The sequence below is a fragment of the Rana temporaria genome, chromosome 3 (genome assembly GCF_905171775.1).
Source record: "Rana temporaria chromosome 3, aRanTem1.1, whole genome shotgun sequence".
In the NCBI taxonomy this organism is placed as follows: domain Eukaryota; kingdom Metazoa; phylum Chordata; class Amphibia; order Anura; family Ranidae; genus Rana; species Rana temporaria.
Genome location: NC_053491.1, coordinates 230,388,394 through 230,532,572, shown reverse-complemented (window position 1 = coordinate 230,532,572; position 144,179 = coordinate 230,388,394). Strand labels below are relative to the sequence as shown.

The 144,179-nt window shown below is 43.9% G+C and overlaps 1 protein-coding gene and 2 long non-coding RNA genes across 4 annotated transcripts; 1 reads left to right on the top strand and 2 right to left on the bottom strand.

The window, feature by feature from the left end:
• Positions 1-26,801: 26,801 nt before the first annotated feature.
• On the bottom strand, positions 26,802-27,994 carry LOC120932196. The gene is made up of 2 exons (XR_005747933.1): positions 27,676-27,994; positions 26,802-27,522 (listed from the first exon to the last, which is right to left on the bottom strand). It is a non-coding gene; the product is annotated as an uncharacterized LOC120932196 (long non-coding RNA).
• On the top strand, positions 27,738-29,129 carry LOC120932195. The gene is made up of 2 exons (XR_005747932.1): positions 27,738-28,255; positions 28,409-29,129. It is a non-coding gene; the product is annotated as an uncharacterized LOC120932195 (long non-coding RNA).
• A 51,204-nt stretch (positions 29,130-80,333) lies between these two features.
• On the bottom strand, positions 80,334-119,848 carry ZNF346 (zinc finger protein 346). 2 transcript variants are annotated; one of them, XM_040344414.1, is made up of 8 exons: positions 119,687-119,844; positions 106,377-106,480; positions 105,647-105,739; positions 104,599-104,743; positions 103,469-103,738; positions 86,851-86,944; positions 84,934-85,054; positions 81,984-82,072 (listed from the first exon to the last, which is right to left on the bottom strand). In XM_040344414.1, exons 1-7 carry the CDS (start codon positions 119,742-119,744, stop codon positions 84,976-84,978), a joined length of 843 nt encoding a protein of 280 aa, XP_040200348.1. In that variant the 5' UTR covers positions 119,745-119,844; the 3' UTR covers positions 81,984-82,072; positions 84,934-84,975. The 2 variants fall into 2 exon arrangements, with proteins under 2 accessions (XP_040200347.1, XP_040200348.1); XM_040344413.1 differs by lacking the exon at positions 84,934-85,054 and having other exon boundaries at positions 80,334-82,072; positions 119,687-119,848.
• Between the last annotated feature and the right edge of the window lie 24,331 nt (positions 119,849-144,179).

Genomic DNA, 144,179 nt, shown 5'->3' with positions numbered 1-144,179 from the left:
GTTTTGCAGAATGCTCCCATGGCCAACTTGACAAAAGAAAAAAGAGTCTGGTATGATTAGGTGGTCCCCCAAAGTATAAGCAGCATAAGCAGCCTTTGATTCTTTAAAACAGGCCTTGTGTGTTCAACCAGTGTTGTACTCTCTCGACTTCTATAGAAAGTTTATAGTACAGGCTGATGAGTCAGATGTTGGTTTGGTAGCTGTGTTGTCTCAGCTTTGGAATGCAGAAGAACAACCCATCATTTACATCAGCAGAAACTTAAGACCCACAAGTTAAATCATTGAATAATAATAGCTGTAAAGTGGGCTCTAGATTCCCTTATATATTATCTGTTGGGTAGACATTATGATCTAATAACTGATCACCATCTAATAAATTAAATTACCCAAAACTGTGAGACCAATAGGAGTATAAATATATGGTTCCTGGCCCTCAAATACATCAGCTTTTTAGTAAAGCATTACTCTTGTGTTAAGATTGGGAATGCAAATGCCTTGTCACTTGTACACACTTGCATGGCATCCTGTGTTTTATCCCCAAGGTTGAAACAAGAAGGGTGGATGAAAATGTGACTGCGGCCAATAATAACATTTGGTTTTATTCAGGACGGGAGTTTGTAGAAGGTTTCTCCAGGTCTGGTAGCCAAGGACCCTGTACAGTACGTTAGTGAGTCCCCAAGTGACAAGGTTTTATTTTCTGGTATTCTTTTGTTGTTCTGTTTTGCTTCTGTACAGAGTGTACACAGTCTTTGTAAATAAACTGTACACATTTTACTGAATATTTTTTTATGCTGTGCCCCACTTAAAGTGGAGGTTCACCCGAAAAGTTAATTTTTAACATTAGATTGATGCTCATTTTGTCAAGGGGAATCGGGTATTTTTTTTAAAATCGAAACAGTACTTACCGTTTTAGAGAGCGATCTTCTCTGCCGCTTCCGGGTATTGGGCTGCGGGACTGGGCGTTCCTATTTGATTAACAGGCTTCCGACGGTCGCATACATCGCGTCACGATTTTCCGAAAGTAGCCGAACGTCGGTGCGCAGGCGCCGTATAGAGCCGCACCGACGTTCGGCTTCTTTCGGCTACTCGTGACCTGATGTATGCGACCGTCGGAAGCCTGTCGGAAGCCTGTCAATCAAATAGGAACGCCCAGTCCCGAAGACCATACCCGGAAGCGGCGGAGAAGATCGCTCTCTAAAACGGTAAGTACTGCTTCGATTTTAAAAAAACTACCTGATTCCCCTTGACAAAATGAGCATCAATCTAATGTTAAAAAAAAATTTTCGGATGAACTCCCGCTTTAAGGATCAGGCCCTTTCTGGCACTTTTTGTTTAATTTAATCCGTATTTTTTGCTAGAAAATTACTTGGAACTCCCAAACATTACATATTTTTCAGCAGAAACCCTAGCAAATTAAACGGCGATCATTGCAACTTTTTATGCCACACTATATTTGCACAGCGTTTTTTCAAACCCCATTTTTTTGGGGATAAAATGTTGTTTATTAAAAAAGTTTTGAAGCGAAAAAACACATAATATATAACCCAATTTTTTATAACATATTAAAGATGATGTTAATAGATAAATACATACCTAACATGTCATGCTTTAAACTTGCACGTGCTCGTGTAATGGCATCAAACTACAATACTTTAAATATTTTTTAAAGCTTCACCTATGGAGATTTTTCAGTTTACCAGTTACAGAGAAGGGGCCAGATTCAGAAAGAGTGGGGAGGGCCATGCTCTTGGCCCTGGTTCCATTTGGTCGTCTGGGATGCCTTTGGCGTCAGGGGGAGTGGGTGGGAAAGCATCGGGGCGGTTACAACAGCCAGCAGCAATCACCTTCATTTGGGGCACCTGGACATGCACACATATATAACAGACAACGTGAACTCATCATGTCAGTCTGTGATCCCTTTTCACCTGTGCAGGAGTGGAGCTATCATACACAGGGTAAGATCTCTTTAGACCTTTAGACTTTCTGACCGACACTCTCCACTTTTTTATATCATTATCTATATACATGTTCCCCCCCTTTAGATATGGGTAGCTACATTTAGCCTGGAAGTTTTTCTATACCTGCACTAACAATATCCAACAAGGTACCTACAACCTTTTATAGTTCACATTCCCATACATTTATATAGGTATTTATATCTCATATGTTCACACATTTTCACTTGACATATATTCTTTTTTATCCTTTTTCATCCTGCACTTTTTTCTCACTCTTCTCTTTTCTTCTTTTTTTATTGCCTTCATTCTGGCATCCTTCACACTCTCACCTGCCCTCACTTGCTTTCACACACCTGCTTTCACACACACCAACACATCACAACTCACCTTAATGATTTTACCAAGTTATTTTTTTAATTTTAGATTCTTTCCTACCTATGCATACAAATTATTGCCTAGCATTACTCACTCCTATATATGTTAACCCTTTGCCCGCTTAATATCCCCCTGTTTATCAGTGACAGATCAGGGATTCAGTGCATGCCCAGTGCCCCAAATGACTTAAATTACAATATCTTACACTTGATTTGACAATTTATCAATACATATTTACACTTTTTAATAGGTGCTTTCTATGGCTGTCGCTCTGATGGGTCTCCCCCGCCCGGACCCCATCGGACCCTCCCCTTGTGCTTGTGGGCCCCAGCAGGCCGTCTGGTTTGGCGCCTTGGCGGCACTGTTTGGGGGTCTGCCCCCCTTGAGAAAATGTCCATCCAGGGGTCCTTCTGTGGAATTAAGTCAACTATGGTCTAGATACAATTAAGTTTACACGCTGTGAGTGGGTAACCATATTCTAATACTTTCATGTTCCACAATACTCAGTGGTAATTGTCAAGACTGTTTTATTTTTATATATTAATTTTCTGTTACAGTAGCACCTCAACTTCCTCCGAAGAAGACCCCAATGTGGGTTGAAACGCGTCAAGATTTACGTGACTTGCATGTTAACCATTCATGTTAATTGATGTCATGTATTTTGGTGCATACTCTTTGTGTAAACGTTTTTTAGTGTATACTATACCAGAGCTTATTTTTACAATTAATTAAACTTTTTCACTTTTTAATATGTGCATTTCATTTACTCCTTTACCCGTTTTTCTGCCTAAAAACCCCATTGGGGAGCCTTTCCATTTACCTAGATTCAGAAAGAATGGCTTAAGTTTAGGCGGGAGTAGCGCATCTCATATACGCTACGCCCCTGTAACTTAGAGAGGCGAGTACCGTATTCACAAAACTTGCGCCCTAAGTTACGGCGGCGTAGCTTAAATGGGCCGGCGTAAGCCCGCGTAATTCAAAGTAGGCTGGTAGGGGGCGTGTTGTATGGAAATGAATCGTGACCCCACGTAAATGACGCGCCTAATGAATGGCGCATGCGCGCGCATGCTCAGGATCACGTCAAATTTTCTCCCTAAGTTATGCTGGCTCAATGCTTAGTCGACGTGAATGTAACATACGCCCATCCCCATTCACGTACGACTTACGCAAATGACGTAAAATACGACGCTGTTCCGACGTCCATACCTTAACATGACTTACCCCTGCTTTATGAGGGGTAAAGTTACGCCGGAGCGACGCCTTACGTAAACGGCGTAGCTAAATCCGACGGGCGCAAGTACGTTTCTGAATCGGCATATCTACCTCATTTGCATATTTGACGCGGAAATATGCGGAAGCGCCCCTAGCGGCCAGCGTAAATATGCACCCAAGATACGACGGCGTAGGAGACTTGCGTCAGTTGTATCTTGGCCGAATTCAGGCGCAACTGATTCTAAGAATCAGTCGCATAGATACGACGGCGCTCATTCGGACATACGATGGCGTATCTGGAGATACGCCGTCGTATGTCCTTTCTGAATCCGGTCCAAGGTCTAGAGCTAGAATTATTGCTCTTGCTATAACATTCGCTGTGATACCTCACGAGTGGTGTGAACACCGTTTACATATACATGCAAGACTTATGTATGCGTTCGCTTCTGCATGCGAGCGCGGAGGGATGGGGCTCTTTAATTTTTTTTTCTTATTTATTTTATCTTATTTTTTATTTAATTTTTACACTGTACCTTTTATTAAATTTTGTTATCACTTTTATTCCTATAACAAGGAATGACAGGTCTTCTTTATTGAGAGATCTGGGGTCTATAAGAAAATCTTATATTACAAGATGAAGGTTTACATGCATACTTTAAACAGATACACCTGCTTAGGACAGGGTGGCTACTCTAAGGCCCCGTACACACCATAGAATCTATCCGCAGATAAATCCCATCGAATGGGTTTCAGCGGATAGATTCTATGGTGTGTACACTCCGGCGGATATTTATCCGCGGATAAATCTCCCCTGGGATGGATTTTCAGCAGATGAATATTTGCTGACATGCTCAACAAATCCATCTGCTGAAGTCCATCCCAACGGATGGATCCGCTCGTCTGTACAGACTCACCGATCCATCCATCCAAAGGGATTCCCCGCATGCGTCGTAATGATTTGATGCATGCGTGGAATTCCTTATATGACAGCGTCGCGCCCGTCGCCGCGTCATAATCGCGGCGACGGCGCGACACGTCATCGCCAGAGGATTTCGTCGCGGATTTCAATGCGATGGTGTGTACACGCCATCGCATAGAAATCTGCTGAAATCCTCGAGAGGATTTATCCGCGGATACGGTCCGCTGGACTGCATCCGCGGATAAATCCTCTCGTGTGTATGGGGCCTAAGAAGAGCAATAACTGCTTTCATTTATAAATAAGTCCAGGAAATGATGTACCGTACACAGGGGTCAAGTCCTGGGGAAAAAAGTGTGGGAACTCCCACCCAAGATCAACTCCCCCACCAAAAAAATAAAAATTATACGCTCATATGCATAATTACTAAACTGCATGTTTGTTTGTTTTTTTTTCGATCCACTGTACCTTAGTAATCCTTTATGTTACTGGCCGCTTCCTTCATATGGATTCATCGGGTAGTGTGCGGGTATTCCGTCACTTCCTCGATGCCGCAATGTCTCCTGGGAGCTTTTGTCATTGTTCCCAGGAGACATTGCGGAGGTCTGCCGCGAGTTATGGCGTGATTTAGAAAGAACTTGCTTTAACAAAGAGTATAGCCAGGACATCTCTTCCCTCCTTCCAACTCAGGCTGGCTATACTCTTTGTTTTTCTACTAACCACTCCAACCAAAAAAAAAAAAATCCAAGCAATACTTTCTGCATGTGACATATTGCAAATGTTTCAAAAGCATACTTGCCAACTGTCCCGTTTTTAAAGGGACAGTCCCGTGAAATAGGACCTAGTCCCGGCTAATTTAGCCTGCCGGGACTTGTCCCGGCTAGTGGGGAAGGCAGGTGCGGCAGTATGTTTATATATCTCCCTGCAGTCCCCGGCTGCCTGGTCCTGACTCCTGACACACACATTGCAGAGTGAGACGGAGTGAACTGAGCCCGCCCCCCTCCTTCTCCTGCTGTGTGATGTTTCCTGTATACACAGAGGAGGAGGGGGAGGAGAAGGAGGCTCACCACGCTGCTGCCGAGAAAAGCTGCTCGTCTGACAAGATGACACATGTCCTGATGCAAAGTAAGTGAGCCTTCCAGAGGGGGAGGGAGGGGGTCATGCCTACGGGTTACAGTTTACTGTGAGTCATTTTGGGGGAAAGGATATGTTCTAGGGGGAACTTTATGATGTATGCTGCAAGGGGGCTTGGATATGAAATCCACCCCCTTAGCACATATTCCTCCCCCCAAATTAAAGCTGCTGTCTGCCACAGAGGGGGTGGCCCTTGGCATCCCAGAAGAGATGTGGCAAATTGCTCCAGGTGCCCATACTAATGCCCCCTTTCCAGGCAAGTTAGCAAAGTGTGGGTTCCAGGTCACAGGTCCAGGTTCACACTGAAAAACACAGGAACACGCTGTGCGTTCTGTGCAATTTCAGCCCAATTATGTCCGCACACTCTCTGACCATCTCCTATACCATGTCTGCAGTCTCTGACTAAGGATGAGTTCCAGCGTTTTCACACAGCCCATGTGCAGAGCCCACCAGGAAGTCAGCACTGCGCTAATCACAGGCAGTGAGTCATAGGTGTACAAGGCAGGAGGCGTGCTGATACTTGTAGTCCTTTATATTGGACCTTCCCTTACCCTAAGGACTTCTTCTCCCCTCTTACACAATCACAGAGGTTGTATCAATTTCCTGTAATTCTCTCTTTATTGAGTAGACCCTATAATCCAGTGGTCTCAAAGTACCGGCCCGGGGACCAGTTTTAAATGGCCCGCAGGCAGGGCGGAAGTGGGGGGAGTAGATTTCCTTCACATGCAGAGTAGCGCAGGAAGCGTCTCTGTCACAAGTTCACTTCTCTGTCTCACGCTGCAGCTGCTCCCCGCCCCCCGGCGCCCCCCCCCTCTCTCTTCTCGTCCATCCCTATTTGCTTGTGATATCACCTGGGATGGACGAGAAGAGAGCGGGGGGCGGGGAGCAGCCCCAGCGCGAGACAGAGAATCGAACATATGACAGACGCTTCCTGCGCTACTCTGTATGTGAAGAAAAAAGAAAAACAAGTAAAAGCTGACATGTACACTGATTGTGACCTCATGTTCCCCATGTGCCTTAATGTGCCCCATGTACCCTGATTGTACCTCGATTGTGCCCCCATGTACCCCGATTGTGCCCCAATGTGCCCCATGTACGTGCCCTCATGTACCCTGTTTGTACCCTGAATGTGCCCCATGTACCCTGATGTGCTCCGATGCGCCCCATGTGCTCCGATGCGCCCCATGTACCCTAATGTGCCCCGATTGTGCGCTGATGTGCCCCATGTACCCTGATGTGCCGGGCTCTGTACCCTGATGTGCCGGGCTCTGTACCCTGATGTGCCGGGCTCTGTGCCCTGTCGTGCTGTGTCCTGTGCCCTGTCGTGCCGGGTCCTGTGCCCTGATGTGCCAGGCTCTGTACCCTGATGTGCGCTGTGCCCTGTACCCTAATGTGCTGGGCTCTGTGACCTAATGTGCTGTGCCCTGATGGTGAGTGGTCAGTGTGCAGTGTAGTGGTCATCGTGTAGTGCAGTGGTCAGTGTGCAGTGGTCGGTGTGCAGTGTAGTGGTCAGGGTTAATAATGCATCCACTGACACCAGTGCTGGGGGTAAAAATGCATCCACTTACAGCAGTGCTGGTGGTAATAATGCGCTCGCTGACACCAGTGCTGGGGGTTAATAATGTGTTCGCTGACACCAGTGCTGGGGGTAAAAATGCATCCACTTACAGCAGTGCTGGGGGTTAATAATGTGTTCGCTGACACCAGTACTGTTGTTTTTGAAGTTTGAAAGTTTGCATGCGGCCCCCCATGGCATATGAAAACGTGTCTTGTGGCCCTCAGGTAATTTGAGTTTGAGACTCCTGTTATAATCTGATAAGTAGGCGAAGATTATGCGGAGTGGGTGGAGCTTCGGGGAAGTGAGTGTGGTAATTAATTAATAGCTGTGCTGCAAAGTGTCCCTGGAATTTTTTTTCAAATGTTGGCAACTATGCAAAAGGCATATAGATTAACATAAAAGAAGCAAGCAATTGTATAAGAATTCTCATATGGTACAACTTAAGAACCATATTTTGCAAAAATGAAATATGTCACCAGCAAACCGACAACAGAGAGTCACTTATAGTAAAGTACGTACAATTCAAATGACAGCTGTAGAACACATGCAAATTTGCAACGACTTGAGAGCAATATTCAACTTTTACCATTGTATGCGCCTATTGTATGTACATATGTGAAGGACACTCAAAGACCAAAATGTAATAGAAACAAACTGTTATATTCGTTATTTTGAAATTGATTCCAAATTAATCTAAATTCGAAAATGAATTTGATTTCAAAATGGAAATATTGCAATACATACAGTAAGGTATAAAGTGGAAAAATATAATTCCTACTTAGGCTGCTTTATAAAAAATAAAATAAAATACAATTATAAAATTAAATAGAATAAACAAAAATAGAACGGAATAGAATAAATTGTAATGGAATAGAATAGAAAAAAATCTATTCTAATCTTTTTTTTCTTTCTATTCATTCCATTCTATTCAACTCAATTTATACTCTATTTTATTATATTCTATTCTATTATTTTATTTTTTATTCTATTTTTTTCCAGTCTGTTCTGTTTTATTCTGTTCTATTATTTTATTGTATTTTCTATTCTATTATATTCTATTTTATTCCTTTATTTTCTATTCCATTATGTTTTATTTTATACTATGTTATTTTTTTCTACTCTAAAGCAACAAAAGTAGCAATCATCAGCTTATTTCACCTTTATACCTTGCTGTATTGATTGCAGTGTTTTCATTTCAAATTCATCACAATTTCTTCAAAATTTCGATACGTAATGAAATAAAACGCACGTCTAGTACCATGTGATCGCTCTGAACAATTACATTGACATGTCAGCTGTACTCAATGAATGGCTTTCATTCATAGCTAATCATTGTGTACTATTGTGATGATCTCTGTGATTGGTCACAGTGATCAATGGTACACACAGGGCTTATCACAGCACATCTGTATCATGTGATAGCTGTGGCCAATTCCACAATAGTACACACTGGCAATGAATGGATGCCATTCATAAAAAGGATTGCTTATAAGAATGATCGTCACTGCTCTGGTCATATTATATATATTGTAAAATAAAAAATGTATAAAATAAATATATATTTTTTTATACATACTGTCACCAGTCAGTATCCCTTTTCACCACTACACCAGTCATATGATGATGCTGTACTGCTTTGGTGACAATATGTTAAAGAAAAAGAAAAGAGAAATAGATAAAAAAGAAAAAAAAGTCTTAATCTTCCCCAATTTTTTTTAAATACTCACCATGACTCTTTCTAAATACCTGCTTGCATTTGGCGAGTGTAAAAAAACTTGAGGGTGAGTGTGGGGCTGCCTCGGGGGTGTGTGCGGTTTCTGCAGGCAGACAGGGTTGAATGGGAGCTGCCGTTCTCCTCCCAGCGATCAACCAGGGGAAGAGAGAGGAGGGGAGAGCCAGACAGATCATCACACATAGTAGGCAAGGTTGAAAAAAGACACAAGTCCATCAAGTCCAACATATGTGTGTGATTTTATGTCAATATTACATTGTATATCCCTGTATGCTGTGATCATTCAGGTGCCTATCTAATAGTTTAAAGGAGTTGTAAAGGAAAACAATTTTTTTGCTGAAATTACTGTTTACAGGGTATAGAGACATAATAGTTAACCGATTCCTTTTAAAAATGATTAAAAATAGATAATAATCAATCGTATAATGTACCTACAGTTTCAGTTTTGTTTTTGCATGTTTCCTGCTTCTCTGCTGCACAGAGCCAATACAGGGCAGTGATGGTTTGGAAAACATTGCCCTTATGTTTCCTATTTGTGTGATTTATACTAAAACAAATTAACCTGTGATCGCTGTGTCCTAACTTGCCCTGTATTTCCACATCTGTGATCAGGTCTGTATTGTTAGTAATCAGTAGGTCTAGTAACGCTTTGTTTCTAGTTGGTGCATTTACCATCTGACCCATGAAATTGTCCTGCAAGACATTTAGGAACTGGCAAGCCTTAGATGACTGCGCGGGTACTTCCACCCAGTCTATATCTGGATAATTAAAATCCCCCACTATAATGACACCGCTAATCCAAATTGTGACAAGAGATCAGCCTCTGCCTCCTCTCTCTTAGTTTCCTCCCTTTGTGGCTCTATCCAAAAGGATTCCACCTCCTCTCTTGCTCCCTTAGTGATGTCATCTCTCATATTCACTTGTACATCATTTTTGATATACAGGCATACCCCTCCCCGTTTTTTACCCTCTCTATCCCTGCAATATAGGAAATACCCTTGAATGGTTGCCAGCCAATCACGAGAGCTGTCAAACCAAGTCTCTGTAATTCCTACAAAATCTAAATCCTCCTCATACAACAGTAGCTCTAGTTCTCCCATCTTATCCGCCAGACTGCTGGCATTGGTGAACACGCCACGTAGTTTAGAACGGTCGCATACTATCTCCTTATTGGGTGCTCTGGGGTTACAAATAGGACTTGTTACTATACTTACCTCGGGATCTCCCGCTGTCAGAAGAAGTCCTGTCTCCTGGATGGCTTCTATGATAGACAGAACACTTGTCCAATGCCAGGACGTGTGACATCTATCATGGGAGCCGGTGGAGGGAGGACTTTGTCTGACAGTGGCCGTCGGTCAATGATCCGTCCGACTATCATCCCTGTAATCCCTGTGCAGTGGATAGGCAGCGCTGATGGGCACTGGTGAGGCTGCGCCGATGGGCACTGGTGAGGCTGCACTGATGGGCACTGATTAGGCTGCATTGATAGGCACTGGTGAGGTCGCATTGATAGTCACTGATCAGGCTGCATTGATGGTAACTGGTGAGGCTCCACTGATGGGCACTGGTGAGGCTGCGCTGATGGGCACTGGTGAGGCTGCATTGATGGGCTGCATTGATGGGCACTGGTGTGGCTTCACTGAATGGCCCTGGTGAAGCTGCACTGATGGACACTGGTGAGGCTGCGCTGAAGGGCACTAGTGAGGCTGCGCTGATGGGCACTGATCAGGCTGAATTGATAGGCACTGATCAGGCTGAATTGATAGGCACTGATCAGGCTGAATTGATAGGCACTGATAAGGCTGCACTGATGGGCACTGATAAGGCTGCATTGATGAGCACTGATAAAGTTGTTATTTATTTTTGTAACTTAAGTCTGCATAAAACATTTAACAGTGTAATTTCATGAGATCATTTATGAGTTTGAGTTTAGGGGTGGGGCAGGGTAGATGTTGGGTGGAGTAACTGGTGGCGAGTAACTCTTAAGGCCTGGCTAGTAGCTCAGGGTTTGAAATTTTGAGCCCTGTCTTAGACAGTCTATTTTCCAAAATAGGGGTTATTTGAGGGGTGTTTGTACTGTCCTGGCATTTTGGGGCCTTAAGAAATGAGAGGCAGTCAGAACATCAGGGTTGATCAGTTTTCAAATATATATCGTTTGTTGACTCGATAACTTTCACACAGACTAAATAAAATATACAGATTTTGGTTATTAATTACTAAAGAAATGTAGCAGAATACATTTTGGCCTCAATTTATGAAGAAAGATTTTACAGTATCTCACAAAAGTGAGTACACTCCTCACATGTTTGTAAATATTTTACTATATCTTTTCATGTGACAACACAGAACAAATTACACTTTGCTACAATGTAAAGTAGTGAGTGTACAGCTTGTACAACAATGTAACATTTCTGTCCCCTCAAAATAACTCAACACACAGCCATCAATGTCTAAACCGCCAGCAACAAAAGTGAGTACACCCCTAAGTGAAAACGTCCCAATTGGGCCCAAAGTGTCAATATTTTGTGTGGCCACCATTATTTTCTAACACTGCCTTAACTCTATTGAGCATGGAGTTCACCAGAGCTTCACAGGTTGCCACTGGAGTCCTCTTCCATTCCTCCATGACAACATCACGGAGCTGGTGGAAGTTAGAGACCTTGTGCTCCTCCACCTTCCGTTTCAAGATGCCACGCAGACCCTCAATAGGGTTTAGGTCTGGAGACATGCTTGGCCGGTCGACCACCTTTACCTTCAGCTTCTTAAGCAAGGCAATGGTCATCTTGGAGGTGTGTTGTGGGTTATTATCATGTTGGAATACTGCCCTACGGCCCAGTCTCTGAAGGAAGGGGATCATGCTCTGCTTTAGAATGTCACAGTACATGTTGGCATTCATAGTTCCCTCAATAAACTGTAGCTCCCCAGTGCCGGCAGCACTCATGCAGCCCCAGACCATGACACTCCCACCACCATGCTTGACTGTAGGCAAGACACACTTGCCTTTGTACCCACCACCTGGTTTCCGCCACACGCTTGACACCACCTGAACCAAATACGTTTATTTTTGTTTATTTTGGTCTCATCAGACCACAGGACACGGTTCCAGTAATCCATGTCCTTAGTCTGCTTGTCTTCAGCAAACTGTTTGCAGGCTTTCTTGTGCATCATCTTTAGAAGAGGCTTGCTTCTGGGATGAATGCAATGCAGACCAATTTGATGGAGTGTGCGGCATATGAGCTGAGCACTGACAAGCTGACCCCCCACCCCTTTAACCTCTGCAGCAATGCTGGCAGCACTTATACGTCTATTTCCCAAAGACAACCCCTGGATATGATGCTGAGCACGTGTAACTTATTTGGTCGACCATGGCGAGGCCTGTTCTGAGTGGAACCTGTCCTGTTAAACCGCTGTATGGTCTTGAACACCGTGCTGCAGCTTCAGGGTCTTGGCAATCTTCTTATAGCCTAGGCCATCTTTATGTAGAGCAACAATTTTTTTTTCCGATCCTCAGAGAGTTCTTTGCCATGAGGTGCCATGTTGAACGTCCAGTGACCAGTATGAGAGAGTGAGAGCGATAACACCAAATTTAACACACCTTCTCCCCATTTACACCTGAGACCTTGTAACACTAAGAGTCACATAACACCGGAGAGGGAAAATGGCTAATTGGTCCCAATTTGGACATTTTCACTTATGGGTGTACTCACTTTTGTTGCTAGCGGTTTAGACATTAATGGCTGTGTGTTGAGTTATTTTGGGCGGACAGCAAATATACATTGTTATACAAGTTGTACACTCACTACTTTACATTGTTGCAAAGTATAATTTCTTCAGTGTTGTCACATGAAATAATATAATAAAATATTTACGAAAATGTGAGGAGTGTACTCACTTTTGTGAGATACTGTATACTTGCAAAAGTTTATAACAGATATGAAGGAATAACTTTTTTTTTTCTAAACTTTTTATTTATATGGCAAGAAAACAAACAAATGACAAACCCAGTGGTGATGAAATACCATTAAAAAAAAAAGCTTTATCTGTAAAAAAAATAATAAAAATGTAATTTGCGAACAGCGTTGCAGGACTTAGTAATTGTCATTTAAAGTGTGACAGCGCTGTGTTGAAAATTGGCCTGGGCAGGAAGGAGGTGAAAGTGTCTGGTACTGAATTGTTTAAATAAGATTGCTATGAACTTGCTTTACAGCCTTTGGCATGAATTCTTAAGGCAGAAGAAGGAATATGCTAATTCACCACTAGGGATGAGCTCCGCGATGAGATCTTTCGTCGAAAATCGAACAAAACAGGTCGTTCGCGCCAAATTCGAATGACACTAAACGTCCCATAATTCACTGGGGCGTTGAGCGCTGATGATTGGCCAAGCATGCTGTATGTCCCGCATGCTTGCCCAATCACAGCGCTCAAAAAACGAAGAGCCATAATTGGCCAAAGCCAGGGTGGCTTTGGCCAATTATGGCTCAGGGGGATTAGTACACGCCCCCCACTATAAAAGGCAGCCTGCACGGCTGCCTAGTGTAGTGTGTTGGCGGTTCTAGAGAAGATCAGTCAGTCAGACAGAGAGAGATAGAGAGATAGAGACACAGTGTCTTAACTAGATAGAAAGATAGATAGAAAGATAGATAGAGTAGGAAGTGTAGTCAGTATAGTTAAAAGTACAGTTTGTAGAGAATATATTCACATCCTTAGGCGTTGTCAATATATTTATAAACTGTACAGCTCAGCTAGTTTATCTATCAGGCAGGAGATTGTTCCACATGCAGCGCTCTAACGTGTTGTATTGCCTGCATTAGGGATTTACTTTAAATATAATTATTCTGTGTTATTTAACGTGTGCTAGTTAATTGCACACACAGACGCATTACCTGTTACTGCACGTGTGCAATTTATTTGCACAGAAGCGCAGTCGCTGTTAATGCAACTGGGCTATTGAATTGCACAGAAACGCAGTCGCTATTACTGCGTGCGTGCTGTTTAATAGCAACTAAAGGCAGTTGGTGTCACTGCGTGCGTGCTGTTAAATCGCATTTGACCGCAGTCGCTATTACTGCGTGCGTGCTGTTTAATAGCAACTAAAGGCAGTTGGTGTCACTGCGTGCGTGCTGTTAAATCGCATTTGACCGCAGTCGCTATTACTGCGTGCGTGCTGTTTAATAGCAACTAAAGGCAGTTGGTGTCACTGCGTGCGTGCTGTTAAATCGCATTTGACCGCAGTCGCTATTACTGCGTGCGTGCTGTTTAATAGCAACTAAAGGCAGTTGGTGTCACTGCGTGCGTGCTGTTAAATCGCATTTGACCGCAGTCGCTATTACTGCGTGCGTGCTGTTTAATAGCAACTAAAGGCAGTTGGTGTCACTGCGTGCGTGCTGTTAAATCGCATTTGACCGCAGTCGCTATTACTGCGTGCGTGCTGTTTAATAGCAACTAAAGGCAGTTGGTGTCACTGCGACTATTTTGTTACTTCACACTTGAGCCAAGTCGCTCTTACTGTGTGGTTGCTGTTTAATACCATCTGAACGCAGTCGGTGTGACAGCGACTATTTTGTTACTTTACACTTGAGCCAAGTCGCTCTTACTGTGTGGTTGCTGTTTAATACCATCTGAACGCAGTCGGTGTGACAGCGACTATTTTGTTACTTTACACTTGAGCCAAGTCGCTCTTACTGTGTGGTTGCTGTTTAATACCATCTGAACGCAGTTGGTGTGACAGCGACTATTTTGTTACTTTACACTTGAACCAAGTCGCTCTTACTGTGTGATTGCTGTTTAATACCATCTGAACGCAGTCGGTGTGACAGCGACTATTTTGTTACTTTACACTTGAGCCAAGTCGCTCTTACTGTGTGGTTGCTGTTTAATACCATCTGAACGCAGTTGGTGTGACAGCGACTATTTTGTTACTTTACACTTGAGCCAAGTCGCTCTTACTGTGTGGTTGCTGTTTAATACCATCTGAACGCAGTTGGTGTGACAGCGACTATTTTGTTACTTCACACTTGAGCCAAGTCGCTCTTACTGTGTGGTTGCTGTTTAATACCATCTGAAAGCAGTTGGTGTGACAGCGACTATTTTGTTACTTTACACTTGAACCAAGTCGCTCTTACTGTGTGATTGCTGTTTAATACCATCTGAACGCAGTCGGTGTGACAGCGACTATTTTGTTACTTTACACTTGAGCCAAGTCGCTCTTACTGTGTGGTTGCTGTTTAATACCATCTGAACGCAGTCGGTGTGACAGCGACTATTTTGTTACATAACACCTGAACGCATAACTATGGCTGGAAGGACAAAGAGAGGCAGAGAGTCACGAGGGCAAGCAGGCTCTGCATCTAGAGGTAACGCTGGTGATGGATGTGGTGCATCCTCTTCAGCACGTGGCCGTGGCCGCTCGTCCTTCTTTTCGGGAGCTGGCCGTGTTGAGCCTCAACATGCTGAGAAATTAGTTGAGTGGATGACCAAGCCGTCCTCATCCTCCTCATCCTCTCTCACACAGACTGATTATAGTTTGTCTGGCAAAGCAGCTGCCAAGGCGTCCTCTACCCTCTGCACAATGGGATCACACAATCCTTCCCTAGTCCCACCGTGTCCTCCTGAGGAGTCCCCCGAACTGTTTCAACACAGTGTTGGGTACATGCTAGCTGAAGATGCACAGCGTTTTGAAGACTCCGATGACGGAACACTGATAGAGGAAGGCATTGATGTGAGCCCAGGGAGAGGGGGTGGCCGAGAGGGACAACAATCTGGGAGTGATGTTCCCCCAGCTGGAGCATACTGCCAGGTTGTCGCCAGTGATGATGAGGAGGGAGGGGATGATGAGGTCATTGACTCTACCTGGGTGCCTGGTAGGAGAGAGGAGGAGGAGGAAGAGGACGAGGCACAGGCACATCTTCAAAGAGGCAGGAAGCCCTCCAGGGGTCAGCTTAAGGGCAGTACACCAACTGCATTACGTGGCGCTGCTGTGTCTCAACGGTACAGCAAAAGTTCTTTGGTGTGGGCCTTTTTTGAAACCTGTCCATCAGATGCTACCTTTGCTGTTTGCAACATATGTCTCAAGCGTATCTCGCGTGGCCAAAACATCACCCGCTTGGGCACCACATGCTTGTCCAGACATATGTCGACCTGCCATGCAGCTCGTTGGCAGGCATACCAGAAAGACCCACACCAAAGACCAAAGCGGTCCTCCCCTTGCCCTTCTGTGACCTCAAACCCCACTAGACCCCTAGTCCTCTCTGCAGCCTGCACCGAAGGTGTAGAAATAGGTGTGTCACAACGTAGTAGTGGTAGTACATCCGGCCAATCTACTGATATTACCAGACAAATTTCCCTGCCCCAGCTGCTGCAGCGCCGAAAGAAGTACGCTCCCAGCCATCCACATGCCCAGTGGTTGAATGCTAGCTTAGCAAAATTGCTAGCACTTCAACTGCTACCTTTTCAGTTGGTAGATTCTGCCCCCTTCCGTGAGTTTGTGGAATGTGCAGTACCTCAGTGGCAAGTACCCAAACGCCACTTTTTTTCACGGAAGGCGATTCCGGCTCTCTACCGGCATGTGGAAGGCAATGTCCATACCTCGCTGGACAGGGCGGTCAGTGGTAAGGTGCATCTTACCGCTGACTCATGGTCCAGCAGGCATGGACAGGGACGTTACCTGTCTTTTACGGCCCATTGGGTGACTCTGCTGGCAGCTGGGAAGGACGCAGGTCAAGGCACAGTAGTTTTGGAGGTTGTTCCACCACCACGCCTCCAAAACACTACAACTGCTTGTGACACACCTCTCTCCTCCACCCCCTCCTCTTCTTCTTCCTCTGTGGCCTCTTCCTGTGGTGATGTTGGCTCAGAACCAGCCGTGCTCCGTAGGCGTACGACGGGCTACGCAGGAATGCAGGCCAAGAGATGCCATGCGGTCCTAGAGCTGGTGTGCTTGGGAGACAGGAGCCACACTGGGGAAGAGGTTCTTTCAGCTCTGCAGGGGCAGGCTCAGAGGTGGTTGACGCCACGCCAGCTGAAGCCTGGAATGGTGGTCAGCGATAATGGCACCAACCTCCTCTCTGCCCTGCGACGTGGAAAACTCACCCATGTGCCCTGTTTTGCGCATGTTCTCAATTTGGTGGTGCAGCGGTTCTTGGGCAGGTACCCTGGCTTACAGGATGTCCTGAGGCAGGCCAGGAAAGTCTGTGTGCATTTCCGGAGGTCATATAATGCCACTGCTCGGCTGACAGACCTCCAGAGGGAATACAACCTGCCCAAGAACCGCCTAATCTGTGACATGCCCACCAGATGGAACTCTACGTTGGCCATGCTGCAGCGGCTGCACACGCAGCAGAGGGCCATCAATGAGTACCTGTGCCAATATGGCAGCAGAACTGGCTCAGGGGAGCTTGGGTTTTTTTCACCACGCCAGTGGGCCTTGATCAGGGATGCATGCACTGTCCTGTCACCATTTGAGGAGGCCACGAGGATGGTGAGCAGTGACAGTGCATGCATCAGTGAGACTGTCCCGCTTATTCACATGTTGGAGCATACCCTATGTGGAATAATGGACAGGGCCCTTGAGGCAGAACAGAGGGAGGAAGAGGAGGACTTCCTTACCTCTCAAGGCCCCCTTTATCCAGACACTGTTCCTGCTTGCCCACCTGGAACACAGGAAGAGGAGGAGGAGGATGAGGAAGAGGAGGAGGATTGTATCAGCAGCATGGAGGTGGAGCCTAGCACTCAGCATCAACAGCAGCAGTCTTCAAGGGATCATTTACAGTCCCAAGGAACACGTGGACTTTTACGTGGCTGGGATGAGGTGGCTGAGGATCCTGTCGTCCTCAGTGACCCAGAGGACTGTGCCCTGAATGCCTCTGCAAAGCTACGCTGCATGGCCTCCCTGATTCTGCAAAGCCTGCGTTAGGATCCTCGTGTACGTGCTATCAAGGAGAGGGATCATTACTGGCTGGCAACTCTCCTTGATCCACGTTACAAGAGTAAGGTAACGGATCTTATGTTGCCATCGCAGAGGGAGCAGAAGATGAAACTACTGCGGGAGGCCTTGCAGAAGGGTCTGTGCAATGCGTTCCCAGAACCGGGGGGATTACCAAAACCTGGCCCTGGACAACGTCTTGCTGAGGCTTCGGTGAGTCAGAGAAGGAGCGGTGGAGAAGGTGGCCGTCTGACCGATGCGTTCAGACAATTTTTTAGTCCGCAGCCCCAAGGTCTGACCGGTTCCAGCAACCATCGCCAGCGTCTGGTTTACATGGTCCGGGAATACCTAGCGGCAAGATCCGACTTGGACACCTTCCCCACGGAAAATCCTCTGGCTTACTGGGTCTTGAGGATGGATCACTGGCCAGAGCTTGCACAGTACGCAATTGAGCTACTGGCTTGCCCTGCATCCAGTGTTCTTTCAGAACGTACATTCAGTGCTGCTGGAGGCTTTGTGACCGATCACAGGGTACGCCTCTCCACCGACTCTGTTGATCGACTGACCTTCATCAAAATGAATCAGGCTTGGATCAACACCGGCTACCAAGCACCTGATGCTGATGTTACTGAATAAGAATTTTGTGTTGAAATATCAGATCCCTTTGAGACTGCTGATGCTGAGTGACTGTCCTGTTGTGCTGCTGATGGAATATCCTTCTCCTCCTCACTTTTCATGCTGTTAGCTAGTAAGAAATTTTGTTTTTCTGTGCTCCGCCACCAGTGCCTAAGGCCTAATTTTTCTGCCCCTGTTTAACAGGGGCGCCTAATAACAATTTTGGATGCAATACTTTGCATGTGGCCTAAGGCCTAAGGCACAATTTTTGTGCCCCTGTGTAACAGGGGCGCCTAATAACAATTTTTGATGCAATACTTTGCACGTGGCTCCTTGTTGCGCTCCAATTACAGATATTGGGAGGGGTTGCAGTGTTATGTTGCGCCTACGGACACATTTTTATGCCCCTGTGTAACAAGGGCGCCTAATAACAATTTTTGATGCAATACTTTGCACGTGGCTCTTTGTTGCGCTACAATGACAGATATTGGGAGGGGTTGCAGTGTTATGTTGCGTCTACGGACACATTTTTATGCCCCTGTGTAACAGGGGCACCTAATAACAATTTTTGATGCAATACTTTGCACGTGGCTCCTTGTTGCGCTCCAATTACAGATATTGGGAGGGGTTGCAGTGTTATGTTGCGCCTACGGACACATTTTTATGCCCCTGTGTAACAAGGGCGCCTAATAACAATTTTTGATGCAATACTTTGCACGTGGCTCTTTGTTGCGCTACAATTACAGTATGTTTGAGGGGTGCCCTTTTTTCTACAATTTTGCTTTCCCAAAAAGATAATGCCACCCCCCCACCACCCCTAAAATAATCGAGATATTGTTCCCACACAGCACGTGCGCAACCAGTATTAAATTACTTTGTTCTTATAATAATTTAATGTTGTGCAGGGACATTTCTAAACATGTGCCACTACTAGAGACACACAGCAGGTGTGATATTTGAAGGAATTTTTCATTTTTTTTTTTTCACTTTAAACATCATTAAAATCGCTGCTCCGCAAAAACGTCAGTTTTTAAAATATTTTTTTCGATTGATACATGTTCCCTGGGGCAAGACCCGGGTTCTGAAAGACGTTTACCAACATTAAATTGAATATTGGTCTTTAAAATGATCGTTTTTGAATTCGAACGTTCGAGTCCCATAGACTTCAATGGGGTTCTAAATGTTCGCGCGAACCCGCGGTCTGTTCGAACGTTCTGATGCGAACCGAACCCGGGTATGTTCGGCTCATCCCTATTCACCACTATCATTTAGCAAGTCTGGCACAAATGCAAGCTTTGGAAATAAACTTTTTTCCTTGTTTGTTTGTTTGTTTTGTTCACACCCTGCATTTCTAGTGTCATATTTTGTATGTAATGACTATCATACTATAGACTTACAGATGTGTATACAGAGAGAAAGTATAACTCAAGGCACACTGGTCTGGTGGCAAGTGTCTAACGGATCTTTAATGTGGGTGGCAAAAACGGGGCTGAGCTGCAGTTTTGCTGTGTTCAGAATTAAGCAATCGCATTCAAACTGATGTTAAATAGGAGTCAGTACACACCTGCCATCGATTAGAGTGTCTCTGATTAACTCCAAATAAAGTTCAGCTGTTCTAGTAGGTCTTTCCAGACTTTTTTTTAGTCCTATCCTACAGCAAGAGCCATGGTCCACGGAGAGCTTCCAAAGCATCAGAGGGATCTTATTGTTAAAAGGTATCAGTCAGGAAAAGGGTACAAAAGAATTTCTAAGGCATGAGATATACCATTGAACACAGTGAAGACAGTCATCATCAAGTGCAGAAAATCTGGCACAACAGTGACATTACAAAGAACTGGATGTCCCTCCAAAATTGATGAAAAGACAAGAAGAAAACTGGTCAGGGAGGCTGCCAACTGGCCTACAGCAACATTAAAGGAGCTGCAGGAATATCTGGCAAGTATTGGCTGTGTGGAACATGTGACAACAATCTCCCGTATTTTTCAGATATCTTGGCTATGGAAGATGGAAGCCTTTTCCTACGAAGAAAAACATCCAAGCCTGGCTAAATTTAGCAAAAACACATCTGAAGTCTCCAAAAAGCATGTGGGAAAATATGTCATGGTCTTCATCAACCAAGGTTGAACTTTTTTGGCTATAATTCCAAAAGATAGGTTTGGTGCAAAAACAACACTGCACATCACCAAAAGAACATCATACCCTACTGTGAAGCATGGTGGTGGCAGTATCATGCTTTGGGGCTGTTTTTCTTCAGCTGGAACAGGAGCCTTCGTCAAGGGTAGAGGAAAATATGACCAGTTTCAAATACCAGTCAATATTGGCACAAAACCTTTAGGCTTCTGCTAGAAAGCTGAACATAAAGGGGAACTTCACCTTTCAGCATTAGAACGACCCAAAAGATATATCCAAATCAACAAAGGAATGGCTTCACCAGAAGAAGATTCAAGTTTTGGAATGGCCTAGCCAGAGACCAGACCTGAATCCAATTGAAAAACTGTGGGGTGATCTGAGGAGGGCTGTGCACAGGAGATGTCCTCGCAATCTGACAGTTTTGGAGTGTTTTTGCAAAGAAGAGTGGGAAAATATTGCCAAGTCAAGAAGTAACCTGCTGATAGACTCATACCCAAAAAGACTGAGGGCCAGATTCACAAAAGAGATACGACGGCGTACCTCCTGATACGCCGTCGTATCTCTGTGTTAGGGCCGTCCTAACTATGCGACTGATTTATAGAATCAGTTACGCATAGCTAGCCCTAAGATCCGACAGGTGTAATTGAATTACACTGTCGGATCTTAAGGATGCAATTCTAGGCCGGCCGCTAGGTGGCGAGGCCATTGCGGTCGGCGTAGAATATGCAAATTAATACTTACGGCGATCCCCGAACGTCCGAGCTGCCCGTCGATCTAACTTTACGTTGTTTCCGTTGAGTTACGTCGCGTAAAATTAGGGCTACCTCCTAGGTGTCCTAAGCCATGTTAAGTATGGCCGTCGTTCCCGCGTCGAAATTTAAAAAACGTTGTTTGCGTAAGTCGTCCGTGAATGGCGCTGGACGCCATTTACGTTAACGTCTAAGCAAATTATGTCGGTGCGACGTCATTTAGCGCAATGCACGCCGGGTAATTTACCCGATGGAGCATGCGCAGTACGTTTGGCGCGGGAACGCGCCTAATTTAAATGGTGCCCGCCCCATTTGAATTGAGCGGGCTTGCGCCGAGCGCATTTACGATACACCGCCGCAAGTTTACAGGTAAGAGTTCTGAGAATCAGGCACTTACGCTGTAAACCTACGGCGGTGTAACGTAAATCACATACGTTACGCTGCCCAGGAGCAACGTAATTCTATGTGAATCTGGCCCTGAATGCTGTAATAAAATTAAAAGGTGCTTCAACAAAGTATTAGTGTAAGGGTGTGCACACTTATGCAACCATATTATTTTATTTTTTTATTTTTACTTCCCTCCATCGAAAAGGTTTGAGTTTGTTGTTCAACTGAGTTGTACAGTTTATAGGTCATGTGGTCATTCTGAAATGATTTATCTTTGTCTTATGTTTTTACATCACAGAAACCTGACATTTTAACAGACTTTTGAGTGTGAGTCCAGGGCTATCATTTAAGTTTGTGATGAGGTGGTACAAAAGGAACCAAACAGCCCATCTCCAAAGAAATTTCAGATGCAACATTAACTTCTTAAAACAGAAGGTATTTACAACATGGTTTATGTATTTTATAACTTCATTCACATGAGCGTACCTATCCATAATCTTATGCAAAGGACCTTCTTTGCCCACATGGAATGAACAATAAAAGGCACCGCAAGCACATCTTTTTGTGCATTTTGTAAGCGATTTGTTGGGATTCATTGAAAATGTTAGCTGATGTTTCATTTACCAGCAACATATTTATGTGATTCTTTGATCATTTTTCATTTGTGTTTTTACCTTTTTGTCTGGAACTTTCTGCTTTGATATGTATTAAAAACAGCAAAAAAATTAAAAAGGTAGATTAAAACAATGGGGGATCAGACTTACAGATCTTCACTCTGGCTATTCAGCTTGATACAGGATGAATTTTAAAAGCACTAAATAAGTTTTCTCATCTCTTATTTCAGCTTAGACCCCAAACTAAAAAAAAAAAAGGAAGAGTGCCAACAATGATGACCCGTTAAAAAAAAAAAAGGGAATACTTTGACAAAAATATATATGTATCAATTCTGTTGGGGGACCCCCCCCCCCCTCCGGTGTCACATTTGCCACCTTTCAGTGGGGAGGGGGTGCAGATACCTGTATAATACGTGTATTTGTACCCACTTCCGGGAATAGACTCCCACGGGAGTCACGCCCCTTTGTTTCACCACCCGCTGTCTTCTGGGAAACACACTGGCCCCAGGAGACAGCAGGGACCAGTAACGATGCGCCGCGTGACTCGTGCATGCACAATAGGGAATTGGGCAGTGAAGCCACAATGCTTCACTTCCGATTCCCTCATGGAGGATGGCGGCCGGGGCACCCGAGAGATGAGCGATTGCTCGGCCTCGGTTGCCGATATTGTGGGTGCACAGGACAGGTAAGTGTACTTTTATTTAAAGTCAGCAGTATTTGTAGCTGCTGGCTTTTAAAAAAAAAAAAAATTTGGGTGGACCCAAGCTGGCCACAGACAGTATTGCTGCGATTCGGAATGTGTATGGGCAGGCTGAATGTACCAAGTTTATCGATCAATCAACTTGGGTATAACCAGCGGACTGCTGGAGATTACGGATATTATTGCCCCCCCCCCCTCTACGAATTAACGATGCCACATTTGTGCTCCCTACAGCTCTCTTAAAAAATACTTGTGCTGTATTTATTATTTCCTTTAGTGTGTTCCTTTAGGGAAATCTGAGGAAAAAAATATAAAAAGAGAAAATGAATGAACACAGAAACAACTAATATTGTGTGAAGGAAATAAAACAAGCCAGAGTGTCTACAGAAATAACAGAATACTTTTCCTTCACTAAGCACCAAAACACAGACTACTGTCTTCGGGGAACCTGAGCACTTCATACGTGCCACAGGGCCACAGGATAAGTATGAGGGCATCCCCAGAGCCTGAACGAACCATTATATGGAAAAAATACATAAGTGGGGAAAACTATTCTATCGAAAAATTATTTTAAATGTAAAGGGAATAACCTTTCTATTAAAATTTGTTTCCATGGATCTCTCCAGCAGTCAAGCTTCATTGCTTTTACTATCTGTTTCCTACACTTACCAAGCCCCCCTTTCTGTGCATTTGCCTCCAGCTAAATGTCAGGAACATATATGTTAATCTTCATGAGCACTCCCTCCCCCTCAAAATATGTGGTTAATATGTTTCACTAAGCTAGCTTGACACATTAGAATAAACTCAGGCAGCAGCTTTATCTGCCATTACAAGTGAAGATGAACAGATGTTGCTTGGTAGTCAAACATGTTTACATTCCACATTTGCCAGGAAGTGAAACCATTTCTATGACCCATGACCATACAGTCAAATCTAATTAACCCAACTTCCTTTTAACTACTACTAAGATGTTTCTTTTCCAAGTGTTTCCAACGGCTGTTAAAACCTTCCTTTTCTTACCATTATACCCATGATTCATATATTAGTAATTCACACTTGACCAAGTTGCAAATAAAAATGCCCCTGAGGGGCAGGATCAAGCTAAAGCAGTTAGGTGAGGGTATAGATGAACCCACTTTTCAGAGGTTGCTGAGGTTTCAAAGATTGGAGTGGTCTGCTTTTTAGAGGTGCTGTTCTAATTTGATTTTCTAATATCAACAGCATGTGATACACATTGATGTGTTTTGTATACTGGTCAAGAGGCTGGGCCTTTGAGTGAGTGAGTAACTTGTATAGCGCAACAAATGCGAACTTAATCGCCTCAAGGCGCTTTGCATCCGGTGTCGTCCTGGTCCTTCAGAAGAGATGGGTCTTTAGTTTTTTCCTAAAAGCCCGATGGTTTTCTTCCAAGCGGATGGTCGTGGGCAGAGCATTCCAGAGACGTGGTCCTTGGACTGCAAATCTACATTCTCCCTTAGTTCTCCCTTGAAAGTATATGCCCAAATCTCAAAGATCCATACATTCAGTGCCCGAAATAAGTTGTTTTATGGTAACTATATACACCATCAGATGCCTTCATCACATAACTACATTATTTAACACTCAATATCCAAACATTTATTGTATTCATTTATTACAGGTACTTACGTTTATATAGTGCTGTCAATTTACATAGTGCTTTACACATACATATTGTACATTCACATGAGTCCCTGCCCTCAAGGAGTTTACAATTTAAGGTCCCTAACACACATTCATATATACAGTACATATACTAGGGCCAATTTAGACAGGAGCCAGTTAACCTACCAGCATGTCTTTGGAGTGTGGGAGGAAACTGGAGTATCCAGAGAAAACCCATGCAGGCACAGGGAGAAAATGCAAACTCCAGGCCGGTAGTGCTGTGATTTTGACTCCATATACAGATCAGCATTTTGTTGTCTATATACTGTATTTTTAATATGATCATCCAGTGGTCAAAAATAAGTAGTAACAAGCCAAGTCTATAAGTGATTCAATTTCAAGTGATTAAACTTTCAGGTGTCCACTTAGTCTTCTTGAACAATCTTCCTTAAAGGGTCACTAAAGGAATTTTTTTGCTGAAATTACTGTTTACAGGGTATAGAGACATAATAGTTAACTGATTCCTTTTAAAAACGATTAAAAATAGATAAGAATCAATCATAGAATGTACCTGTAGTTTTTTAGTTTCGTTTTTGCATTTAGTTTAGTTTTAGCATGTTATGCTGTATCTGTGCTGGACAGTGCCATAGAGCAACATTGGTTTGAAAACAAAACTAAAATCTCCCAGTACTGTGGTGATCAGGAAACAGACAACCAGGAAGTGTCCAGAACAGAGAAGGATTACAGCACCATCAGAGCAAAAACGAACAATGAGGACATGAAACCAGGACTGCAGTAAGGTAAAGGAAGCTATTTAGCTAAAAAAAAAAATTCCTTTAGTGACCCTTTAAGACCTTCCACCACACCATAAGTGCTCAGTGACTCCACACCCTAAGGAATTGCGCTTACCAATAGGACATGCCTCACATTCACATGCTTGGCAATACCGCAAAGTCTCCAAAGGCATCAAACGACTCCACCAGTGCTCCAGCACCTCAATGTTGTTACACATGTAAAAATAAAATGGCTCCAATAGTGAAGTATATCAAAACTATTTATTAAAAACAGCACAAGAGGCCTTCACACATTGCACTCACATCTATTAAAACAAACAGAGGCACTTCAACAGTAAACTCAGCAGTGAACTCTAAAACCAGAGACAAATTTGTGTGAAAACCTTGATGTTTTATGCTCTCGGCAGACACAATGTTTAACCATAGGTCTCACCCCCCGCTCCGTTCGTTCTCCTCTTCACTTCAAAACACTGCACACTTAGTGCGTATCAGTGCCTCCTTATCAGTGCACATAATTACCCGTTTGTAAAATTTTTGACATTTTCTGTTTGTTTAGTAAAAAAATTAAAATAAACTGTGGTGATTAAATACCACCAAAAGAAAGCTCTATTTGTGTGAAAAAAATTATTAAAATGTCATATGGGTACAGTGCTACATGACCGCACAATTGTCATTCAAAGTGTGGTAGCGCTAAAAGCTGAAAATTGGCCTGGACAGGAAGGGGTTGAAAGTGCCCTGTAGGCAATTGGTTAAACCACGCCAGAGAGTTCAGAGTCCTAGTGTAGCTTTTTGGCATCAATATCAATTTTACAGCTATGACCGATATCCTTTGCTTAATGTAGCCGTTACCCTTCACATTCAGAATGCCATAAGGCCATACATGCACAGGTGAGCCAAAACAGTATTGTCTATGGACAGGAAAGAGATGTGCTTTACTAGATCTAAACTATACTCCTTCTGATGTGGGTACCAGTATTATTGATAATGGCTTTTCTGTAGACCAGGGATATACAATTAGCGGACCTCCAGCTGTTGCAGAACTACAAGTCCCATGAGACATAGCAAGGCTCTGACAGCCATAAGCATAACACCCAGAGGCAGAGGCATGATGGGACTTGTAGTTTTGCAACAGCTGGAGGTCCGCTAATTGCTTATTCCTGCTGTAGACCAATGGCTGAATTCAAAAACTTCCACCCAAAACGTAAACACAAGCAAGTGTGCAGCAGTCAAAGGACAATTTCTGGAATGAAGGAGAAAAGAACATGGGGGACTTTATATGAATCAAGCAGCCAAGGAGGGAACACGTCAAAGTGTGTCTGGTGGGTAGGAAATGATAACCAAGAACCAAAAATGTAGCACAGTAACACCATTTGTAGCCATTGAGTAAAAAATCAATAATACAATTTATTGCACATAAGTGAATAGCATAATAATGACGTAACATGGTACCATGTGGGCTCATTGACACCAAGAACAACACAGATAGCATGTCAGCACAATAATTACAGTAAAATATAGTACATTATAGGTATAATAATAGCATATAATTGATATGGCTTGGCAACATAAAGGTTCATAATGTAGGTAAAAGTATTATTAATATCCAGACTAACTGACGTGTCACTCCATTTTAGAAAAAACTTTATAAAATTGGGATTCATTGGTAAACACCAATGGTCCCAATAATAGTAAGATGGTACAATAATATTAGGTGAGCAAAAAATAATAAGCTCAGGGAGAAAAAACATGACAGGTGATATCTGGTAGGTCATACATGGTTACATTGGGCCACATAAGTTACATAGTAATCAGATGCGTAGCCAGTAATCAAATATATGATAAATTTCAAACAACTTGATAACATAGTAATAAAAGCGTAGCATCGTAACATATGGATTCGTATTGCAGACAGTATTCGAACCAGGTCAATCGGCATGGGTCTCCAGGTAAAAAAGGGGGGTATTTTTGTAAACTTGTAGTTCATTGGTATATTCCAGTATGCTTAGTATATGTAGAAATGGTATTCTAGGTAGAATCGATATCTGGTAGCTCTACGCGTTTCGTGGCTAACGCCACTCATCAGGAGCGGAAGGGTAAGTAATAATCTAAAAGAATAATGTACAACATTAAGAAAGTTGTATGTAAAGATGATAGTTGTAATGTGTCCATCTAAGATACAGATGGAGACCATATATATATGGATGTCAGTACGAAGACACACATCCATACATGTGCATAACATATGCATCCAATCATACCTGCAAAACCACAACATGTCCGATAGTGTGCATAGAGGGCCGAGGGTCGGGTATGGGGTCATCATAATTTCCTATTCATTTATGTATTAATTTTTCCTTATGATGTTTATTACCACATATACCTTCTACAATGCTTGGTTCCATATTGGTCCAGTCAGATTTATTTTCCTACACACACCTTGGATGTTAATATAATTTAATGTCACTTTATTACCCCATTACTCAGTCTACCCCTGATAAAAGGTTTTTACTAATACTACCCTCTTGGTCCCTGTTTATCAACCCTATCACGTACACCTTAAGTGTTGTTCACCCCTTTTACAATATTGTATACACCAATATTTGTTCACCCATTTTATCATTAAGAATTTATTACTATCATCATTATTATTATTATTTTTAGATGTTCACAATCGCACTTTTCTCATACTGGAATTCACCACTGGGGAGTACCCGCTTTTGCCGCTCCATACTTTACCATACTACCTCGGGCATTGCCGCCTCAGCTCCCGGGGCTGATGACCCCATACCCGACCCTCGGCCCTCTATGCACACTATCGGACATGTTGTGGTTTTGCAGGTATGATTGGATGCATATGTTATGCATATGTATGGATGTGTGTCTTCGTACTGACATCCATATATATATGGTCTCCATCTGTATCTTAGATGGACACATTACAACTATCATCTTTACATACAACTTTCTTAATGTTGTACATTATTCTTTTAGATTATTACTTACCCTTCCGCTCCTGATGAGTGGCGTTAGCCACGAAACGCGTAGAGCTACCAGATATCGATTCTACCTAGAATACCATTTCTACATATACTAAGCATACTGGAATATACCAATGAACTACAAGTTTACAAAAATACCCCCCTTTTTTACCTGGAGACCCATGCCGATTGACCTGGTTCGAATACTGTCTGCAATACGAATCCATATGTTACGATGCTACGCTTTTATTACTATGTTATCAAGTTGTTTGAAATTTATCATATATTTGATTACTGGCTACGCATCTGATTACTATGTAACTTATGTGGCCCAATGTAACCATGTATGACCTACCAGATATCACCTGTCATGTTTTTTCTCCCTGAGCTTATTATTTTTTGCTCACCTAATATTATTGTACCATCTTACTATTATTGGGACCATTGGTGTTTACCAATGAATCCCAATTTTATAAAGTTTTTTCTAAAATGGAGTGACACGTCAGTTAGTCTGGATATTAATAATACTTTTACCTACATTATGAACCTTTATGTTGCCAAGCCATATCAATTATATGCTATTATTATACCTATAATGTACTATATTTTACTGTAATTATTGTGCTGACATGCTATCTGTGTTGTTCTTGGTGTCAATGAGCCCACATGGTACCATGTTACGTCATTATTATGCTATTCACTTATGTGCAATAAATTGTATTATTGATTTTTTACTCAATGGCTACAAATGGTGTTACTGTGCTACATTTTTGGTTCTTGGTTATCATTTCCTACCCACCAGACACACTTTGACGTGTTCCCTCCTTGGCTGCTTGATTCATATAAAGTCCCCCATGTTCTTTTCTCCTTCAATGTATCGGGGATGGAGGCTATTGTTTGTCTATATATGAACATAGCCTCACATAAAGTCCCATTTAGTTTAGCCTAGGCCCAGCATCTATCAATTTCTGGAATGACAAACCAGACAAGTGTATAGACTGTGTATGGCCACTAATACAACTTGCTGCTTACGCTCTGAACAATGAGCTCCCCATTCAGTGAGATTCAACAATCTTCTTGTAACAGATTCACAGCTGCTAGCGCTGAACAGGTGTGCGCAGAGTAGACAGCAGGCACCAGTAGCTTCCTGGGTAACAAGACGTGGATTCCATTCTCATGCAGTCACTATGTTACTCCAGGGAAACTCAAGCAACAAGCTGGCCCAAAGACATGGGAATGTACAAAAGTTAATCACAGAAAGACGAGGGATAACAGTGCTCTTAATGAAGCCTAGCTTTCATCACCTCTGTCCTTTCCTCCTTGGGCACTTCAATCAACATTGGACCAAGCTAGAAGATGCAGCAACAGGGATATTAACTGCAAAGCAAAGCCAATATAACAAAATGAATATGCTTCTTTATAGCTGTTTTAATTAAACAAATGACCCCTTTGAACATGTGAAATATAAAAATGATAGGGCTTGATGCAGAGGTGTACCTACACGTTCTGGGACTTTGTTGCAAATAAAAAGAAGCCTCCTAAGAACGTTTCCACATTTTGTATATAGGGCAGTGTAAGGTCTCATGCACACTGCTGCTCCAAAACTCACATTTAGACCCCGTTCACACTGAGGAGTTTTTCAGGCGGTACAGCGCTAAAAATAGCGCTGCTATACCGCCTGAAAAACTCCTGCCCAGCAACCTCAATGTGAAAGCCGGAGGGCTTTCACACTGAGGCGATGCGCTGGCGGGAGAGAAAAAAATCTCCTGTCAGCAGCATCTTTGGAGCGGTGAGAGAAGTGGTATGTATACCGCACCTTCACCCCTCCTTCCCATTTAAAACAATGGGAAACCGATGCAATACCGCCCGCAATGCGCCTCTGCAGAGGCGCATTGCGGGTGGTAATAACCCTTTATCGGCCGCTAGCAGGGGTTAATACCGCACCGCTAGCGGCCGAATCCCGCGGCAAATCCGGCGGTATATCGCCATTATTTTTAGCGGCGCTATACCGCCACTGCGGCTCCCGCCCCAGTGTGAAAGGGGCCTTAGGAACCTTTGGTGTTTTTTTGCCAAAACCCCTGTACACAACACAATAAACCATTTATCAGAGTTTAGAAGCATCAAAGTTTAGTGGCAGTCAAAACTCCTTAGAAGAACTGCCTTCAAGGAAGAAACTTTGGGTATAAAAAAACTGTAAATGTGTCTAAATGTGCCTAAGCACTAGAAGCGTTTAGCACTTCAGCATTTATTAATTTCAATGGGCAAAAAAAAATTAAAGAGGTTTTAATCTTAAAAAAAAAACAAAAAAAAAAAACATTTAATGATCCTGTTTCTTTTAACCACTTGACAACTGGGCACTTAAACCCCCTTAATAACCAGATCAATTTTCAGCTTTCGGTGCTCTCACATTTTGAATGACAATTGTTCAGTCATACAACACTGTACCCAAATGAAATTTTTGTCCTTTTTTCCCCACAAATGGAGCTTTCTTTTGGTGGTATTTAATCACCGTTGGGTTTTTTCTTTTTTGCGCTATAAAAAAAAAAAGACTGAAAATTCTGTAAAAAAAAATATTTTTCTTTGTTTCTGTTATAAAATTTAGCAAATTTGTAATTTTTCTTCATAAATTTTGGCCAAAAATTTATACTGCTACATATCTTTGGTAAAAATAAGTACAAATTGGTGGATATTATTTGGTCTTTGTGAAAGTTATAGAGTCCACAAGCTATGGTGCCAATATCTGAAAATTGATCACACCTGAAGTACTGACGGCCTATCTCATTTCTTGAGACCCTAACATGCCAGAAAAGTACAATTACCCCCCGAATGACCCCTTTTTGGAAAGAAGACATTCCAAGATATTTAGAAAGAGGCATTGTGAGTTCTTTGAAGTTGTAATTTTTTCCCATAATTCTTTGCAAAATCAAGATTTTTTAAATTTTTATATTTTTTTCACAAAATTTTCATATTAGCAGGTTATTTCTCACACACAGCATATGCATACCACAAAATACACCCCAAAACACATTCTACTATTCCTCCCGAGTATGGCGATACCACATGTGTGAGACTTTTACACAGCGTGGCCACATACAGAGGCCCAATGTGCAGGGAGCACCATCAGGCGTTCTGGAGCCACCAGGCCAATACTGACATTCCTCTCCTACATGTAAAAATCATAATTTATTTGCTAGAAAATTACATAGAACCCCAAAACATTATATATGCTTTTTTAGCAAAGACCCTAGAGAATACAATGGCCATCGTTGCAACTTTTTATCGTGCACGGTATTTGCACAGCAATTTTTCGAACGCATTTTTTTGGGAAATAAAACTGTTTTGTGCTTTTAAAAAAAAAAAACATTAAAGTTAGCCCAATGTTTTTGCATAATATGAAAGATGAAGTTACGCAGAGTAAATAGTCACCCTTCAAAATTGCACACGCTTGTGGAATGGCGCCAAACTTTGCTACTTAAAAAATGTTCATAGGTGTCGCTTTAAATATTTTTACTGGTTACATCTTTTTAGTTGAAGAAGAGGTCTAGGGCCAAAATTATTGCTCTCGCTCTAACGTTTGCAGCGATACCTCACATGTGTGGTTTGAACACCGTTTTCATATGTGGGCGGGACTTATGTGTGTGTTCGCTTATGTATACGAGCACACGGGGACAGGGGCTCTTTAAAAAAACATTTATTGTTCATTTTACTTTATTTATTTTAGTTTGACACGTTTTTCCCAAAAAATAAATGTTTTGATCACTTTTATTCCTATTACAAGGAATGTAAACATCCCTTGTAATAGGAATATAGTATGACAGGTCCTCTTTACAGTGACATATGGGGTCAATAAGACCCCACATCTCACCTCTAGGCTAGGAAGCCTGAAATAATAAAAAAAAAAAACGATCCTGGCTTCGATCGTAGCGGTAAGTCGGAAGAAGCACCAAAGGGCGACGGGAGGGGGGGACGTCCACTTTCGCCTCCCGTAAGAACGATCAAGAGGTGGAACAGCCGCCATGAGCATTCTTACGGTGTAGAGAATCGCCGGCTGAAAAGAATGATGTCTGAATGATGCCTGTAGCTGCAGGCATCATTCAGATATCCCTGCACAAAGTCAAGGACGTCATATGACGGCCGGTGGGCAGGAAGTGGTTAAAACACATTTTTTTTCCAGAGTATTTTCCGGGTATTGCAGAGTATTGGTCGGGTATTGCAGAGTATTGTGTGGGGGTATTGCAGAGTATTGTGCGGGGGTATTGCAGAGTATTGTGCGGGGGTATTGCAGAGTATTGTGCGGGGGTATTGCAGAGTATTGTGCGGGGGTATTGCAGAGTACTGGCAGGGGTATTGCAGAGTATTGTGCGGGGGTAATGCAGAGTATTGTGCGGGGGTATTGCAGAGTACTGGCAGGGGTATTGCAGAGTATTGTGCGGGGGTATTGCAGAGTATTGTGCGGGGGTATTGCAGAGTATTGTGCGGGGTATTGCAGAGTACTGGCATTATGTATACGAGCACACGGGGTGAAATCACCTCCTACAGCGTTGGAGTCACGGCTTTATATATCGTGGGAGCAAACGCTGTTGCTGTCACGCTAAATAAATCCGCGCTGCAACTGAATGGCGTACCTGCTAAGCAAATGATGGTTAACATTAAAACAAAGTAACATTACAGTATAACGGTAAGATCATACCATACCTGCAAAGCAAATACCAAAAAAAAACATAGTAAAAAATAAAAAAATTTTTAACGCAACCTGTGCCTAAAATATATATATGCTGAAGCATGGGGGCATCCTCCTGCAAAATAGTTATGCCGCGTACACACGGTCAGACTTTTCCACGGGCAAGCCTCCGTCGGAATTTCGACTGTATGTACGAGGCATAAAAAGTAATGTCGCGTACACACGGTCAAACTTTCCACGGGAAAGCCTCCGTAGGAATGTCAACCGTATGTACGCGGCATTAGGAGCAAAATCGCTCCTCTGACCCCATGCTTCGGCATATATGCTCTTTTTTAAACTGTGGTGGTGAAATCACCTCCTACAGCGTTGGAGTCGCGGCTTTATATATCGTGGGAGCAAACGCTGTTGCTTTCACGCTAAATAATTCCGTGCTGCAACTGAACGGCGTACCTGCTAAGCAAATGATGGTTAACATTAAAACAAAGTAACATTACAGTATAACAGTAAGATCATACCATACCTGCAAAGCAAATACCAAAAAAAAACATAGTAAAAAATAAAAAAATTTTTAACGCAACCTGTGCCTAAAATATATATATGCCGAAGCATGGGGGCTTCCCCCCGCAAAAAAAGTAATGCCGCATACACACGGTCGGACTTTTCCACGGGCAAGCCTCCGTCGGAATTTCGACCGTATGTACGCAGCATAAAAAGTAATGCTGCGTACACACGGTCCGACTTTTCCACTGGAAAGCCTCCGTAGGCTTTATATACCGTGGGAGCAAACGCTGTTGCTGTCAAGATAAATAACCTGAAAACAGTAAAGTAAATTACATACCTGAAAAGCAAGCATGAAAAAACATAACAACAATACAACTTTGCAGAGTAGAATACAGTAAAAAAGAGCAGAACAATAGAGAGAGAATAGAGAGGGAGAGGACAATAAAACGACAACTTTTTTTTTTTTTTTTTTTTTACCACTTTTTTTTTGTAACTGTAAGGCCCCGTACACACGACCAAACATGTATGCTGAAACTGGTCCGCGGGCCTGTTTCAGCATACATGTTCGGTCGTGTGTAGGCGCGAGCGGGCCGAATTCCAGCAAACATTTGCCCGCCGGGCCTTTTCCCAGCGGGCAAATATTCGTGGACGTGTTTTAAAACCGTCCGCTGGAATCCTGCCCGCTCGGACATGTACGGTCGTCAGTACAGACCTACCGTACATGTCCAGGCGCACGCCGTCCCTCGCATGCGTCGAATGACTTCGATGCATGCGTGGAAGCCTTTAAATGGCAGGCCCGCCCACGTCTCCGCGTCATCGTCGCGGCGACGACGCGGACACGCCCCGCGTATTGTTTACGCGGGGACTTCTGTACGATGGTTAGTACAACCATCGTACAGAAGCCCTCTGGCAGGCATGTACGGTGAAAACGGTCCGACGGACCGGTTTCATCGTACATGCTTGTTCGTGAGTACCCGGCCGAACTGTTCAACTTTTCAGTTCCAGGTTTGGGTCTCTCAAAATGCGATGGCATCTTGGGAGACCCTGTGTAAGTGTGCCTAGCTTGTGAAATGTTTTACCCTACGCTAATATTTCACTAGTGTGTGGAAGCGTACAAAACATTTACCAATACAAAGACCAGGATCGTCAGGACAGCGGGGACAAAAATAACGGGTGTCACGCCTATTTCCGCGCTTGCTACAGACACAACATCTTCTTTGGGGGGCTCGTTGGGTAGGGGTACTCCTGAGGACATAAGAAAAATGCCTCTCATGCAGTCGGCTTACTGCATTTGTTAGGGGATGGTGAGGTACAGAACCGCCTGGATACAGAAATTCTAAGATGATCTCATCCTGGAATGTAAGGAAGGATCCATTCCATCCTGAAGCTTTGTATAAGACATAAGCATTCAGTAAAGTCAATTGAAATAAATATAGAGACACTTTTTTGTACCAGCGTCTCGCCTTACAGGCAATATGATACGGCGCCATCAACTGGTCGTTGAGGTCCACCCCTACCATATTTTGGTTATATTCGTGGACACAGAGGGGTTTCTCCACAAGACCAGCCGCCGTACGAATTTGTACTGTCGTGTCTGCATGAAGGGTGGTAAGAACGAAAACAACCTTATTGTCCCGCCACTTCACAGCGAGCAAATTATTACACCTGCAGCAGGCTCTCGCCCCCAGCCTAAGACGGGAATCTACAAGCAGGGACCACAACTTCGTCGTCAGAGCTATCTGGCATGGAGCCGCTGTCGTCTACAGGATCGTATTCTGAGCCTGAATCTGACAGATGCGTGACCTCCTCTTCACTATCTGTCATGCTCAGAAACGTGTAGGCCTCTGCACTACTGTACATTCGCTTTGCCATTTTGGGCTTTAAATTTAGTGGTACAGTAGTGCGATTCACAGGTAAAAAAAGCACCTGACTGTCAGCGACTGTAGAAAACGCTTAAAAAAAAAACTGTTAGCGATCGCAGGGATCAGGCCTGTCTCTGCGAACGCTGCAGTTATGTGTGTTGTGTTTTGTAAGTGACAGTGATCGATCGATACTGCACTTGGGTGGGTTGGGCTGGTCTGGGCAGAGGGGCAAAATGCAGGTGCTAGCGGGTATCTGGGCTGATTCCGCTAACAATGCGTTTTTGAGTACCCTAAACTGCTGGGTACGCTAGTATAGATTTGATCATATCAGGTATTGATCCGTTCAGATACTATACCACAAAGGGGGGTGTATGCTTTGCGCGTGGGTGTAAGCATTACTGGCACTAACCTAATGCTGCCTTGGGCGACGCAGACCCTGACTGACGCTAACATTTTATTGATATTACCCGCCGGGTGAACAGGGGGTTAAACCTTTATTGGGTTATATACGGCGGGTGCCCTGATGTTATAAACAGCAAACTAACTAACCAGCGTCACCCGTAAGGCCGCGTACAGACGACCGAACCTGTCCGCTTGAAACTGTCCGACGGGCAGTTTCCGGCGTACAAGGCAGATTTGTCTTTTGGACCGCTGGCTTGTACACAGCGGATCAAATTCCCGTCGTACCAGAACGCGTGCACGTAAACCGTGTACGACGTCACTTTAAAGGGAAAGCCCAAAGTCAATGGCGCCGCCCTTCCGCTTTTGCTAGTTACGGGTTTGCTCGTGTTAGTGATGGTTTGGTTAGAGCCGATTCACGCTTTTCGGTCTCCGCGCTTTACCAGGTAGTATTTTCGTGTTCAGTGCGTGTGCTTGCGGGATCGTAGTTGGCAATCGGGTACAGGCTTTCAGGTCGTGCTGCTTTGCAGTTGCGTCCTGTCCGCTCGTATCTGTTTGTCGCGCGTGCTGGATTTGGGAGTGCTTTCTGTTGGAGTGTGTTCTTGACTGACCAGCCGGCCGGTTTGAAGCCATGATGGAGCAGCAGCGTCAATTTTCGCGAGTTGGTGCTGGTTATGGGATGGCTTCTGGATATGCTCAGCATTCCAGTAGTTTGGCCAGGAACAGGGGGAGGAGGCGTTCCTGGGCCAAGAATTGGTTGCGCCAGCGTGAGCAGTTCTCTCATATGCCTCTGCTTAGGGAAATCCAGGAGAATAATCCTAATGACTATAGGAACTTTCTCCGTATGACGGACCCCATATTCAACCGTCTGCTGGATCATCTGTCCCCCTATATCACGAGGCAGGACACTGTGATGCGCCAAGCCATCACGGCCGACCAGAGGCTTATTGCCACGTTGCGGTACCTGGCAACTGGGAGGAGCCTGCAGGACCTCAAGTTCTCGACAGGCATCTCTCCGCAGGCGCTTGGGGTCATCATACCGGACACGTGTTCTGCCATCATCAAAGTTCTGCAGGAGGAGTAAGTTTCCTCATTTTAACCTCACAATCTGTCTTTAATAATGTGGGCAACTAACTTTTTCTTTTATTTCCCAGATATGCTGTGTGTTTAACTAACGTTCCCTTTTCTCCCTATGCATGTTGATCTAAGCTTTCCATGTTTTTTTTCTTGGCCTACCTGCATATTTGTACCTTACCCAATATTAACCTGTCCAGCATGCTATCCTAGGGACAACCCCACCTAGCCTATTTTTAGCTATATATTTTTTTTTACAGTTCAACCCCCCCCCCCCCCTTAAAACTGTTTTTGTCCCCATCAGAGGGCTGTGGAGTCTCTTAATTAAGTGGGCCTATATATTTGTGCCCCAAAATTCTCCCTGCACAATTTTTAAATGCAATTTGAATACTGTGAAGTTGCACAAGGATGCTTGGATTATGTTTGCAATGTTTATGTGCCAAAGTACTAATTATCTTTATTTGTTTGTCCCCACAGCTTCCCTCCACACCACAGGAATGGCAGACTGTGGCTTCCCAATTTGCCCAGCGTTGGGATTTTCCGAACTGCGGTGGAGCAATAGATGGGAAACACGTCTGCATAGTGCCACCACCCCACTCGGGGTCCTACTATTTTAACTACAAAGGTTATCATAGTATTGTGTTGATGGCGGTGGTGTCAGCACAGTATGAGTTTCTATATGTGGACGTGGGGAAGAACGGCCGGATGTCTGATGGTGGAGTTTTCGCGCGGACAGAATTCTACAGTCGTCTCCAAGCTGGTGGTCTGGCACTGCCACCGGATGAAGACAATGTTGAAGGACTTCCGTTTGTGTTTGTAGCGGACGAAGCTTTCGGGCTTGGACCTCACCTCATGCGGCCTTTTCCCCAGAGGACCCTCAGAGAGGAGGGTGTTCAATTATCGGTTGGCCAGGGCTCGGAGGGTAGTCGAGCCCTCCGAGCCCTCCAACCGGTTCCGCCTGTTCCTGACAGCGATACACTTGGCGGAATATAAATTGAACACCATTGTTTTTGCCTGCTGCATTTTGCACAACTTTCTACGCAGGCACTCCCAGACGTGCCTACCCAACATCGGTGCTGAGGCACGACTACCCTCAGATACCCTTCCTGGGCTGGACACTGGTCGCGCTGGCTTGGCCCCCCAATCTGCTCGTGATGTAAGCGACAAATATGTTGAGTACTTCATGGGTCGGGGGGCCATTGCTATGCCAGATCATATTTCTTTCTAATTCGGCCCCCAAAAGAAAGAAATATTCACAGAACTAATAAATAATTTGACCATTGGACTTTATACAGTTGTTTGTCATTATTGCTTTTTCTCTTTTTCTCTGTCTTCCTGGTTATCCAACTAACTAGTGCACTTCTAGTGACAAATTTTAGTTCTACAGTTTTAGTAAATAACCACAATTGCACATTATTCACTCATCTACAAACAGGGTATTGAGTCTAGAAATAAGAAGCCACTAATTTTTCATATTCTGATGTCAAGCTTTTTATTTTCAGCTTGTTCATTACCCCAAAAAAAGTATGATTTTATTATGAAAACATGTCTTTACAATTTGTAGTCAACAATATTTTTTTTTCACTTTTTTTTTATATTTTTATAGTGCTTATCCAGAATATAGATTTTTTATCAATTTAAAATTTTTGGGTATCAAATCTTTTTTTTTTTTTTTTTAGATATATATATATATATATATATATAATGAATCTAATTTTGTTTTTTATACATTACATTACATTACAACAATAAAAAAATTTCAACATTCACAACAGCAGTCAGTCATGGTGTTCTTTCACACTGGAACACGCCAAAATTTGAAGATGCACACATTCAGTGTGAATTCGCCAAATCTCATTGGTTCAAGAGACAAATGGCCACATGTGCTATCTGAAATCATGGGTGATCAATGTCTGTGTTTTGTGGGAGCAAACCCTTCCTCTCAAATACTTGAGGATCGAGGAGGGGGTTGTACCCACAAAGCACAGACAATAGATATTCTGTGATGGCAGATAGCACATGTTGGCACACTGTGTGTGCATCTTCAAATTTTGGCGTATTGATGATTCAAAAATTAAAAAGGGTTGGGGGGGCGGGGGGTGTTTCAGTCTTTGACACGGCCCATCATGTCAATTATATTTTTATAATTCTGTTCTATGACCATCATCCTTTGCCGCATATTGTCCATCTCTGTGCTGCACTCCAAAATGACATTTCGAACATTCTGTTCCATGACCATCATACTTTGCCGCATATTGTCCATCTCTGTGCTGCACTCCATAACTTGTTTTATAATTATTGCAGCACTTGCACGCGAAAAATGTGCAACACCATCTTCATCCCTTAAAAAATTACAAATTTGCTATCAAAACTTTTTACAGGCCTATCTACATATGTTTTGCCCTATAAAGCTGGGGTGACACTGACCTGATGGTGTGCTCATTTCCACCTCCACAATTTCGCCATCTTCAATCACTCCACCTTCTTCCACCACTTCACCCTCATCTTCCACGACTCCTCCTTCATCTTCCAAAAATTCCAAATCCAAAATTACTTCTTCCTCCTCTCTTCCTTCCGCCTCTCTTCCTTCCTCCTCTCTTCCCTACTCCTCTCTTCCTTCCTCTTCTCCTTCAACATCCTCCTCCTCCTCCTCCACAGGCCGAGATGTGCGATTTTCGGCGTGTCTGGCCCTCTCTGCCTCCTCCAAATGCTGGCGTCTTCTTTCCCCTAAATAACACAAAACAAAAGGTAGACTCATCAGCACACAGATATTGGAGAGCAGAAATCGCATACATTGGTTAGAAGAGGCTTTCATTTTTTTTTGTTTTTTTGTCTTCTTCCACCAAACCTTCATTTTTAGCAGACTTCTAGGCCAAGCTCTGATCCTGCCCCTTTTTAGCTAAAAGTGACACACATGGATGTCCCCCCTAAACTTTCTTTCTGGGAGACCCAACAAAAAAAGGAACATTTTTATTGTGGAGACACAGGTGCTCTGCATTCCAGATGGGAAAACATCTGCTTTCTGATCACTGTTGAGAATGAATCCTGTTTGCCTTTCACATTCTCTTAATTTGATTTGTCAGAACTAGCTTTTACACAATGTTTGCAAACAAAGTTTTTGGCCAGTGAGCCATGCCCAGGTGTGTTGTTCCTGGACTAACCTCGCATTTATGAGAAACGATGTGATGTTACGCGGTTTACTATTAACGAGATTTGCAAAAGGTAGGTATTTTCATTAAACACATCCAATTTAAACATGTGTTCAAAAGTACAAGCAGGCCAAGGAGGCAGATGTCGAAATATACATGTCAACACATTCTTGAAGACAATTGCCCCCCCCCCCCCCCAAAAAAATAAGGACTTACTTTTCCGCAGAATTTTCAGGATCTTCTTCATCTGATGTGGCTCCCGCAATTTCAAATCTGACCAACGTTTCCTGAGCTGTTCTTTGGACCTGGTGACACCAAACATGGCCTTCATTCTCCTCGCCACCTTGTCCATAATGTGGGCCTTTCTGCAGTTAAGGGTCTTGTATGGCCCATATTCCCCGTCATAGTCCTTCCTCCGCATGATGTAAACTAACTCCACCATTTAGTCGAACGCCATATTAGTGGCTTTGTATCGTTTTGGCCTGGATCGGGACGTTCCTGCCTCTGTCCCTTCACTTGCGGCCTGAGAGCTTCGTGCACGCTTGTGTGACATTGCCATCTTTCCTTCCCACAGAGATTATGGGCGTGGAAAAGAGGAAATGTTCCGCCATGGGCGGAGACGAGGGCGGCGTTTCATACATACGCGGAGTGTAGAGAATGCAAACAACGGGTTTACATACGTTACACGGAGACTATTCGAGCGATTTCAGAACCTACACAGTTAACGCCATATTTCCGTTTCACATTGATTAGGGGCATGGCAAAGGTGACGAGGGCGGCGTTTCATACATACGCGGAGTGTATAAAAGGCAAACAACGTGATTACATTGGTTACGCGGTAATTATTCGAGCGTGAGAATCGAGGAGCAAAAGAGAGTAGGTAAGAAATTTCAACATGGGATCAGCAGAGGCCTAGAAAATGGAGAGCCATGGGATGGGGGTTTGGTCTGTTGGTTGCACCCTTTTAAGCTATTATGTCTCTTGGCTACCACAATGGTATTTTGGTATCCAAATGCTTTTGGACACATCACAAAATTTAGATGGGAACAATGCTCTACCTCATTTAAATTTTTTTATGGTGTATTCAGATCAGGCCAAGTATTGTTCTGTGTTGGTTGGACAGAGGTCATTAGGAAGTGTCTTTTATGTCATCAATGCTGAGGGGCAGGATATCTACACCTGAAATAGTGCCTTGATGAATGCTCTCATTTATAATAATTGTGTATGGTTCTAGATTCCACTTATTTACTGCAATGTAACCAAAGGGTCTGCATGTATAAAATCAATGTTTGGGACAACCAATGGGGCAGAGCTGGCCAGCATTTTTGCAACAGGAGACACTGTGTTTGTATTTATATATAGGTCCTACATTTTGGGCCACATATTCGATCAATCTCAACGCTGAGCCTTTTTTAAATCGTGTTTTTTGTTTCTTTTTGTTTTGTTCATCTAGAGTATAAAATATTACTTCAATTGGCCAAGTAATGGACCTACTCCAGTCACAGGACACTATCCAGCACTTGTTGGATAAATTCCGCGAAATGCCCATCCTGTGGGATTCAAAGCAGGCGAATTACTATAATAAAGACGTACGAGCGGCAGCACTTGAAGAGCTAGCAAGCTACATGAGAACATGGGTGCCAGAATGCACTGCCAACATGGTGAAGAATAAACTTGCCAACCTCAGGGGCACATATAGAAGAGCTTACAAAGCTCATCAAAAACAAAAATCTGGAGCAGCAGCAAGACAACCAAAGGAGCCCAAGCTGTGGTATTTCAAACAGATGTCCTTTTTGCAGGATCAACTGGACGGCAGGCAATCGATGTCAAGTCTGACTCCCAGCCTTCCCTCCACGCTACCTTACAGCGGAACCTCCACAGATCCCCACAGCCCTGCAGAGTCTGAAGAGGAGGGCCTGGCTGACAGAGACGCAGATCTGCTAGTCTTCGATGAGGAGGTATAGTAGTTTCCAAAATATTTCTGGGCTACTAATTATTGTTGGATTATTGACTTGATATTGTAAAATGAAAGCCAAGCTGGTAAAAAAAAAAAAAAAAGTCATGAGCAGACAAATAGGTGTCAGGGATGACAACTGCAGGGGTCAGAAGGAGAGTCTGTTCAAGTTAAAATGAACCAAAAAAAAAAATCAAGCATGAAAATGTGTGTGATTTGATTGGGGTAAATATTAAAACATGTCCCTTTTTTTGACACAGGAAGAAGAGACCAGCCAGGAGGTGGCAGATCCTCCGGTCAATGTCAGCCAGGCAGAAGGGGTCAGTGGCAGCCAGGAGGAGGCCAGGCCCAGTGGCGTTCAGCAGGTCTCCAGGCCCAGGACAACCACCAGCCAGGTTCATCCCCTCCAGATGAGGCCACCAGGCCGAAGGAGGCAGATGAGGCTAGTGGAGGACGCGAGCCTCCGCATGATACAGGAGGCCAGTGCTATCATGAGGGCCCCCTCAACCCCACAGAGGCCTACAGTGCCTCAGTGGCTCATGATCTAAACCAAGGGGGGAGGAGCAAAGGAGACTGGCAAAGGGCCTGATCAATCAGGTCCTTTGGTGGATGGAGAGGGACCTGCTGACCAGAGACACTGGGCTATGTGACCCGGCCTGGCTTGCTGAACACCATCCTCCTGCTGCCACATCATCCCCACCTGCAAGGGGCCGTGTACGGGTCCGTGGAAGATCCGCTGTAAGGCAGCCTGGAGGGAAGGAGGAGACGTTGATTCCCTGCCTTCCATTTGATTCCCCACAAAAGACATCTTGTTTGGACTACCACAGCTTGGGTTCCTTTGGTTATGTGCTGCTGCTTCAGATTTTTTTTGTGTGCCTCCTGAGGTTTGCTAGTTTATCCTTCATCATGTTGTAAATGCAAGTCTGCATGTATTTTGCTAGCTGTTCAAGTGCTGCCGTTCTGTTTATTTTTTTTTTGCATTTGCCAAAATAAATGGCTTTTTGCTTTAAATTCCAACCTTGTCTATTGTTTGTTATACTGTGGGGATTATTAGGCATCAAACATTAAAAACAAATACAATGGGTCATTTACAAAGACCAGAAACTCCTTGGGGGGAGGGGGAAATTTGGTGTGCCAACATAGTAAAATATTTAAATAACCAAAAAAAAAAAAAAAAACTAAAATAACTTGCCCAAAACCAAAAAAAAAAAAGTACCAAAATGAACAAAATGGTGACATAACTAGAAACACCCAACATTTTTTGAGAAGATGAACATTAAACTAAAAATAATATTAAAAGATAGACATGTGGAGGACCAACCAAAAAAATGCCACGTCTGGGCTAGAAAACATTTTAAAAATATTACATCACAAGCAACAAATGTCACATTTCAGTATGGGACAACTCAGTTGAAATAGCATCAGCAAGAGAACGGGTTTATTCTAGCAAGAGAACAATGAAGAAAACGACGCAATAAACTGTTGTTTATTGCGTCATTTTAGTCATTGTTCTCTTGCTAGAATAAATCTTTGAAATGACAAATGTGCCATATCCCAAAGAAACGCGAGTTTTACCTGAACGAGCGCTCCCGTCCCCTCATTTTATCTGAGCATGCGCAGGTTTTTTGTACGATGATTTTGTGTACTAGCCAGCGAACATGTCCGAGCGGACAGGATATCAGCGGGCTGTTTTAAAACAAGTTTGGAAATATTTGCACGCTGAGAAAAGGCCCGGCGGGCAAATGTACGCTGGAATCCTGTCCGCTCTGACCTACACACGACCGAACATGTCTGCTGAAACTGGTCCGCGGACCAGTTTCAGCAGACATGTTCGGTCGTGTGTACGGGGCCTTACACTTATACGGTGATCACCGATGAAAGGGTTAACTAGGGGCAATCAGGGGGTTAAAACCTTTATTAGGTAATATATGGGGGTACCTGACACTTTCTAAAAACCTGGCAGCAAACCTAATTAACTAAATAACTAACTGGCTAACCTGCGTCACCATTGACACCTATACAGTGATCACTGGTGAAAGGGTTAACTCTAGGGGCAATCAGGGGTTAAAACCTTTATTTAGAAAATGTATGGGGGTACCTAACGCTATAAAAACCTGGCGGCGAACCTCAAAAAATAACTAGCTACCTAGCGGCACCAGTGACACTAATACAGCGATCAGAAAAACAATCACTGGCAATAGGGGGTGAAAGGGTTAACTAGGGCGGTGATCAAGGGGTTAAACCTTTATTAGGGGGGGTAGGGGGCTACCCTGGACCTAAAGGGGCCTAAGGCTAATGTCCCTAACACTTTTTTCTGTCACAAATGACACTAAATGCAGTGATCAGAAAATAAATGATCACTGCAATCAGTGACACTATGACAGTGGGCTGGGGGGGGGTGATCGGGGGGTGATCTGGGGGTGACTGGGGGGGTTTATGTGCCTGTGTGTACTGGTGTCAGTGTGGTGCTTGGTGCAACTCACTGTTAGATGTCTTCTCTCCTCTGTGTCAGACGAAAAGACCGCCAGAGGAGAGATGACATCACTTCCTCCTGCCTGTGTTTACATTACACAGGCAGAGGAAGCCCATCGGCGGAAGGGGATTGGCTGGGAGCGATCGCGAGGGGGTGGCCAGAAACGAACAGCCGCCCCCTCATCCCGGATCGCTCCTACAGCCACGGGAACCGCCGCATGTACCGGGAGGGGGGGTCCCGATCGGACCCCCGACCCACGTCAAGGCAGGCACGTACAGGTATGTGGATGTGCCTGTCCGTGCCATTCTGCCGACGTATATGTGCATGCGGCGGTCGTTAAGTGGTTAAAATTCATAAAAAATTGTTGATAAAACATCATAAATGGGATGTATCCTTTTTAGAAACTTATATTGCACAAAAAATAATCCCAAGAGGTCTAAGAGACAGAGTAATCCCTGCCGAACATCTACTCAATGATAGATTTATCCCAAAGTGGAAGGAATTGTGTATATCCCACGGAATAGATCTAATGACATTAATTGTAGAAGAGGAGAAAGCACAGCTGATAGATCTTAAAGTGGAGATAGATTTGAGTGGATCCAATATAGGCCTCTTTAAAGAAGAGGAAATTACTACGCAAAAGGACACGGTTAAAAAAGAGTATAAAAGGTACAAAGAAATTTAAAGAACACCAGATTCAGATTGGGATAGGGGTGATCTGTCTGATCTGGCCTCTCAAAGAAGCAGAAATAAATAGAGATGCAGACGATTTCTTACCCTCTCCCAATCTGAAACAGACTAGTGAAACAGACAATGAAGGATCTATTCGATCAGTCTCTTTTTTAAATCGAAGGGGGGACAGCTCCCTTTCCTAAGTAAACAAGCAAGGGAAAGTAGGGATTCTGAAAACAAACAAGAAAAAACAGAGAGAAGTAGAAAAAGAAGGGGAAAGAGAAGAGTCAAATCGCAAATACAGGACAAGGAGTCAGATACGAAGAACTTAGATGCTAATTCTTCATCTCTTTGCTCAGATGCCAAAGTAGCTAACCTCTCTGACTTCCCCTTACAAGAGAGACATGTGCAGCTATTAAGTAAAGGGTTATCTTTTCCCCCCACAAATGATATGGAGGAATTTATGGTGTTCAAAGATGTCAATCTTTTTCTACGTAGGGTACTCCTTCGCTTTATATAAGATCAAAAAGATAGCATCAGATGATGCTCAAATAGCACAGAATGATCTTATTGCTCTATTGGATGGGGGATCCTTTGATCCCTATTATCCAATAGAAGACGATGCGGTAATCCTTAGACAAGTACATCTCCCATTTAGATCTAAAAAAATATATATTTTTCCAAAAACAGCTGGGCAAGTTTTTTGATCTAGTCAGTGACAATATTAAGAGACTAAATTGGAAGGGTCAAAATAATGAAAATAATACAAAGAATGAAAGACAAGCTTTGCAGGAGTTAAAAAATTTAATTATCAAGAATAGGGATGAGCTTCGTGTTCAAGTCCAACATCGAATCTTTGACCGTTCATCTAATTACGAACGTTATGGGTCGTTTGCGCCAAATTCGAGTGGCCCATAATTCACTGCAGCATCGCAGTGCCTTGCTGGCTGATGATTGGCCAAGCATGCACTATGACCCGCATGCTTTGGCCAATCACAGCGCGCAAAAAACAGAGAGCCATAATTGGCCAAAGCCAGGGTGGCTTTGGCCAATTATGGCTCAGGGGGGGTTTAGTACATGCCCCACACTATATAATGCCACTTCCATGATGGCCTTGTGTAGTGTGTTGCGGTGGTTAAGAGTCTTAAGACAGAGAGAGAGTGTCATTTTTTTGGAGTTAGATAGAGCAGGCAGGCAGGCGAGTCAGTTACAGTGTGTGTATAGGATATATATGAATCCCAGGTGTTGTGTATATATATATATATATATATATATATATATACATTTATACACTGTATTGAGTTTAGCTATATCTGCTCTTCCTAATATACTGACAGGCAGGTAGGTGATAGTCCTCTGCACAGTGTGCACCTAAAACTACGTGAATACAATTGCTGTTGTTCTCATTAATTCCACAGGCAGTGACTGATCAGCAAGTATTCTCACTTGGTGTACTGTGTCCTCTGCACAGTGTGCACCTAAAGCCACGAAAATACAATGGCCCAGATTCAAGAAGCTATTGCGCCCGCGCAACCATAGGTTGCGCGGCGCAATAGCTGTTTTGCTCCCGCGTAGCGAATGCCCCTGATTCAGGAACATCGCTACGCGGACTGCAGCCTAGGATATGACAGACATAAGCATCCTTATGCCTTCATATCTCAGGCTGCATTCTTGCGTTGGCCGCTAGGGGGCGCGGCCATTGTGATCGGCGTATAGTATGCAAATTGCATACTACCACCGATTCACAAAAGTTGCGCGGGCCCTGCGCACGCAAGGTACGGAGTTTCCGTACGGCGACTTTAGCGCAAGGTTGCTCCTGCTAATAGTAGGGGCAGCCAATGCTAAAGTATAGCCGCCCTTCCCGCTCGTGAAATTTAAATTTCACGTCGTTTACGTAAGTGATTCGTGAATGGCGCTGGACGCCATTCACGTTCACTTAGAAGCAAATGACGTCCTTGCGATGTCATTTGCCGCAATGCACGTCGGAAAAGTTTCCCGACGGAGCATGCGCTGTTCGCTCGGCGTGGGAGCGCGCCTAATTTAAATGATTCCCGCCCCCGGCGGGATCATTTACATTAGGCGCCCTTACGCCGGGCTAATTAGCATAGCGCCCGCACAATTTACGGAGCTACTGCTCGGTGAATCGCGGGCAAATCGAAATATTTGCGTGGGCGCAGAGCAAAAATCGTTGCCCTTTGCCCACGCAAATATTGCGCGGATCTACCTGAATCTGGGCCAATTGCTGTTGTTCTCATATTAATACCACAGGAAGTGGCTGATCAGCAAGTATTCTCACTTGGTGTACTGTGTCCTCTGCACAGTGTGCACCTAAAGCCACGTGAACACAATTGCTGTTGTTCTCATATTAATACCACAGGCAGTGGCTGATCAGCAAGTATTTTGACTTGGTGTACTGTGTCCTCTTCACAGTGTGCACCTAAAGCTACATTAATACAATTGCTGTTGTTCTCATATTAATACCACAGGCAGTGACTGATCAGCAAGTATTCTCACTTGGTGTACTGTGTCCTCTGCACAGTGTGCACCTAAAGCCACGTGAATACAATTGCTGTTGTTCTCATATTAATACCACAGGCAGTGGCTGATCAGCAAGTATTCTTACTTGGTGTACTGTGTCCTCTGCACAGTGTGCACCTAAAGCCACGTGAATACAATTGCTGTTGTTCTCATATTAATACCACAGGCAGTGGCTGATCAGCAAGTATTCTCACTTGTTGTACTGTGTCCTCTGCACAGTGTGCACCTAAAGCTACAGGAATACAATTGTTGTTGTTCTCATATTAATACCACAGGCAGTGACTGATCAGCAAGTATTCTCACTTGGTGTACTGTGTCCTCTGCACAGTGTGCACTTGAAGCCACGTGATTATGTCTGGAAGGACAACAAGTAGAGGCAAGAGAGTGACGAGCTGATAACAGAGGGCAAGCAGGCTCTGCGTCTAGAAGCAACAGTGCTGTACCTCCAAAATAAGAGAATCCCTGGTTGTCACCAAGGTTGCCCCTCAACTCAACTTAACTTTCAATTTCACTTATAAACAGGACAAATAGATAAGGTGTATCTCGTTAACAAGGGCAATGACAGCAATAAAAGCCTGAAGAACTTGAAACGAGAGGTTTCAGGGTCAGAAGATGCTACAAATTCTGTTAGAATTAGGACGACAATCTTCAGACTAAATCCTCATAACTGCATTCATGCATGAAAGTCCCAAACCAGGTCCTACTATCAGTGTCCTAACAGCCATACAGCACTCAGCTTCCACCAGGAGATCCCCAGTGAGGGAAATAAGGTATTCTTCTCCAGACCAGGATCTCAGGCAGTCAGTGGCAGCTGGTGTTTTTTTTTTAGTGGGGGGTGCAAACAACCATCGACCACCCAAGTGGCACCCACCCTGCTCCTGTTTGCCAGTCGGTCCGGCACTTACCTCATCGGCTGCGGCAGCAGGTGGCAGGCAGCGTGGTGCAGCGGCTCCATGTCCTCTCCTCCATGGCGGCTTCCAGCTCCTTCCCTCCTCCTCCTAGGCGTCCAAAAGGATCGCCTGTCCTTTCAGACAATCGGGTGACCAGTGTCAAAACCAGCTTGCTAATTGTCCGGGAGGAGGATCAGTGTTACAACAGCGAATATTCGGGGAGTAAAGGGAAGGTAAATATAACAAACTGCAGGTATGGCTTTAAAGAGAACCTGTTGCCCTGCATTGTTTCAAGTTATGCATACAAAAATATAAAAAGTTCTCTCTGGAGAAAAAAAAATTGAATGACTTAAAAAACTTTGAGTAGAAAATGTTTACAGATATTATAATCATATGGTTAAAACTTTAAAAAGCTGCTGGCAGGTAACAAGTTCAGGCTCACCTCTTTACTACTAGTCTGCTTTACTGGCCAATAAGAATGCCTGAAAAACTAGAAGATGCAGGCAACACAATACATTCTGACCTACAAAACTGACCTTTATAGGCTAAACTCTAGCATCAATTCAACTGTTTGCAGTGTGCCACCTTGTGGTTATTTGCAAAAGTACAAATTCTTTCTCCAAATGAAGAAGAGGAAACCCCCGAAAGCTTGTCCTGAAAAATTGTATGTTAGTGCAAATCAAAAAAGTATCACGGACAGTACTCAATTTTCTCTGTCACAATTGCACTAATACGGCTACAATCACATCCAAATGAACTAAAACAGTGGCAGTCAACTAGAAAATTATAGAGAGCCTCATGTGCAGCCCCCGGCACTTTCAGAAGGCCGCACAATAGCAGCGCATTTTGCGCACCTCAATGCCAAAAAACGTTGGTTATGCTGCAGTGTATAGCAAGGCACACCAAAGAAGTTGGAGTACAGTAACCTCCAGCAGTGGTGTCAGTGAACACAATAATAACACCCAACACTGGTATCGGTGAATGTAATAACACCCAAAATTGGAGTCCATAAAAGCAATGATAACTCTCAACATTGGTGTCAATGGACGCAATAACAACCACAACCTTTGGTGCCAGTGGATGCAATAATAACACCCAACATTGGTGTCAGTGGATGCAATAATAACCCGAAACATTGGTGCCAGTGGATGCAATAATAACCCGAAACATTGGTGTCAGTGGATGCAATAATAACCCGAAACATTGGTGTCAGCGGATGCAATAATAACCCGAAACATTGGTGTCAGTGGATGCAGTAATAACCCGAAACATCGGTGTCAGTGGATGCAATAATAACCGAAACATTGGTGTCAGAGGATGCAATAATAACCCGAAACATTGGTGTCAGTGGATGCAATAATAACCCGAAACATTGGTGTCAGTGGATGCAGTAATAACAACCAATATTGGTGTCAGTGGACGCAACAATATCCTCCATCACTAATGTCCGTGGCAACAATAATGGATCCCTAACTCACATGCATACATACAAATACTAGGGTCAATTTAGACAGAAGCCAGTTTGCCTACCAGCATTACTATGCTGTCACATGTTCTGCCTCAAATAGATGCAAATCTTATACTTAGACGTGCTTCAGGCAATTTTTTTGCAATAAATGCAGAAAACGATTCAGAAAGAATATTTACTTTGCCCAATAATGCAGATACAATGTTAATTAGGTACATCATAAAAAGAAATGAAGAACAGGCTATAGCATTAATGGCAATAGATACTGCAAGCCACATTCATTCTGATCGCCTATGTATATTAAACCATTGGGCTCAATACACCCTCCATAACCTAAGCACCAAGGAGGGCACTAGTGTAAGAAACACTCAGAATTTGGGGGTTTCCACCTGTCCAATTTTGAATAAGTCCGTTTTTCTTTTTAACTATTTGTTTAGTCATCCAAGTAATGTAGGGTTTTACTGCAGATTTTAGGTTCCTTAAAGCGGGGATTCACCCAAAAAACAAGTATATAACATTACATTCAGTATACCGCAAACATGTACAGTATGGCGTTTTTTTGTGTGGGGGGGGGGGGGGTGTACATACGGTTTTAACGCTATTTTCCTCCCGGCTTCCGGGTACTCATTCCCGCGGGACTGGGCGTTCCTGTGCAGTGCTGCAATCTCATCTGGGACTTTGCCCATATGACTGACGTGCCTGAGAAAAACTCCCACCGGCGGTTAAGGCGCGTCATGACTTTCCGAAAATAGCTCTAAACGGCGACTGCGCACCGACTAGGAGCCGTGTAGGGCTGACTGCGCAGGCGCCGTATAGAGCCGACTCGCAGTTCGGCTATTTTTGGAAAGTCATGACGCGCCTTATCCGCCGATGGGAGTTTTTCTCAGGCACATCAATCATATGGGTGAAGTCCCAGATGACATTGCGGCACTGCACAGGAACGCCCAGTCCCGCGGGAATGAGTACCCCGAAGACGGGAGGAAAATAGCGATAAAACCGTATGTACACCCCCCCCCCCCCAAAAAAAACGGCATACTGTACATGTTTGCGGTATACTGAATGTAATGTTATATACTTGTTTTTTGGGTGAACCCCCGCTTTAAGGTATGATTGAGTACAGGAACAGTGATATTGTAGCAGAGTCCCTTGTTAACAACCTTGTTCATAGGTGGGAACAGGCTCTTTAAACTCCCTTTTCCACAATCCTATGGACTCCCAAAATTTACTAGGATTAGTCATTTTCCTGATTCTCACCCTCTGAAGTCACGAGAGGTGGCACCTGATGAGACATAAGTTAAATGTGCATGAGACCTGTCACCGGGCATCTGGTATTAAGCTTGGGGGCAGCCAGTTTGGAGTACAATAGCATGCAGCTTCAGGAGGAGACACCATCACTGCAGGGAGTACTGTGCATATTGTCTACTGAAGGGGTCTCAAACTGGTGACCCTCCAGCTGTTGCAGAACTACAAGTCCCATGGGGCATTGCAAAGCTAACAGTTACAAGCACCTGAACAGCCGTGCCCACGGGGGCGCGCAGAGCAGCGATCGTGGCCACGCTGTGTTGCTAAGACGCGGCATGACCTCGATCTCTGTAAAGAGGCGCGGCTTTTTAACCATGTGATCAGCTGTGTCCAATCACAGTCGGTCATGTGTAAACATGGAAATGCCAGTAATTGGCTCTCATCATCTCACACTGGCAGAGTGTGTGGCAAGGAAAGACGATCACCGGCATCACCTCGTAGGGGACATCGAGACATGTAATCAGGGCAATGATCATCAGTGCCCTGATTACAATAAAGCACTACCAGTGCCAGTATCAGTGCCCACAAGTGCCACCAATCAGTGCTGGCTATCAATGCCACCTATCAGTGCTGCCCATTAATGCCACCTATAAGTGCCCACAAGTGCCACCCATCAGTGCCGCCAATCAGTGCCCATAAGTGCAGCATATTAGTACCTCCTCATGAGGGCCACCTAATCAGTGCCCATCAGTGCCATCTCATTAGCGCACATCAGTGAAGGAGAAAAATTACTTATTTACAAAATTTACTGACAGAATCTAGAATTTTTTTTTTTTTCAAAATGGTCTCTTTTTTTTTAAATAAAAAACACAGCAGTGATTAAATACCACCAAAAGAAAGCTCTATTTGTGTGAAGAAAATTATAAAAATGTCACATGGTTATAGTGTAGCACGACCACGTAATTATCATTCAAAGTGTGACAGCGTTGAAAGCTGAAAATTGGCCTGGGCAGGAAGGGGGTGAAAGTGCCCTGTAGGTAAGTGGTTAAAGCCATTCACTTGCGTGTCCAGACTAGAGACTCTTCTTGCCTGTAAAGCAAGCCTGGGGATCAATCGAGGAAAGTCCACCTCCTTATAAGACAGGAATAGCCCCAAAGAAAACGCAAGTAGAAGTTAGTACTTTACTGTAGGGCTTATTGAGTTTGTGATTCCTCTCTGTATACTGTTCTGTAGAGTTCCTCGGAGACTGTGCTGCACTGCCACCAAGTGGGCTTACTGAGTAATACAAGCTATGCTCTAGTCTAAAATGGTCTTTCCACTTATGCAGCAAGATTGGGATAACACCTACTTTTATATAGTATTTGCTACATGTCTTCATTCAAATAGCATACATAAAAAATGTAATTAAAAAAAGCATTGCATATTACCTTTTATTAGATGGCCTTTTCTAGATTTTCCAGTAAAGAAAAATTCTACTTAGTTCTCTTTGTTATAAGGTGGCTGGGAAGCTGTGCTTATAACAATTAATTGCATCTGTACTGTGCAGAGCAGGTATGATTACATCAATTATACTACATTTGAACACTATCTGTCTTAACCATTTGCCTACTGGGCACTTTTACCCCCTTCCTGCCTTTCAGCGCTGTCACACTCTGAATGACAATTGCCCGGTCATGCAACACTGTACCCAAACTAAATTGTTTTTTTTTTTTTTTTTCACAAGTAGAGCTTTCTTTTGCTGGTATTTAATCAGCACTGAGTTTTTATTTTTTTGCAAAATAAATTAAAAAGACTGAAAATTAAAAAAAAAGAGAGAAAATTAAAAAAAGAAAAAACAAACTTTTCATACTTTGTTATAAAATTTTGCAGACAAGTAATTTTTCTCTTTCACTGATGTGCACCAATAAGGCTGCTCTGGTGGGCATTAATGAGCACTAATGAGGAAGCACTTATAGGCAGCACTGGTGATGGGCACTAATAGGCGGAACTAATAGGTGACAATGATGGGCACTGATTGGCAGCACTAGTGGGCACCGTCCCTAGCCAAGCTAATGAGTCAGATCATGCTGAACTACCTGAAAAACGCTTGTAGTCAACCATGACACCGTCTACTCAGAAACCTGAAAAAGCCTCATACATACTTACAATCCTGCATTTACTGTAGCTTTTCTAATCAAAAAATAAGTTATCTGGGATGTTTAAACAACTTTTATGCCTCCCAGATCACTTTTTTCTGCAGTAAGATGCTCCTGCTTTAAAGCCCAATTGCGGAGGGGACACAGTTTTGACCCACGCATTGCATGGGTCAACTTCTATTTTTCTCTAGGGGTGACAAGAAAGCCTATACTCACCCTTTCCATCTATGGAGCCTGCTCTGGGCTTGTTGACGTCAGAAACAGTCCACAACTGAAAAAATAAGTCAACAGTAAAGTTAGTCCAAATATTGTGAAAGATGATGTTTCGCCGAGTAAATTGATACCCAACATGTCACGCTTCAAAGTTGTGCCCCGCTCGTGGAACGTAAAAAAACCTTTACCCTTAAAAATCTCCATAGGCGACATTTAAAAAAATCTACAGGTTGCATGTTTTGAGTTACAGAGGAGGGCTGGAGTTATTGCTCTCGCTCTAATGATCGTAGTGATACCTCACGTTTGGTTTGAACACCGTTTTCATATGCGGGCGTTACTCACGCATGCACGTGATCTCAGCGGGAAGGGGCGCGTTTACATTTTATTTATTTTATGTTTTTACATTGTTCTTTAAAAAAAAAAATTATAATTTAACATCCCCATAATAGAAAAAAAGCACCTCTTAAATATGAGATCTGGGGTCAAAAAGACCTCAGATCTAATTTACACTAAAATGCAATAAAAAAATAAAAATGTGTTTGAAAAATAAATAAATGTTGCCTTAAGAGCTATGGGCGGAAGTGACACACAGAATCCAATCGCCTCCGCCGCTGGCCACGGTAAGCGGTGGAGGGCACCAGAGCGCTGCCGGATGGGGGGCCTCTCTCGCCACCGATAAAATGAATCTGCCGCATAGACCACATTTATCTGAAAGCGGACGGCTCGCTGAAGAAGAGAATGCCGGGGTTATGGCAGCTAGCTGCTGCCATAACAACGATATTCCTCTTCAAAGGACCGCCGTAATAATGACAGCGGGCAGTCTGTAAGTGGTTCACACAAGTCTATACTGAATGCATAACCTTACTCTACATTTATTATATAAACTTCAATTTACATTTTTGGTAAGGTTGAATAAATGCACCAGTCCATCCTGAGTGGGTGTGTATGTTTTATGTCTCTACCATTTTCCATATCCCTGTATATAGTGTTCGCTATTCTAATAATTTTTTGAATTTATCGAAAACTTCCCACTGACACCACCGATTGTTGAAGGGAGTTCCACATCCTTAGTGCTCTAACCTCCTACACAGCCTAAGGTTGAACTGCTTCTCATACAACTTCATTCAGTGGCCAGGTGTCTTCTTAAGCGACCTGAGACTGAATGCTTTGCGGTCTGCCCTCATCCTGATTTGGTCTCTTGCTAGCTCTGTGAGAGCTGGAGTCGCTGCTGGTTACATTCCTCCATATGGCGGGTCTGAGCTTATCCCCACAACGATCTTGTCATCCCTTGTGACGGCTGACTGCTTGATTGGTGATCCACATCCACCCAGTGTGCACTTTTCAAGATACTTTTACGTAAGTGTATCTGAATAAAGTGTAAAGCCCTGTATACACGGCCCAAATTCTCGTCAGGAAAAAAATGTTGTTCCCGACAAGATTCTCTTGCCGGCCGAGTGTACACACACACCATTCGAAAGAACCGTCGTTCTTTTGAATGGCATGAACGCAGTGACGTCATCGAATACGACGAGCATGCGCTCGTCACATTCAATGCCGTCGCCGCATTCTTGCTTCAGCCTACCTATGCCTTGGAAGCTACCGCACATGCATCAAAGTCATTTCGAGCATGCACGGGTTTCCATGGAGAGGTAAGTATACACACGCTCGGGTTTCTCGGCAGGAAAACACTGCCGAGGACCTCAAGACGAAAAAAAAAGAGCAGGTTCTCTATTTTTCCCGTCAAGATTCTGGACAGTTTTCTTGACGAGAAACCTCAAAGCCTCGTACACACGCACGGTTTACTCGGCAAGAAAGCTCTGCCAGCAGTTTTCTTGCCATTTCTTGCCGAGAAAACCATGCGTGTGTACGAGGCTTTACTTGCTTTTTTTTATCACACTGACCCAGGCCCCCTCTTTCTGCTGTTTTTGTCTGAGACTAAATAGTTTTCCCCCAATGCTAGAATATTTGTACATTGCGATCACATCTCCTCTCAAATGTCTTCTCCAGGGAAAATGTATTTATTTTGTGTATCCATTCATAAAAACTGAGATCCTCCAGCCCCCTTATTAGCTTTAATGCATGCTAACAGTCTGCTGGCCTTGTTTGCCGCAGCTTGGCATTGCATTTTATTGCTGAGCCTGTCATCTACTAGCACCCTCAAATCCTTTTCAATCCTCAATTCCCCCAAAGGTTCTCCTCCTAGTGTGTACCTTACATTCATATTTTTAGCCCCCAAATCTATTATATTACGTTTTTCTACATTGAACCTCATTTGCCATGTAGTTGCCCATCCCTCTTTTTTATCAAGGTTTTCCTATAAAGTTGCTAAATTCTTTTGTAAGGTTATTACCCTGCTTAGCTTTGTATCGTCAGCAAAAGTGAGTTTGAAATATTTATACCAACCTGTATGTTGTTTATGAACACATTAAACAGAATTGGTCTCATGAGAGAGTCTTATGCCGCGTACACACGGTCAGAATTCCCGATGGAAAAAGTCATCGGACATTCCGACCATGTGTATGCCCCATCTGACTTTTTCCGTTGGAATTTCTAACAGACTTAGATAGCGAGCAGGTTCTCAATTTTTCCATCGGAAAATCTGTTCGTCTGTATGGAATTCCGGTCCATTTGACACACTCCCCACAGTCTCTCCTCTGGCCTTGCACCCAGCTCCCCTGGCATGCCAGAAATCCACTGTGATCCACTCACCGACCTTTTCCTGCCAAGTTCATGATGGAGAACATTAATTGGACACATGTTTCATGACCGTAGAAGGATGTACTCCCAGCTCTCCCAGATGGGGATGGCCTCCTGCTGCTGCTGTCTAATGCTCCATTCTCCACGTCTACCGGCCAACAACTCCTACCCAGTGGGCTGGGAACTGAGCTTATCGTCCCCTGCAAATACCAAGTTGGGATTGGTCAGGGCTCCTCACTAGGGATGAGCCGAACACTCCCCAGTTTGGTTTGCACCAGAACATGCGAACAGGCAAAAAATTTGTTCAAACACGCAAACACCGTTGAAGTCTATGGGACACATACATGAAAAATCAAAAGTGCTAATTTTAAAAATTAATATGCAAGTTATTGTCCTAAAAAGTGTATCAATGCAAAAAAAGTTTTAAAGACAGACGTTTTTTTCGGGAGGAGTGATTTTAATAATGCTTAAAGTGAAACAATAAAAGTGAAATATTCCTTTAAATTTCGTACCTGGGGGGTGTCTAAAGTATGCCTGTAAAGTAGCGCATGTTTCCCATACTTAGAATTGTCCCTGCACAAAGTGTCATTTCTGAAGGAAAAAAAGTCAATACAGAGGAAAGTAATTGAAATATTAAGGTAAACCCCTGACATTTTTTTCAATTACTTTTTTCTGTATTGCCAGGACCCGACAATTCATTAACCACTTAAGACCCGGACGTTTATGCAGGTAAAGGACCTGGCCAGTTTTTGCGATTCGGCACTGCGTCGCTTTAACTGACAATTGCGCGGTCGTGCGATGTGGCTCCCAAACAAAATTGGCGTCCTTTTTTCCCCACAAATAGAGCGTTCTTTTTGTGGTATTTGATCACCTCTGCGGTTTTCATTTTTTGCGCTATAAACAAAAATAGAGCGACAATTTTGAAAAAAATCAATACTTTTTGCTATAATAAATATCCCCCAAAAAGATATAAAAAAACTTTTTTTTTCCTCAGTTTAGGCCGATACGTATTCTTCTACCTATTTTTGGTAAAAAAAAATGCAATAAGCGTTTATAGATTGGTTTTCGCAAAATTTATAGCGTTTACAAAATAGGAGATAGTTTTATTGCATTTTTATTAATTATCTTTTTCTACTAATGCCAGCGATCAGCAATTTTTTTCGTGACTGCGACATTATGGCGGACACATCGGACAATTTTGACACATTTTTGGGACCATTGTCATTTTCACAGCAAAAAATGCTATAAAAATGCATTGTTTACTGTGAAAATGACAATTGCAGTTTGGGAGTTAACCACTAGGGGGTGCTGTAGGGGTTATGTGTGACCTCATATGTTTTTCTAACTGTAGGGGGGCGGGGCTGGACGTGTGACGTCATTGATCGTGTTTCCCTATATTAGGGAACACACGATCAATGAAGCTGCCACTGTGAAGAACGGGGAAGCTGTGTTTACACACAGCTCTCCTCGTTCTTCTGCTCCATGGAGACCAATCACGGGACTTGGGCGGCGATCGGGTCAGCGGGTACGTGCTTGTGCCCAGCCGTGCCATTCTGCCGACGTATATCTGCAGGAGGAGGTCCTTAAGTGGTTAATAGCGGGAGTAGTTTTAAATTACTTTTTTTTCCTTCAAAAATTACATTTTGTGCAGGGAACTAAAATGTAAAAAAAAATGTGTGGGGGTCCCCCCAAATTCCATAATAGGCCGTTCAGGTCTGGTATGGATATTAAGGGGAACCCCGCGTAATTGAAAAAAAAAAGTGACGTGGATGGGTGACCCCGACCCCTCTGATGCAACGGAAACCAGCTATCCATGTCAATGGGTAAGCCTGGCTTTTCCACTTGTGTCCTAGGGAGGCAGGGTCACGTGACGGGTGGCCCCGCTCTCAGCTACATAAGAGCTGTCAGGCTGGCCGCGGTCATTCCCGGGGCATCTCCGGTAGAGTAAGGATCGTGTGCCTGTTCCTCTGGACATCATCACTGGAGCGTGGAGATCACCCATCGCTGGATACCAAGAATGGATTCCATTGCTGGAGTGGAGATCGAGACATCGCTGGAATGTTTTTTTTCTTTTTAATAAAGGACTTATAAAGCTGTGTCTGTTTTTAACAATTTGACTTTTTTTGTGTGAATTGATAGGGGTAAAATGTACCCCTTATCAATTCACATGGGGGATCCCCTGTGTTAAAGGGGGCTTCCAGGGGGCGTGGCCTGGCAAGCGATGGAGTAGGACGTGGGTGAGAGGAGCTCCTCTGGCTGATACTCCTGTAGATCATCCTGGCTAACAATTTGAGTTGTTAAACTCCGTGGAAACCTGCCTGAACTTGCAGGGATAGGTGAGAGACCTGTCCCCGCCGAAAAAAACTTCTGCTGCGGCAGATAAACTGGCCAAATACCACCACGATGGGGGAGAGGAGCAGGCCAAAGATGTCGCTGACGAGGCCTCAGGAGCGGATCGCCATGCGGCGGAGACGGCCAAAGTGCTGGAGGCTATAGCTGTGCTGCAGGGGACCGTAACGACTAAGATTGACGAGGTGAAAATTGACATTTCACTCATGAGGCAGGATTTGCCTGCGGTCCGGGAGCGGGTTAAGGAGACGGAGGAACGCATAAGCGCCGCGGAGGATGTTCTGTATCCCATGCAGCGGGCGGCGGAGGGGGTGCAGCGCCAAATTCAGCAACTGCATGCACATCAGGACGAAATGGAGAACAGGCTCCGCCGCTGCAATTTGCGCTTTATTGGAATACCGGAGCGAACGGAGGGCAGAGACCCGGCCGATTACTTGGAACAGCTCCTGATCAGGATATATGGAAGAGAGGCGTTCTCCGCCATGTTTGCGGTGGAGAGGGCGCACAGGATCCCAGCGAAACCCCCTCCATAAGGGGACCCTCCACGCACATTCATTGCTAAATTCCTGAACTTTCGTGACAGGGATAAAATTATGCGATTGTCCCGGGAGAAGGGGAACATGCGAGTGGAGAATGCTCAGGTAGCGGTGTTCCCGGACTTCTCTGCAGAGGTACAGAAGAAGAGATCTCAATATCAAGATTTGAAACGTCGCCTGTGTGTGTTACATTTAAAGTACGCCATGTTATTTCCAGCCAGACTGCGGGTGGAAGAAGATGGACGGGTGATGTTTTTTGACACCCCAGCAGCAGCTGCTGAATGGCTGGATTGGAAGGGGAGACAGGAGTGAGGCCTACTATGAAAATACGTGAGTACTATACAGGGGGGGCTGGGGACAGTTTTTCTGGGGTGAGGAAGAAGGCCCCCCCCACCCCCTATCCTGCATAAAGCTCTGCTAAGAGAACGCTCTGCTGTATACTAAGGGATCCCCAGCACATGACATTGCTGTTTTATCCTGCCCTGTCCCCCTTGTTTTATGGGTCTTGAACATGGGGCCTGGGGATCCGGGTGTGACTGTCTCAGAGGAGACCTGCGGACTGGTATTGACCCCCCTCCGGGGCTCCGGAGGGGGGGAAGATGGAACTCCCCCGTTTTTTGTTATACTTGCACGCCGCAGTAGATCAGGACAGGATCCTGAATCAGTTTGATACAGCGGTGGGGATGGCAAACAGCAATGGCTGTGGACAGCCAGAGGAGCAAAGAACTACAATACTTGGGATATGTTATGTTTTCCCCGTATCGAATCCGCGTGTTGCTCAGTGAACAATCGTCCCGATAGACGAATGTACGATGGGTTAGCCATGGTACACACAGAACCTAAGATCCGTGCCTCCAGTCAGGTTTTCCTGCTGGATGATGTGCTTTTTTCTTTTTGCATAAGGGTTCTGCTTGTTGGGGATTGTATGCTCACACCATGTTGGGGAGGTGCTGGGCTGGGTGGGGGGAGGGGTGTTGAGAAGTATCAGGGCCACTGTTGGGACCCTGTACAGTTGCTAAGTTGGTTTATGTATTGTAGAGATGGGATATGGCAATGTGTAAATGCAAAAACAGGAAACTGGGATGTCCAGGGAGTAATGATGGCTACACCGGGGTATTGGAATGTTGTGCTGCAGATCCGTCTCTGTAAATGTTATCTCAAAGTGCCATGACCTCTATTAAATTCCTAACCTGGAACGTGAGGGGGGTGAGGAATAAAATCAAGCGCACGGTGGCTCTAGCTTATCTTAAAGCGCAAAAGGCGAATGTTATTGCTTTGACAGAAATGCACGTTACCAGTCATTTACAGGCCGCACGAAAACGCCCATGGATTGGATGGGCTTATCATAGCACCCATTCTAGTTTTTCCAGAGGAGTGTCGCTCCTGGTGTCGAAGGCCACCCCTTTTGAATTGCTTTCACTGGAGTCGGATCAGCAGGGGAAATATTTATTCTTACATGCACGCATTGGGGGAGTACCTGTGTTATTGATTGCCTGCTATATCCCCCCTCCGTTCAGCTCGGAGGTCGTCACCCAGGGCTTGGCATTTATGGCTAAGCACCCGACGGTACCGTCGGTATGGATGGGGGATTTTAACATGGTGATGGACCCCGGCCTGGATCGACCGGCAATGCCGGGGGGACCCCGGCTTGTCCAGACTGGGCCGCCTGATGAAAGAATTTGCTTTAGTAGATGTGTGGAGACAAAGGAATCCTCAGGTCAGGGCTTTCACATGCCATTCTGCCAGCCACGCCACTATGTCCCGCATAGATTATGTCCTGGTCTCCGCTGCACTACTGCCCAAAGTAGGGGGGGCCGGATTTGCTCCCAGGGCCCTGTCAGATCACTCGCCATGTTGGGTACAGTTATCTCTGTTAGATAGGGCACCTGTGAGGGAGTGGAAGCTTAACCCCTTTTGGCTGACGGTCCTGACTGATCATGACAAAATTGAACGGGAATTGCAGTTCCTACTTCCTGAGGGGCAGGGGTACACGGATATTAATTCCAGGTGGGATACATTTAAAACTCAGGTGTGCAGGGTGTTGGACACTAAGATACGTAGACTTAAACAGACCTCCAAAATAATTGTAAATGGTGCGGAAGACACACTGCAGGACCTTGAGGCGGCATTTAACACTCAGCCCACAATAGAGAACCTGACCAAGGTGAGATTGCAGACTAGAACGGTCACACAGTTACATCTGGAGAAGGCCAAACAGCGCATTTTCTTCAGCAAGACACGAGTGTATGAACATGGGGAAAAAGCAGGGAAGATGTTGGCGTACTTGGCGCACTTAGAGGACAGGCCACCAGTGGTGGTTTCACTGGTAGAGCCGGACGGCTCGGTCATCACGGACCCCCCGGTGGTGGCAGATAGGTTCAGAAACTTTTACAAAGACTTATATAGATCCCAAACACACGCTGCAGGAAATATGGGCATACCTACACACACTGCAATTTTCACGGTTGAGTCGGGGGCAAGTGCAGATGCTAGAAGCCCCAATTACTACTCAAGATATAGCCACGGCGATATCGCAAATGGCCAAGTCTAAGGCTCCTGGCCTAGACTGCCTTCCGCTAGAGTTTTTTTTTATTTTTTTTTTATTTTTTTTTTCCACCTCAGCTTTTTACCAAATTCTAGAGACTCGCTCATGATTTGTTGCTTCTTTCGTCTCTATTTGAGTTTGCATCATGAGTGGTATCTTTCCTGTATGCTGTCTTTCTCTTTTTAAGTATTCCTTAAATGTATATATCTGTGTACATGCAGTATAAATGCCGACCCTCTATAGGGGCGACCAGATCACGACCCAGCTGTTTTTCCCCCAGCGCACCGTATTGGCTGGTCGAGACTAAATTAATCTCGAACAAGAAAGACACTCATATATATATATATATATATACATATACATATATATACATACATATACATACACATACACATACCTACATATCCACTTATCTATATATTTTTTTTTTTTTTTTTTTTTTTTAATTGATTAACACCCACCCTCCCTCCCCTCATGGCTCCCAGGGATCTCCCGTTTGTCCCTGGTAAAAGATATAAAAAAAAAGAAGTGGTAAAAAGAAGAAGAAGGCTTCGAAAGAGACTTGGCGTCAGCTGTTCGGCTAGAGATAACTAGGGAAAAGGAAGAGAAGAGGTATACTAAGAGTAGAAGAAAGCCGGAAGGGGACGGAGGTATATAAGTCTCACTTTAGAATGACAGGGGATAGGGATTTTTGCGATATCCATTGCATATATCTAACGTCGATCAGACCCTAACTCTCTCTGCATAACTCCATGTTTTTTTGTATTCCTTCCATTTACCCCATTTCTCCCTATGTTCACTGTTCCTCTCCAAATAACTATCCTTAAGTTCTTCTAATCTATACGTTTCCTCCACTGCGTCTATCCAACTCCAAATATGTGGGCTTTCCGTCTCCTGCCACTTCTTAGGTATAAGTCTCTTGGCTGCATTTAGGAGGTGGGGGATTAGGGACTGCTTGTATTTTTTTACGCCCTCTTGACTGCCATGAAAGAGGACGACCCATGGGTCTTTCTTGATCTCCTCTCCCGTGATAATCTTTATTTGTCTCAATATTATGTCCCAATATGTTTGGATCTTAGGGCATAGCCACCATAGATGTGCCATCGTACCTCTTTCCTGGCAGCCCCTCCAGCAGTCTGCGGACTGACCTGCTTTAAATTTATTTGCTTTGTCCGGGGTGATATACCATCCTGAGAGGCACTTATAATTTGCTTCAGCTGTACGTATATCTATTGCCGATGAGTGGGTTAATTTCATAATCCTCTGAACAGTATTTATCCCCCTCGTGATCCCTAACTCTCTTTCCCATTTATCTATAAAAGGTGCTTCATCCCGTGTTCCTAACTTAACCAATAACCCGTACAGTTTAGTGATTGTGCCCTTAGAATTCTTAGATTTACAAATTTTCTCGAGTGAAGTCAGCTCCGCCTCCGTCCGTAATGGGCGGGGGAGGTGCCGTACAAAGTGGATCAACTGGTAGTAATGCCACCTATCAAGATTCCAAAAGTCCGTTTTGGCTTTCAAATCTTCGTAGGTCATTATCTCACCGTTTTTAATAATATCCCCCAAGTGCACTGTGTCTCTCCTTATCCAGTTCCCTCCTATTTTTTTTTCCCCAGGTGGGAAATAAGGGTTTTCTTTTAGATTCATTAAAGGGGAGTTAAATTTCCCTTCTAATTGTGCCTGCATCCTATCCCACATTCTTAAAGTGTCCCGTGTTATGTCATGTGTTTTGTGATCTAGTGCTCTGTGTTGTGCAGGGATCCAAATAATATTATTCAAATATTTATTAGTTAACGCTTTCTCAATTTGCACCCACCTTTTATCTGTCCTGTCCCTAGCCCACTCTACCGCACGCGATAAGACCGCCGCCTTGTAGTAACTTTTGATATCCGGGGCTGCCAGACCGCCGAGTGGCTTGCCCTGTTTTATTATGGAGAGGGATATTCTATGCTTTTTTTTTTTCCAAACGTAATTTAATAATAAAGTGTTAAGGATTCTCAGATATTGCTGGGGAAGAGCAATTGGGACTAATAAGAATTTATAGAGAATTTTAGGAACTACCACCATCTTCAACATGTTTATGCGTCCTATCCATGATATAGGTTTATTGATCGTTCTTTTTAATTCATTCTTGATCTCATTTAATAAAGGAATATAGTTTATTTTATACATCTTCTGTGTTGTATTGGCAAGTTTTATTCCTAGGTACTTAAGTTCTTTAGTCCATGGGAACGCGCATACTTCCTTAACTGAATATACCTCTCTTTTATTTAAATTAATGTTCAGGATCTCAGATTTGGTTACGTTAATTTTAAAGTTGGAGATAGCGCCATATTGTTGCATGACTCTAGAAAGCTTGGGGATAGATTTGACTGGGTTAGTTACGTAAAATAAGATGTCATCGGCAAAAGCCGATAGTTTGTGTTCTTCCCCTTCTACTCTCACTCCGTTGATGTCTGGGTCATTACGAATAGTGGCCAGCAGCGGCTCAAGGGATAGAATAAAGAGGAGGGGCGACAATGGGCACCCCTGTCTCGTCCCGTTTTTCATCTCGAAGGGTTCCGATAGTGTGCCATTGATTTTTATTTGCGCGGTGGGGTGGTGATATAGTGTTTTGATCCAGCGGGACATCCTGTTTCCTATTCCCATGACGGTGAGAGTTTCCATCATGAGCCCCCAGTCTACCCTGTCGAATGCTTTTTCAGCATCGACTGACAGGAAGAGACCTGGGGGCTCGTTCTGCCTTATGGTCTGAAGCAGAAGAATTGCCCTTAGGCTGTTGTCTTTACCCTCTCTATTGGGCACAAAGCCTACCTGGTCGGGGTGCACCAATAAATGCATGACCCCTTTCAGGCGGCACGCCAGAATTTTCGCGAAAAGTTTGATGTCTGTATTTAACAGAGAGATAGGTCTGTATCCCGAGCATAGAGAGCTATCCTTGCCTTCCTTCAAGATTATTGCCACCACAGCCGCTATGGCCCCGCTACTAGTTTCAAATTCCGACCCCAATCCATTGAAATATTTACAGAGTCTCGGTATCAGGATGTTACTAAATCTTTTATAATAAAAGGTGGAAAACCCATCTGGCCCCGGACTCTTTCCACCAGTGGTGGAATTTATAGCCCTTTTTATTTCTTCCTCAGTTATGGGTCGATCCATGGTCAAGCTTTCCATCTCCTCCAGTCTAGAAAGTCCTGCGTTATCGAGAAACTCTCGGGTCTCCTCCTCCCTTCCCCCTACCTGCCAACCTGTGTGTTTTATTGTGTATAGGTCCTCGTAGTATTTTTTGAATGTATCCGCGATTTCGGAGGTTGCATAAACCAGTTTCCCGTCTTTACCTTTAATTTTCTCAATATAGTTCCTGGCTTTCTTTTTTTGGGCCATTTTAGCTAGAAGTTTGCTTGGTTTGTTTCCCCATATATACCTCTCTTTGGAAATGCAGTTTAATTTGTACCTTGCTTCTTGTTCCAAGATCTCCTTGAGTGCGTCTCTTTTTAAAATTAAGTTATGATAAGTCACTTTTGCTCTCAGCACTTTGTGTTCCCGTTCTAGCGTCTCTATCTCTTTCCTCAGGGTGGAAGCATTACTTTTTCTCTCTTTTTTTTTTTTTGCGCCCTCTGCAATTAGGATCCCTCTGATAAAAGCTTTGTGCGTCTCCCACAGGGTTGCACTGGTAATCCCCTCTGTGTCATTTGTGAGGAAAAATTGTTTTAATTCTGCCTCTACCCTGCTTCCCCCTCCCTCATCGTGGATCAGGCTATCATCCAGGCGCCACGTCGGCCGCTGTCTCCTTTGTACAGCTAGTATAATTTTCATCGAGACCGGGGCATGGTCCGATACAGTCATAATTCCAATTTCTGTCTCAGTAATAGCGTCGATCAACCTGTGGTCCGCTAGGATGTAGTCGATCCTGGAGTACGTTCCGTGGGGGGGGGAGAAAAATGTGTAATCATGCTCATTTGGATGTTTAGTCCGCCAGACATCCACTAGTTGGCATTCATGGAGCTTATGTTTAATTCTCTGTAGATGCACATTTTTTGTCTCCCTCCCACAGAACGTGCGATCTTCCGTTGGATTTAAAACAAAATTTAAATCGCCCATCAGGATTATAAATCCCTCGGCAAAGTTGTTCAATTTTCCCAGAATTTTATTTAAATATTGGGTTGGATGCACGTTAGGGGCATAAATGTTGGCTAAGGTGTAAATAATATTTTCAATCCTTATTTTAAGGAACAGGAATCTCCCTTCTGGGTCAGTCATCCTTGCCTCCAAGGTAAACCCAAACCCTCTTGTAAACCCAATCGCTACTCCCCTTGCGCGTTTTGAGATGGAATCGCCGTAAACCCAAGTGGGGTACGCCGGGGAGTAGAGCTTGATGTTAGCTTCCATGGTCAAGTGCGTTTCTTGAATAAACACTACATCAGCTCTGAGTTGTTCAATCTCTGCTAGGACCTTTAATCTTTTACCTACTGAGTTTAATCCCTTTACGTTATAGGATAAAAATTTTACTTCTGTCATTTCCGATAACCAAGTCGCCTCCTTAAATGCACGGGACTTTTCCGGAAGATTCCTGGGAGCCATGATACCCTTCCCACCCCCCTCCCCCTCCCCCCTCACCCACCCCTACCCAAGCCAGATCTTCACCCCTGAACCGTAGGGATCTTTGGTATCCCCTACCCATCGGTTCTTGTGGATGAGGTGTTACACCCCACGCCCCTCCCTCCTGTTCTCACAGGACTAGTTCTTATATGGGAGGAGTTACGGATCTGCCCTCCTTATGCCCTTCTCTAATCGCCCCCCAGCCCTTCCTCCCTCCCTCTCCCCATCCTGTCCGGCCGCCCCACCCACAACCGCCCCAAAGGGCGGGCTGTTATCTGACCGCTATTCCACCCATCCTGGTATTTCTATGACCGGCATGTCCAGTTTACGGCAGAACCCTGAGAGTTCTTCGGGAAATATTAATTTCGCTGACACTCCCTCTTTATGGCCTATCAAACAGGCCGGAAAGCCCCATTGGTAGCTTATATTGAGTTGACGCATCTGTTCCAGGAGGGGTTTTAGGTGTCTTCTTCTGGCTAGGGTTTCCCAGGCCAGATCCGTGAAGATCTGAATCTCCCTGCCGTCGTAAGATAAGGGAGGTTTTCTTCTCAGTTTTAACCAAATTGTCTCTTTATCTTCAAAATGTCTGAACCTCACAATTATGTCCCTATGCCAATTCCCTCCTCCCTCCCTCGTCTTCCCCACACGATGGACCCGTTCTATTCTAAGAGGGCCCTCCGAGCCATTATCGAGGAGGGGGAGGAACAAATCTTCGAGGATTTTCCTCAGGTCTTCGCCCTTCTCCTCCTTTACAGATCGTAATCTTAAATTTTGCCTTCTATTGCGGTTCTCTTGATCTTCGAGACGATATTGCAGCCCTCTCTGATTTTGTTTCATAGTCAGGTGCTGAGTCCTCAGTTCATTTAAATCCTGGTCCTGCTTTTCTATTATTTTCTCCGCTTCCTCTACCCGTTCCAGCATGTGGAATAAGTCCGTTCTTAATGTACTGATTTCCTCTTTTATAACGTTCTCCAGTCTCATTAACATTGCCGCCATTTCTCCCGTGGTTGGGATGTGAGAGTCCGAGCTCTGTTCTTCTACTTGGCTAGCTACCTGGTCCAGTTCTGTTAAAGTATCAGATGTCAGATTTGCTGCCCCCACTCCTCCCTTTTTGTTTACCCCCGTTTTTTCTGTTTTTTTAATCGTGCCTGGGCTCTTTGTGCCCGGGGTCATGTAGTGTCTAATCGTAGTTGGAGAGGGAATATCCTTTGGGGCTTTCGAAGCAGCCCCCCTTGTTGATCTGTTCATTTTGTGTTTTTTTGTCGCTCTGATGCGCTTCCCCAGTTTGAGCAGTAAATGAGGGGCCTAACACCCCCCCTTTTTTTTTTTTTTTGCCGAAACCGCACAATTTTTGTATCTCTCTATGGCGTGATTTCCTAAAAGGGGGGAGAGGTTGAAGGTTTTTCTTCTCCCTTTTTTTTTCCTCCCCCTAATCAGGAGTTGCCACCTGACATTTCCGAAAGTTTTTTAGGGGTTCCGGGGATTAACCCGATACCCTAAGATATACCTGGGGGAGGCGGATCAGCCTCTCTCTATTTTAGGAAGAGTTGCACCCCCGTCCGATTGGGGACTTTTTCTTTAGGGATTCTCCACTTAGAAACACCTAGTGGTTTTTGAGCCGCCGTCCTCCCAAAAAGGGGGAGGGGGGTTAAGTTTGTGTCCCCTTCTTCCCCTCTTTTTTTTTTTGTTGTTTTTTTTTTTTGGGGGGTTAGTGCTCCTCCTGAGTATAGTGGGGCGTATTAGACGCAATCCCCCTGGGGTTGCGCTCCGCTTCTCAGATTTTTGATACCTTGGGCCGGTATAATAAGGCTGTCCTATGAGCCAGGTTAAACCTGGGGAGTAAAACTTAGTGGATTTTTCTGCTGAGGTTTCCGTTCAGCCTCCCCGTAATTTAGCTGCCCTTTATAAGGGTGGGAGCGAAAGTCTTTTAAGAAACTAACCCGATTACTTTTGGTATCCGTGTATTTCTCCTTTTTTTTTTTTTTGGGTTGATAGCCAGCCTTATTATTTAGAGTTAATGCAATTTGTATGAAATTCCCTGACTCGGACCCATACTCCGGGGCGTCACTCCTCACCAAATTAATTATGGTTTGCGGGGAGAGATAGTGTCTCTGAAATGTCAATATGCTTCCACACTCTAACCTGCATCAATATCCACAGTGTTTAAAGTATAGACCCATGCGCTTTGGATACTTGAGTTCACATGTGAATAGCTTTGAGGGGGAAAGAGAAAAAAACAAGGAAAACGCCAGGAAGCTATAGCGACCCTGCAAAGATCCCTATAATCTTTATAGGGCATAAGCGGTTCCTCAAATCGTCCTTATTATTGATTTCTTCCTCTGATTTATGCTTTACCAATGCAGGGTCTCTAAGAATACAGTTAATTTACACACATGCAGAGTGGCCGTTTGCCATAGGAGATGCAACTTATCATTACCTGTCCCCTGCTGTCAGTGCATTGATCCATGCTCCAAAGGTTACCATGGTGTAGTCTTATGGAGAGAGGAAGAAAGAAAAAAGGGTCCATATTACCTGATCTAATGGGATGTCCTGGGCTCACCACCAAACAGTAGGGGGGGGTGGGAGGCAGGCAGGAGCGCCGCAAGTGGGAGCCTCCTTCTGTTCAATTCGTCCTGTACCTTAACAGCTGACTCCCAGAGCGGCACGAGGGGGGGCCGGAGAGTGCGGGGCCATCGGAAGGCGGCGGATGCTGGTCTTTTTCCGCAATGAGGGAGCTAGCCCCGCGGTGAGATCCCTCGCTGCAGCGCGATCGCTGCCTCTGGGGCGCCGCCGGGTCTAGGTCCCTCCATCCTCCTCCGGGTCAGATCCGTATCGTGGGCCGCTCCTCCCTCCGACGTGCGTGCTTCACGTGCACCACGTCATCTCTGTCTTCCCCTATTCGAAATAATTTAATTGGAAAAACCTACTGCTTACAGCAAGGTCAGGGTGTTCCGCTAGAGTTTTATGCTACATACTCAGAGACACTGATCCCCAGGTTGAGGGCGTTGTACCTCTCTATATTTGATTTAGGAACTCTCCCCTCCTCTATGCAGGAAGCTCAGATAATTGTACTCCCTAAGCCGGGTAAGGACCCTCAATACCCCGAATCTTACAGACCAATTTCCCTGCTTCCGGTGGACATTAAAATTTTAGCCAAGGTTCTGTCTTCCAGATTGAACTGTGATTCTTTCACTGATTCATGGGGACCAAACAGGGTTTATGCCAGGGGAAAACACTGCCATGAATATTAGGAGGTTATTTATGAACATACAAGCGCAACATGACAACGTGGGAACCCGGGTAGTAGTTGCTTTGGACACGGCCAAGGCTTTCGACTCAGTTGAGTGACCATATTTGTGGGAGTGCCTGAGATGTTTCGGCTTCGGCCCACGTTTCATTAAATGGGTACAGTTGCTATATCAGACCCCCAAGGCTAGGGTGTTCGTGAATGGGTGGCTATCGAAACAGATATCCCTGGAGAGAGGCACGAGGCAGGGATGTCCCCTGTCGCCGCTGCTATATGCATTAGCTGCCGAGCCGTTGGCAATCGCCATTAGGATGAGCTCGGAGGTGGTGGGGCTTAGGAAGGGAGATACCTGGGAAAAGATTGGATTGTATGCGGACGATACGATTTTATATCTGGAGGATCAGGGCCCTTCATTGAGGGCGGCTCTAAATATTATAGAGGAGGTGGGGAAATTCTCCGGCCTGCGGATTAACTGGGACAAGTCTAAAATCCTTCCACTGGATCTGTTCCCCCCTCCAGCAGTGTCTCATGAACTACCATTACAGAGAGTGGCGGAAGTTAAATATTTAGGGGTGCGGATCACGAGGAATCTTAAAGATTATGTCCCTCCTTAATGTGGATCCGCTCTTTGCAGTGGTTAAACCTAGAACGCAGGCCTGGGCGAAACTTCCCCTCGGGGTGATGGGTAGAATAAACTTGATAAAAATTATCCTATTGCCTAAAATTCTATACATGGTATGGCATGCCCCCCTTTACATACCTCTCAAGATATTTAAACAGTTTGAAGCAATCTTAAACTCGTTTGTGTGGGGCTCGGGCAGGCACAAGTTGGCATGGCGTATACTCCAAAACCCGAACACGGAGGGGGGGTGCTCTCTCCCTGACATACAGGACTATTACATAGCATCACAATTGTCTCACTTGTACTATTTTAATACGTCTGAGTCGCAGAGATATAGATCATTAGTCTGTAATAAGCCGGATAGTCCTTTCCACACTCCTGTGCAGGCAATCTTTAGGAGGGGTCATGGAGGATGCAAGACTGCCCGATTCGGGGCAGACATGCTGACGCACCACCAAAAAGTATGGGACGTTGGCCTTAAAAAACAAGGCAGGGATCACATGCATTCACATACCCCGCTGTGGAAAAATAGCTCCATGCCTGAGTTGGATACAGTGCCTGATCAGGGGGTGTGGGCGTCGTATGGGATACTATTTTTGTCTCAGGTCATGTCAACTACGGGCCCAAAGCCATTCACCAGACTCAGGGAGGAGTTTTCCCTTCCGCCGCAGCTTCACTTTAGGTATCTGCAGCTCAGGCATGCCCTCAGAGCCCAGTTGGGCTCGGACGGCATAGATGTGAGCGCCCCGCAGGTGTTGGATGTGTTATTTGGGAAGGAGTCGGCTGGACTCACGTCCAACTGTTACTATGTCATCAGGAGGCGGAGGGCCAGCAAGGTAGCGCAGGTAGCCAAACTAAAATGGGAGAGGGATCTGGGCCCCATAGATGACACAGAGTGGGATGAGGTACTGGAGGGGGTTAAGGATGTGTCCCCCAAGCTGTCAGATAGACTAACCCAGTTGTACATCTTGCATCAAGCATATATTACACCACAGAGACTGGCAAAATTTCAAACCACAGGGAGCCCTTTGTGTCACAGGTGTGCAGCTGAGGAGGGCTCGTTTTATCACATGTTGTGGCACTGCTCGGATATACAGGCATACTGGCTGCAGGTGACACAATTTCTTCACGATAATATGGGAACCCCGGTGGGCATGGACCCAAAGTTGTGTCTGTTGGGTCTGTTACCCGATGCGGATACAGAAAAATATCAAGCGATCTTTATGTGTGAAACATTATTCTTGGCTAGGAAGGCAGTGGCGAAAGTATGGATGCAACCGGAGGCACCGACACTGAGGGATTGGAAGAGGGAGGTGAATGCTATTCTCCCATACAGGAAAATGATTTATACACATAGAGGGAGACCACAAAAAATTTCCAATGTGTGGGACAGATGGCTGGAAGATGGTGAAACGTGTACAGTCTGAGTATAGAGGTGCCGAAACTTTGTGTGAGTTAGAGGGGGATTGGATGGGCGTGAGTCACTTGGGTCCTAGCAGGCAGAGTTGTTGACCAATGAGTTTCTTTTTATGTGTGGTCGGGGAAGTGCCTATTTCTATTTTTTTTTCTGTTTGCCTGGGGTTACACCTACGGAAGGGAATGTAGTCGCTATGGATAATTGTAATTGTTTTTGCCATGGATTACATGGGGAATGTTGACCCATTGTTATAAATGTTTGTATACCTTGATCTACATCTCAATAAACTTGGATTTGTTGGGGAAAAAAAAGGGGGCTTCCAGATTCCGATAAGCCCCCTGCCCACAGACCCCCACAACCATCGGGCAAGGGTTGTGGGGATGAGGCCCTTGTCCCCATCAACATGGGGACATTGTGCTTTGGACCCCAAAGCATCCTCCCCATGTTGAGGGCATGTGGCCTGGTACGGTTCAGGAGGGAGGCTCTCTCTCGCCCCCCCCTCTGTTCCTGCCGCCTGCCAGGTTGCGTGCTCGGATAAAGGGTCTGTATGGATTTTTGGGGGGAACCCCATGTAATTTTTTTTTTTTTAATTACGCTGGGTTCACCTTAATATCCATACCAGACCTGAAGAGCCTGATATGGAATTTGGGGGGACCCCCACACTTTCTTTTTCTTAATTTAAACAAGTAATTTAAAACTACTCCCGCTATAAATGAATTGTCGGGTCCCGGCAATACAGATAAAAGTCATTGAAAAAAAAAAGCAGGGGTTTCCCTTAATATTCATACCAGACCCAAAGGGCCTGGTAATGGACTGGGTGGGCCTGTCATTTTTTTCAATTACTTTTCTCTGTATTGCTGGGACGGACAATTCATGAATAGCCGCTAGTAGTTTTAAATTACTTTTTTTCCTTCAAAAATTACACTTTGTGCAGGGACAGTTCTAAACATGGGAAACGAGCACTACTTTAGACACCCCCCAGGTACGAAATTTAAAGGAATATTTCACTTTTATTGTTTCACTTTAAGCATTATTAAAATCACTGCTCCCAAAAAAACGGGTGTTTTTAAAACTTTCTTTTGCATTGATACATGTCCCCTGGGGTAGGACCCAGGTCCCCAAACACTTTTTAGGACAATACCTTGAAAATTAACCTTTAAAATAAGCACTTTAGAATTCTCCCATAGACTTTTATAGGGTGTTACGCAGCTTTTCGAATTTGCTGTGAACACCCCAAATTGTTCACTGTTCGCCGAACTGGTGGACAGCCAATGTTCGAATCGAACTCATGTTCGACTCGAACTCGAAGCTCATTCCTACTCCTCATATGGCCCTGCCCCTCTTCCAGATAATTCTCCCTGGAAGCAGGGGAGGCGTCCCAGAACAAAAGCACAGGTGATCACACCCACTGCTACACTAAGGACTCCCTGCCCCAGATCAAAATAAGCAGGCCTAGCCTGGAGCATAGGCCTGCCTAAATTTACCTGCACTGACAGTTTCCCTTGCAAAAATCCTATTCTAGCACCTACCTACAGTAGAGGGTGCTACATTTACATATGTGTACGCACACTTTCTTTTGGTGTGTAATATCCCTGCAGGATTTTATAGTACTGTTCTTGGTGTGATCACCATTATCGTGTTATCTGCAGAGGTTTGGGGCAACACTGTATTTTGCTACTATTTAGGCATGACCAGGAGCAAACAACTGGGAGGAGATGAGAGGGATTACTTTAAGTTTTGGTCAAAATAATCTCTCTTGTTGATTTGACATACAGAATTTTATGAGCTGGGATGATCTGTGAATAATAAGTTTTGTTGCACTAAATATCTCATTCATTTATCGGTTTCAGTGGCTGTCAGGAAGGACATGCCAGCAGACAAGATGGCTCCCCTGGGCAGATTAATGTTCACAGCTCTTCATGTGCACCTAGGAAATGTACACTTGCTCATGCCCATGTGCGTGCATTGCCGTGTGCATGTGCACCCCGTGACAGATGTTGGCATCAAATGGACTATTTAAACTGGGTCAGTGCTGTCTTGTCTACAGCATTCCTGTGCTAACTCGCTACTCTACATCTGTCTCCAGTTATTGACCCGACTTGCCTTGACTACTCCTGAACTCCCCCTGCACTGACCCTGGCTTGTCCCTGACCTTTGTTTTTGACCAATTACTGCTACTTTGACAATTTGTTACGGACCTGGCCTGCACCATGACTTCACTTCTGCTTCAGCATCTGTACCTGATCTGTCTGCCTGTGTATGACCTGGTTCGTCTGACCCTGTATGTTCCAGTCCCTACTGAATTACCAAGCTGCAAGCATCTGCCTGTTATCCACCAGTGCCATCAGCTTCTAGGTTTTAGGCTAGGTTCACATTGGTACGTATTGACATGTCAAATCGGCGGCTATTGCCAGCAATGGCACTGTTTGAATCGGTGCGGCGCCACACTGATTCCCAAAAGTAGTCCCTGTACTTCAAGGGGCGATTTGTCTAGAGACATCTGTGCAGGAAACCGCACAGATGTCTGTCAAATTGCTGCTGAAGTTGGACTGAATTGCCGGGTTAGAAATCGTGCAAATTCAGCTGAACTTGCACGATTTCTAACCCGCTCCAATTTGAACCTAGGCTTATTGTCAAAAACTTAAAACCCCATACACACTATTAAATGTTCTGCATTAGATTTACCAAAACCATATAATATAAAATGTACCTGTAAACAAAGCCGTCGTTAACGCTGGAGGCCACATCCATCTTAGCCCATCTTCTTTCTGGGTCTGCAAACTCTGGTTGTGTGACTGGCCAGAGCTGTGTGACGTCACTCCCGTGCATACGTAACAGAAGCTACCGGTCATGGCACAGAGCTCTAAAGAAATGTCACAGGCGGCCATTCCTTCTGAGTGCATGTGCCGATGACGTCATCTGCAGCGTATACAGTAAATATCTCCTAAACAATGCACGTTTAATAGATATTAACAGCAGTGGTCATCAACCCTGTCCTCAGGACCCACTAACAGGCCAGAATTTGTGTATTACCTTGGGGAGATGCAGACTAGAATACTGCAATCACTGAGTAGCAAATATCACCTGTGATGAGTTCCAGTTATCTTGCAAACCTGGCCTGTTAGTGGGCCCTGAGGACAGGGTTAATGACCACTGATTTACAGTACCTATAGGCAGGGCCAGATTAAGAACATCATGGGCCTGGTGCTGAGGATTTTGGTGGGCATTTTATAAATAATATACAAACAATTTTTTTTTAACAAATTAAATTAAAGAGAGAGAGAGAGAGGGATGATGAGAAAGAGAGAGAGGATGAGAGAGGGGTGAGGGGTAAGGGAGGGAGGATGAGAGAGAGAGAGGATGCGCATGAGCATGTATGGGAATGACATCAACGCAGCCCAGCCAAGGCAAGTGACCAAAGGCACAGAGCCCAGAAGGAAGACCGGGTGAAGATGGAAGCGCCCGGGACCCGCCGGACAGATCACAGATCGAAGCACTGGAGGGCTCAGTCTGAAAATTTAAGTGTACTCTAATGTGCTAATATGCTGTGCATATTTGTACACTATGGCATAACCTACCTCAGGGCCTCTAAAAAGTTGTAATGTTAGCAAAGTTTACGGTGGGCACTATGTATAGGAGAGGAGTGTGGAGGGTATGACAGTGAGCAGTATGTATAGCAGAGGAGTTTGGCGGGTATGACAGTGGGCACCATGTATAGGGGAGGAGTGTGGAGGGTATGACAGTGAGCAGTATGTACAGGAGAGGAGTGTGGAGAGTGTGATAGGGGGCACTATATAGAGGAGAGGAGTGTGGAGAGTGGGCACTATGTATAGAAGAGGAGTGTGGAGAGTGGGATATGGGGCACTATGTATAGGAGAGGAGTGTGGAGGGTATGACAGTGAGCAGTATGTACAGGAGAGGAATGTGGAGAGTGCGATAGTGGGCACTATGTATAGGAGAGAAGTGTATGACAGCGGGCACTATGTACAGGAGAGGAGTATGTAGGGTATGACAGCGGGCACTATGTATAGGAGAGAAGTGTGGAGGGTATGACAGTGAGCAGTATGTATAGGAGAGAAGTGTGGAGAGTATGTACAAGTGAGGAGGATGAAGGAATCTGGGAAGGAAAAATGTAAAGGTTTGTGGAAGGATGTTTAGGAAATGCGTAGCGGTACATACATTGAAATCTATATCTATATTGAAATTACGCCAATTAAGCAGAGACCAGCCATAGTCGATCTATGTATGGGCTAGCTGGTTTTACACAAGTCAATCTATTATCTGACTTGTATACAACCAGCCTGTCAGGTTTTTCCCAAAACAATCAGTTCTGCCAGCTATAGTTAGCAACACTGATCATTGTATTCACAGGCAGAACACCATAACACTGCAGGATTCCCCCATCCACAGGTCAGCAGGTGAGAGGGTGTGTGGGGGACAGGCTGGGGAGAGATACTAGTCAGTCCCTGGCTAGTATCAGAGCCAGATACACACAGGTTACATACGCCACGATCGTTAGAGCGAGAGCAATAATTCTAGCACTAGACCTCCTCTGTAACTCTAAACTTGTAACCTGTAAAAAAAATTAAAGCATCGCTTAGTTCAGTGGTCATCAACCCTGTCCTCAGGGCCCTTTCACACGGGGCGGATCAGTAATGATCCGCCTCCGTGTGTCCGTAAGCTCAGCGGGGATCGCTCTGTAATATCCCCGCTGAGCCGTCGGATGACAGGGCGGTCTCCGCACACTGTGCAGGGACCGCCCTGTCTTTTCTCCGCTCTCCCTTATGGGGGGATCGGATGAACACGGACCGTGTGTCCGTGTTTATCCAATCCGATCTGCAGACAGAAGAAAAAAGAGGACATTCTTCTGTCTGCAAAATCGTTTGAAGTGGCGGGTGATTACGGGTGTCAGCGGATGTTTATCCGCTGACACCTGCAATCACATAGGGACCAATGTATGTCCTTTTTTCATCCGCAAACGGATGGATGAAAAAGCGGACATACGGTCCGCACGTCTGAAAGGGCCCTTACAGGCCAGGTTTGCAAGATAACTGAAATACATCACCGGTGATATAATTTACTGCTCAGTGATTGCAGCATTCTAGTCTGCATCTCCCCAAGGTAATACATAAAACATGGCCTGTTAGTGGGCCCTGAGGACAGGGTTGATGACCACTGGCTTAGTATACAAAAAAAAATTGTGCCAACTTTAGTGTGTATATATATATATATATATATATATATATATAGTTTGAGGGTTCTAAGTAATTTTCTAGCAAAAAACAAATGATGATTTTTACATGTAGGAGAGAAAAGTGTCAGAATCGGCCTAAATAATTATTATAAGCACTTTGATCTCATCCTCAGTCTGCTGCTGCAGAGTGTGTCGGCTTGTATTTAAACTGGTTGCTCTGTATGTAGCTTCTGACAGGCTGTGCAAGCAGCCCCGTATCTCCGGAATCATAAATGATAGCAGACCCATATTTTGACCAATGGGGGTGGGTCAGCTACATACCCCCCAAATGTGTAGTCTCTGTGACCCCAGGTCGCCGAGCTACAATCCTCGAAGTCCATCTTTTTTCCTTGTGATTTTTTTTTCTTTTTGGGCAAATGGGCCTATCTTGAGGAAGGGGCCTGGAGCTGCAGCTCCATCAGCCCCCTTGTTAATCCGGCCCTGTTTATAGGTACAAACAATCCAGAGAAGTTTACTTCCTCTTTAAGCATAACATTTTACTCCCCAAAATAAAGAGAACACACAAGTAAAGAAAACATATGTTTAATTTACTAACACCAGGAGTTTTTTTTTACAGGTGGAATGCACATTAAAACACAACACAGTATAGAGAGCATCTGTTACTCCTCACATTCAGAATGCCACAAGGTCATACACAGACAGGTGAGCCAAAACAGTATGGTTCCTGACAGGAAGGAGATGTGCTTTGTCAGATCCCTACTTACGGTCCTACTAGTGGGTATAAGCAGTATTGATAAAGGCTTTCTGAAACTCAAACAATGTTCGGCTATGCCATAGAATCTAACTAGAACAAAAAGATTCAACCCAAAACATGAGAAATAGCAAACCATACAAGACTTTAGTAATCTTCTTGTAACAGATTCACAAAAGCTAGCGCTGAACAGGTTTGCACAGAGTAGACAGCAGGCACCAGTAGCTTCTTGGGTAACAAGACATGGAAACCATTCTCATGCAGTGACTGTTACTGCAGGGACATTTAAGCAACAAGCTGGCCCAAATCATAGAAAGAGGAAGGACAACCATGCTCTTAATATAGCGTAGCTTTCAACACCTCTCTTCTTTCCCCTTTGGGTCAACAGTGGACAAAGCAGCAACAGGAAAATTGCTAAGGAAAATAGTATAACAAAATGAATATGCTCTGTTAAAGCTGCTTCAATTTAATAAGTCACCACTTTGAACACCGAAATATAAAAATGATAGGGTTTGCTGTAGCTTCACATTCTGGGGCACTTTTGCATCATTGTTGTATCCAGAGGCAAAGCTTAACTATATATCTGCTCCTGTATATGGATATATCTGTAATCCTTGCCTCTGGACACTTATGCAGCTTCCCCACTCAGACACTGTCACAGCACCCACCGTTTACGAAGGGGAAGTGTCTCTTGGCTTCTCTATGCTCTGCATCATGTGGTCATGTAAGCACATGTCGTGTGATGCAGAGGCAGCTGGTTTTTAGTTCCCTAGGGTGAACAGCAGACATATAAGGTGTAAGTGGGGAATAAGTATAGGATATTGGGATGCAAAGGGGGCACAATTGCATCTGCAACCCATATAACCCTCCTGTGTCCCCCTACACCACATGCTTGATGGCTATAGAGTTCAATAGGCTGTTTTTTGTGTTTTCTAATAAATTATAAATCATCTTTAACACCAATAAAACATAACATAGATGTGTTAAGTCAGATCACTGAAAGATGAATTTGTAGTATCTGCTGTTAGTTACCAACCTTTGCCTCTAGCCTTAGCCAATAAGCCTGCATCTATCAAGAATATCAGATATAAATTGTAAGTAAACTGGAAATCCTGATAGCCCATTAACTATACAAGGCAGAAAGAAATCTGCTTTGACTAGCTAAAAAAAAAAAAAAAAAAAAGCACACTAGGCCACAAACTCCTGATCATATTGCTAAGTGTTCACTTTTGAATGTACTGTAACCTAGTAAAATGCTTTAAAAACGAAAAAGTTGATCTATCCAGAAGTATAGAAATAAAACGTAAAAAACATTCAATTATAAAAAAAAAAAAACATCCCTGCTTGTTGGAGATAGGCAGAGCACTTACTTGTCAGTATATCCAGTTGTCCTAAATCCTACAGGTTAGTTTGTTTTTATCACCAGTACAGAAATAAAACAGGCTATTCATTGTATTGTGAATTTAATGAAATAATTGCTGAATAAGCACCTGCCCTTAAAATGGAGCTCCTGAACTTTAAAGATTACATATCGCATCAAATTTGTATCGTTTAAAGGGAATCTTTGCAACTTTTTGTAAATCTTTGAAAACAAGAAACATGAATCCAGTGGACTGTTCCAGTTAACAAATTTAGGTTTAAGTTAACTTATGCTTTACCCTTACATGGCTAAGCAACAAGTTAACTCTGGTATCACGGGTACCTATAAAACGATCATTAAGAATGCTGACTTACAATGCAGCCATTGAAGGAAAGCATAATGGAGTGTTACTAAAACTGGAGCACACAGAATGTGTTTGGTAGCCAATCAGCTTCTAACTTCAGCTTGATCGATAAAGCTTTGACAATGAAACCTGGAAGCTGATTGGATTCTATGCAGAGCTGCACCAGATTTGGCACTTTCTAGTTTTAGTATATAACCCTCAATGCTCTTTACTAAACTAAGTACATATTTTAAGCTGTTACTGCAGTTTACCATAAAAGTAATTTTAAAAGGGGGCTTCATTTTTACATGCTGGATCTCCCAATAATTGTTGTATCAAAATAAAGAATTTGTAAATTATACAATAGAAGAAATTGTATGCCAGGGAGAACAATATTTTTACTGGGCCAAACAATTCACAGGATTATTGTGAAAAGGAGTAAAAAGTATTACAACTGTTAAATAGTATTGCAAATTAGAAGCAGAGCCCTAGTATGTAGTAAGAACATACAGCTGCCCCTCTGTAAACATATCATTTATCATTGCCAATGATATTTAAACCGTAACACAGACTTTGTTTACAATAAGCTTATTTCTTTTATGGGTATATCCAAAAAAAAGGGTTAAAAACACTATACATTCAATTTTAAGAGACATTGGGGTTGATTTACCAAAACTGGAGAGTGCCGAATCTGGTGCAGCTCTGCATAGAAACCAATCAGCTTCCAGATTTTTTCGGTCAAAGCTTAATTGAACAGGCTGAAGTTTTAAGCGGATTGGCTACCATGCACAGTTGAACCAGATTTTGCACTCTCCAGCTTTAGTAAATCAACCCCATTGTCACAACTCCTCCCGATCCAATGATACCTTTTCAGTGATCGGCTGCTCCTCTGCTTCGGGCACCAAAATCCTAGTTTCAGAGGATAGAGGGAATGTTAACCTTCACCCTCCAGCAGCGCACTCCTCCTCTCTATCCTGCTCCCCTCTATCCGTAGCACAGATAAAGATTTTTTTTGTTGTTTACATTTTTTTTTTTGCCAAAAGCCTCGGGCCCACCCTCCATCTTCCGGCATTCACTTATCCTAGGCGAATGATGACAGTACCCCGACCACCTGAGATGCATGATGTACAGTCCCTTTCAGTAAGGAAGAGGGGGTGCGGGCCTAGCGCGCCTGCACCTGGAAGAATCGTCAGCTGTCAGGCGGCAACATGGCAGCGTCACATCAATGCAGCGGCTGCAGAGAGGAGGATACCAGCAGGTCAATGCTGGATCTGCTAGCTCGGTGAGTATCTGTGCTGTGCAGAACACAGTATCAGGTAAATAAAGGAAAACAAAAAATTGGGGGGGGGGGGGAGCTGAATATGTTCTTTAAAGTAGTCCCCTCTGTTATGTGACAGTGTTCGGGCCTCCATACTTGAAAGCAACAGGAATTTTGCCTTAGCTAGAGTAGAAGAACGGGGCAAGGTATCAGTAGGTGGGAGAACTTTTTCAAAAGTGTGTTTCCACTTTTACAATCAAAATTGAGAAACCCCCACTATACTTTTGTTATACGTTCAACACTGCATACAATTAATAGGAAAATATTTCCTACCTTTGTTTTTGGTGGGGTTTTTTTTTTTTTTTTTTTGCAGATTTATACATAGCAATCTATAGGCAGCTTGTATTGTTCAGAACAGTTGGAATGTGCAATTAGGGGATAGTTGTAGGAACTTTTTTTTTTTTTCTTAACAGCCAAGTTTAGCTTTAGGAACATGGTCTCAGGGAAGGTCTGAATCTGATTGGTAGCTCAGAGGTCATTTAAAGATCTTAGTGGAATATCATTTGAAAATTGGGAAAGAGGTGGCAATGAAAGCAAATTTTACAGGACAGTTGGAAAATGTTAGAATATCTGTAAGGTTTGTATGTTCCCCACTCTAAACTAAAAAAAGTTTGGGCTGGAGTTGAACTTAACTTGACTAACTGGAGTTTTTGAGGAACTCTCCTTCAATAATCTAATTTCTGTAAATCAAATTGTAAAAGGGGTGGTAAACAAGAACTATTCCTCCATTCCCACTTTTACAGAAGTGCTAAAATCACACCTCTTTTTATTAGTATTGCGATCCCCACGTAGCAAGGACAGGATGTTTTGCTGGGGGTGGAGGTAAGTTCTAATTTATGAACCATTTAATGTGGATCAGTACTATATTAAAAAAAAAAAATGTTCACTGCACTCAGTGAGTTTACAATTAAAAAAACAAAAACAAACTGAAATGTAACAGAGCTTTATCTGTTCTAAACGTTGTTCAGGGAGTAGCCAGTTCCTGTTTAAGTACTGTTTCCACAGGATAGGAACAGAATAAGGGTTGAGGTGAGACAACACATTCATTTTCATTTCCGAATCATTGGTTCCACAGCACTGAAGCGGCCAAAAACAACACAGACCGCTTGATCTAGTAGCCTTGGTCAAAGTATTGGTAGCCCCCTGGTCTTGTCAGATCTTTGCGAGCATAGCTTGGTGATGCATAGCTTGGTGATGCATAGCTTGGTGATGCATAAGGGGGCAGCGATAGTAATCCCGAACCAAAACCAGATGACCTTTGAAACATAAGTTCTTTCCTGGGAGGAGGTGTAGTGCCAATATTCGGAGGTGCTGAAGAAAAGCCAGATGATGGAAAATGACTTGCTGAAGAGGAGAATCTGGATGAGGGACCTCTAGCTGAATAAGGACCCATAGAATTAAAAGTTGAAAATCTGTCCACAGGTGTAGTTACCGTTGACGTTACCCTAGTAGAGAAATAAAAACAGGCAATAAATAGACAATTGGAAATTTAGGCAGATAAACCTAAAGAAATACCTAAAAAACGGTATCAACCAGATTCCTTACCTTATGCAGTTCAAGAGCAATATATTGTCTATTGTCTAGGGCAGGGGTGTCCAACCTTTTGACATTCCTGGGCCACATTGGAAGAGGAGCGAGGGTCACTTTAGTAACCAGTCGCAGGCCACAATGAGCGGAGCAGGCAGATGACAGGTGCGTGTCCACTCTGCATATGCAGAGCAGACACAGATACAACCCGCTCTACTCTATGGGCCCTCTGATCTGCCCAGATGGAAGGGACGGATCCTCTTCTGTTTTTTTTAAGTGGATCGGATTGGAGATAGGCAGGTGTAACCAAACACAAGTCAATTTACATCTGGCGCTCTATAGAGGGGAAGGGGAGGGTTCGACTGCGTCCATCTGAAAAACCACCAGGTGGACATGAACGAACCGATCGTGTGAATGGGGCCTAAGGCTGCTTTTACACTGATGCACTGCAGTTTAACTGCACCTCAATCTTTACTTCTTCCTCAGGATTCCTGCAGGTATCACTGGCTGCTGCTGTCCCCCAGGCGGGTATGACTGGTGGCTGCTGCTGGCTGTTCTGATACTGCTGGTAGGTATTGCTGGCAGGTTCCTGACCCGCCCTCCCCAAGCATTAGTGTGGCAGGAGCTGGCCTTGGAGGAACCATGTGGCTGCAGTAGAAAGCAGAGACGATGTTTGCCATATTGCTCCTGTCACAGGCAGAGTACATTTGGTATCACTCCACCTGTGACAGGAGCCAGCGCTATACAGGAACCTTCGGCTCTGCTTCCTCTAGCACCAGCTCCATTCTTCGCACTGATGCTTGAGGGATGGCGGGTCAGGAACCCACGATCTGGGCTTGCCAACCTGCCATCCCTGGGCAGGAGGTGGCGGGCCACATCAGAGGTCGGTTGGGCACCCCTGCACTAGCAATAAGGCTAGCCGATGAGCAGTTGTGGCTGTGCGGCGGCGTGAAGGGAGGGGGCAGCGGGTGGAGGGCTATAGAGGAGCGCAATTGAAATCTGGGCCGGGATTGTCTGTGTTACACGGCATCACCGGTGTCTCTCCAGACAGCCCAGGTCACATGCTAAACTCTCTTGGGCCACAGGTTGGACACCCCTGCTCTAGGCTGACATTTACCCAGCTCATGGTATAGCAAAGTAGTAATTGAATTCAACTGGACTTGTTTGTTGAATGTGAAGATGTCTAACAGCTTATCCAAGCCGATTATTCAGTTCTAAAGAGTGCCAGGAACATAATATACCCCAGTATTTATAGCCACACAAAAAACTCAGTAACAACAATACAATCATGATGGAATTAATAAAAGCAGGTACTGATTCTCCATGAACAGGATGGGAGGTGTGATAGTTTTTTCAAACATGCTGTTCTAATTACACAATCCAATCACATGGTGCTAGGAATCCTGCTGTAGGTTTTAATTCTTTGGTTTTTATAGCTGAAGTTGTGTAGTCTTTTCAAATGACAGGGTAGACATGTTAGAAAGGCAGCTGTGTAAAACATATAAAGCCCACTCTCAAGCCAGCAATGTGCACGAGAGCAGCTCCCTCCTCATTGGCCGCTGCTGTCAATTCCAGCAAGTGAGGAGGGAGCAGTGCTGAGGACACACAGAGTGGGGCTTGGGAGTAAGCATGTATGAGTGTGCCCATAGCAAGTGGCTTGCTATGGGGGCACTCAGCAGGGGGGAGGAGCCCAGAACGCCGGCAGGGGACCCAAGAAGAGAAGGATAGCGGCGGCTTTTTGCAAAACCACTGCACAGAGCAGGTAAATATAACATGTTTGTTATTTGGAAAAAAATAGAAATTTTCCTTCAATATCACCAACACACATTGCAGACATCCTGGTATTATGGAATTGGATTGCGTAATCACAACAGGGTGTTTTCACAAACTATTATACCTCTCATCCTTTTTGGACAATCAACATCTGACTTGACATATTCCATGGTGATTGGAACAATGTGACAGAGTTACCTGTGTGGTTATAAATCCTAGGGTAAGGTCCTGGCACTTATTAAAGTGGAAGTCCAGACAAAAAGTGAGGAATTTGCACCCACTTCCGGGAAAAGACTGCCGCGGGAGTCACGCCTCTTCGCGTCACCCACCGCTGTGTTCTGGGAAACACACTGGTCCCAGGAGACAGCGGGTACCAGTGAGGGCGCGAATCGCGAATGCGCAGTAGGGAACCGGTCAGTGAAGCCGCAAAGCTTCATTTCCTGATTGCCTCACCGAGGATGGCGGTGGGGGCAGCCGAGTGATTGCTCGGCCTCGGCTGCCAACATCACGGGCGTGCTGGAAAGTCAGCAGCTGCAGTATTTGTAGCTGCTAGCTTTTAAAAAAAAAAAATTCGGGTGGACCTCCACTTTAAAACTCAAGAAGCTGCTTTGATAAAGCTACAAAACAAAGAACAACGAAAGCATAGTAATAAAATTAGCAATGAGTATACAAATGCCCCCTATAGAGCATATTTTTTTCAAATCCCATTTAACTGCTTATATATAATGTTTTCTTACCTTCGTGCACATTTGTTCATTAGCTTCAGTTTTCAATAAAAACTTGTGCTTATGAAAGTTATTAAACATTTCTCTGGCTTTATCAGAATCTACACAGTCTCACGAGTACTTTAATTCAAGTTGATGAATATGTTAACCCAACAAACACATCCAGTAACCATTGCATACTGGAGGATTTCACAATGTGGGTTTTATATTAAAAAAAAAAAGAAGGATGTAGAACTATTGTGTATATATACCGCAAACACACTATAATAGGATCCACTTACCTATTATGATGATCGCGGTTTTTCAGTGCAAAGATGTCTTGGTCATTCTAGTAGGGGCTTATGGACCTCGTCCTCAAAATATACTTCTACCCCTGAAGGGCAACCGGCATTTGGAGAGGATCTGAAATAGTGAGGTCAATGAGGAACCTTTAGTTGCATCTTGCAGTATATTGTTTTGCCCCAACTAAAGCACAAGGAACAACTTTGCAGTGAAAATATGCCAACATGACCTAGGCTATATTTAACAGATGAAGATGTTTGACTTCTTCATAGCTCAATAGTTTGATTAAAAATGCATGTTGTGTGGAGATGAAAAGTCGAATGAGATTGAAATCTGAATCGCCACCCCTCCAAAAACAAAAACAGATATACCATGTCTATGCTGCCAATGAAGGTGTCTCCAAATTACACATTTCCCTGCTATTTGTGTGGGCAGTGCACAACGTAGCTCTGAAACTTTTACTGTATAAATTCTACATGTACCAGAATTGGCCATAAAGCACATATGCTCATTGGCTGGAACAAAAACACAGACATCCATGTTCAGAACTGCAAGGAATACATTAAGGTAAAAAATGTTTAAGGTTTATAAGAGCGCTTTCACACCGAGCCGCCCCGAGCGTCGGCAGTAAAGCGGCGCTTTAGATTTGCAGCGCTTTTCGGCCACTAGCGGGGTGAATTTTTTCCTCCACTAGCTGCCGAAAAAGGTTAAAACCACCTGCAAAGCGCCGCTGCCCATTGATTTCAATGGGCAGGATCACATTTGGAGCGATGAGTTCACCGCTACTAATGTGCTCCAAAGAAGCTGCTGGCAGGACTTTTTCTGACACCCTGCAAACGCACCGCTCCAGTGTGAAAGCCCTCTGGCTTTCACACTGGAGTGAATGGAGCAGCTGTTTTAGGGCGCTTTGCAGGTGCTTTTTTTAACGCTATAAAGCCTGAAAAACGCCCCCAGTGTGAAAGGGGTCTAACCATTTTAACTGCTTGGCACAGACGTAACAAATATGTGGCCCAACTCCAGAGGGCTTTTTGCTGTGGGGCCGCATGTTTGCGTACCTCCCTTTGTGGTGGGAGCACAATCGGGACCCAGAACGTCCGATTTCAGGTCACCTAATCGCTGTGATAGCCTCTGATAGGCTATCACAGTGATCAGTCACTGTGAAGACTACCCCAGTGTCTTTTGTCTCTGTAAATGGAGAAGAAAGATACATTGTATCTTTCTCTGTCCTTGCAGAAATAGAAAAAAATTAAAATAAAAATCTAGATCAATGCAAGGGTTAGTTTCTGGGTCAAGGTCAGTGTCAAAATGTTTTTGGACAGGATTTATTTTTTTTTTTTTTACATCTGCCAGCTAGAGTCCTTAACCACTTAATTTTTTCATGCAAAAACGGACCGTTCGTCCATTTACATGCGTTTTTTGTCCGATCATTTTTTTTTTTAACAGATGAAAAATAGGGCTTTCATCCATTAAAAAAAAAAAAAAAATAGATGTTGATGGAAGCAGATGAAAATAGATGATCATCTGTTTTTCCATAGGAATGCATTGATGTCCATTTTTCATCCGTCAACGGATGGATGAAAAACGGACGAACGGTCCGTATGTGTGAAAGGAACCTTGGGTCAGATATATGTAGGTGGAAGGATTTAAAGTTATTTTAACAGTTAGGGATGGGTAGAGGTCAGGGACAATAATGGTAACTACACAATCTTGTACAAGCCCTATACTGAACTGGACGTGGAGCTCCTAGAATCAAAATCGAAATAAAGATTCATTTAATTCAAAATCTGAGACATTACCAATGCAGAGATTTATTTAGAAAACGTTAAACTGTACTAAGCTCAAAATAAGCAAGTATTAAAAATTCCCCACTATTTAAGTGAATAGGTAGATTATTTCGATAATGGATAGATACTTACTTGGTCTTGTGTTTTGAACCACTGATGTGAGCCTCATACTGTGCTATAGAATTCACAACAATATCGCATATGTCACAGGTGAAGCCGTTCCCAGCTGAAAGACACAGGAAGAACATGCATTTATTATGATGGTTATCCCTAGGGTAAAGGGGCACAACATGCAAGTCATTATATGAATTGCGATGCTCCCAACTCCAACTGCTATGCGCCTTTGAAATCATTCAGGTTTACTCATATAAAAAACATGGATAAGAATCCAAAGTGTATCTTTAAAGAGAAACAACTCATTCATGTTCACTCAAGTTATACTTCCAATTATGGCACAAGGTTCAAAAAAAAAAAAAAAAAAAAACATGTGGATACAAAAGATGTTTGCCAGGTCTGTGCGGAACATCAGAGAACAGACCATGCTCTCAAGGAGAAATACCGTATTTATCGGCGTATAACACGCACAGGCGTATAACACGCACCCTAACTTTAAGAGAGTAGTTTCGGGAAAAAAACTTTCCACAGCCCCCTGCGTATAACACGCAGGCACAGTTTACCCTCTATTTTCAGGGTAAAAAAGTGAGTGTTATACGCCAATAAATACAGTAGTTAAAGTAAATCTAAAGCTGAAACTTTTTTTAGGGTGTTGAATAGGGTAGGGAAGGGTTAAAAAAAATGTTTCCTTATGGTTAACCCCAGTCATTGGGACAGACAGACACACCTCTATCCAAGGGAAAAAAAATGATCATATATAAACACATCTACGTTACACTTTTAAGATCCATGTGTTATCATTCAGCGTACTTCACACACATTTGTTTTCTCATCAACATGTACACTTCACAATCCCAATACGCATGTTTGATTGTCTGAAAACATGCGTCAAATCATGCCAACATGTGAAACTGTGCTCTACTGTCAGCCAGACCTAAATTGACATTGATTTTCAAAGCTGAGCTCTATACAGATATAAAGGGCACACATTAAAGGGGAATTAAACTCCACTTTAGAACTTACAGTGAACATCTCCTAAACTCGCACTGTTTAAGAGATATTCACACAAGATGCAGCCGGTGACTTCCCTGGCGCATGCGCTCTGAAGAGACGGCATACCGCGTCAGAACGAAGTGCTCCTGTGCGCATGCACAAGTGACGTCATTGCGGTCCCGGCCACTCTTACAGCCGGAGCTTGTGAACCCGGAAGGAAGAACGGTTGATAATGGATGCGACAGCGTTGCGCTAGAGGGCTCAGTGTACAGGTTAGTTTGTCATAATGTGCTAGTATGCTGTGCATACTAGCACGTTATGACTTAAACCTGCAGGGGGGCCAATTGTTTTACATTTATGGTGGATAACTACCGTTTTAATGCAGCTCTGTATTCAGTAATACATAATTCAATGCATTTGCTGTAAAGCGCTAGAAAACTGCAGTAAGTAAAAAAATATATATGCATCGCATGCTAGCACATTTTAAAGGACTTGCCTGAAAACGAAGCCTTCCAGCGGCACTGTCAACGCTGACAGGGCTTCCAGCTTCACCTGGTCTTCGTGGGCAGCCGTCGTTTGATTGGCGGTGCCACGATGACGTCACTCCTGCGGCACGGCTCTCTCTATGAATGGCACATCGTCAACTAGGCGCGCAGTGCGCATGTGACATCACTGTGGCACCGCCAAACAGCAGCCTTATTATGGGCTTACCTGTACGTATGAATAAAATAAAAAAGCCTTTACTAGCACTTTAAATGGAAGGAGTTTAAGTACCCGAGCCAATCAGTTGTGCTGCCATGCAATGAGCTTGCTAATAGGAGGAGATAGAGTGACTTAGAGAGGAGCTCATTAATCTGCAAATTCTTCTTTTACTGGCCTGTCACAGGCTGGGAAGTACAAAACCTGGAACTGTTCCTAAACTGAAGCAGATAAAAATCAGATCTCCTGGTCTGTGCTGTCATAAAAAAAATATATATATTTCACAAAACGGGCTGTAAATGTAGACTGTTGTGTGCGTCCACTACATGTGTGAACATGAAAAACTATCATTACCCGCTTGCCGATGGGCGACGTACAAGTACGCCGTTGAGATGGAAGCGTGATATTTCAGTAATTTCTACAGCAATGATCGAGATATTTTTTTAGGGCTGGCAATTGCCTTCAATGTAATAGTAATCCTAGAGGCTTTACCCGGATCTCCAATGCAACCAGCAGCATCTGGGTCCTGAGACACAGTGAGAGAAAGCAATGTTGTTCCTCCCACTGTGTGATGTCAGAAACAGGAAGTGATGAGTATTTAATCACTTCCGGTTTCGGGCTCATGGAAGGAAGGCGTTAGACCTCAGATCTCTTCATAAAGAAGACCTGTCATTGCGCATGCTATCACCATGGATATTGTTCTCCCCTCCTGATGGCAATAAAAATGTTTTTTTTAAAGAGCCCCTCCCCCGTGCTCACGCGAAAAGGCAACCACATATGTAGATCACGCACACATATGTAAGCTGTGTTTGCACCACACGTGAAGTATTGCCATAAACGTTATAGCAAGAGCAAGAATTCTAGCACCAGACCTCATGTGTAACACTAAGCTGATAACCTGTAAAGATTTGTAAAGCGTTGCCTATGGAGATTTTTAAGTGCCGCAGCTTGGCGCCGACCTACAAGCGTGACATGTTAGGTATCTATTTACTCGGTGTAACAGCCTTTACATTTTACCAAACAATCGGGTATTATATTGTGTTTTTGTGCATTAAAATTTCACCAAAGTGTTTTTTTCCCGCAAAAAATTGTGTTTAAAACGGTGCTGCACAAATACCCTGTGACATAAATTGCTAAAACCGCCATTATGATCTCTAGGGCCTCATAGCGTTTGGGGGTTCCAAGTCATTTGAGATTTTTTTAAGATCTTTACATTTATACGATAAATGTTAGAATTGGCCTGGTGTTACAGTTTACAGGCTCAGCAGCCACACCCAGCTGCTCACATATGTCACTGCCACGCCCATCAACATCGAAGTGAATGTAGCCTTAAGCCAGCCATAGATGAGTCTAAAACCAAACTTTCTGTTGATTGAAAATGGCTGATTCAATTGTGCCATTATTTGTGTGTGTAATATATATGTATGACCCTGATCAAAATGTACATACCCTGGTGATTTTGGCGGTGGAGTCGAGGATGGCTGCAGGGCTTCGATCGAAGGTAAGTAATAAATAACGAGCTAGTACTAGCTCATTATGCCTTTGTTTGTTTTTTTTTGTTTTTTTTAAGTGTTTACAACCACTTTAAAAAGGTAACCATCCTCACTAGGGGTGCAACGGATCAAAAAACTCACGGATCGGATCAGGAGTCACGGATCGGATCATTTTCGGGTTGGCAAAAAAAAAAAAAAATGTATGAAAAAAAGTCGGATTCAAGTCTGGGCTCCAGCTGGGCCAATGGCTCTATATGGTAATGTCCACCATTGCCCCCCCACTCGTCACTGTAATGTCCACCATTGTCCCCCACTCGTCATCCCCATCACTGTTCCAGACCAGTCCAACATTGCCCCCACACTAGTAAAGAACACCGAGTCCCCGTCCTTCATAGCGGTGCTCACTGTTCCCCCTCAAGCTCCACACGTTCATTCCCAGAGCGCCGCCAAGACAGCCAATCCGGGCAACTGATGGTTTTTAATACCCATATTATTATAAGTGCTGTTAAAATATGACAGTGCAATGTTAAAAACTAAAAAGTGTTTGTTGTTTTAACAGTTAAATATGCCAGCATTGGACTCCGCAGATACCTCCAGTCTACAACTTAGCAATCACCAACACTTGCGTAAAAGATAATATTCCGCTAAATTGATATAATCTAGATTTTCAATAAACCAGAACAAAAACCTGAGTGAACATGTGTAGACGCATTTCGAAGCAACATACTATTGCAAAGCAAAACCCTCTTTGTCATTTTTGTGGTCAGTGTGTAGAAATTGCAGTTTATATTTCAGACACTAGGGGGAGTTGCTGAATTTTGACAGATGGTAAAGCAGACATGCATAGCTATAGGGAGTTAATAGCTTTGAGCTGTTATTTGTTATTGCCGATCTGTGATTGGTTGGGGTGGAGCAAGATGGCCGCCGCTCCGGAGCTAGGTCGAAGCTGGGGACTTTCCTCCGGCCGAGGCCCCGGAGCGCTCCGCGGATCGCGTGGTGTGCCGATCCGAATGGGGTGACCCGTTCGGATCACGGATCGGTGACGATCCGTTGCACCCCTAATCCTCACCGGTTATCTGTTTGCTTGTAATTAGTGTCTGTGTATATATAAAAGGCCAATGAGTTTCTGGACTCCTGACAGACCCTTGCATCTTTGATCCAGTGCTGCACTGCCGTTTCTGGATTCGGAGTCATGGGAAAAGCAAAAGAAATGTCAAAGGATCTGCAGGAAAGGGTAGCTGAACTGTATAAAACAGGAAAGGGATATAAAAAGATATCCAAAGAATTGAGAATGCCAATCAGCAGTGTTCAAATTCTAATCAAGAAGTGGAAAATGAGGGGTTCTGTTGAAACCAAACCACGGTCATGTAGACCAACTAAAATTTCAGCCACAACTGCCAGAAAAAAATTGTTTGGGATGCAAAGAAAAATCCACAAATAACTTCAGGTGAAATACAGGAAACATGTGGCGTAACATGGCTGTTTCAAGATGCACAATAAGGAGACACTTGAAGAAAGATGGACTGCATGGTCTAGTCGCCAGAAGAAAGACATTACTATGCAAATGCCACAAAGTATTTCGCTTACAATACACCAAACAGCACAGAGACAAGCCATAAACCTGGCACAAAATCATTTGGATTGAGGAGACCAAAATTGAGCTTTTTGGCTACAACCATAAACACTACATTAGGAGAGGAGTCAATGCCTACAAATGAAAGGTACACCATTCCTACTGTGAAACATGGAGGTGGATCGCTGATGTTTTGGGGATGTGTGAGCTAAAAAGGCACAGGAAATTTGGTCAAAATTGTTGGCAAGATGAATGCAGTATGTTAGTAGAAAATACTGAAGGAACATTTGCATTCATCAGCCAGGAAGCTGCGCATGGGACGTACTTGGAGATTCCAACAGGACAATGATCCAAAACACAAGCCCAAGTCGACTTGTCATTAGCTACAGCAGAATAAAGTGAAGGTTCTGGAGTGGCCATCTCAGTCTCCTAAATAAAATATCCTTGAGCCACTCTGGGGAGATGAAACATGCAGCTCATGCAAGACAGCCCAATAATTTACAGGAACTGGAGGCTTTTTGCCAAGAGGAATGGGCAGCTTTACTATCTGAGAAGATAAAGAGCCTCTTCCACAAATACTAGAAAATACTTCAAGCTGTCATTGATTTTAAACTGGGCAATACACAGTATTAAGAACTGGGGTATGTAAACTTTTGATCAGGGTCATTTGGGTAGTTTCTGTTGCCATGATAATTTTGAGAGAGTAAACACAGTTGATTGATAATAAATGGCTTCAGCCAAACACTAACCATGAGTGAAAGAAAAGTTTTTGTATTATTCATATTCTCTGAAAAATGGCAAGGAAATTATAAATTCTACCAGGGGGTGTAAACTTATGAGCACAACTGTGTGCGATATATATCTCCAGGCTGTTGGATTAGGCACCTTTGATTGCAGCACAAAAATCACATGTTGCAGCTGGCACACTAATGATGCAAAAACTGAAAGACACAACGCTCCAAGTATTTTCATGTAGTAGAAATCATGGTCCACCAGATTTCCAGCATTAGCTACCAAAATATATTAGGGCAACACCTGGAAAGTGGCATGTATTAGAATCTGTCAGTTCAACTTGGTATTTAAAGCAGTTGTAAACCGCTACACTTTTTTTTATTTTTAACCCTGCAAGGTAAAGCTATAATGTGCTAGTATGCATCACATACTAGCACATTATAATAAACTTACCTTAAAACGAAGCCCTCCCGCAACGAGATGCCAGAGCTGGAGGCTGCTTCCATCTTCACCCGTCTTGCTTCTTGGTTCACGGACTCCGGCTGTGACTGGCCGGAGCCGCGATGACGCCACTCCAAGGCATAAGTCGCCATTCACAGCACAGGGCTCTGAAGAAACCATACGGGTGGCCGTTCCTTCAGAGCGCATGCACCAGTGAGGTCACTGGCTGCATGTACAGCAAAAGATCTCCTAAACCATGCATGTTTAGGAGATATTTACACTACCTATAGGCAAGACTCAGACATACTTATAGGTAAAAGTCAGTGATGGACGTCAACTTTCACTTTAAAAGATGGCAGATGTGGAACACTCATCCTTTCTACAGGATAAAAGTGAACACTTTAACTTCTTGAACCAGTTGCTTAAGTCAGAAGAAAGACTGCACTAGGCCATAGTGATGGTTTCCAAGTAGGGACAGATGTGTTGCTACCTACAGCTCTTGTTGATACGTTCCCTGCAAATCTACATTCACAGTCCATTTAGTGAAATACTATTGTGTCATTTTGTTTTAATAGGGTGAAACCCACTTCGCACAGCTGGAAAAAAAAATTAATAAAAATTATACCCTGCTGGTGTTATCTAGTGGCACAAGATAAGTTACCTGGTATGAGGAGAGAGTGTGAGGGCATTCTCGGCATAATCTAGATGCCCATGCCTAAATTTGTGGCAAGGACAGATAAAAAGTAAAAAGGTATCCATAGACATGATGAGATGTTGAAGACCACACGCCAAGTTCATGACCTCCAAAGCAACAAAACAGATAGGACAAGAACACCCCTCCACCTGCTGAGTAAACAATGAAGGACTCCTCAACTCTGCCTCTTCTTCTCACTCTTCCTGTCAGCTCAAGTGCACTGCAGCAGAGCCCCACTACCCACAGGACCTTGTTAACATGCTTTTGTTCACTTGAGTTTTGCATTATAAAAACACGTGAAGCAGATCAAAAAGGAGGAGATCAGCTGCGCCTGTCGATTCCTTCTAAATGATCTCAGAATCCTCTCAAACTGATGCCAAAGTCTGAGTGCTGCTATGCAAGGGATGAGTGAAGGCCAATAGGAATAAATAAAAAATGTAGGTACTTACTCTGGTAGACTTTAAGATATAAATTTGCCACAGTCCTAATACAGTAAACAAATCCATTATAGTCTACTTCTGCATTTATTAGGAATGTCTGGAGTCCAGAATAAAAAAGCAGGTGTTTTGTCCAATGTTTAAATTAAGAACATAGGAAAATACTTTTTGGAATTCGTTCTAAGTAAAAAAAAAAAAAAAAACAAGCCTAACTGGGAGGAGTTGGGTGAAGTTTCCTGTGTTGACACCTGTGGCCAATGATGCTCATGTATGGATTTAATATTGCGGACATTGTGATTGGATCATGTTGACAGCCTCCATCCACTGCTGGGTAAAATGTTAAAGCAACAGTATATGCTACGGTTTTTAAAAACATGCATGCTTCATAGAAGAGAATCAAAATCTGTAAAATATAACTTATGGCTGCTAAATCAGCAAAAGCACAGATTTTACTATAAGTGTTGCTAAACCAAGGAGGCTGCATTCATTATATCTGGCCTCCTACAGTACACAGAACATGGAATTATTTTCGTAAACATATACTGCTAAATCTCTTAGCAGTATATAGCAGTCTTGTGACCTCTATCAGTGTCTGGCCAAACACTTGTTACAGCTTGGGAGTTTTCATTTTGCTCTGACTGGCCTATGAGGCTGCGTGAATCCTGACTTTGTGTCTGAACGGTGCCGACTGGCCTGCATGACCCCAGACTGTCTGGACAGTGCTGATTGGCCAGTGTTGATCACAAGCACCCTCCTCCCAAAAATAAAATTATATATATATATATATATATATATATATATATATATATATATATATATATATATATATATATATATACACACACACACACACACACACACACACACCAAAATGAGCATGTGCAGACTGTCTGTAAGGCTCTGGTTTATCAGCAGATGGATTGGGGATTGTAAGAAGGGGAGGATCAGAGAAGACATGATAAAACAGCCTTATACACAATGTAGAGCATAAACCCCTTAGGTTCCATAGTGAGTATAACAAGCATGCTTTATTATACATACAGACTGATTTTACTTTTGTGGGTTTAGTAACACTTTAAAGCTAAACTTCGCTGCATCTGAGCACCACAAAAACAATTTAATGAATTTTAATATGCAAAGAAAAACACCCCCCCCCCCCCCCCACGGAATTTCTGCCCGTGGCTATCTTGAGCAAGGACACGTTATTTATGTAGCATTTACTTGGCTCAAGCATGCATGAGAGTGTGCTTAGCTGAGAAAACCCCTTTCTGAAGACTCCTGGGATGTGTCACATAATTCCTAGTTTCTTGCCTAGGCAAATTAACTGAAGAAATGTATGTATGCATGCATGTATAATTTATAAAAAAAAAAAAATTTAAATAAAAGTTTATCACATGCTTTCCTATCTATTTACGAATGCTGGCAGGATAAAAAAAATAAAATAGACAAATGTTGATTGGGAGAGTGATGTTCCACTTTAACTGGAAACAATAAAAGATTTGCATGGTCTAGTGCAGGGATATGCAATTAGCGGACCTCCAGCTGTTGCAAAACTACAAGTCCCATCATGCCTCTGGGTGTCATGCTTGTGGCTGTCAGAGTCTTGCTATGCCTCATGGGACTTGTAGTTCTGCAACAGCTGGAGGTCCGCTAAATGCATATCTCTGGTCTAGTGAGTAGATTTGCCTGCACCTAAAAAAGCATAATTAAAAAAAAAAAAAAAAAAAAAAAAGCATAATTTTAGGAAACGGGTGAACATTTCATATTAGCTATAGAATACTGGAACTGTGATAAAGTAAAAGTCCATTCAATGTTTACTATAATGTATCTAAACCCAAGAATAAAACCAGAATACATTGCATCTTGCTAGTTCAATGCGGTGGCTGCATTTGGTTTATTTTCAGGCAAGTACATTTTGTGGATATATAAAACGCCTGATGATCCTACCAGTCCTTGTACCTTTGTGTACTGAACTGAAATATCAATGAATGTTACGAGCCATCTCATCTGTCTTCTGTAAAATTACAGAAAACCTCCAAGAGAGGTAGTGTGTTTACAGTCCCAAATAGGAGGAGAGCCGCCTAGGGCAACAATACTTCTCCACAGGTCAGGTACAGTACAATGAAAGAGAATTGCCACCCCAGGAAAGGAAGTGTTACTGGCAGGATTCACACTGTTGGGATGCTGCAAATGCTTTCATTAAAAGTGGTAATAAACTTGTAAAAAATAAAACAAACACAAAACACTTTCTACCTACAAGGTAAAGGCATAATGTGCTAATATGAATGCATCGCATAGTAGCACATTAAGAAAAACTTACCTTGAAACAAAGCCCTACAGCGGCAAGCTGTCACCGTTGCAGAGGCTTCCATCTCCATTTGGTCTTACTTCCACGTTCAAGCTGCGGCCGCTTGAATGGCCGAGCCACAATGACATTGCATGCGTCATGGGAATGACACGGGCATGCCATTCCTTCAGATGGCATGCGTCGGTGAGGTCATTGGCTGCTAATCAGAGAAATATCTCCTAAACTGTGAATGTTTAGGAGACTTTCATTTAAAGCCATTGCAATAAGCTCCAGTCCCTTTAAGGCATAATACATAGCAGTGCTTTTACAGTGTCATTTGGCCTTTTCCATGTTGTAAAATAACTGGTTGATCCTGCCTGTTCCTGTGTGTGATTTACCATGCTCATAATAGCTGCGGATCCATGACAGCATGGTCAGTTTATGTGCCTTTGTCATCCTGCTCTCTCCTCAGTCTCTGCACCTCCCCTCCCTCTCAAAGCCCATTTCCCTCCCTCCTACTTGGGTAATACTATTCTCCGCAGCTGCTCCAGTGCATGTAAAAGACAAAAAACACATCTGTTAAATTTGATCCTCTCTGTTTTAGGTCTATGTTTAGTAAAGTGTGCATTTTCTTAAAATGAAAAAAAATAGTACATGCCTTCTTTGCACAGTGCTGCCGTGCAATCACATGTCCTCTTTCTGCCATCTTACATACATCAGAAGGGAATCTCAGCTCCTCCCACTGAGCTCTCAGATTGGGAAGGGAAGCAGAGGGAGGACAACTGCACAGCAGCACTGTGCAAAGACTGTTTAGCATTGGAATATTAAGACGACAACACACACACACACACACACTGTACTAAACAGACCTAAAACAGAGGATCAAAGGTTAAATTGATGTGACTTTACAACCACTTTAACCTACAGGTAAGCTTCAATATAAGCAAAATCCAGGGTTTACTACCACTTTAAAAGTGGTGTTACCCCAAATATAGGACATGTTTTTTGCATTTATATAATTTCTAATAAATATAACCCATTTTGTTTAGCTTTTTTTTTTTCTTTTTGTAAAATTCCTGGTGGTGATCCTGCTTTCTCGTGCTGCCAATTGACCACATCATCAAGCACAGAAGCAGATCCATGCCGACATGCTCACTTTGCATACCTGGGATTGCTGCCAAGTGCAGCAGGACGCAGTGCATGGCGTGCCTGTATTTTCCACGCTAAGCTCTGTCCCAGTACCCCCGTCAATACTTTTTTCCATACTAGCGACTAACTGCCTGCCCAGCACTGCAGAACTTGTTTGACAGTGGCCCATGGCAGAGGTTATGGGCAAGACTCGCCCCATGCAGAATGTGACCACCAAGAAGCTCCTGGTAGGAATCCTGGGGATCAGTAGGAGTCTCACTCCACTCCTCAAAGCTTGGGAACATGAAAGGATACAGTGATCATGTGACCACCAAGAAACCTCAGGTCAAAAAAGGGTTTTTAAAATTAATTTGAAAAAAAAGTAATCTGGCATTTCCATAAAAGCTCTTCTAAATGCGAACATGCATTTAACCTCTTGGGGCCGGCCACATGCAAAGATTCAGCCTCTCGTCAGGAAGGCCTTGGCACTGAGCAGCCACATATTTACATGCATTAGTGCAAATACTGCTGTGCTGAGAGGACACGCCCCGCACAGTTACCAGCGGCTAACGGAAATGATCCTTGCATTTGGGAGTTTTCCAAACATGTGACCGCCGTAACAGCCAATCATGGCGGTCACATGTTCATAAACCCCCCCAGCATTCTAAACCCCTTAAAGGGCCAGGAGGCACCAGCTCCAAGGGGTTAATCTACTGAAATGTTGACACATGAAAGTGTATGTTGAGCAAAAACACTGTTTGAGGAAGGGTTAGAATTCCTATAGCTATCTTGGGCTTCCTATGAAAGATTTCCCATGCCAACAATAAATGTACTAGACAGGAAGTGTAGGAAAACCTGCAAAGAGATACTTATTAGCCTTCCCTTATGACAGGGATATGCAGTTGGCGGACCTCCAGCTGTTGCAGAACCCATGAGGCATAGGAAGACTAACAGCCACAAGCATGACACCCAGAAGCAGAGGCATGATGGGACTTGTAGTTTGCAACAGCTGGAGGTCCACTAATTGCATATGCCTGCCCTACGCCAAACAAACATTTTTATCTCTGTATTGCGGTTGGCAGTTCCCTCACTCTGCGTCAGGATAGCAAGTGAGGGGGGAATTCTGTAACCGTGCCCTGAACAGCATTAAAAACCCAGGAGACTAACCCTTCCCTACAATAATTAAAGATAAATAAAATAAAACACCCAGAGTTTATACAATTTTTTTTTTTTTTTTTTAAAGCCTTTTTAGAAATGTACCAACTTGCACTTGACATTGTCCTTAATGAACAAATCCAAGGAGCTGGGTAAGCAATGCTCATGCTGCAAGCAAAAAAAAAAAAACGTTTCAGTGAATAGAACTGTTAAAAAAAAAAAATTCAAAACCTAAAATTGCTGTTTTTTTTAGTAAACGCTGCAATACTTTGTGGCACAGCAAAAAAGTTATAACCCTGGTCGTGTTCAGTGGGAATTACCGCTAATGAACCGACCTACGTAAATGGGGCTTATATCTTCCTGCCAACTGTAAAGTGTCTGCACAAGGCAAGGCCTCATTGGGGAGTTGGTCAAATCTGTATAAATTTCAACAAGTATAATTAGTCGAACTTCAGTGCTCTAGGGAAAAAAAAAAAAAAAAAAAGTCCACCAGCCCCATGTCTTACAGGCCTCTCAAAACTTCTCTTAAAGCGGATGTGCCACGGGAAAATATTAAAAGCCAGCAGCTACAAATACTGCAGCTGCTGACTTTTAATATTAGGACACTTACCTGTCCTGGAGTCCAGCGCCGATCGCAGCAGAGCACGAGCGATCGCTCGTCTCTCTGCTGCTCCCCCCGCCATCCACGCTCAGGGAACCAGGAAGTGAAGCGCTGCGGCTTCACTGCCCGGTTCCCTACGGCGCATGCGCGAGTCGCGCCGCGCCAGCCCATTGGCTCCCGCTGTGTGCTGGGAGCCGAGTGTTCCCAGCACACAACGGGCGACAGACGGGATGTGACGGAATGCCCGTCTTTTGCCCGTATCGTGTGGCCAGAAGTGGGTGCAAATACCTGTCTTTAGACAGGTATCTGCACCCCCCTCCCCCCTGAAAGGTGTCAAATGTGACACCGGAGGGGGGGAGGGTTCCGATCAGCGGGACTCCACTTTAGGGTGGAGAACCGCTTTAAGAGGCCCCAAAACGGCTGACTGTGGTGGTATAGGGAGACATGCACAAATCTCTACAATTAAGTGATCTCCTTTTTTGTTGATTTTCCACTTTCAAGGTGCATAACACCACTCATGTATGGGAGTCATGATATGGCTTATATTGCTGAGGAAAGAACCAAGAGACTGAATAGAAACTTTTAAAAAACCATTAGGAGTATGGCACAGCAAATCATGAAAAACACCGATTATTTTTAATATTTAGTCACATTAAAAATAATTCAGTTACAATTTCCTCTTTAAATAATGTCAGACAACTATATGCAGGTGAAAGTTTAATACATTTTTTATTTATCTTTTCACTCCAGGAAAGAATAATTTTATTAATCACAATCACATCTTCCAGTGATTCAGACCTACAAATACTAATCAATACAACAGTAATGTTGGTTATTTAAAAAATAGAATGAGTACTTATGATGTGGCATTAAAGGAGAACTTCATGCTCCCCAAACAATGAAAAAAGGACAAAAAAAAGGAAGCCATTAAAAAAAAAGAAGAGAATTAAAAAAAAAAAGATAAAAAAAAAAGTGTTTTTTTTACTCTCTTTCCCATAAACATAAGACTAATTCTAATTCCTTGCTCCTGTTAAATGTACACAGAGGCGATAATGATAACTGGGACCCCAGACAACATCATCCACCGACAATCTTTGGTGAGATACTTGTAGAATAAATGTACAGCTAGGAGGTTTTTAGGGGGTTGATGAGCTATGAGGTTTCTTATTACAACACTGGAACTAACTGCTCAGTTGTTACAGTAGGCAGATCTACTTAAACATTTCCCCAAGTATCTAGAACATTATTTACAGAAGAAAAGCAAGAATGAGCTCCGATAAAAAGTTAACTAAAATCATTGTAATGTATATGGCGGACTAGGAGGGGATATTTTGTGCATGCAACAAAAAAACTTTGCTCACTTTAAAGGGTAACCCAGCTGAAATGTATAAAAGCGTATATTTAAAGTAAGTTTTATCTACTTCAAATCTGAGGTTTACAAAAAGCTACTTTATTCCATGACTGCGAAGTAGACCTTCCTCCTTTGCGTAGACCTGCCTGCAGTGCCCAAATCTACTGCTGCATACACCATGTGACACCTGAATTCTGGTTTTGGGGCAAACACTTAATTTCTCCAATACCACTGTAATGCCTCAGGCAAATACAGGAGTTTAAAAAAAAGTAATGATCTGGTAACAAACTTTTCAGCCGATTCAGGGGGGAGGGGGGGGGAGGAAGAGGGTGGCAGGCATCCATATGGTACTGAAGGAGGCTACAAGCTATGCATCTGCAGGTTCCTCCGGTCAGGTTTTACTGCTGTAGGAGGCTCTGTTAGAAAAAATTTCCCTTCCTCACTACCTTTTTACTGAATAGAAAAAGTGAATGAATCTCTTCAACACAAACAAAAAATAAAAAAGGATTTTTGTACTCCTTGTAAAATCCCTTTCCTGGGGTCCATAAAGGGACATGCAAGTCTTTCACCTTCGGTTATACTGCTTACAAGAGGATTGATACTGGCAAAAAAACCTATAGGCCAGCCTAAGAAAATTCCTCCCACTACCAGTATACCTCCGTTTTGTAACCAATACCACTGCTGTGTGAGCCACTGAAGGGAGTTGAGAGCCCCTCTCACATCGCTGGATCAAGATCAGGTAATTATTAGGAGGTGCTGCATACAGACGGCTTTTTACCTTCATGCATAGAATGCATGAAGATAAACATTCTGCCTTTAGAACAACTTTAAAGACATAACACCCTCTGCTGTTATGGTAGTCACTTTGTTAAAGTGGTACATTGTAAAGTACTCCCCACTATGGATCCCACAAAGTCCTCTTCAAAACAGATACAAGGCCAAAAAATGCTTAGGAGGAGCGTCATCTTTTTAGGGTGTTTCCAGTCTTTAAACAAAAACGGAACAGAGGGTGCAATGGCAAAGTCTTTTGGCTTCTTAGACTCTCCCTAAGAAAAAATGGCAGCACCGATAGAAGTAACCGGCTTGCCAAAATGGGAAGCTCCACTTGTTCGCACCCTCCCTCCTCCACTGCCCACTTTAGCAGGTACCTGCTCCTACTTTCTGGTAAGATCGCCGTACAGCGATCTACATCATTTACAGCCATACACCTTCTGGGACACACAGAGGTCCCAGAAGACTGTGGGACCAAGTGCTGCAAGACTCGCGCAAAACACAATAAGAAAGGCTGTGAAGCTGTGAGGCTTCACTACCCGTTTTCCTTACTACAGAAGCCAGCGCCTACACTCGAAGTCGATTGACGAATCGGCTAGCAGTGCCGACAATGCGGGATTTCTGGACAGGCAAGTGTCCTTATATTAAAAGTCAGCAGCTACAGTATTTGAGAGAGACTGGAACGCCTTTTCCAGTTAGGAGTAACAAAAGACTACCTCTAGGATAAGCTTGTTAGGCAAAGACTGGATTGACTCAGAGCCTCTCCAGTCCATGGCTCAGAAACCACAGATGCATCAGGCATAGAATCCCTAGGGAAACCTCTGGCCTCTGCAGCAAATGTGGCAGCAGAGGCCACACACACACACACACACCTCAGCTGAAAAGGTTCCACATAGCTCTTTGCATGCAGCAGTGTCAAGATGCTTACTTAAAGCTGTATGATGAGAAACAGCATGAAGCTTGCCACACGCCACCCAGCAGATGTCAGTGCTCAATACCACAGTGTTAACCCCTCTGCAATAGAAACCACCAGGAAACGAGGAATTGAGGTAGCTCTCAAAGGCTGGCACTCACTAGGAGAGTCTTTAAAGATAGGGAAAGAAACGTGACAGCCAGTCTAGATCTGGAAAGCGCGCAGTGATTAAGTGGTTACCAGAGTAGTCTGGAAAGGACCTTATGGTCACTTTCAGGCTCTCAGCAACATCCAGTTCAGCAATGTCCTGAAGAAAAGATGTCCATCCTTCCTGAAGAAAAGATGTCCATCCTTCCTGAAGAAAAGATGTCCATCCTTCCTGAAGAAAAGATGTCCATCCTTCCTGAAGAAAAGATGTCCATCCTTCCTGAAGAAAAGATGTCCATCCTTCCTGAAGAAAAGATGTCCATCCTTCCTGAAGAAAAGATGTCCATCCTTCCTGAAGAAAAGATGTCCATCCTTCCTGAAGAAAAGATGTCCATCCTTCCTGAAGAAAAGATGTCCATCCTTCCTGAAGAAAAGATGTCCATCCTTCCTGAAGAAAAGATGTCCATCCTTCCTGAAGAAAAGATGTCCATCCTTCCTGAAGAAAAGATGTCCATCCTTCCTGAAGAAAAGATGTCCATCCTTCCTGGACACTAGCAGAAAAATTGAGCATGCTGGTAGTAAGAGGGGTTATTCTGGGGTGGCCTGCATTTGTTTGCCAGTGTCCAGTCCTCCTGTAGGTAGCAGTATAACCTGAAAGATTAAATACTTATGTCCCTTTATGGTGGGGGAAAATAAAAAAATAAAAAAAAGGAAGAGAGAAAAAAGTAAATAAAAAAAGGGGGGGGCACAGGGGACTGGGGGTTGATTCTACTACAGATCATAAAATTCTTTATAAGGCGTCTACACCTCACTGTATAAAATTGATCATAACAGGAATTTTCCAGCAGACAAATCAAGACAACTCCTCATCTTCATTCATTACCGTATAATTTCATGGTGGGCATAGTAGAAGCAAAACAGACCAGTTTACAAAAACACAAAAACAGTACCAGTCCTAATCTACATTGCATGTATGTTTCTTTAAACTAGCAAGCTACCTTTTAAAATTTATACATCCCTAAAGATATAGCATTGAATATACTAGCAGGTCATGCATACGTTATGAAGAGATACAATAAATGCTGTAAACAGAAAAGGCTTGTAAATAAAAAGTATGGGGCACTGGAAAGATGTCCCACTAAAAAAAAAAAAAAAAAAACACTACGACATTGCCTCAAATATCAGCAGGTTTTTCAGTATCAGGCTCAGCATTTAACTCACTTGAAGCAGAGCCTGGCGTTAGAGGTTTGAGAGGTGTACTTTGCGGCAGAGCATTCCCACAGCTGGTATATATAGTCATAAGCTTGTTCTTGGTCTCCTGCTTCTTATGTTTCTTGCCCGCATAATGCTGTTGTGCCATATGAGGATTGTTAAATGTGGCATTGCAGAGCTGGCAAAACTTTTCAGGGTCCGATCGATCAATTATCCCTGTCCCTGCATTTTTTTCGGGAGCAGGTGGCGCTAGGCGAGGCTTCTTGGGAAGAGGTATTCCTGTCAAGCACAAAGTCAAGTTTATGCAAAGATAACATTCTTTGGCAAAGTAATACACATTCCATATACAATATAGATATAAAAGAGCACACCTAAATTACACCTTACTATGCAAGGGGGGGGGGGGCAAGACACTGATCTTTCCAGGGAATGTCTGCACAGGCTGGGGGGCAAAAGATACTACAAAAAAGGCATAAGCACAAGCACCCTCCCAGCATAAAGAACTTACCAGGAGGACAACTTATAATATGGTGGGTGGGAAGAAGTTAACCCAGGGGTCTTCAAACAACTCCAGTTGTTCAGGAACTAGAATTCCCATCATGCCTAGTTAGGTCTGTGAGCCCAGGTTCACACTGGGTACGATTTCCTTTGATTTGAGATGCGATTTCACATGTGAAATCGCATCTCAAATCGGCGGCATTTGCCGCCAATGACACTGTCCTAATCGGTGCGGCGCCGCAGCACCGATTTTAAAAAGTAGTTCCTGTACTACTTTTTGCGATTTCGGGCCGCGATTTACATAGACATCTGTGCAGAAACCTGCACAGGTGTCTCTTAAACCGCGGCCGAAATCGGGACTGCCGGCGGGAGTGAAATCGTGTGAGTTCAGCTGAACTCGCGCGGCTTCACTCCCGCAGCCCAGTGTGAACCAGGGCTCAATGTCAGTTTTACAATGCCTCATGGGATGTGTTGTTCTGCAACAGCTGGAGAGCCATAGTTTGAGGATCCCCGAGTTAACCCCTTCTACGGTAATTTTTATGGTAAGAGATTAGTCAAAAAACAATTCTAAAACAGTTTTTAGAATGAAATTTAAAAACATCGCTGTCTAGCAGTTTATAAATAAATTTATAATTGGTTACCTTCCTTAACTCCACCCTGTAACTTCAGCTTCAGATTTTTTGCATGCGTTTTTCCTTCATAGTGGGATGCAGCAACCACAGGAGATGAAAAGGTCATGTTGCAGACTGGGCAGCACTTATTCCTATCGGTCTCCTCACCAGCGTCCTGCAAATAACAAAAATAGTGACTAAGTACAGAATATAAAAATTAAGCCCTGTACATAAAATATGCATTTTTATAGAGTGCATTCTTTGGTCATTTCCAATTTTAGATAAAATCAATTCAGTTTTAGCTGCACATACAAAAGCATTTGTTTAGTTAAAGCGTTTTTGCACTGCATTGACGTACTCACACAATTACACAGTAACGAGATAAAACAAAGTTCAGGAATATTCCTTTATTCCATTGTTTTGCAAATCTATGTACACTACAAACTGTATGATTGAATAGTCGCAGTCCCAACAATTGCAGATCGCCGCTATTACTAGTAAAAAACTAAATAAATCTACCCCAGTTTGTAAATGCGATATATTTTGCGCAAATCAATATACGACTATTGCAGGGTTTTTTAATACCAAAAATATGTAGAATATATATCGGCCTAAACTGATGAACTTTTTTTTGAATATGTATTATAAAACATAAAAGCAAAAAAAGAGTTTTATTCAAAATTGGTCCCAGAAGACAACAGGGGTCCTCGCTGAGGACGACGCAATGTCCTGGGCCGCAGCCTGGTTGAATCGAAAGTACATTTGTACTTCCAAAGGCAGATACAAAAAATAAAAAAATTCTCAAGTATCCAAAAACGAGGATTTAAGACCAAATTTCAAAAGTGGGTGGAACTCCCAATTTAAGAACAAACCTACAGACCCTTTTGTTTGTAACCTAGGACTGCCTGTACTTTCTAAAATAAATAAGGGAGTGGATTTATATGGAGTCAGAACAGTCAACAGCTTGAATGAGCAGAGTACAAACTCACCTAAAGTTACAATATATAATTAGAACAGCCAAATGGCACTATATTCATAAATTCTAAAGAACCCTTTAAAAAAAAAAAAAAAAAATTACCAAAGCAGTCTCAGCTCTTCTTTTTGCTGGTGCAACACCCTCTGTCTGGTGAATGGTCAAGTACCGTTGATATTTACTTGAATGTTTCCTGCTCTAAAAAACAAATAAAACAAAATTTAATGATACCAAGACATTATAACAAAATGTTTGAAGTGTATGGGTGTATGGGGTGTCCTCCCTGTCACCGCTGCAGGTTTACATATGGAGAAAGACAATTTGAACGGCTGCACACCTATACAATGCAAATCAAATCTTGTTTAATGAATAATTGTAACAGTAAAACCAGGCACAATAGGCATATTGGGACAAGCAACCGTACACCAAGCCTCCCCAATTAAATAAAGGCAGAGCAGGAGGGCTGGGTCAGGACAAGTCTGATCATTGGAGAAGTTCCAGCACACCTGGAAAACTGACCACAGTGTGCTCCCCTGCTTAGCGTGGTCAGTTTTAATAGGAAAGCGTTGGGACTGCCAGGAACAGCAGGGATTTCACACAAAGGAAGCAATACAAAGAACAGGATACTTTTTCATACAGGTACATGGCACAGTAGTCAGGAATATAAAATGTTAGGGGAAACAAACACTTTAATCCTCAAAACTAGGAACCACAGAAATTCTGATAGGGTAGGGTTTTAATGTATGATACAGACCTGTGATCAAGCACTTAAACTAAATTACATTTTAGATTACTCATCTAACAAGTTCACTGTAAAAAAGGAACAGAAAGTTACCTGATAATGTGCAAGTTTCTGCGACTCTGAAATCAAAACAGCACTGCACACTTTACAGTGCCCATCAGAGAAAAGGTGACCATTTTCTCGGATTAAACGGTTTACTGAAAATAAACACAAGAAAAGGTGTTAAAACGCCCACTACATAAACCAACTCAAAAATACACATTTAAAAAAAAAAAAAAAAAAAAGGAAAATTCACAAGCAGTTCGTAAGAGAAAACTGGAAAAAAATAAAAAATAAAAGAAAATCCAAAAGTACGGTACATATGTTGTAAATAAGCCAAAAGGGAAAAGCTTTACGAGTGGGAGCCATTCTGTGTCGGCAATCCCACACGGGCCCCTTTTCTGCTCCAGGTTCTGAACATTATTTTTCCTTTATTTCACCTATAACCTATTAATTCTGTTGATTTTCCTTAAAGCAATATTACAGGGTTGTAAGACCTTTGTGCTTTTCACCTTATGCGTTAAGGTGAAAAAACACCTTGCACTCTCCGGCCCACCCGAGCCCCGAACTTCCGTGGGCGCGATCCTGCATTGCTTTCCTAACGGCTTGTCGGCTCTTCATTGGTTAGCCATAGCTCCAGCAGCGGGAGCTATGGCTGCAGACTGTATCACACGCGATCGCGCCCGCAAGGTAGAGAGCTTCCCAGAGGGGGCTAGCTCTTGGTTTTTTTTTTTTTTTAAATGAACGGGCCTGTGTGAAAGGGGCCTAAGTGTTATTAGTCCCAACTAATGCCAATGCATGAAAACATATGTAACATGCGCGTGGTAACCAGCCCCTCCCACAGCAACCTAAACATTTCACTGGCTCAGCGAATACAACATAGTACTGCATACACATGAAAACCTGCTAAATAATGCATAAAATGCAGAATACACACGTAAAAGGTTTGCACCCAGTCTAAAATGTAGTAAAAACTTTAAAGTGGTTCAAAAGCCAAAACATTCCCTTGCATTAAAGATGAACTCCAAGTTTACTTTTACACAATGAATGGAACTAGAAATCCCAGCATAGATCATACCTTTTTACCGTGTTGCACACTTTGTCTGCAGATCCCCTGATATCCTGGGTTTAGTTTTGCTTTGTGTCACGTGGCACTGCATATCCAGTGGGTGACGCTATTTCTTGTACAGCCACTTCCTGCAGTAGCCAGTCAGTGGACTACCCTTGTAGCCCGTCTGAGGCTATAAAATTATGCAACGACGTTCACAGCGCTGATGCTTTGTGGGATTGCATGCATCCCAAATAGCATTTAATCCCGCCCAATCACACCTACAGGAAGAATCCAGACCTCCCAAGTCCTGTCTCACAGATTGCAGCATTATTTATGAAGAAAACACCTCAAAATACACCCTGCCTGATTAGAAAGTTATCAGAGTTGATGCTGGGTGGCGATTGAATTAATCACAATTGGCATTCAATACTGCCCAGTGTAATGCAGGGAGTCCCACCCTCTCAGATGCTGACCTGCAAAGTGCCACCCCCAGATCACTGCCTTATTTAATGAAAGAACTTTATAAAATACAGAGCCTCTATGAAAAGCTAGTTCTGATGATGAAAGAAAAGTTACCGCTCCAGGTGGATTGTATTAGGATGATCAGTGTAGTCTCAGGCTGGGTTCACACTACTACACTACTTTCATCCTACTTTGCTCTGCTACATTGGTCCTACATCCATCCTACTTTCATGAACAGGATACTACTTTGGTCCGACTTCAATGATATTCAATGGGTTGAAGTATGATCAATGTAGGACCAAAAGTAGTACAGGGAGCATTTTCAAAGTTGGACCGACTTGTGTAGGACCAGTTAAGACAGCTCTCATAGGGAAACATTGATTTTCACACGTCATGCTACATGAGCTCCCAATGAGGAACGTTTGTCGGATAAGTGTGAACCCAGCCTCAGGAGATCAAGGGTGCTGGCAATGCACAAGGCAACAAATGGAAAAAGAAAATATGGACAGCCGCACTCCAAAAAACCTTGGACGTCTTTATTTAAAAAAGGAAAAAATGCACTACAAGTCACAGCACACTACACGGGAGTAAAACAGCCGATGCGTTTCGCACTATAAATTAGTGCTTAATCATAAGCTTATGATTAAGCACTAATTTATAGTGTGAAACGCGTCAGCCGTTTTACTCCCGTGTAGTGTGCTGTGACTTGTAGTGCATTTTCCTGTTTTAAATAAAGGCAACCATCAAGTTTTTTTGGAGTGTGGCTGTCCATATTTTCTTTTTCCATTTGTAGTTCTGATGACGGATGGGATTGAATGGATCACAATTAGCATTAAATTCCTTCCTGTTAAATACTATGCTCACCAGTGTGAAGAGTCCCACTCCACAGAGCCTGCTCTCTGTGCCACAATTTATTTACATATGAAGGAAACACCTTCATAGAATTTGAAAACCCTGGGCCCTGTGTAGTCTTGAATTGCCAATATTATTCGGCATGCTGCAAGACAGGTATGTCATAGGAGGAAAAAAAAAAATATCTTTTACACTTGCCTTGATGTCCGATTAGCTATCTGTGTTTGGATTGCTCTTCAGAGTTTAACAAATGGTGAGGAGTTGGATCACCTCCACAACCCGTTTTAGACCCCCTAAATGCCAGACTAACAACGCAAAATGTGCATGTTGTTCAGTTGCAGCTTCATTCAACAGAATGGGTTGGACTTGGTGGGCAGCAGCACCTGCCAAGTGCAACAGGGGGTAGAATTTCTGCCACAGCCTTGCAGATGCAGCATGTGTACACCCCCGGCCGCAGCAGCTAAGAGGGAACAGTTCAGGGGTAGTAAAAAAAAAAAAACACAGTTCAACCAAGGATTTACCCCGCCCCCCATACGATTAGCGTACATGAGTACTAGGACTGCAATAATGATAGCAAGGTATTGCTCCCCTGTATCGGTTTTTCTGAAAAATAGTTTTCATAGTGTAGCCGTTCTTCCCCCTAACATCCATAACAGACACTGCAAAGCACATACCTGATCGCAATATACATGCATTTCTACGTGCCTGTTTGTGCCTAGTGGTACTGCTCCAAGCCGAGGTCCCCCCCCCCCCTTCATTTATCCAAGAGGCAGCTTTACTTTATTCTCACATTCTTTCATTACACCTTTTACCGTATCACATGCATGTTTCACTGATTGAGTTCTCACAGCTGGTTTAAATTCTGTTGTCCTGCTCTCATGCCTCATCTCTACGATTAAAACAAAAGCCTTCTGGGACACAGGTCCTAGAAGACTGCCGGGCCATTAAAGCGCAGTGCGTTCATGCGCAGTAGAAAAGCAGCTGGAAAGCTTCACAGCTGGTTTCCCTTACCCAAGATGACTTGAAGCCAATTGAAGGATCATCTCAAGAGAGGACTTTGCAGGATTCTTGAACAGGCGAGTGTCCTTATATTAAAAGGCTGCACCTACAGTATTTGTATTTTTGGGGGGGGAGCCTGGCACTCCTCCAAGTCCAGGTGGGCAGGGTGAACGAGTCAGTAGGCTTGGTCTGAGGCTTTTACATGTATACTTCCTTACTAGTGTGCAGCACTGCAAAAGGCAGCCCATTAACTTGAAGCTCATGCTCCTTTTTGCAACAAGCATTGCGCAATTTTTTTTCATGCACATTTTGCCACAATTTCTACATGTCAATCAACATCCTTGCAGTGTCATTAAAAATAAATGGCACCGAAATGCATTATTTTATTGCAGTCTGAAAACGCAGGCAGAATCACGCCAAATCTGCCCACAATTCCAGATCCATGGATGTGAACAGGACCTTGGGGTCTGCCATTATTATAAAAGGGAACTTCATAGAAAACATTAAAGCGGGGGTTCACCCTATCGACGGGAAAAAAAAAAAAAAAATTTCTTTTACCTTAAAATCAGGCATTGTAGCGCGAGCTACAGTATGCCTGTCCCGAATTTTTTACCCCCGTACTCACCTTGTAGTCGTCCATCGAAGATACCGGGGAATGGGCGTGCCTATGGAGACGGAGGATGATTGACGGCCGGCTCTGGCGCGTCACGCTTCTCCGGAAATAGCCGAAATAGGCTTGGTCTTCACGACGCGTGCGCATAGCCTGTGCGCAGGCGCCGTGAAGAGCCAAGACCTACTCCGGCTGTCTTCGGGGAGAGTGACGTGCCAGGGCCGGCCGTCAATCATCCTCCCTCTCCATAGGCACGCCCATTCCCCGCGGGAGCCGAAATCTACGATGGACGACTACAAGGTGAGTACGGGGTTAAAAAAATCGGGACAGGCATACTGTAGCTCGCGCTACAATGCCTGTCTCGATGGTAAAATGTGTCGGGGGGGGGGGGGGGGTGAACTACCGCTTTAAAAGCTGTGTAGGGGTCTTTAATATCATTAACAGACACTCAACCATGATTAGGGTCAGACATGAATATAAAAGGCAACCCCATGGCACAATTAAAATGTGGTGTCACACCCCTCAGTATACATACCAGTTCCTCGTCCAGGACAAAAGGGAACTCTGTGGTAAGAATGAAAAACCGTGAGGGGCTCCCGTTTGATGCCTTTTAATACAATAACAGACCCTTGTCCAGAAATAGAGTTGTATGAATATAAAAAGGTAACTTTGCCGCAATACGAAAGTGTGGTGTTCTCGCTCAATATTCATACCAAGCCTTGTTTCTTAAAGCGGTGGTTCACCCACAATAACAACATTTTAGCATTAAATTAAGCATAGTAGCGCGAGCTACAGTATGCCTTTATTTTTTTTTGCCCCGTACTCACTGTGCAATCCTATAGTGAAGATTCCGACTCCCCGCGGGGAATGGGCGTTCCTATCCAGAGGGAAGATGATTGACGGCTGGCTATGGCACGTCACGCTCCCCGAAGATAGCCGGAGTAGGTCTCGGCTCTTCACGGCGCCTGCGCACAGACTATGTGCAGGCGCCGTGAAGAGCCAAGTCCTATTTTGGCTATTTCCAGGGAAGCGTGACGTGCCAGAGCCGGCCGTCAATCACCTTCCCTCTGGATAGGAACGCCCATTCCCTGCGGGGAGTCGGAATCTTCACTATAGGATTGCACAGTGAGTACGGGGCAAAAAAAAATAAAGGCATACTGTAGCTCGCGCTACTATGCTTAATTTAATGCTAGAAAAAAAAAATTATAGGGTGAACCCCCTCTTTAATGTGTTTTTCCGACTCCTAGGAATGTCTTTTTTTGGTGCGTTTGTAACGGGGTCTCTAAGAATTTACGTTCTGCCTGGCCACCCTAGAAGAAATTGTAGCAGATGACCATAGAAAAGCAGGAATGCTCTCAAACATTTATGAAAGAATATTTTTTTTAAATACACAAAGCATAATGCATTCCTTAGTAGACATTTTAAAGTATTATTGCCTTTCCATGGCTGCGATCACATGGTTATTCTTCCTGTTCCTCTAGTACAGGGATAAGCAATTAGCGGACCTCCAGCTGTTGCCAAACTACAAGTCCCATCATGCCTCTGCCTCTGGGTGTCATACTTGATGCTGTCAGAGTCTGGCTATGCCTCATGGGACTTGTAGTTTGGCAACAGCTGGAGGTCCGCTAATTGCTTATCCCTGCTCTAGTTGGTAGGACTGAGGGTGTCCCATGTCTAAAATCTAGGTGGGCCCTGCACTTTTGGCACATACAGGAAAATGAGGCAGATGCAGAAGAGCATGTACGTTGGCACATCAAGAAACTTGTTCTAATGAGCACTTGGAACATTTGAATGCATGGCTTTGTTTCATGACCATCATTTGTTATATTAGAACTTGTTTAAAGGATATGTTCACCTTCAGGAACATGTTTCTCTGCACTCTGTGTGACAGCAGTATGAGAAGTTCCCTGTACCAGCTGTCACTTTTTGAAAATGCGGCTGTGCAGCCACATCATTCATTTAGAGTTCTGTGAATAAAATAACTGACATCCTTTGCGGATGTTGGTTTGTAGTCCTCAATGAACTACCAGGGTGCTGCTGTTCTTCCTGCCAGTGTGAAACTGCCTGCTCATATGATCTACAAGCAGAGAACATACACGGACAGTCTTCACGAGTCGCGCATTGCGCCAGTGGTCTATGCTGATCGCTGGTGCAATACTTTCCAGGTTTAAAAAAAAAAGAAAAAAAAGGAAGATGAACATTAAAATACAGTGGCACAGCCATGACAAATGCAGACAAGTGCTGAACTTTACGAACCACCAAGTTGAACACTATACAAGATATAACTTTTTCTAGTGCGTTTTAATTTTGAATACACAGTATGCATAAGAACCGGTTCACACTTCCGCGGCACGACTTCGGGGGCGACTCTGCAAGTCATCCTGAAGACTACTTCAGAGGCGACCTGAAAAACGACTTCTGTATAGAAGTCAATGCAGGTCGCCCCGAGCCGCCACCAAAGTCGTGTAAGAACCTCTTTCCAAGTCGGAGAGACTTGCGACGCTCCTATTAAAACGGTTCCATTGCATTGAATGGGACGCTACTCATCGGGGGGCTGAGCCGCCTGACAAGCCGCCCCAGTGTGAATTCTTCATATCAGCCCGGTGTTTACGTTTTTGTATGTACAGGACCACACTATCATGACTTAAGGCAAACCCCATCCACACAGAAGTCCAAAACTGTATCTAGAACAGAAGCTTTAAATGCATCTATGCCCAGATATAAAACTATGGTTACATTTACTGTTTCCAATATTTCCGAAAAATCTTCCAGGACAGCTAAGCGAGAAATGAGTGGCTCCCCGTTCAACCAGAAAGATTAAAAAGACCCTTTTCCTCATTTGTTCTAAGGAAACCTCCAATGTACAGGAGTGGAATTTTTGGGTAAAAAGGCAACAAATTTCAAACACCATCACTTTACACTAAAACATCTGGGTGAAAAAATGAACGCTGTCCTGGAAGAGACTCGGAAATATTGTTACCAGTAAGCAAGGTTTTTCCCCCAAATCATTTTCCAGGACAGCTACTAGAGAGAGGATAAACATAACATGGTGGGGACAACACCCAGAGAATGCAACGCAACCTCTTTGGGATGCGACGGACGAGGACACAAAGATGGGAGTACAATGTCCTCATTGAGGAGAAAGGCCGAAACAACCTTAGGAAGAAATGAAGGCTGCGGACGCATGCACCACCTTATCCTTGTGGAGGATCAAATAGGGAGCCTTGCATGACAAGGCCGCCAGCTCAGAAACCCATCTGGGGGGGGGGGGGCCGATGCCTGCAACACATTCCTTTCCAAAGAAAAGGTTCTGGATGGACATTTACACACACACACACACACACACACACACACGATAAAAGAATGTTCTTTAGCATGGAACATACATTTTACCAGGGTTTGACAAATTTGCTGAGAATCCAGGAGCCAGCTAAAAAAGTTAGGAGCCAAAAAATGCTCCCCATCCCAACGAGCTTGCGCGCAGAAGCGAACACATACGTGAGTAGCGCCTGCATATGTAAACGGTATTCAAACCACACATGTGAGGTATCGACGCGATTGTTAGAGCGAGAGCAATAATTCTAGCCCTAGACCTGCTCTGTAACTCAAAACATGCAACCTGTAGAATTTTTTAAACGTCGCCTATGGAGATTTTATAGGGGAAAAGTTTGTCTGCATTCCACGAGCGGATGCAATTTTGAAGCGTGACATGTTGGGTATCAATTTACTCGGCGTAACATTATCTTTCACAATATAAAATAGGAATAACTTTACTGTTGTCTTATTTTTTAATTAAAAAAGGTCTATTTTTTCCCCAAAAAGTGCACTTGTAAGACCGCTGCGCAAATACGGCGTGACAGAAAGTATTGCAACGATCACCATTTTATTCTCTAGGGGATATAATATAATATAATATAATATATATATATATATATATATATATATATATATATATATATAATATAATATATATATATATATATATATATATATATATATATATATATATATATATATATATATATATATATATATATATATATATATATATATATATATATATATATATATAATGTTTGGGGGTTCTAATTAGAGGGAAGGAGATGGCAGTGGAAAAAGTGAAAAATTACACATTAGAACTGCTGTTTTACTTGTAATGCCAACGGCCACCACCAGATGGTGACAGGTCACAGAAGGAAGCTTGGGACTTCACAAGGCCGCGGCCTCAATTACCGGCCATTGCGTGGCGGGGGAGCACGGAGACACAGGATCTTGTGCCTCCGTGCGCCCCCCGACCTCGCGATCGCGGCGGGGCTGCGACACCCGGTAATTGCCACGGCCTCAATTACCGGAGGGGGCGGGGTCACAATTTATTGTCGCAATTGCTACCTGGCGCCCGGATTTTCTCGAGCCCTGCATTTTACAATAATAATTACACAACCAAAATGAGTGTGTGCTGTAAATTGCCTCCAGTATTGTCCGTTTCTTCTTGCTGGAAGCTGCCATTTTGCTGAAGCCCAGAGCAGAAGTAAATTGTTAGGCTCTGCAGATCAGCCTTCACTGGCTCTGATTTTTGGCACAATGCCAAAAATGGAGCATGTGCAGAGCAGGGTGCGACAATGTACTACTGGACTTTAAACAGTATTTGCACTTTTTTTTTTTTTTTAACATAGCTATACTAATAAAGGGGCCCGCCTGAATTGATCTAGTAGGACCTCCTTTCCTGACAAAAGATACAATGTAAGGACTATACCTCAGTCTTAAAATTCTTCCCACAAATTACCTGCTCCTGATGCAGCCGTCTACCTTGAGGAGTGAGCTTTAATTCTAAAGCCAATGTATGCTGAAATATTAGTGTCACCAATTCAAGCCATGGAACTCTAGAAGGCACTGAGTCCTATTATACGGGACCACTATACAAGACTAGAACTCTTGCCAATCTAAATGTCCAGAAAACCTTAAATTACCATCACCTTTACCTTAAGGGCCCTTTCACACGGAGCGGATCAGTAATGATCTGCTCCGTGTGTCCGCTTTGCTCAGCGGGGATCCTCTGTAAAATCCCCGCTAAGCTGGCAGCTGACAGGGCAGTCTCCGCACACTGTGCAGGGACTGCCCTGTGTTTCCTCCGCTCTCCCCTATGGGGGCTCGGATGAACACGGACCGCATGTCCGTGTTCATCCGATCCGGCAGACGGAAGAAAAATAGGATTTCTTCCATCTGCAAATGCGGATCTTTGTGGAGGCGGACAAATGACGGGTGTCAGCGGATGTTCATCCGCTGACACCTGTAATCACATAGGGACCCATGTATGTCCCGTTTTCATCCGCAAACGGACGGATGAAAATGCAGACATACGGTCCGCTAGTGTGAAAGGGCCCCAAGGGTTCACTCACTTGTTTAATTCTGAACAACAAATCATTTGCGATGCTCACAAAGAAATGGCAAGGCATACATAACCCAAAAGAAGTTGCTCGTCCTGGTAAAATAGGGACAAGGTGGATGCATGGATGGACAGAGGGGAATAAATCATCCATGACACTACAAGCTTTAGCCACCACATGTGAAATTGTTACAAGTTAAAATGGATTTTCTTGTTTCCTGTCGCTTTAAAAATAGTTGGTTGGGACCAAGCTGGTCCAAAGAAACTTCCTTTCACCAAGTGCTGCACTGGCTGTTAAGTGCTATATAAATTGCATGTAGCTTCATACAGTGCTGGGTTTCAGCTGTGTGACAGACTGAGTGGTGCTCAGTCATTCACGTGCAGCTTTGTATTCTGTGAAAGCCAATCAGAGGAAGCTTTGTATTTAAAGTCGGAGGGGTGGGCCAAACATCACGCTCCCCAACTCAGTCAGAGGAAGCTTTATATTCAGAGTGCCGCTCAAAGCAACTCTGCATTGTTTCAGGTGTGAGACAGGAAGTCTGTCACACAGCCAGAGCCCAGCACTGTGTACTATATGTAGCTGAGGCTACATACAGTACACAGTGTATTGAGACACTGCAGCAGTTAATAAAGGAGATAGTTGGTCCAAACAAAATAAAACGTGAGGAAACATGAAAAATCTGCTTTAGGGCAAACCAATGCCAACTGAAAGCACACTAATTTGATTAAAGCATAGCCTTACACATGGACATCATAAAAACCCTTATGCAAATGACAGATTCTAATCCTAATATAACCATGATACGATTCTCATACAAATCTTCCTAGATGAATCCAAAAGCTTGATTTTACAACCCTAGCATTCTATAAAAGCCTTGCTTAGAGCCCAGTAACCTAAAGCAAGGTTTCTCAACTTCAGTCCTCAAGTACTCACAACAGGACAGGTTTTCCCTCAGATCAAACGGCTGTGGTAATTATTAAGGCAGTGAAACCGATCAAATTACCTTTGAAAAATAATGGAAAGCCTAAAAACATGACCCGTTGGAGGCACTTGAGGACTGAAGTTGAGAAACATTGACTTTTCTTTAGGCTTGCCTTTTCAGTGCAGCTCTGAATGTAGAGGTAGACCCCAATTTAGTCTGCTCAGGAGGATACATTACTTCCTGATGGCACCCCACCTTGCTACATAGAAGAGAGATTCTTTCAGAGGCTTGATGTCTGGGCTCTGCACACAGCCTAGGACAGCAGTATGCCCTCCACTTCTGCAACCTGTATCATTCACTGGCCCAATGTCAAAAGTGTCAGGCAGCATCAGTTACAGCGGAGTTTCAGGCTGAAATCCAACTAGGTTTTAAACAATAGAGCACCCCATTTTCCCCTAGGTACCTTTTCTATGTTTTTTCAGCTGGACTTCCATCCTACCCCTCTGCGGCGAGGTACAGCGCTTCCACAATTGCATTGGGCCTTCCACCCACCCCCCACCTTCTAGGACCCTGTGTGTGGTCCCAGAAGACGACAGAACTATTCAGAACGCACAGCACAACTCACGCATGCACAGTAGGAAACCCGCTGTGAAGCCTGAGGATCTAGTCACCTGAGGGGTGACTTGACAACCACCATGATCAGAACCAGGAGGAACAAAATATAACTGTGTACTCTTGGATCATCAGAAACATAAAAAACTGAGAAAGATGGGGAGGGAGGAGCTTTTCAATCTCTTCCTAGTTTGTTTACAGTTGAAGGTGGAGCCGATTATTGCTTGTGTAGCTGTCCCAGAAGAGGATTTGGTGATTTGGTAAAAGAACTTACATATTAAGCAGAACAAGATCTTTTAAAACAAGCCATCCCTAATCACACTGTTTGAAGTATTTTATTCCTCAAAGAAAGTGAAAGGAAGGGAGCAACGGCGAGTTCAGTGCTCATGTTTTTGAGCTTGGAAGGTTATTTTCTACACAAGGTCTATGCCTACAAAGGCAAATGAGAGGGTTTTGAAGTGCCTTTTCTACTAGCATTTCAACGTGTAAATGTAAGAAAATATAAAAGACCCATATTTATTACTGTTTTTTTTTGTTTTAGCTAGAGGACCAATATCAAGGCAATATGTAAACCCAATCACTAAAATTATTGGAAGAGCACACAGATGCCAGTCAGGCCAATGTTCTGCTTCTGCATGTTGCAGCATAGAAGGCTTGGAGAGTAGCTGTATGTCCACTAATCATTATACTTCAAGAACCCCACCCACCATCTTCCTCAACTCCAGTGTGTCTCTTGCTCCCTCTATCTCTCACCTCCATATTTCCCCCCATTCTCCACTGCTCTTTTCTGCTATCCCACCATCTCTCCTGCACCCCCCCCCCATTCCTTCTTTCCATGTCTTTGCTCCACCACTCAACCTCCTCATTCCTCTACCCCTCCCATCTCTCTTCCTCCATCCCTTTCACACTCTGCCCCCATCTCTCCCACACTCTGTTCTTTATGTCTTGTGGTCTGTTGTTCCAAATTCCTCCCATCTGTATTCCCCCAACACCACTTCATCCTCTTCTCCTAGCCCTCCATCTTTTCATCTCTCCCACTTTCCCTACATCTCCACCTCTATCCCTCATTTTCTCCTACCTCTTCATCTCTGCCACCCCCTATCCCTCAATCTTCCCCTTCCTATCTGAAATACTCACTTCCTCTGGGTAAAGTCTAGCAGAATCACTGTAGTGCCGATCCCAGCGTATCACACTGTTCACTTTTTTGTAATACAAACTGATCACATTTCACCTATCCATTCATCTCTCCTGCCCCCTCCATCTCCTACTCTACCCCCTCCATCTCTCCTGCCCTCTCTTCCTCTACCCCCCTCCATCTCTTCCTCTACCCCCTCCATCTCCTCCTCTACCATCTCTCCTGCCCTCTCTTCCCCCATCTCTCCTGCCCTCTCTTCCCTTCGCCTGTCCCCCCCCCCTTCTACCCCCTCAATCTCTCCTGCCCTCTCTTCCTCTACCCCCTCCATCTCTCCTGCCCTCTCTTCCTCTACCCCCTCCATCTCTCCTGCCCTCTCTTCCTCTACCCCCTCCATCTCTCCTGCCCTCTCTTCCTCTACCCCCTCCATCTCTCCTGCCCTCTCTTCCTCTACCCCCTCCATCTCTCCTGCCCTCTCTTCCTCTACCCCCTCCATCTCTCCTGCCCTCTCTTCCTCTACCCCCTCCATCTCTCCTGCCCTCTCTTCCTCTACCCCCTCCATCTCTCCTGCCCTCTCTTCCCCCTCCATCTCTCCTGCCCTCTCTTCCTCTACCCCCTCCATCTCTCCTGCCCTCTCTTCCTCTACCCCCTCCATCTCTCCTGCCCTCTCTTCCCCCTCCATCTCTCCTGCCCTCTCTTCCCCCATCTCTCCTGCCCTCTCTTCCCCCATCTCTCCTGCCCTCTCTTCCCCCATCTCTCCTGCCCTCTCTTCCCCCATCTCTCCTGCCCTCTCTTCCTCTACCCCCTCCATCTCTCCTGCCCTCTCTCCCTCTACCCCTTATTGTCACCTGCTCTCTCTTCCCACATCCCCCCCCCCCCCCCCCCCATCTCTCCCGACCTCTGTTCCCCCTCAATCTCTCCTGCCCTCTCTTCACTCACCCCCCCCCCCATTCCTTCCTTCTCTCGCGCTCTTTTTCCCCTATATTTCCATCCTCTCTTCGATCCCTCTTGCTCTCTTCCCATCGATCTCCCCGTACAGAAGCAGTGCCCGGCGTGTTCTATAGTATGACTAATGAAGGACAATCGGTGCTCGCTCTGCACACCCTTCCCTCCCTTTGTACGACTCCTCACTGCCATCCAATACGTATACGGCCCAGTCCTGATAAAAGCCCAGGGTGCAAGGACTATTCATCCCTCAGCCGGTAGGTGTGAGTAGGATGCCGAGATCCGCGCTTCTTCTACGAAGGTGAGCCTGCGTCCATAGATGGCCTAGGCCGGTCACACCCCCCTCGACCTTGGACACACGCATCCCGTCGTAAACCCTCCCAAACCGATCTTACCCGCTTCTATCCCGACGGGCAGCTCCATATCGTCCCCGTTATCGAATGTATCCGCCATCTTCTAGCTGCTCAGTGACCCTCCGTGCACACGACAAAGTACACGCGCTGAAAGACCTAGTCTCGCGAGACCGGAGGCGATAGCTCGAGCGTGATTCAAGCCGCCGAGAGTGTCCGCCCAGAAACAACAAAGCTTTATTGCTAGGAGAACAAAGAACAAATCCTTTACGTTAGCCACCAAGAGGGCGGGAGTAAGGCACTTTGTCTGCGACTGCTACAGAGCCCAAAATGGTGTACAAGAACACTGAGTAAACTTCCTATGAGAATTACACGGCTCAAGCACTGCATATAATAAACAACTGACATTTTTATACTTTTAGAATTATGTATCGGGTTGAATAAAACATTTTTCTGGCATTATGGTCCCTTTAACCATTCAATACAGAGCACTTTCCCCCCATTCCTGCCAAGGCCAATTTTCAGCTTTCAGCGCTCTCACACTTTGAATGACAATTGCGCGGTCATGCAACACTGTAGCCAAACGACATTTTTATCATTTTTTTTTTTTTTTAGACCAATAGAGCTCTATTTTAATGGTATTTAATCACCACATGGGGTTTTATTGTGTTGCTAAACAAACGAAAAAAGACAGAATATTTGGAAACAAAAAAGTTTTTCTTCGTTTCTGTTATAACATTTTGTAAATAAGTCATTTTTCTCCTTCGCTGATGTGTGCTGATGAGGCTGTAATGACATAGCTCCCAACTGTCCCTGATTTGGAACAAAGTCCCTCTGTCCCTCCTTCCTCCTCATTTGTCCCTTATCTATATCTATAGCCTATATATCTGTAGTGCTACCCCGTGTGGGGGCCGCTGGTGAATGTGGTCTGTCTCCCACCTAGGGTGACCACATTTTCAAACTACAATTCAGGGGCCCCCCCCCCCCCCCCCTTCCCAAAAATCAGCTTGTGCTGTAACGAATCACAGCACAATGATTGGACACAAGAGTCGGGATTTATGATTTCTCCAATCACAAGCAGGGGGCAGAGATTGTGCTCCTCCAGGCATTCCTGGCCAGGACAAGTACTGTCAGTGAGTAAAGTGGTGATGTGGCAGCCTTTTTTGGGGGCATCAGATTGGCCCGGGGGTGGCTGTGTCAGTTTCATTCCGGGACACTGTATTGTTCTGGAATGAAGGTGTCCGGGACAGACCTGCAAAATGCGGGACTGTCCCAGGTAATCCAGGACACGTGGTCACCCTACTCATCCTTGAGGTGAGCAGGCATTTTGGCAGGTGGTGGTGTGCACTGAATATTGGATCCATTTAAATAGGATTTTTTCACAGGGGTGACAGCTTTGGAAACCTATATATGAACTGTTTTTTATAATTATTATTTTTTTTTTCATAAATTGTTTTATGGAATGTATAATTATTTGTTTATATAAATACTAGTGCTGTCAAGCGATTAAAATTTCTAATCGCGATTAATCGCATTAATGTCATAGTTAACTCACGATTAATCGCGCGATTAAGGAGGTTCACCCTTTAAAATTTTTTTTGGGTGTTTTCTTATTTTTTTTTTTTTTATAATATTAAATTGTGTTTTTTTATTTTTTTACATTTTGATTACTTTTATTGCTGTCACAAGGAATGTAAACATCCCTTGTGACAGCAATAGGTGGTGACAGGTACTCTTTATGGAGGGATCGGGGTCTAAAAGACCTCCGAGCCCTCCTTTGCACTTCAAAGTATTCAGATCGCCGAAAACGGCGATTCTGAATACTGTGTACTTTTTTAAATCCGGCGCCATTGGCAGCCGAGAAACCCGGAAGTGACGTCATGACGCCGCTTCCGTGGTTTCAATGCGGAGACTGAATCAAAGCCGTTTACGGCTTAGTGTCAGTCTCCGCCTGAACACAGAAGGCGGCGGAAGGAGGATCGGGTCTCCCGGTGGGACGGGAGGCCCGGTCAGAGCGGCGAAAGGCAGCGGGAGGGGGGGGATGTCCCCTCCCGCTCCTCCGGCATAACAACCGAGCTGCTTTTAGCCGCATCGGTTGTTATGTTTGAATAGCCGATCGCCCGCTCTAAACAACGGTACCGGGATGATGCCTGCGGCTGCAGGCATCATCCCGGTATAACCCCCGAACGCCGAGGACGCATATATGCGTCCCGTCTGCGTGAAAGGGTTAAGAGGTACTTGCTGACAAAAAAAAAATGTTTTAAAGGGTGAACCTCGTTAATCGCGCGATAAAAAAATTGACGGCGTTAAAATGGGTTTGTGTTAACGCCGTTAATAACGCGTTTAACTGACAGCACTAATAAATACGCAGCGCTGCACTATTTTCACAAAATTAATATTGCAGTAGGTGTGGTGTATTACTATAAGTGTTCAGCAGCTGTGTAGATACTAAGAGGGTTATATTTGTTGCTTTTTTTTTCTCACGTTATTATAGGAGTCATTTATTAGTATTGTGGCGCTGATTGTTTTTCTCACAAATGTAATATTTTTTTTTGGGGGGGGGGAGTGGGGGCTTCAGTAGGAGTGGGACTTCCTGTCCCACTTCTCCTTCCACCCAGGGTCCGCTTAGGCGTCTCGTTATATCTCGGCCCCTTCCTGTAGGCGATCACCTGGGACACGTGACAGGTCCCAGGAGATCGCCTGTCCACTCAGTGAGTGCCCGGCCGTGAAGCCCAAAGCTGTCACGGCCGGGTGCCTACAGTTAGAATGGGGGTGCTGGCGGAGAGGGGGGGGGACGAACGAAGCTCCGGGCGGCCCCGTAGTTGGACAGTGGAACAGGTAAGTGTCTGTTTATTAAAAGCCAGCAGCTACACTTTTTGTAGCTGCTGACTTTTATTAAACATAAAAAAGGCTGGAACTCCCATTTAATCCTGACGAGATTGTATGCTCCTCTCAAATCAAGCTTCGTGAAAACTGTTGCTCCCTTGAGGCGGTCAAATAACTCTGTAATCAATGGAATCGGATAGGCATTCTTGATCGTTAAACGATTGAGACCCCTATAATGAATACGAGGTCTCATGTTTGCCACTCTTCTTCTTCTTCACAAAGAAGAAACCAGCACCAGCAGGAGATGAGGATTTGCGGATGAAACCTTGAGAAAATGCATCTGTAACATACTCCTCCATGACCTTATCCTCCAAGACCGACAAAGGGTAAACCCAGCCATGAGGGGGTATGGCACAAGGTTGAGGGTTAATTGCGCAATCATACGACCGGTGTGGAGGCAAAGTACTGGCTTGACCTTTGTCAAAGACATCACTAAAATTGCGGTACTCCTCTGACAGCGAGGAGAGTGAAGAGGTGCACAGGACCTTAGCTACCTTCTGGAAGCATCTCTTAATGCATTGTGGCGACCAGGACAGAACCTCAGCACGGAGCCAATCAAAAGAAGGGTTGTGCCTCTGTAACCAAGGATAAACAATAACCAGCTGAAACTTAGTTGAGGAAATAACTTGGAATTGGATTATCTCATGGTGAAGAGCCCCTATGGCCATGGACAACGGAACAGTCTCATGAGTCACATGGGCAGGCTGTAGAGGACTCATGTCAAGAGTCTCAATGGCAAATGGAGTATCACGCAACTGCAGCAAAATCGAGTGCTTCGATACAAAGGCAGCAGCCCCAGAGTCGATTAGAGCCTGTGTCTCGACAGACGACTCAGTCCAAAACCAGGGGCTTATACTTCTGGATAACTGGAGACGAAACAACGCCACCTAAGGTCTGTCCGTGAAAGGACCTCAAGGTTCAGGCGTTACCTGAACGGGTAGGACAAGACTTCAAAAAGTTACCAGCCTGGCCACAATAAAGGTACAATCTCTCCCTCCTCCTAAGGGCTCTCTCATCCGCGTGAAGCCCAAGTGCATGGGTTCACCTTCACTGACCGACTCGGTACCAGAAGGCATGGGAGATGAGGGAGGCAAGGGTGGGACTGCAAAGCTTGGAGACAAATGTACAGGAGACTTCCGCAAGTGCTCCTTAAAAGAGAGTCTTTCTCTGAGTCTGGAGTCAATGAGGATGGCAAATGTGATCAACTTCTCCAGCTCAGTGGGTATATCTCGAGCTGCTATCTCATCCTTGATGTTATCCGAGAGACCATGAGAAAAAGCAGCCATGAGGGCCTCATTGTTCCAAGCAACCTCTGCTGCCAGAGTACAGAGTTCAATGGCGTTATCAGCAACAGTTCTCGTACTCTGTTTGATGGACATGAGGCTCTTGGCAGCAGAAGTGGAGCGTGCGGGAATGTCAAATCTCCTTTTGAAGGAAGCCACAAATTCTGGGTACCTCATGACCACGGGTTTTTGTGTCTCCCATAGAGGGTTTGCCAAGGCTCTCTCAGAAAGCAAAGATATCACGAAACCTACTTTGCTTCTGTTCGTGGGAAACGCCTGGGGCAGAATCTCAAAGTATATCTCAACCCTCTGCATTGAACTTGATTGCCCCCAAATTGCTGGGGAAGCAGAGCAGAACCAGACATACCTCCTATAGAGGTAATACTCAAGGCAGGTGCCTGCACAGAGACCGGAGCAGCAGCATGGACGGCCTGCAACACAGGTTTTACCGGAGCAGCCACAGTGGGAGATTCCAGGTGAGCCGTGCGACTCAGGAGCGTTTGTAACCCCATGGCAAACTGATCCAAGCGGTGATCCTGGTCATCCAATCTGGAAAAAATATTACCAAGTGGATTGACTGCATCTTCTGAATTCATGGCCTTCATCTACTGTCAGAAACCATGAATCAGACCGAGACAGAAGTACAGTTAAATCATAGTTGTTTAATAATAATAATAAAGACATAAACAGAGTCAAAACATAGCCAGAGTTCAGGAACCGAATCGGATAGTTAGCCAAGCCAAATGTCAGAGAGCCAGAGATATACGTAGTATAACAGCAAGCAGGAGAAAGTCTCTGTGATGTTGACCAAGGCGAAGGCAGAGATCATCTGAACTGGAAGGCCTAAGTAGGCAGGACTGATGAGCAGGATCATCAACAGGTGAGTCACTGTGGAGAGAAAGGAGCTGGCAATTAGCTGACAGCTGAGCGCCAGCTCAGAGAAGGAAGGGCTGAGCCCAGCCCTGACAACCCTCTAGTTTGTCTGGTTGCTTTTGCTGGGTCAGTGTGATCTTCCTATTCCTCACTCTTTGGCAATTCATTGAGGGGTCGGGCTATCTTGGCGAACCCCTCCACGAATCTCCAGTAATTGGAACAGAACCCCAGGAATGATCTCAGTTCAGTCACATGACTTGGCCTTAGCCAGGAGGTGACAGATTCCAACTTCTTGTAATTAGTGGCCACTCCATCAGCAGAGACAATGTGCCCGAAGTAAGTGACAGAAACCTGATAGTATTGGCAATGCTCCAGAGAGAGCTTCGGCCCCTCATCATGAAGTCTTCTCAGCACCATCTCTAGATGCTCCTTGTGTTCTTCGAAGCTTCCGCTGAAGACATTAATGCTGTCTAGTTACACCAACACTTTGGTCAGATTCATATTACCCTCAGCTGCTGGAAAGTCACTAGCTCTCCAGCTAAACCTTGTGGCATTCTTACCAAATTATTTTTTTTATTAGAGAAAAGGAAAATCAGAGTACAAATTACAGCCAGGGTACCTAAGTACCACACAATAGCACATAATCAAAACATGTCAAATACATACTCTGAGAGTAAGCAAATATCTTATAACAAAGAAAAACAAGGGCAAACATCACTATCTAGGATATTACCCGCTACTAGCTAATACTAAGAGAAAAAGAGAAAGAGAGAGAAAAAAAAAAGAGAGAGAGAGAAAAAAGAAGAAAAAAAGGGAGGGCCAAAGACACCGTAGTGAACGGACCATCTGACGTCTTCTACCTTCCAAGAAGAGTGGAAAGGAAATGATCAAAGCCAAGACAGCAATCTCATCCCGTATCAAGTTGTGAGTACAGTATTGATCAGAATACCTGAACGTCACCCAGGGTAGCCACGTCTGATTGAATTTTTCCGACGATTCCCTGGCAATTGCTACAGTTTCCTCCAATTGGTGAATATTCTCTATGGAGCTAAACCATTCCGAGATGGAAGGAATATCCTTCGATTTCCAGTGCCTGGGAATCAAGACTTTCGCTGCGTTCAATAGATGTCTAATCAATGATTTTTTGTATTGTTGCATGGAACAGTCGGCGATGTGAAGTAAGCAACATGCAGGCGTAAGGGAGATTGTAGTATCCGTAATGGCTTTGATCAATTCACACACCCTGTCCCAGAAAGGTCTCAGACAAGAACACTCCCACCAAATATGAACAATGGTGCCCGGGTCTTGTTCGCATCTCCAGCAAGAATCCGATGTCAGCGGGTACCATTTATACGACATTTCCTGAAATCTCGTGGCAATCGCACACTTATGGGCAAAAATACAGGCACGTTTCCATTGCTTATCAGTGAAATTTGTTTTAAGCGCCTTTTCCCATGTACTCGTATTCCGGAAGCTATCCCCCCCCTGTCTAGCCAGAAGTACATAAGAGAAGTAGATCTCGGAACCGGCGCTCCAGGCAGGCAAGTTTGTTCAAAGGGCGTTATCGGTCTAAGGAATTGTTTTTTATTCTGGGAAGCCTGTGTATAGTTATGCAGCTGGCGGTAAGTCCAAAATGAAAGAGAGCTCTGAGGATTTATCTCTCTTTTTAGGGAATCAAAAGGTTTAAAGGTGTTAGCCTCAACACAATGTATCATTAAGAGAGGCAACAATTGATCAGTGGGTGCCAAAAAATGCAGGTCCATCCCGGGCATGAAATCAGGATTACGAGTAATAGGAGTAAGCGGACCGGGACATGAGGACAATTTATGATGTTTCATCATCATATGAAACACTCTAAACGTGGACCCCACGAAAGGATGCTGCTGCAAACTCTGCGGTAGTTTCCCCCAAGGAATCCAAGGTAGGAATATAAGGTGTAATGTGGAAGATACTTCCTCTAATGTGACCCAATCCTTCTGCCTCCTGTGACAGTTCCAGTCCACAATTCTGGCTAGATGCATCCCGGAGTGATAGAGTTTGAAATCCGGCAAGCCTATACCTCCCTCATCCTTAGGTTTTAAAAGCGTATCCAGCTTTATCTGAGATTTTTGTCCCTTCCAAATAAAAGTACGTACAATAGCCTGAAGTCTTTTAAAAAAAAAAGCTGGGAGTGGAATAGGTAAAGTGTGGAAATGATATAGGATTCTGGGTAAAATTACCATCTTCAGTATGGCAGCTCTGCCAAACCAGGAGAAAGGTCTAGAGGTCCAACCTTTAAGATCTACTTGGATTTTTTTTAACAAGGGAAGGAAATTAATGTTATAGATATCCCCAAAGTTAGCCGCCAGTTTAATTCCTAGATAGGTAATAGATTAAGTTACCCACTTAAACGAGCAGGAGGAGCGTGCACTCTCTAAGGAATCAGATGACAGTGTAAGATTAAGGGCTTCCGATTTAGAGTCATTAATTTTCATATTGGAGATCTAGCTGAAAATTTTGAAAGCTTTAGAAAGGTTCGGAATTGAGTCGTGAGGCCGTGTTAAAAAAAATAAAAGATCGTCCGCATATGCTGCCATTTTAAAGTCACGCTGGCCTATCTGGAAGCCTTGTACCTCCGGGTTTGCATTGACTGTGCGAATAAAAGGCTCTAAAGATAGAATAAATAAAATAGGGGAATCCCTGCCTTGTGCCATTGTTTATAGCCACTACTTCTGAAAGGGTGCCATTGATTTTAAGCTGTGCCCGAGGTTTATAATATAAAGCCGATATCCACGCCATCATGTGCGATCCCAACCCAATATGTCTGCAAGTAGCAAACATATAGTCCCAGGCGACACGGTCAAAGGCCTTCTCCGCGTCCGTTGAGAGGAGAAGGCCCTCAATTCCCCGGGTATGTGCGAAATTAATCAAATTAGGGGCTTTTATGACATTATTCCGTGCTTCCCTTCCTGGCATGAATCCCACCTGTTCTGGGCCTATAAGTTTTGAAAGGAAAGGTGTCAGTCTAGATGCCATTAATTTGCACAATTAAACCTTGTGGCATTCTGTCCAATTCGTAGAACCCCAGTGGGCAGAAAAAAGCCATCTTCTCTCTATCATATTTTTCACAGGGGTCTGATGGCACCCACTCTTCAAATCCAGCACACCGAACTATTTCTCCCCCGACAGGCATTGTAGAGCATTTTCTTTCTGTGAGCGAATAGCTTTTCTGTTAAGTGTTAGGCAATCGATATACATCCTTAGGGAGCCATTCTTTTTCCATACTATCACTATAGGGGAGGCATAAGGATTGCGTGACTCCCGAATGATGCCCATTCTCTTTAACTCTAGAGTGCACTCTAGCAAAGACTATGATGGTATATGTAGCTCCCTAAGAGCGTACCTTTCAGTATGAACAACCAGGGCAAACTTCCTGTAAAGCAATTGTTTGGTCAATAGTCCTTAGCTCAGAGTCTTCAGCTGGCTAGAGTTTGGGCCCAGTCTTTAAGTTGGTGCACATAAGTACAGACTGTAAGATTGAAATTTAAATGCGGTATGAGTGTGCCAATGTCATAAATAAATTGCAAAATGTATTCAAAAGAAGGAAACGTGAACTTTAGAGGCACATCTGTAGCATTGAAATACAAAATGAACTTTTATTAATCTTTAAAATTCACATTATTAACATGACATGTTAAAAACAAAACATGGTGTTTGGTGTAAACGACGCTTATACCACCTAACACAACCAACTATTACCACAGTGGAACAGATCGATCAGTTGTCCTGCAGGGATAATCATGGGGTAAGTAAAGTAATACATTATAATTGAGCCAACGTAAAGCCAAAAGTGGGACTTCCGCTTATCGCTCCACATTTTACTGCAGAACCCATGGAAATTTTGAGCCATTTACGACTAGTTTTACTTCTAGCATTTAGCTTGGGGCTGACTTGGATAAATGTGAGGACCGGAAAAACGAGGTATAGTACATACCAACTAGTCCAACTGAAAGGAGCAGCTGCTTTTTTAAATGGTATTATTCAACAGGTTCGTGATGATAAGTGGAAACATCTTTCCCAACTAGAAGAATATGGCAGTGTAATTCCAACTTTTTTTTTTTTTTATAGCAAACATAAGAAAAACATTACTACTTTGAATATAACTGCTTGAAGTGGTAATTTCCCCTCCATCATCCAGATGACAAAGCTAAAAAGATAATGCATTTGTCTTCACAGAATGTGACATGAATACCTACATAGGCTGCATTCACTCTTGGTGTCAAAATAAATATGTGAAATCCCAGATCAACTCCTCATTGTTCTTCTATGCCAAGATTCCACAAACCATCTATCCTCTACAATAATCCTTCCAAATTCTATTCACTTAATAGATGCAGTATATTTTTATAGGTTTTACCAAACTCAAGACACCTTACAGGTTTAGAATACATAATAACTAAAGACTAATTCTAAATGTGAAGCCATTTGTAAACATTATAGTCATCTGTATCTGCTCTTTCAGCAAAAATTTGCAAAACATGTTGAGGTTTATTGTACATTGGTTTAAGTCAAGGATGTCCTAGTGGCAAGGTGATTCAGCGGGTGTTTGAGAGGCAATAAGAAGGCGATACGTCTCCTCCTCACCTCTTGTTTTAAAGGAGTAGTAAACTTGAACAAAAAAAATAAACTTTTCCCTTGAAAGGCTTTGATCTAATGTGCTAGTATGGATCGCATACTAGCATATAATGTGAAACTTACCTTAAAACTCAGCCCTCCAGCGGCGCACGGTCACCGCTGACACTGCTTCCATCTTCACCTGTTCTTTCTTCCTTCCTTCCTTCCTTCATTCCTTCCGGGCTTGCGGTCTCCCGTCCTTTGAATGGCTGAGCCGCGATTACTTTACTCTTTACGGCACAGGGCTCTGAAAGAAAGACACAGGTATGCCAGTACTTCAGAGCACATGTGCCGGTGATGTCTCTGGCGGCTGCACAAGTAAATATCTCCTAAACAGTGCACGTTTAGGAGATATTTACAGTACCTACGGTAGGACTTGTGTAGTGGTGATCAGGAACACTCTTGCTGGGTTACACTGGTCATGGACACTGTCATGGACACTGTTGATGGCTTATACTGGTCTGGTGACACTGGGAATGGTGGTTCAGTGATCAGGAACACTGTAACTGGAGTGGAGGTGATCAGGGACATTATGACTGATTTAGCAGTGATCATGCACACTATAACTTGTGTTTTGGTTATTAGGGACAGTATGGTGTAGCATTGCTCATGGACACTGTAACTGCTGTGGTGGTGATTAGGGACAGTATGACTGAAATGATGGTGATCAGGGACTGGTGTGGCGATAATCAGGGACACTAACTGGTGTGGCAATGATCAGGATCAATATGACTGGTGTGATGGTGGTCAGGAACACTATAACTGGTGTGGTAGTGATTAGGGACAAAATTACTGATTTGGCAGTGATCAGGGACATTGTGACTGGTGCAGAGGTCATTAAAGTGATTGTAAAGGCAAAAGATTTTTTAACTTAATGCTATGCATTAAGATAAAAAACCTTCTGTGTGAAGCCCCAGCCCCCCTAATACTTACCTGAGCCCCATCTCTATCCAGAGATGTCTATGAATGCCTTGGCCATTCCGTCTCCATTGGCTCCTGCTGTCAAGAAAACTCAGTTAGCCAATCAGGAGAAAGAGTGGGCAGGGTCCGTGTCTAAATGAATACACTGAGCTGCAGCTCAGCTCGGGTGCCCCCATAGCAAGCTGCTTGCTGTGGGGGCACTCAACAGGAGAGCGGGGCCAGGAGCACCAGCCAGGGACCAGAGAAAAGGAGAATACGGGCTGCCCTGTGCAAAACCATTACACAGCGCAGGTAAGTATAACATTTTATTTAGTTTGTTATTTTGATAGAAAAAAAAATAGACTTTACAATCAGTTTAAGGACGCTGTTACTGGGTGGCGGTGATTAGGGACACTGACTGGTGCGGTAGTGATAAGAGACATTGACTTGTGCAGAGGTGATTAGGAATACTAACTGGCAGCACTGGTTTGGTGACATCGTACTGCTTTTAGCAGTGATCAGAGATAATCACTGACATACAGTGATCTCACCTCCACAGCAGTACAATGTCACCATCGATGTCACCATTTTTTTATTTTTACTTATTTTTTTACATATTGTTACCAGAGCAGTGCATTGTAGACACTGTACTGCTCTGCAGGGGTGAGGATTTTTAAATTTTTTTTTTTACACGATGATCATTTATGATTACTTGTACAGTGATGATCATTGTATAAGCAATTTGTCCTTAACTATGTAAATCTAACTTTACCGGTGTGCTGGGATGACTTCACGCCTGCCCTTGAATAGGAGTGACCCCATCCAGGCACCATGTGCAGGAGCTTAGAGGGAAGATGCCGGTAAGGGACCTCACAGGCGATGCAATGCTGAAACTGAGGTGTTTGTGGTTTTAGTTCTGCTTTAACACTGCTTAACCACTTCAATACAGGGCATTAAATCAGGGATTCACCCCAAAAAAAATTCTAACATTACAGTGATCCGAGTTGTGATAATGACATTATGCTGACCTTTTTATTTTTATTGCCGTACATGCCGTTTTATCTATATTATGTAATCTGCGGGACTGGGCGTTCCTAATTGATTAACATGCTTCCGACCGGCGCATACAGCGCGTCATGAGTTGCCGAAAGAAGCCGGACTGCGAGTCGGCTCTATACGGCGCCTGCGCACCAACGTTCGGCTTCTTTCGGTGACGAGCTGTATGCGCCGGTCGGAAGCATGTCAATCAATTAGGAATGCCCAGTCCCACAGATTACATACCCGGAAGCCGCGGTGAAAATATAGATAAAACGGTCTGTACGGCAATAAAAATTAAAAAGGTCAGCATAATGTCATTATCACAACTCTGCTCAATGTAATGTTAAAAATTTTTTTTTTTGGGTGAACCCCCGCTTTAATACACCCTTCCTGCCCAGACTAATTTTCAGCTTTCAGTGCTCTCACAATTTGAATGACAATTACTCAGTCATGCTACATTGTATCCAATAATTTTTTTTATAATTTTGTTCTCACAAACAGAGCTTTATTTTGGTGCTATTTAATCACCGCTGGGTTTTTAATTTTTTGCAATATAAGCAAAAAAAGAGACATTTTTGAAAAAAAAAACACTTTTATTTTAGTTTCTATCTTAAAATTTTGCAAAAAAACCCCATTTTCTTCATAAATTTGGCCCAAAATGTATACTGCTACATATCTTTGGTAAAATTAGCCCAAATTAGTGTGTATTATTTGGTCTCTGTTAACGTTATAGAGTATACACAAGCTATGGTGCAAATAATTGAAAAATTATCACATCTGATCACACCTGTACTGACGTCCTATCTCATTTCTTGAGATCCTAACAAGCCAGGAAAGTACAAATACCCCCCAAATGACCCCATTTTGGAAAGTAGACATTCCAATGTATTTAGTAAGAGGCATGGTGAATTTATTGAAGTTGTAATTTTTTTCCACAATTCTTGGGAAAATTAAGAATAGTTGTTTTTTTGCTCTGGAGCACTAGGACAATGGAACCGCCTGCAAAATGACCCCATTTTGGAAAGCTAACACCCCAACATATAATCTATGAGGCATAATGAGTCTTTTGAACGGTTCATTTTTTTCCAGAAGTTTTTGGAAAATGTGGAAAAAAATAAAAACACATTTTTTTTTACACAAAGTTGTCCATTTATAAGATATTTCTAACACACAGCATGTACATAGCAAAAATAACACCAAAATACATTCTACTACTCCTCCGAGTCCTGAGTAGAACGATACCAAATGTGTGAGACTTTTACATAGTCTGGCCACATACAGAGGTCCAACATTGAAGTAGCACCTACAGGCGTTCTAGGAGCATAAATTACACACATAAATTCCTGCCAACCTATGACATTGTTGAAGGTCCTTCATATTTCTAACCCATAGCATGTACTGTACATACCAATTACAAACCAAAATACATTCTTCTGAGCAAAAATCAAGAAAAGATTACCTACGGTTTTAGAAGTGCAGTGGACTACAGAGCAGAGCATCGGTCCAGGTAGCAGGCGGATGTGGTCAGCAGCAGCGAAAGGATCGTCCATGCAGCAGGCAGGAATACTGTCCATAGTACAGGCAGCAGGCAGAGATATGGTTAATGCAGCCAAAGTATTGGTCCAGGCAGCAGGCAGGACCATCAAGTTTAGGGCCTCGGTCAGGAAAGAATGGGGACAGGGGTAGAGGCTTCTCCCACCCAAATTGCTTTGAAGCCTCCGGGAAACCAGACCCTGTTCTGGGAACACAGAAAACCAAAAACTGTTTTTCTGAACTCCGAACACTATTCTGGAGCCCCTCACATATGTGAGACCCCTGTGTAGCAGGGTGAAAGATCAGTCCAAGGGGCAGGCAAAAACATGGTCAACAAGCCGAGGTCAGTGCAGGTAAAAGGCAGAAATAGACAGTAGGCAGAGGCATAGTTTATACAGTCCAGGGTCAGTTCACGTGAAAGGCAGAAACATGGCGGATAAACAATGCAGGCGGCAGGCAGAGGTATAGTCGAGAAACAGTCCAGGGTCGGTTCACGTGAAAGGAAGAAACATGGCGGATAAACAATGCAGGCGGCAGGCAGAGGTATAGTCGAGAAACAGTCCAGGGTCGGTTCACGTGAAAGGCAGAAACAGGGCGGATAAACAATGCAGGGGCCATGCAGAGGCATAGTCGATAAACAGGCCAGGGTCAGTTGAGTTGAGGCATTAGGTTGGTTGGTTGAGGCAGCAGGGAAATAATCAGCATAGAAATTGAAACTGAGGAAATGGCAGTCTATTAGAAATTTGGGTTAATAGTCTTCGAGAGTGTGATATCGCCTGAAGCATTGTCCGATACATAGGCCAGGTTGGGAGGGACAGTCGGGACAATGGAAACTGGTGTCTTTCCTAATTCCACTTTTGCTGCACATCCGAAAAAAAAATTGGCGTCTTCTTCCGGTTGCTGGTGGTGGAATATTGTCAGAAAAATGGCGCTCATGCAGTCTGCTGACACAATCGGAGCGAATGCTTTCTGGGGGGAGCCTTGCTGATAGATCAGGGCAGTGACAATATTTTCAATACATCTGATAAGGGGGATGGGCATTTCCGTTGTTTCTTGATAAGTGACATATGCATTATAAAGGGCCATGTGTATGAAGTATATTGCAACTTTTTTGTACCAAAAGAGGGACTTGCATGTTGAAAGATTGGACTGCAGCATTTGATCATTTAAATCCACCCCACCATGAACTTATTGTATTCGTTGATAGAGCAAGGCTTTTGAACGGTACCGCGTCTCCTGTGAAGTTCCACTGAGGTGTCATTGTGGATAGTGGACATGATGTAAACGTCTTTCTTATCCCTCCACTTCACGGCCAAAACTTCTTCGTTCCTCAGGCTTGCCGATTCCCCCCTTTGTAGCCTTGTGGTAACTAGACACTGTGGGAAGCTTTTCCTGTTTTTTTTACGTGCAGTACCACAGGCCAAGTTTTATTCAGGAATAGGTGGCGAAAAAGGGGCAGACTGGTGTAATTGTCCATGTATATGTGATACCCCTTTTGGAAGAGTGGGAATGCCAACTCCCATACACTTTTCCCGCTTATTCCCATATACGATGGACACTCAGGGGGCTGGAGCTGGTAGTCTTTGCCTTCGTACACACGAAAGGCATTCACATAGCCTAAGGAGCTTTCGCAGAGCTTGTTTAGCTTCAAGCTGTACCTCGCCCTCTTACTGGGAATATACTGCTTAATTCCCAGGCGGCCTGTGAAATGGACCAGGGATTCGTCCACAGAGATGTTCTGTTCAGGGATGTAAAGTTTGGCAAACCTCTTATTAAAAAAATCTATTAGGGGGCAAATTTTATACAATTTATCAAAGTCCGGATGATTTCGGGGGGGGGGGGGGGGGGGGGGGGGCACTGTGAGTTGTCACTGAAATGCAAAAACCGCATGATCATAGCGGGACCTGGGCATCGCAGCGGAAAAAATTGGCATATGGTGGATGGGCTTTTTAGACGAATATGAATGTAATTAATTTTTTTTTGTAAGCCCCATGGTTAGCGTAAGGCCTAAAAACAATCTAAGCTCCTGAATTGTTAGGGGTCTCCATATAAAAGGGCGGGCATAGCATGAGTTGGGGTTGGTTTGTATGTAATGACGGGCAAAAACATTTGTTTGGTCTAAGGCCCCGTACACACCATCGGATCTATCCGCTGAAAACGGTCCGCCGGCTGCCGGATTTCTGTCTGATGGTTGTACACACCATCAGACAGAAATCCGCACGTAAACAATACGTGGGGCGTCGCCGCGCCGATGACGTGGGCGGCCTTGAAGTTTAAAGCTTCCACGCATGCGTCGATTCAGTACGACGCATGCGGGGGATGGTGGTCGGTCGGACGTGTCCGGTGAGTCTGTACAGACGACCGAACACGTCCGACAGGTAGATTTCCAGCGGACAGATTGGTTAGCATGCTATCCAATTTTGGTCCGCTGGAAACTGTCCGATCCGCCGGACAATTGTCCGCTCGGGCCTACACACGACCGAATCGATCCGCTGGAACTGTCAAATATCAGCGGATAGATACGGTCGTGTGTACGGGGCCTAAGATGCTGTGAAGTAACTCATCAGGGAAAAATGTATTTAAATAATCGATTTTAGAGAAACCTTCAGTGTTGGCCTGCACACCTGGGTGTGCTATGAAAGGGGGGATTGTGGAAGATGGGTTTGGGCCCTAATTCTTTGGCGTGGAATTTCAGAGCTGGTACTGGGCTTTTCCTCCTGGGGTCTAGAAGTGCTTGTACTTGGCCTTTCCTCCTGGGGTCTAGTGCCATTGGCATTTGCTGATTGGCCATTGGGGTGTCCGGCGCTGCTGGTAGCTGCCTGGGGTACAGACCGTCTCTTTTTTGGACGGACTACTTCCTCCTCTGATTCAGATATACTGCCTTCGGGGGGCTCATATTGCGAACCAGAATCGGAACTTGAATTAGAACTGTACTGGGGCGTTGAGAGCTCCCCGCTGCTCTCATCGGTCTGGGCTAGCATTTGGTATGCCTCTTCTGGGGTGTATAATCTTTTGGACATGGTGGCTGGCTGTATGAGAGGGCTGCACGACAAGGACTAATGGGCTGTATGTCAGCTAGAAATTGGCTGCACGTCAGGCACTGCTGGGGACAGGTACTTAGATGGGGTGACGGGTAATACTGATGGAGGTGACGGGTACTCGGGTACTACTGATGGAGGTGACGGGTACTCCTGATTGAGGTGAAGGGTACTCAGGTACTCCTGATGGAGGTGACTGGTACTCAGGTACTCCTGATGGAGGTGATGGGTACTCGGGTACTCTTGATGGGGGGGGGTGACAGGTACTCTGGTACTGTTGATGGGGGGTGACAGGTACTCTTTATTCCGGGGGGGGGCAATCTGGGCACAGTAGGTGACACTTGTAACACTGTAACTCACTGTTTCTGATTTCTCCTTCTCACACAGGATCAGTGTGTGAGGAGGAGAACACAGCAACAGCAGTTACAGTCTGCTTTGTTTACACTTGTGACCGGCTGTGATTGGACACAGCCGGTCACGTGGTAAAGAGACAAATTTCATTGGCTCTTTACCCTGATCGGGGCTGGGCTTTGTCCAAGGGACGAGCCTTGTCCCCGATCGCCGCGCTGCGCGCCCCCGAGCGGCGTGCACGCCGGACCAATGCAAAGTGACCGGCTGTGATTGAATACAGCCGGTCACATGGTAAAGAGCCGGATCGGGGATGGGCTGTGCTGTGCGGGGATGGGCTGTGTCCGAGGGACATGCCTCCTCCTCGATCGCCGCGATGCGGGCCCCCAGGGGTCCGCAGTAGCGGCGAGAAGTGGTGGACGTCATATGACGTCCATCCGGAGGGAGGGAAGGTTCCTGCCGACGTCATTTGACTATTGCTCGGTAAGGAACAGGTTAAAGAGGAGCTCCCTCAAAAAAAAAAAAAAAAAGTCAGCAGCTACAAATGCTGTAGCTGCTGACTTTTAATATAAGAGCATTTACCTGTCCTGGGATCTTGCTACACCGAGTAATTTTAGTGTAGCAAGGTCCCAGGCCTCCTTCGGTCTAATGAGAACCTCCAGGGCCAGAGATAGCTGACATCCTTCTTGCTGTGCTTTTTATGGACAGTTTTCTCACACAGTATTTATTGTTTTTAACAGGGATATCTTTAAGATACAAAATCAATCTATTTACCACAGTCTATGCATATGAAACATATTTACGGAGACATGTGATCTTACAAAATAGTTACATTTATTGGTTGACAAAAACAAATATTTACATGAAATTAAAATACCGATTGCGTTACATGAACGTCTTGAAAATCAATAGAAATCACCCGCAAAATGGGAGTGTAGTACTTTTGACATAATACCATCATGATAATTTCTTGGTAGAATTAATAACCTTGTGAGAATGACAATTTAAACAGAACGTCTGTGTTTCACACGTCCAACCATTACTGCTGGTAAGTAAGTGGTTAATAATGTAAAAAAAAAATTGACATTTGTTTTGTCAATAAAATTAAAATTATCCAAAAAGAAAAATATAATGAAAAATTTATTTTTTTTTTAATTTTCCTTTTTATTTCGTTTCTTTTCCAAGAAAAAAAAGCAAGAAAGTGATACAGGAAACATAAGAAGAGGACTAAGCATAGTCCTATACATCAACATATGTATGGAAATTATATTTATTCTCTCTCTTCAACTCTATTTACTATTCATAATATCTGTATCACTACTAGTTTCAATCCATTCCTCTATAATAGACCAAATACTTTCTACTTCTAAACTAAATTTCAGACTACCCGAGTATTCCATCTCCCACTAAATATCCATTTATTCTTTATCTAAAGTACTAATTCCCTCCTTATTCCCGCAGCACTTCCTTCCTCATTTTATCCCCCCTTTCCCTCCCCCCTTATCCCTACCTCTAGACCCCCTTCTTCCCCCATTCCCCTCCTCCAGCCGTCTATCCTCAGGCCGGAGAGAAGAATTAGGAGAAGAGAAGAGAAAAAAAAAAAAAAAAAAAAAAAAAAAAATTCTTAATAAGACAATACAATACTTGTGGCGTGATGCGGACGTGAAGGACGTGACGTGGTGAGGGTGGGAGGTGCCGGAGCACTCCATGGCGCGAGGCAGCGAGCGGCGGGGATCCGAAGATACCAGCAGCCGTCCGGAGGATGACAGCGTGAGAGGCTGACATCCTGAAGACCGGAGCCGGAGACGTAACCCCGCAAAATACGATCCTTGCCAAGTCAGGACCCGAGACCCAGGATGCACCTGGGACGCAGGTGAACAGGTGGCGACAGCGGCGATCCCGCGGGCTCAGGCACAGCTGCTGCATACGAGGAGGAAGAGAGCAGCAGAGGAAGTCGGAGCAGCAAGGCGGGCTCAATGCGTGGGTCCTGAGGTTGGGTGAGACGCTCAGTAGAGCCGAGTTGGGTCGGGTGCCTTCCCGATCCCCCCCTCCCCCCCCTCCCCCCCGGGGATACCCCCCCCCCCTTTCATAACTTGTCTGGTTTGGTGTGAAGGAACTGGGTAATCAGCTAAATCCCATTCGTGAGGTATAAATTGAAAGAGCTTCTGGGGAGATCGACAGAAACATATGGTCAATGGACATAGTATTTATAGCTCTGCTGTAAGGAAGGGTCTGCTGTGAAATTTAATGAAGCAATGGACATATTATTTTTAGTTCTGCTGTAATGAAGGATCTGCCGTGAAAATTAATGAAGCTAGTCATACTAATGGCATAACTATCACCTTCTGATATATTTTGAAAAGGGAACTGTAATTGACAGATGCGCAAGAAGATTCTAATTAGTTAATCCCCCTGGATAGGCAGCCCAAGGGACGGACGCTAGGCAGAGATTCCGGGCAGAACCTGTGAACTAGGCACCGGAGATTGAGTGGCCTGACGAGGAGGAATTTCAATGTTACAAAGGAGGGTCATAAATGCTTAAGCTTTTTGGACATCATCTGTGAAAATCCTACAGGTGACTGAGTGAGGCGGGTATAAGGCTGGTAAAATTCCTGCGCTTAAGACAGTGCCCTAGAACGGGAGACAGGGAAATGAAATATTAAGAGCTCCCCTGTCTTTATGTCCCCCCCGAAATATTTATACTACCAGTCTTAATTTTGAGAGAACTGAGACTTAATCTGGACTGCAACATAATGCAATATGTGCCTTATCTTAGGGAACTGTGATAATATGCAAACATTTCCTTTGATCTTGGGAGTACTGATAAGGATTAGGGGCTGTGGCATAATGCAATAATTGCCTTGATCCTGGGAGTCCGTATAAGTTAGTCTGGACCGCGATGTAACGCAGTGACCAAAGAGGAAGAGAGATAAAATGGTGTGAAGCCTTGAACTGACTAAGGAGTGCAAAACCCTCATACATTGTGTGGCCATAGTATAAAATTCCACAGGACTGTAGGGGAGCATAACCCAGTGTAGAGACTCTGGGCGGGGGTATAATGGTTACGGACAAGGTGGCTAGCCTATAGCAGTCTACCACTTGATTTGGTGGACATTCCAGAGCAAGGAGGAAAATACCCCTAAACTACATCACTGGCACACCCAGCATAAGAGGATAAGCGGGAAGATACGGCAGGACTGACCATAATAGTTATTGAGTGATTGGTACAGATAAAACCTGAACGAGAAAAGGGGTAGACTGGCAGTGGTGACACCTCCGCACTGGGGTCCCCCCTTTCTTAGGCCCCTCTTTACGGACCTCTCTCTTGTTGCTGCTTTCAAACTGGGGAAGAGAATAAGACCCTCCAATAAAATGAATAAAGCTACGAGAGGCGGTACTACTAAACCATCTAAGAATAATTCGGGGAATAGCTCCATTCAGCAATATATGACTCAAGAAGGGACCCTTAAAAGTCCAGGACTCGCAAAGAAGACTGAAAAGAAGAAGAGCGATAAAAAGAAAGGGGTAGATAGTGCGGAGAGCTCTAGAAGTGAAACGACACTAGAAAGCGAACAAGAGCAAACAATTGCAGAGGAGCGAGCCCAAGATACACATCCCCCTACAAAGGCAGAGATGAGCGCAATGTTGCAGAGGATGGAAAACGTCATGGAAAATATTATAAAGACAGAAATTAACAAGGTAAGAATAGATCTCGGAGGGCTGTGCGAAAGAGTGGTCGAGACGGAAAGGAGAATAGAAGAACAGGACCAGGAAATTAACTCCCTGAAAAAGCAAGTAAAGGCCCTGACCGAAAATCAGCGATTGACTGCATATAGGATCGAGGACCAGGAGAATCGCAACAGGCGACAGAACCTCAGAATCAGATCGGTGGTAGAAGATAGGGATGAAGATCTCAGAGATATCATGAATACAATTTTTAATCCCCTACTGGAGAGATCAGTAGAAGCCAAGCCCCTCAAGATCGATAGAGTTCACAGAGTCGGGAACCCCCAACAAACAGAAAGATCTGGTCCTAGGGATGTAGTAGTACGTTTCAGGAACTATATCGATAGAGCAGAAATCTGGGGACGGCTTAGGGGGAAACCCCCCCTGAAATATAGAGAGACTGAACTACAGATATTTTCTGATTTGTCGAAAGAAACGCTAGAAAGGAGAAGACACCTGAAACCCCTCTTAGAGCAGATGCGGGCACAAAACATAAAATATCATTGGGGTTTTCCGGCGTGCCTTATAGGCATAAAGGGGGGTAAAACTGCACGACTTAGGTTCCCGGAGGAACTCAAAGACTTCTGCTTAAAAATGGACTTGACAGTTCCAGATTTACCGGAGTGGGTGGGCTAGTGGGGCTTGGGTTAGCCTAGAATATCAGGGGGCTGATCGGGGGGGGGGGGGAGGGAGAGGGAGGAGGAGTCAATGGAGTGCATTGAGCACCACCACGAAAGAGGAGCCGAGGATGAAGATGACGAGTCTTCTACCAGCGGCTCCCAGGCCAATAGTGGGCCAGGGAGGGGAGGGGGGGATGGGGAATTGGGAGGGGGGGATAAGGGAGGTGGGGGAAGGGAGGGTAATGGGAGGGGGACCATCTGAACGACTCCACAAGAATTCTTTTCAAACTCAAAGAAAAAAAAAAAAAAAAAAAGAGAGATAAATGACAGATATTAAGTTCTTATCATATAATGTAAAAGGACTAAACTCCCATATTAAGAGACATAAAATTCTTGCCGAACTTACGCAGTATAAAGTAGACATAGCCTACCTACAAGAGACCCACATTACCTTAGAGTCCAATATAAAGCTGTTTTCATCTGAATATCCCGTCTGGTATTATGGAGATACAGTCTCATCGAGATCTCGGGGGGTTGCCATAGGATTTGCAAGAGGAGTTAGATACACACTGGTGGACAGATTGAATGATCCGGAGGGGAGATTCTTGTTCTTGAAAATAAAACTAGGAGAGGAGGACTACACTCTGGCAAATGTGTATGCACCCAACGTGAATTCGGCTAAATATATGAGTAAAATCCTCAGAAAATTAAAAAATTTTGAAGAGGGACATGTGGTGCTGATGGGGGACTTTAACTTCTGTATGTGCCCGAGCCTCGATAGTACGTCCCATGCTCAGGGGAATAACGGTGAGCACCTTAAGCTACTGAAAAAACAAATGATACAAAACCAAATGGTGGATGTCTGGCGAATCCTTAACCCCAAGACCCGAGACTATACGTTTTTTTCCCCTGTGCATGGGACGTACTCGAGGATCGACTACGTCCTCGTGGATCATAGACTTTTGGAGAGGGTGGTCGAAGCAAGTTGTGAAATCATAACGCTATCAGACCACGCCCCTATAACCATGAAAATAAGCACATCCATACAAAAACGCATTCTACCTGAATGGAGATTGGATGAAAGTCTGTTGAGAGACGAGGTTGTGGTCGAGAGAGTACAGAAAGAATTGGAATGGTATTTTCGGGAGAATGACAAGGAGGGAATCACAGGAGCAACTCTGTGGGATGCCCACAAAGCGTATATAAGAGGGATATTTATTGCAGAAGGGGCAAAGAAAAATAAAATAAGAAGGAGTAAATTAAAAACATTAAAAGAGGAGATATATAGGCTGGAACAGGAACATAAATTACAGGGCCAAAAGAGGGAAACACTCCGCAAGTTAACTTTAACAAGGGATGAATATAAAGCCCTGGCCGGGCAAGAAACCAAGAATTTCATAGACAGGATAGAGAGTGAAAGATATGTCTGGGGAAATAAACCTAGTAAAAACTTGGCCAGAATGGTAAGAAAAAAGAAAACCAGGAATTTCATCGAAAAAATCAGGAATGGGGATGGGGACTTAGTATACGCGACAAATAAAATAGCAGAATCCTTCAGAAGCTATTACGAAAAACTATACAATGTCCAACAGAAGATCAGGGACCCTGCCGAAAAACAGGATAAGATCAGGGAAGTATTACGGCAAACTAATCTACCGAGGATAGAAGAATTTGAGATGGAAAGAATGGAGGAACGTATTTCCGAACAGGAGATAAGTGAGGTCTTAAAAATTACCCCCAATGGGAAAAGCCCGGGACCAGACGGCTTCACGTCGGCCTACATACAAAGGTTTAGTACTATCTTAGTCCCTAGACTATGTCAATATTTCAATGGGTTGGGGCGAGACTATGAGATGAGTAGAGAGGCATTAACAGCTACGATCACTGTCATTAAAAAAGAGGGAAAGGACAATACGAACTGTTCAGGGTTCCGACCTATCTCACTCCTGAATGCAGATACCAAACTGTATGCAAAAATTTTGGCCGAACGAATGAAGGGGGTGATGACTGCCATTGTCCACCCAGACCAGGTTGGTTTCATACCTGGGAGGGAGGGAAAGGACAATGGGGTCAGGGCACTTCTTCTCATGGAGCAGATCAAAGAAAGAGGAACCCCTGGTCTATTCCTGTCAGTAGACGCTGAAAAAGCGTTTGACAGGGTAGACTGGGGGTTCCTGATACAAACACTAGAATGTATAGGAATTGGCCCAAGGATGATCAAATGGATCAAAACGCTCTATTTCCACCCATGCGCTAGGATCAAGATCAATGGATCTTTATCCGCACCCTTCGAGATGAGAAATGGAACCAGGCAGGGCTGTCCCCTGTCCCCTCTTCTTTTTGTCTTATCATTGGAACCCCTGCTGGCAATGGTCCGACAAAATCCAGAAATATATGGAATAGAGGTTGGAGAAGATGAGCACAAATTATCCGCCTTCGCAGACGACATTTTATTTTATATAAGTAGCCCAAGAGTTACTCTCCCGAAGTTAATAGCTACTTTAAAACAATATGGTGAGGTGTCAAACTTCAAAATGAATACAGAAAAGACGGAGATCTTAAATATCAATATTCTTAAAGAAGAAGAACAATATCTGCGGAAGAAATATAATTTTAAATGGCAAAAAGAAATAAAATACTTGGGAATAAAACTGGCAAATACCATCAAGAAAATATATAGAATAAATTTTATCCCCCTGCTCAACGAAATAAAAAGGGAAATTAAAAACATATTCAATAGACCTATTTCGTGGTTCGGGAGGATAAATGTAGTGAAAATGGTTCTCATCCCAAAAATCCTATACAAGTTCCAAATGGTCCCAATATACCTACCACCGTCATTCATTAAAATAATTAACTCCCTCATAATGAACTATATCTGGAATAATAAAAAACACAGGGTGTCTGCTCAAATTCTAAAACGGGCCAAGAAAAAGGGAGGCTTAGCTGTACCCGACATCAGATTGTATTATAATGCTTCGGTTCTCTCAAGGGTTATAGAATGGGCTAAAGAATCCCAGGACAAAAGATGGATAAATATTGAATGCACATTAGCGAGGGCACAGTTAGGGAGATTAATATGGAATCCACCACAACACAGATCCTTACACACCTCAACACACACAATAACTCATAATGCATGGAGGATCTGGGATAGACTTCACAAACAATTAAAAACAGAATTCAACTCACCCTTTATTGATTTAAAAGAAAACGAATATTTTATTCCAGGGACAAAAGAAGTAGGGGGAAATTGGATCACAAATAGAACACAGTTAAAAGATATAACACTAGATGGCAAAATTAGGACACTTCACGATATTAAATATAGGATTGGAATAAGGGCGCTCGACGAGTGGAGATACTTGCAGTTAGTGTCATTCGTCAAGCGCCTACCACACCCTTTGAGGTCACAAGAGGATTACACCTTATTGGAACAATTGTGTAGTATCGAAAGCTCAAAAGGAAATATATCTAAAATCTATAATTACTTGCAGAAAACGGAAGAGTTGGACACGCTAAAATACATCCAAAATTGGGAAACGGACTTAGGGGTCCCAAGGGGGAAAACGACCATAGGAAGAATCCTGAAAATGACTCACACCTCGGCAGTTGATGTAAAAACTGCCGAGATGAACTT

Excerpts from the sequence above, each read along its gene's own strand:
- ZNF346 (XM_040344413.1), bottom strand. The coding sequence starts at position 119,744 with ATGGCGGATACATTCGATAACGGGGACGATATGGAGCTGCCCGTCGGG. Across the intron at positions 106,481-119,686 it reads GCCCGTCGGGATAGAAGCGG|TAAACCGTTTAATCCGAGAA; the intron begins GTAAGATCGGTT and ends GTTTATTTTCAG. Across the intron at positions 82,073-86,850 it reads GGTTCAAAACACAAGACCAA|GGTAACGTCAACGGTAACTA; the intron begins GTAAGTATCTAT and ends TTTCTCTACTAG.